This window comes from Gambusia affinis, linkage group LG08, assembly GCF_019740435.1.
Source record: "Gambusia affinis linkage group LG08, SWU_Gaff_1.0, whole genome shotgun sequence".
In the NCBI taxonomy this organism is placed as follows: Eukaryota; Metazoa; Chordata; class Actinopteri; order Cyprinodontiformes; family Poeciliidae; genus Gambusia; species Gambusia affinis.
In genome coordinates, this window is record NC_057875.1 from 28,510,737 (window position 1) to 28,632,632 (window position 121,896).

General features: G+C 38.3%; 2 protein-coding genes across 7 annotated transcripts; one reads left to right on the top strand and one right to left on the bottom strand.

The window, feature by feature from the left end:
• The first annotated feature begins 14,510 nt into the window (after window positions 1-14,510).
• Window positions 14,511-88,698, top strand: ptprz1a (protein tyrosine phosphatase receptor type Z1a). Of its 4 annotated transcripts, XM_044125639.1 has the most exons (31): window positions 14,521-14,810; window positions 40,041-40,103; window positions 41,269-41,448; window positions 41,990-42,141; window positions 43,135-43,230; window positions 45,400-45,466; window positions 45,556-45,713; window positions 48,540-48,690; window positions 53,164-53,348; window positions 53,696-53,822; window positions 58,353-58,393; window positions 58,498-59,314; window positions 60,233-60,784; window positions 62,629-62,767; window positions 70,704-70,789; window positions 71,306-71,391; window positions 73,933-73,953; window positions 75,515-75,611; window positions 78,294-78,376; window positions 79,233-79,367; window positions 79,513-79,647; window positions 81,214-81,377; window positions 81,454-81,589; window positions 82,023-82,169; window positions 82,914-83,007; window positions 83,143-83,216; window positions 83,675-83,791; window positions 84,614-84,769; window positions 84,997-85,139; window positions 85,233-85,368; window positions 87,803-88,698. In XM_044125639.1, the coding sequence occupies exons 1-31, from the start codon at window positions 14,750-14,752 to the stop codon at window positions 87,920-87,922; spliced, it is 4,719 nt and encodes a 1,572-aa protein (XP_043981574.1). In that variant the 5' UTR covers window positions 14,521-14,749; the 3' UTR covers window positions 87,923-88,698. The 4 variants fall into 4 exon arrangements, with proteins under 4 accessions (XP_043981573.1, XP_043981572.1, XP_043981574.1 ...); XM_044125637.1 differs by having other exon boundaries at window positions 14,512-14,810; window positions 58,498-60,784; XM_044125640.1 differs by lacking the exon at window positions 60,233-60,784 and having other exon boundaries at window positions 14,527-14,810.
• Window positions 88,699-89,940: 1,242 nt separating this feature from the next.
• aass (aminoadipate-semialdehyde synthase) lies at window positions 89,941-119,585 on the bottom strand. Of its 3 annotated transcripts, XR_006371387.1 has the most exons (25): window positions 119,457-119,585; window positions 117,921-118,152; window positions 115,516-115,692; window positions 112,404-112,488; window positions 111,239-111,306; window positions 110,994-111,140; window positions 110,791-110,869; window positions 109,508-109,635; window positions 106,229-106,377; window positions 105,979-106,101; window positions 105,688-105,799; window positions 105,502-105,561; window positions 103,903-103,970; window positions 99,875-99,996; window positions 98,540-98,669; window positions 98,281-98,391; window positions 97,029-97,137; window positions 96,737-96,877; window positions 96,457-96,624; window positions 95,536-95,631; window positions 94,890-95,005; window positions 93,068-93,156; window positions 92,813-92,989; window positions 90,488-91,279; window positions 89,941-90,442 (listed from the first exon to the last, which is right to left on the bottom strand). XR_006371387.1 is itself a non-coding variant. In XM_044125641.1 (24 exons), exons 2-24 carry the CDS (start codon window positions 118,137-118,139, stop codon window positions 91,161-91,163), a joined length of 2,793 nt encoding a protein of 930 aa, XP_043981576.1. In that variant the 5' UTR covers window positions 118,140-118,152; window positions 119,457-119,585; the 3' UTR covers window positions 89,941-91,160. The 3 variants fall into 3 exon arrangements, 2 of the variants coding, with proteins under 2 accessions (XP_043981576.1, XP_043981577.1); XM_044125641.1 differs by having other exon boundaries at window positions 89,941-91,279; XM_044125642.1 differs by having other exon boundaries at window positions 89,941-91,279; window positions 117,921-118,155; window positions 119,457-119,569.
• Between the last annotated feature and the right edge of the window lie 2,311 nt (window positions 119,586-121,896).

The window sequence follows — 121,896 nt, forward strand, 5'->3', positions numbered from 1 at the left end:
CAGAAATACATGGAAGTGAATCAGTGAGATCTGTCTGCTACCCTGGCGCATGACTTTGCTCTGAAGCACCTGGAGAGAAAACTGTAAGCGCTAGATAATTTTGAAAACATTTGACCGGAGCAGGGCAGCGTATCAATGTCATGACCAAGTTTGATACCAATCATGCAATATTTGTGAGCGTGAGGGCGAGTTAAAAAATGATTTGGGGTCAAAATGTCGCTCTGACTCTCACTCTAGCGGGCGGACCTTCACTGATTTTTCCAAAAATCAAAAACTTTGGGTCGCTTAGAAAGAAGTTGTGGACAAACCATAATTCATATCGACGTGCTGTCTTCACTTTAAAAGAGATCACGGACATATCTACAAAATGAAGTTTGAATGGCGTTTCTACATAAAGTTATGACGACACAGAAAATCCTCAAAAATAGGGTATTTTCAGGATTTACTGGTTGCCTCATCCCCTTGACGACGAGAGATGCAGCTGGTGAGCTCGTTAGTGATTTTGGGGTCGTTTTTTGCTTTTTACGTCGCCATGGTAACTCCAAATCCCACCAAAAGTAATAGCTCCAATGCCGGGTTCGAGCCGCACGTTTTGATACCACTTTTATGGGTGGGCTCGCAGCGGTACGAGCCGCATTAACGGTAACGGAAGAATAAAATATAATATATAAATAAATAAAGAGACATTCTATTGGGTGTAGAACAATAGGTGCCTGCCATGCAATGCATGGAGGCAGTGACTGACTTGCTTCGCAAGTCAGTCACTGCTCTCCTTATGCATTGCTATGGGCAGGCCCCAATAAGACAAAAACTAACTAAAGCAAAACAAGCAAACACAAATCAACAACACCCATTGTTATGTTTTTGCTAAAACAATACATTATTCAATGGTATTTTGTGTTCTTCTTTTAGCATTTCTTTTTAGTTTTATCTACTGACAAAATGAATGATAATATTTGGTCTTTTGTTCCATTTATTTGCTCATCCCCACATTCTCTTGGCTCTGCTCAGTTTGGTGGATTTTTCTAAATTTGCCACTGGTGGGGTTTTGTTTTCAGAGGGGGGTTAGTTACACTATAATGTCGTCCTCATTTGCAATTCACTTGGATCTCATTCTCCTCCACCTTCTTGGACAATGAAAAGGTGTGTGACATCTTAATTTTTGTTAATGTTTGTATGTTTGTATGTCGACTGTTTGTCTGTCTGTACTTTTTGTGAGGTTGTCTGTTTCTTGGATGGTCTGGAGGAGAGTGGTGAAGGATGTCTCTTTTTCTCTGTCCACCATGTTTCTTGTAGTTGTAACATGTTTGTGAGGTTTGAGTTATAGGTCGCTCTCGTTTTGTCAAAAGTTGTAGCTGGCCGTACAAAAATGTCCTTAATGGAAAAGTTATGAAAAACTCTCAGGGTAAACATAGTTGCTAAAACCTACCACTGAGAGCCTACAGACATGTCTGCACTCCTCTGCTGCATCTGCTACTGCCCTCATCTAAAATTTGATCAATCTATTCTTAGTAGACACACACCACAGGCTTTTAGGATAGCTGTGATTAAATATCCCTTTCATGCATAGTGGTCACTACAGTGGACAATTATCTAATAGCCATTTTCTTGTGATCTTGTGGGTTTTCATGTTGTAAATGCACACAGACCACTAAAGTGGACACTAGTGCATCAATACACTGCCATCTACTCTCCATCCACTGCAAGTGCAAGAATTGTTTTATTAAATCCAAGATGGTGGACAGACGGAAATGTATCAGACTAACTCAAGAACATCCAGTCCTCCCACTTGCAAGAGTGAAAAACCCTTGCAAGTAAAATACCTAATGTTACATAGAGAAACCCCTAAAGACTAATACTACTGATGTATTTTCCAAATAACTAATTTGTATTTGGAGAAACTGATCATCTGTCCATTAAATTGGACGGCGTGCATCAGTGACAATATTTTGACAGGTATTGATATCAATATCCTGCCTATACACTGTGTTCCAAATTATTATGCAAGTGATATTTTCTCAGATTTTCCTAAATGGTCAATGCAAATGATGGTCAGTATACTTTTCAAGTCATGAACTGTTCCAGTATAAATCAAAATTTACTGAACAAAGCTCCCCATGAGAACAGTATTTGTTTCAAAAATAAAAAATTCAAAATGCACTATTCCAAATTATTATGCACAGAGGATTTTCTAAACTTTGTATGGATTATAAAGAACTTCAAAAGGTCATTCATTGAATGTACAGAATTAAGTGGTCACATCTACTAAAACCAAAAGGTATTTCAATCAAAAACATCTTAACAGACTGAGTTACATGTTAACATAGGACCCCTTCTTTGATATCACAGCACAATTCTTGATCCATTGAACTTGTGAGTTTGTGAAGTTTATGCTTGAATTTCTTTGCAGGATGTCAGAATAACTTCCCAGAGCTGTTTTGATATGAACTGCATTAGACCCTCAGATCTTCTGCTTGAGGAAACTCCAAAGGTTCTCAATAGGGTTGAGGTCAGAGGTCAGAGGAGGATGGTGACCACACCATGAGTTTCTCCCCTTTTATGACCATAGCAGCCAATGACACAGTGGTATTCCTTGCAGCATGAGATGGTGCATTGTCATGCATGAAGATGATTTTGCTACTGAAGGTTTGGCTCTTCTTGTTGAACCATGAAAGAAAGTGATCAGTCAGAAAGTCCATATACTTTACTGAGGTCATTTTCACACCTTCATGGACTCTGAAGGGGCCGACCAGCTCTCTCTCTCTCCCCCCTTAATTTCAGCCCAAACAATGACTCCACTACCTCCTTGCTGATGTCACAGCCGTGTTGGGATGTGGTGGCCATCCACCACCGATCCACTACTGTGTCTATCTGGACCATCCAGGGCTGCACAGCGGTCATCAGTGAACAAGTCTGTTTGAAAATTTATCTTCATGTACAGCTGGGCCCACTGCCACCGCTTCTGCTTGTGAGCTCTGGTTAGGGGCCCAATAGTAGGTTCATGCACCACAAGCCTCTGGAGGATCCTCCACCTTGAGTTTCCAGAGGCATCAGCAGTTTCAATTAACTGTTTGCTGCTTTGTAAGGGCATTTTAACAGGTGCTCTCTTAATCCAATGAATTTGTCTAACAGAAACCTTCCTCATTATACCTTTATCTGTACAAACCCATCTTTGTTCTGAATCAGCCACAAATCACTTTTCACTTCACAGTGCAATAATGCCTCAGTTTTGGTTAAATATCTAATGTTTTCATACCTCGTCATACGACACTACACAATCTGATTATTTTTGTCAGCAGAGATTCTTTCTTTTTTCCATATTACTTGAAACCTGTGGCCTGCTTAATAATGTGGAACATCCTTCTTAAGTAGATTTCCTTTAATTGAGCTCACCAGACAAACTACGGTAATCAGCCAGCTCTCTGAAATTAATCATAGTGATTCAAAGAGCCCTGACACACAATACCATCTATAAATTTAATAGCACAACAAAAAAGTTATCTTTATGACACTTAAATCCAATTTGCATACTAATTTGGAACACGGTGTAGATCTACAGTATGCACCATTTCCAGCAAGTATTTTTACTGTAAATAAATGGACATACTTTGGTTCTTAACTTGAAGTCCAGTGGTGCCATTAATAGGTAAGATTTTTGTATGCTACTGGCCAATGGTAGCAGTAGCAACAGTAGAGATGAGGATGATGAAGAACCTTTGATCACTGAAGTAAATCACGATGTTGAGGAACATGAAATAACTGGAGATGCAGAAGCTACAGAATTCAAACCGATAGGTGGGACTGTGTGCATTCCAAAAAAGAAATTAAATTCTTGCCTTAACAGATCAGGAAGTGAAGACTTTTCCAGTAATAAGTATGAAATCATGTCATACCTCAGATACCCGAAATATATTCACATTATAATATACAGGATTTCATTAGTTGAAAAAACATAACTGAGTGGACATTTGGACAAATCCTAGAAAAAAAACTACTTATTTTTATGCACTAAGAAAACCAAAAACCCTTTGGAAAAAAAATCTGACTTACAGGATCATAATTCATGCATGAAAGGGATATTATATAAAAGTCAACGTTTTTGTGCTTTACATCATGTTAGTAGTTTTTCTCTCATTTAAAACATACCTTGAGTGTTGCTTTGATTCTTTCCTGCATTTTTGAGAAATTCTTGAATCTCCTGTGGCAACGATTCAGCTGTGCAGAACGCTTGGAGGGACGAAGCGCCGCCTACGAGGACAAAGCTTCTCCTTGGAGCTGCAGTTTGCAAGCTTCCTCTCTTCCATGTTTCTGCCTCGCATAGCAGCCCTTACACTGGCAATAGTATTTGACTCCATTCTACAGATGGAAAAAAAAAATCTATTTTCTTATGTGAGATGCTATCTGGTGCACACAAGAAAGTTTTTTTTTTTTAAGTTCCCTTTAGGTGCTCTGTAAAATACCAAAATGATTCAGTGGCATTTTAATGCAAACTGGTAAAAAAAAAAAAAATAAGAAGAAAGCAGAATCATGGACAAAACTCATTCACTGACTGAACAGACAAAGCACCACAATTAACTAAGCATGTCTGTCAGTCCTCGTCTTGAACAGGCTAACTGTTCAGGATAAATCACCATGGAAACTCTGAAACAGACTACTTCAGCCAGGATATCAGGAAAATCCCGGCTTTTGTAGTTTTGTGAAAAACTCAGAACAAATCATTAGGTTTTTATTCTATAAGTATATTTGTGCCACACATATGGGGTTGCAAAACACTTGATACCATCCCTGAAAAAGTCAGCGCTCCAAGCCGAGTCCCCAAGTCGAGATTCCTCCTCAGAGAGTGACTCTCCACTCAGCTCCTTCAGACTAGCGACAGTAGCAATTGGCAAAAACCTGGTGGAACGGCACATCTGCTGAGCTCATTATAGGAACTATTGTTAAATCCTTGAAAGAGGAATGTTGTTGTGACAGCATGCTAAAAGCAGAATGTTATAAAGAGTAGTTTGATTCTTCAAGATAATACATTCATACATGTTAGTTATATACTCGACAAGTGGTGGCTTTTATCATTAGCAGTTAAATATTGGAAAAATTCTTGTTTCTCATATATTTGATTTAATTTTTCTTGACTAGAATTGACAGAAATGATTAATTGTAAAACAAAAAAATTACAGGAGAAAACAAAGAAAAATTAATAAAAGTAAAATACTTAAAGCAATAAAAGAAAATGTTGCTGCATCTACTCTAAAAAGATAAAAGAAAAAAATAAGATCTTGTAATTTTGGGATAACTGATCCCTACGAGCAGAGCAAACATTGCTGCAGACACCTCCCTCCTTCCTCACCTCCAATCAATCCAAAGAGGTCATGTAGCACAAAAATGGACCAAACATCATTACACACCTGCGTCACTACACCCAACACCCCCTTCCGGAAGTTGTAGGCCAGACTCTGGGATTGGTAACAATCTACTAGCAGATTCAAAGCCCTGCAGGAACTTTATTGACAATATATGGATTTTGAGTCACATCAGAAAAGGATGAACCCATTTTTGGTGGCATGGCTCAAGTTGACAATCGACCACACTAAGAGTGTCAGATCACATCTCAAAAATGAATAAATAAATAAATAAATCACTTAGGGCAGATTTCAACCAGCATAGCAAAATTTGTCATTCTCTTACTGATGTCACTGGCATTTCTAGGTCCTGCATGTTTTTGGTAATCTCTCAGATTTTGGCATAAAAGTGGGATTGTGTTGAACTGTCACTTATTAATGTCACAAAGTAAATACTAAAGAATACAAAGTCAATGACACAATTCAATCGATTGTCCACTGATGCTACATGCTGGTCTGGAAGGAGAATGCTGCAGTTCAATAACTGCATTTCCATTACAAATGTGCTCAAATCTTTGTCTAAATTCTGCTACGGTATAAAGAAAACAAACAAAAAAAATATTATCTTTTGGCAATTGCGATCAAATAACACAGTTTTTCTAGCATAATAAAAATAAAAACACATGTGAACAATGTTTTTCATGCGATAAGTCATTTTAAATCATGGCAGCGACAGATGTAAACACTTACATAAAATATATTCGTAAACTATATTGGCACTGGCGCTCAACATCTATCGTCCTTCAGAGGAGACATCGTCTTATTTTAGCGGAAATTATAGTTGGACATTTTTTATATAAGAGTTATAGATTGAACACATTCAAAAGACACAAACCTTTTTATAAATTCTGTGATGCTGTGAGAGCTCTGGTGGAGCATAGTCTGAAAAGAAATTAGTAAATAACCATCATCCTCCCACACCTGTCATCTACTTCAATGTTTTTGCCAGTAGTAACAGCTGGCTGTTGGTCATGTGACTCGTGTGCTGTGAAAAAATTTTCCATTGCACTTTTGCAAAATACATCCATTTTGATATGACTGAAAAACCACCTCATCCTAATACAAAATGTTTTATCAAAAGACGCGAGTGTCTTCAAAATTGGTGCATTTCCATGGCGCTAATTTATTTTCAGAATCTCAATTTTGACTTTTTGATGGTTAAAAAAGCACTGCTACAGATTCACTGCAATCTCCTGGATTCCTTAGATAGAAAACTTTACCAGTTTAAATCAATCTGATTTTGATTGCATTGCTTAGTAATTAGGATTAACTGGAATGTATGTATGATTGGATTAAACCGATTAAAAAAAATATTAGTAGTTTTGACAAGTCTAATTCTAAACTTTTGTAAAACAATCCAATTTCTGAGTTAAACTTCTGTCCAATAAAGACCAGCTTAAAGAGCTGACCAAAGAAAAAACACAAAGAACCTCCATCCAAAAGGAGTAACAACCATAAAAGCCACCAGTTTAGCTTGCTTCCAGCAAAAACAGGACAGCCCTGCTAGTCAAAAGTAAGCAGCTCTTAACAAAACCTTACACCACAACTAATTCACCCAGCAGACTGCTAAGTGGCCCACTGGTAGAGAAAGCTGGTTCTTGTCCAGCTTTATGCTTTGCTCCTGTCTGACTCCAGAGTGGAATCGACTTTCCCCAATTACCTGTGTTTGGACTGGTGCATACAGCTCTACTTTTAATTCTTCTTGTTTTCTTTTATGGTGGTTGACATACAAACTCTGATAGTCAATTATCACCACATCCTGAACTGAAGTGTGGACAGAAGAAAAACTGTGCTTATCTAATAATTCAGCTTTGTATTAATAAACTATATCCTCTCTAACAAGTTTGTGTTTTTTTCAAAATAACCTTATTTGACCCTTTACTTTACTGACATCACAAAGAATAATTTTATCAATTGTAAATTTAATATTAATTTCACATCTGTCATTTTGGAACCTCCGACTTTCTGTTTCATAAGCATCACATTCCATATAAATACGCTGAACTGTTTCCAGGAAATTACACTTGTCGTAAAGCTGTGCTGCATGTTTAATTACTTGAAGAGCTTTATTAAGGCCTATAGTGATACATGTATATTGACTCTAGTTTCCTGTTTCTTCCTGTTTTCATCTCCTTGCCCATTTATGCCCCAGTTTTCCTGCCAAATTACTTAGTATATCTATTTATTATCATACTACATTCATGTAAATTCATCTGAAATTCATATGAAATTCCAATTACTTATTGGAATTTCATAATAAATATTTTTAGATTTTCATGTCTGTTTTGCAAGAATGTTTACCTCTTCAGTACCTTCCACTGTCATGTGTGCTGTAGCCAAATAAGATCTCGAGATATTTCTTGTAGGTCAGGTTTATATAAAATTTGATAAATCCTGTTAATAATGAACTTCGTTTTTGACTTACTTGATTTAATGCTCAATAAGGCTGCCATACGATCAAATGCAGTTACATATTTTTGACCATTATGTTTACACATAGAGGTCAGCTAGCAGGTTTAATTCAAGGAAACTTCCACTACAGCATTTTACACAGTGCAGACACACACATCAGTTTTCTTTGTGTTAGTTAATTGAACCAATTGTTTTATTGTCCCATACAGGATAGATTAACCCAGTTCAACTTCTTGTGAAAAATAGCTTTTCTAAGGTCAAATCACCCCAATATGGCATGCAGTATACAGCTTAAGTCTGTTTTTTGAAGGGAACAGATTAAACTTAAGAATTTATAATACTAACAAGCAGTATTAACTTTTGACCTAGTAACACTAAAATTAATTGAATTTGAACTAGACTGTTCTCCACGAGCTAGATTTCAAAGAAAAACTTTTTAAATGTAAAAAAAGTTATTTCTCATAATGTTTATGGTCCAAATAAAGCAACTATTTTCCTGAAAGCAGAAGATCACTTAATGAACTTTCTTGGAATTTACTTCTCCTGAAACTTTTCCAAATACTGTTTCACTGTTTATTGATATATACAGAGACTATGTACCACATTAGATTTGAAAATAATCTATTCTTGAATAGGATTTACGTATATTTTTAAAAAAGCAATAATACCTCTCTGCAGTCTCCAAGCATCAACCAAATTTGTTGAGGTCATGAGGGTGTTCAAAACCGCAGAGGAGGTTTCTCTTGTTTGAGTTGACCTATCCAGGTAGTTGTCTAGCACGCAGTTGAAATCCTCTCCCAAAATTAGATGTGTATCAGCCAGGTCAGGAAGCAGATTAAATATTTTTCTGAGGAAGGCTGGGTCATCAAAATTAGGACCATATACATTAAGAAGCGTGACATGAAAGAAATATAAATAGCCGGTTACCAAAATAAATCTGCCATTTGGATCAGTCACAGTAGAAATATGTCTAAATGGAACTGTTCTACAAATCAGAATTGCCACCCCTCAAGCTTTACCTGAAAAGGTGGACTGAAAAATTTGGTTCATCCAAACTGTGTCTCGGTAACCCCTCCCTGCCTGGACTTATGTGTGTTTCTTGAAGGTATACAATGTCCGCTGATAAAGACTTTAAGGACTTTAGCCCTTTTTAGGACATGCCCCAAACCCTTGACATTCCAAATGGTAAAAGTTATATCACCGCCTTGTAATAGTCAGATAGAGAAATCCGGGCCGTACGGTCCATACAAATACCAAGCCAACTCCACAAAAAGGCTCCTTTGCTCACTCAAATTTAGCAAACTTAGATTATGGTACAAACATAAAGCTGTTATAAAAGCAATTCCGATCCCCAATGACCCTAAGCAAAAAGCACATACCACAGTGTCTCTAACTTCCAGATGCTCAGTAACTCTGTAAAGTTTCTGCAAAGACCTTTGCATCTCGCGGAGAGGAGAACGTCTTACCCGTAGATCAGATGGTGACACATAAACGCGCCCGATACAGGAAACCGCACCTCGCTCCAGCATCCTGCAGCCGCTTCTTCACACTGACAAAAGCCTGCCGCTGCCTCATCACCTCCACAGGGTAGTCAGGGAAGATGTAAATCGGCTTTTCCTTGTGCCGGAGGGGGAACTGCTGACGGGCCAGTCTACTTCCATGTTTGATTCCCGTTACAGTGATACAAAATCTTTTCATAGTTGTTTGGATGCTACATATTTTGAAATTCCCCGTAAGTTGTACCCACCCTACCATTCACAAAACATTTCATGAACATATTTAGGGAACAGATTAAACAGATTTAACACATAAATGGAACAGTTTGATATTTCACAATTTCCTGAAATCTTAATACATTAGACTTAATCAAAAGAGGATACGCATGTGAAAGAAAATTAGCATTGTGTGTTACTCTGACGGCTCTTTTAGGAATACTGTTAGTGGTTGTAATGTTGATTGACAACCACTAACTAACTATTAGATTTATATGTATTGCCCCACACTTCTGCACAAAAATGTACAAATGGCTGAATTAATGAACAATACAGGATCTGGAGTGACTTACTATTCAGATCCTTCTTGATACTTTATTACAGACACATTTAGTGTTAGGTTTCAAGCAAATTTTAGCATCTATTACTAATGAAGAAGGACATTCTACCAGATTTCCTCCAACTGCACCTTATTCAGAAACCTCTGAGCATTTCAGTTTGAGAAATGTTTCCTGATTTCAAAACTTTGTAATACCAGTCTCTACAGTGTTGTCGCAGAGTGCATGTTCAGCATCCAGATCAGCATCAAAACCCTGCGACATTTGATGATGTACAAGCGGGTGAAAAATAAATGTTCACAATCATAATTTACAATCATAGGTAGAGGTGTAGAGACAGTAGCGTTGACTTGGTCCTCCAAAACAGAAGTGAATGTCTTCAATGTCTTCAATGTGCTGCCAGCTCCTGGATAGCTTGAAGCATTTAGTTCAGTGTCTCGGTCAGAGAAGATACTTATTTTGCAATTGATTTTTTTTTTTCACATCCATAATGGACTCTGTGTCTATCTACCATGGTGTGAACTGTAACCCCTGGTTTGCACTTAAATTTTCACAGATTTATTGAAAGTTTAACAAAGGGAAGGCATGCCTTAAAATTTACACTGAACAATAATGTGAAGCTGGGATTAATGGAGCACACAGAACTTCAGATAAAAGGGGTTCTTTATTCTCAAAACGAACCATTTTCTCTGAGTTGCAAAAATGTAAAATATAAGGTTGAAGATAAGGAGCAAAAATAGCATTTTGTTAAGTGAATGGTCCATATAATAGTAATAATATACTATTATAGAAATAATAAAGCTCCTGACTAGCAGTGGCTTGAGTAAAATTGTGCATTAAGAGCACTATTAGCATTCAACAGAAACATGGCAACGTAGCTTCATAACAAACTGAAATAGAAAAATCTGTTCGGAAAAAATGTTGATTCTTTACTTATGTGGTCATAAAGTCGTCTTCTCCGACTGGTCTCGCCTCATAAAGGTCCTTCTCTTCCGTTTTACTAGTGCCAGAGTACATTAATAAAAGTTTTTTTTTCAATTTCTGGTACTTTGAGACCTTTGTGTTACAAACAGCACACATGCTGACAAAAATAAGAATTGCGACCAGTATGTGAATTAAAAAGGAAAACAAGGTTTACAAAATATATATTTACAGGTAGCCATTTTTCTCCTGGTTACAGATGAATAAGTTTACATGTGAAATATTTTGGAAAACAACTATGTTTTCCCTTTAAACTATGGTGGAGGGGGTTGACTGTTCTGATAATTGACTGTTCTGTTTTCCAGTCTGGTACAAGATTTGCTATGAAAAGACCAGAGGGCTGATGTTGATATCTACATCAGTAAATGTCTACTGTTAATTTCTCTTTTATGTATTTTTAAAGAGCAATTTTTGAACAGTCTTTTTCTTTTAAAGAAACTATTTCATCTGAAAATATTTCATTATAATTAATCCCTCACTTTACCAGTTACTCAGACAATTCAGTGGGACTTACAATAAATGGTTGAAGTTACCCTTACAGGACTGCTCTTGATGCTTGTTATGTTGAGACTTAAAAAACAGTGATGTACAGAAAGTGTCTTTGCTAAAGGGCCTATTTATGAAAGTGAAGACATTGCCAAGAAGCTAGTGAAGAAACAAATGAAAAGGTATCATGAATAGAAAAAGTCAGTTTAATCATTGACATTGAGTTTTAAGAACGATCTGTGGATTGCCTCACTGGACCTGAAAATGTTGAAGGCATCCAGTTTGCTAGTATATATTTGTCAAGAATTAAGAAAACTACTGCTTTATTTGTGGCAAGCTCCAGCCAAAGATTGACACTTGAAAATTCATGAGAAGGCAAAAGCCATGGTCACTCAAGCTTTTGCACAACTAAAAGCCACAAAACCGCTTAAAAAATATTAGGACAGTTGAGGAATAAGAAAAACTGTACTTACAATACAGAGATTTTCAAAAGTGGTAGTGCACTGCTAAAAATAAAATGCAAACCCCAAGTTTGACCTCAAGCATACCTGCTTTATGCATGTATTGATGAGGGCTATAACTTCAGAACCATCTCTAGTGGTATTCCTGTAAATGTGCTTTACAAACAGGAACAGCTGATGACACAGGATTGAAAAGAGTCTTGAGTTTGCCCTCAATGGTGCACTATGTCAACAAATGTCCCAGTGTTTGGAAGCTCCTAACAGTGATGAAAGAGGAAGTGTCTGCTGCAGTGGCAATGTGACTTTTGCATTCTAGAGCTTGCCCAATAATTTTTTAAAATAAATATGATCAAGATCCCTCCAAGCATGAGTATACTCGACAAAAGATTTGTGAATTTGGAAGACTTCTGCTAATCTTGTGCAAAGAAATTTCTATTTCTATATAGATGTCACATTTCCATGTATCCATTATCTAAGCGGTCAAGAGAGTATCTGGCTTTGATGAGGACAATCATTAATATAAAATTACTTGCCTTGCTTTGACATAAGGGCACTCATTGTACAAGGTCAGTGACCTTACATGCTGCACAGCTCCAGTATCAGGCTACGATAAGCTTAAAAAGTCATGTCAAGCTCTTTAAACTCTTTACTTTTCCAAGTGCTTCAAACTTGTCTCTTGCTCAGTTTTAATCACCTTAAGTGACAAGTGCTTTATCTAGCATTCCACGCTCCCTTCCACTGAGAATAGTTAACGTCTTCATCAGCATTTGGAAAAGTCTGCAAATCCAGTGTCTATAGTGCCAGAAGAAACACCTTTCTCTTTGCTAGACCTAGCTGTCTAACCTTATACAGAGGACGAGACTGTCAAAAAGTTTCTGCAAATGACTGTGGTGCCTAAAGGCCTGAACTTTTAAGATGAACATGGCTTTGCAGACATGCTACAGTATTTTCTCAGGTGATAGCTTAAAGACCATGAACCGGATTAAGTTGAAGACCGTCTTGGACATCACTGGAACATTCAGAAGTTTAGAAATCTGTTGCCGATGCCTTCAGGATGTTTTGCAACAACAGGTTTGCAAAGCTGTTTGGAGAGTTCTTTGCTTTGACCTTTCACAGGATGTTCCTTGTGTGACCAATATGTCACACAAGGTCACACACCTTTTGATAGGCTGTCAGTTTGGATTGAACCAGCTGTTAGAATTATTATGTGTTATCACTCTTACATTAGTAGTTTTGCATTATTAGTTTGTTTACATTACTAGTTTTTTGTTTTTTTTCATTTAAAGGTTTTAGCTTTCTACTGTGTGTGTGAACCCAATGCTGTATTGAAACGTTTGACCCACAGTTACAGAATGTCTCTGCAGCATGATTATCTCCAACAACAGAATGTCCCCCTGCCCTTGTGAGAAATCACTCTCACGAGAAAGGACTAGATGACCTGTGTGTAGAGACAAAACTTGCTTTTCCTTTTTATCTCTCCCTCCTCTGAAAATAAAAGGCAAGCTCTAACTGAAGGTTTGCAGAACAAACAATGGGCAGCTTGTAGAAGCGGTTCGCTGTGTCTTCTCCTTTCGCAAAAGCTTGGCTGAAAAAAATAAACGTCTGCAGTTCTTTTTATGTAGGTTTAGAAATTACCTATCACCAGCTGGTATTCATTTGCATTGAGAAGGGGAGGATAAATTTCTGATCACTAAAAGATTTTGGCAGGTGTACTGACTTTCCACCTCCCCTCTGTTCTATATTCTTTCTCTGTGTTATTTCACATTATTACACATAATTTGTTTCAGTTTGTCTACATATGAGCTACTTGGCTTGTTACTGTCATGTCTAGTGACTGAAGAGGACCCAAAAGCAGCAGCCAAAAATGTAGAATAGGTATGAGAATTAAATGAAACAAGGACAAAATCCAATTTCCAAAAAAAAAAGAAACATCAAGCAGAAGTCAAAAATTCTAGCAAATACAAAAATGTAAAAATACCAGGGGACTTAAAGAGGACAGTGACGAGGTGTGGCAAGGTAACAAAACAAACTGGCAACAGAAAGAGAGGAGTTAAAATACTGTGAGGTTGAGAGTGGGGACAATCGGCCTGGCTTGACGTAGAGGTAACTGATTGCAGGTGAGTAGTTGGAGCAGGAGTCAGGCTGAGGGACAGGAAAAGGTGAAACAGGGAAGCTGGGAAGATATACTGGGGAACACAAGAGTGAGGGAGTGTGTGTAAATAAAGTGGGTCATGGATGTGGGACCCAAGTGGTTAACAAAATAAAGTCAGTTGATAAACTTCTGGAGCATGTTTTATATTTCAGTCTGACTGAATCTCTCCACTGGTCTGTTTGTCTGGGGATGATGTGAGTTGATGTAGCAGGAAGAGGTTCTATATTCAGCTAAGATCAATTATTGGCACTTTGGCTTTTTCCCATCAATATTCCTCTTTTTCTTTATGTTTAGTTTATTTTTCCTTCACAGCATGCTTTAGTTTTAATTCATTCACTCTCATCCCTTCTACTTTTATCTTTCTTCTGTTGCCGTCCCTGTGTTAGTTGTTTCCTTGCCTCTTCTGTTTCTCTTCTTTATTTGCTCAGCTATTGTTTTGGTTCTTTATTTCCCTCCATTAGCTATCAGCTTAGCAGTGCATTATGAGTGTGAGAAGCGCTGCTCGGGCTTGTTGTGTGAAAGAAATGGAGCCGGCGTGACCTCGAACTGTGGGCGGTGCAGAGCTTCAGTCTGGCGGCTGCTCTTCAGTCAAAGCGGAGGGAGGACACGGTACACACACACACACACACACACGCACACGCGCGCACTTACACCCACGCACACACGCAGCCAAACCACAACAACGAGGAGCACCACAGTTAGAGCAGCATGGAGCTGTAAGGACCTGGGACTGGCGGGGACTGGTTTCCCATCAACCGACTCCACTTCGGTTTCAGTAACTTCTCCGAGCTACGTGCGTTTTTCCCGCAACATGGAGAGTAAAGGCAGCGGGCTGCTTCTGGTTGCGCACTTAATCCTCATCTGCCAACAAGGTAAGTCATGCTGCGGGATGTATTTGGACCACACTACACGTATTATGCTGTTTTCTCGTGTTCACGTTCAGATTTAGCTGAATGTGATTTATTTTAGTATTTTTTGTATATATATATATATATTTTTTTTTTTTTTTTGCTGGCCAACTTTTGCGGTTATTGCGCAGCAGCTCCACGTGCGCTGTTTCTCCAGAAACAAACTAAAACGACAGCACTGCTAATGAGTTTGGATTATATGCTTTTGCCCAACTTTAGTTCCATCAAACAAAAGGCTGTGGGTCTTGGCTACATGTGTGTGATGTCTCCTTTGTTTTCTGTTGGAAATCACCCGGTGCTTCTGTGGGATGATAGATTAAAACGTTGGGAGGAGCAGAAGGTATCCTATCAGCTCCAAAGCGGAGCTGTCAAGCATGAAAAAGTGGTTTGGACGCGGTCTCACTGGTTCATTAAAGCTGTCAGAGGCTCCTAATCTGTCTGAAACAACAGCCGTAATCCTGCAGCCCTGGTGAAAAATTAATATACTAAATATGTTCAATTTTAACATACTTATGCATACTTTAAATCAGACTAATCATGAATATACTTCAAGTTCACTTAGGATTAGTTAACGTAAAGCGTGACATTTTGGTACAACTAATTTTGTGCTTAGTGTACTTGTAAGAGTATTTAAATTGTGTTAAAGCACAATTTAAAGTGTACTAAGTATACTTTAACGTACTTTTTTTGGACAACTTAAATTAAGTTGTCCAAAAAAAGTATATTTAAATATATTGCTTTTTATGTCATATAAACATGCTTGATTAGTATATTTCAAGTGTACTATTTTTATTATTGAATTACATTTAAAATATATTTAGAATGTATTTTAAGTATATTGGGATTACATATTTTATATATTAGTATAGTGATTACAGTATGCTATAATTACAAATTTGGTTTATTATAATTGCAAATGAAGTATACGTTTTAGTTATTTAATGTCTTTAATTATTCTGCTTTGCCACTTTGTTCATTACATGCTTCATACACACTACAGTACTGCAAACACATCAGGCTGCCAGAACACAGAAGGATCCATTACAACACACTTTCCAGGTGAAAGTGATTACATTGTGCTTTCAATATATTACCATTTTGGTAACACTTTATTTAATGGGGTGTGCATAAGACTGACATAATACCTGTCATCCAACTTTTAAAGCAACTGCTCATTAAAAGTGTCATTATTGACTGAATGACACTTCATGACACCTGTTAGTATGTTCCTACTGTTTATGACAATATCATGTCAGTCTTATGCACACTTTGTCAAATACAGTTTTGCCCACATTTTTCAAGACTATATTGCCAATATACTATCACAGAATTGTAGAAATTATCAATACATTCAAAGTTAACAGAAAACATGCTTATGAAAATTAGCACAATTAAACAATAGGTACACTTTAGAGGAAATGTGAAAAATATTTCACCAAGGAAAGAGTATTGTTTTAATTAAGTATCACAGTACAAACTGACATTTCTCCTTCCTAAGAACAGTGAGGATCAACAACAGAACATTCCCATTAACTGCAGCACTGCAATTTACAGAAACATACAAAAAAAGAACAATGGAGCAATTAACCAGAGAAAGCACTTGTATTTTAAAGAATACAGAAAAAACAGCAAAGAAAAAGTAGGACTTACAATTTTAAGACGTTGTGGATTTGCTATGTATGTGACATCATCAGAACTTATGATGATTGGGACCGGATGCCTGGAGTGAAAAAACATTTCTGGGTGTCTTCTTTGTCTCTATATGTTAGAAGTAGAAAAAATATTCAGCAATATCATAAAATTAGTTGATGTTGGCATTAACTATATAGTTGTTTTAAGTTTGGACTTAAGGGAGACAATCTACCTTAAAGCTTTCCATCCATCCATCATCTGAACACGTTGATCCTTGCAGGGTGGTGAAGGGGGTGCCCATCTCCAGCAGTCATTAGATGAGAGGCGGGATTAACCCTGGATCACACCAGTTCATCACAGGGCCCTGAAAGCTAACAATGAATAAAATGTATGAAAGAGAAACGGTAGTTTAACAAGGGGAATAAATTCTGTCCAATTATTTTTTTAAATCAAATCATGTTTATTAAGCACTTGGTGTTGGTAACACAACAGTTTTTGCTGTTAAAAATGTGGCCAGCTGCTCATTAAAAAAAAATCCTTCCACCATGAAGACGATGTGGAGGTTCATCCTCAGAACTGGTTGGCGATCTAGTGGAGCCAGAGCCTCTTCTGAGACAGGAAAGTCTTTAGGTTTTCTAATTTCTGATCCATGGCTTCCTCTTTCATCTTCATTTACTTAGACTGCAAAAATATGTTGAAGATAAAAACAATGATGAACTAGTTATAACCACAGCCTTAAAGTCTCTTTGGAATTTTGAGCTTAATTAAAACCAGGTTAAGTTTATGAAGAAAACTATATCAAGTCACAACACACAGAGCCTCCAAGCAGTTACAATATGAAGCTGAATGATTATTATAGTAATAATCATAAAAGTCACAATAAATTTGTTAAAATAATTATTTCTGAAACCAACTTAAGTTTGTTTATATCTTTACTGCACTCTTTGTAATTAAACGAAGGTAATTAGCCTTTGGAAGCAAACTTACTACCAACTAGCAACACGTTAGCAGCCTTTGTCTCATCGAGCTCCTTTCCATCGGTTCTTGTCCAGTTGTGTTGTCGTCTAACTCGGACTAGGACATCGCCAGCTTGAATTTACCAAAACTATCAAGGCCGTCACCACTTTTAATTCAATATTATGCGAGTAAAAATGGCAAATTTGAACAGTGTTGCTTATCTTCCCTAGATTCATGGCCTTTCTTCTTTTTATGGCACTTTTCAAAAAAACTGAAAGTGTGCAATACCACCACCATCTGGTTTTGGAGTGTGAACTGGAACTTATGCCGTTCACTAACATAAATGCATGAGACAATCCATTTTCAGACATCTGAAAATGGATTGGGTAAAAACAGCTTCTGTGTTTTAATTAAAAAAACTGAAAACAACAGATTATATTAGGAGAGATGTAAAACTGAAGATACCTGCTACATTTAGTGTCCAGGACAAGTATTGTTTTTGTTGTAGCAATTCGGTCACTAAACTGTCATTGTTTGATATTTGGAGGTATGAACACATTATTTACTTTGTTAAACAACATTACATCAAGTTCCACCATAAGGACAGTTATTTTTTTATTCTTTGACATTTTAATAAAAATAGCAAAAAAATTATTAAGGCACCTAAAAAGGTATACGTCATTAGCCTAAAGTATATACTGGGAGGTAATTTAAAACACTGAAATAAATAATTCAAAGTACGCGGTAAGTGCATTTTATGTGATTTTTGAAAAAAGTCTATTTTGAGCATATATTTTAAAATATATGCTCAAAGATATCTTTTAAATATCTTTAAAACATGTATTTTAAAGATATTTAAAAATAACTTTTAAGTATACACTTTAGCAAGTGTATATTTACACTTGAGCAAATACATATTTTGTTTACTTAAAGTATACTTTTATTTAATATATTTCTTAAAAGTGTATTTTGGTATAATTATATTTAAGATAGTTTAAAGTTATAGTGTTAAAATTGGTACAAGCATGCTTTTAGTATACTTTACATATATTCATCGGCAGTAAACTTAATACTTAGTATACTTACACAAATAGTATATTTGAAATACACTAAAGTATTTTTTTCAGTAGGGAGTGCTTCACAGAGACACCTACTCTCACTGCAATGATCTTATTTCTAATTGGGTAACGTTTCTGTGGCTACAGGTCAGATGTCAGAGAGAAAACAGGCCTCCAGGACAGAGAAGTTAGTCAGGATTTCAACTTGTGTCGAAAAGCAAGAATGAAGTGATCCAGAGTTTTAAGGACTTTATGTTAGTAAGAAGTCAGTCTTGCTTGTTCAGCTTTCTTCTTGGCTGCAACCCAATGAGGAGCTTAAGATATATGGTTTCACTCTGATTAACATCTGAGGAAGACCAAACAGCTCAGAATTTGCAGGAGAGAAGAGATTTTATAAACCTTGCAACTTTTCTTATCACAAATTGCTTAATAAAGGACAGTCCACTGGAGAGGAAGAACTTTTGGAGTCCCTTGTTAGTGTGACATTTTGTAACACTTTTTAAACTCCACATGCTTGTGATTTCTTAAATGTTTCCTGGTCCACTTTGAGAGGTAAATGTGAATGAATTATATGATGATGATGTTGTAATAAGGACAGCAAAAATGATGATTGCTGAAGCTTTGTGTTGGAAGAAGCAGCTCACACAAAAAGTGCAGAGGAGAAAGTATTTTGAGAATTTGTTCAGAATGAAGGTGACAGCGGGCTGCACAGTGGCGGAGTTGGTAGAGCTGTTGCCTTGCAGCAAGAAGGTTCTGGGTTCGATTCCCCGCCAGGGATATTTCTGCATGGAGTTTGCATGTTCTCCCTGTGCATGCGTGGGTTCTCTCCGGGTTCTCCGGCTTCCTCCCACAGTCCAAAAACATGACTGTCAGGTTAATTGGTTTCTCTAAATTCTCCCTAGGTGTGAGTGTGTGTGAGTGTGTTGTTTGTCTTGTATGTCTTTGTGTTGCCCTGCGACAGACTGGCGACCTGTCCAGGGTGTACCCCGCCTCTCGCCCGGGACGCAGCTGGAGATAGGCACCAGCAACCCTCCCGACCCCATTTAGGGAACAAGGGTGTAAAGAAAATGGATGGATGAAGGTGACAGCAGTGAAACCTGCTCATCACCATGTGTGTAATCACTGGGGTTTGCTAATTGATTAAGCAGGCTAACTGTCAGTAGAATCATAAGCTCATGATGTATTTAATGGGATTTTTCCTTCTGAGTTACCGTACTGTTTACAAATGACTGGCAACATTGTTTGTATGGATTCTCTCTGTTTCTCAACAGTTTGCTTATTAAATTAATTAACAGTAGCTTCTAAGTTGGGTTGTTTTATTTCATGTTTCCATGAAGCAGGATTTATAATTTGAATAAACTGCTTATGCTAGCTGTAGCATTATGATGGTGCTTCACACAAATATCTTACAAACAGAAGGGTTAAATGACTTTGGGACATTTTAGAGGAAACCTAACCTAACACCATGAACAACGTATTCTCTTGTTGTTAAGCCAGGGTCAATACATCCCTATACTTTACTCATAGTGTTGGCTATCCTCAGTGGGCCAAAGATGGGGAACAAACTGGACCAGTTTGTGTCATATGACATCACATTATCATATGACAAAAGACTATCTGATACTTGATAGAAGTATTTCTGAGACCTGTACCTTCACAACAGTAAATCTGTTACTGTTTTGCTTTTTGTTTAAAATGGCAAAATACATTGACAGGTTTTTTTGTAATGCAGTTCTAAAAATAGAGAGCAAAAAAAATATTTAATTGGTAAATGTGTTTTTCTGAATTCAAAATTTATCCTTTGCCTTTTCATAATTACATAACCATAAAAGCCCAATGTATCAGATATTATAAAACAAATATGTGAAAATGGACAATGTTTCAATTATTTACTGTTTTGTTTTATGTTCAGAGGATCCAATACACTATTCTGGTTTTAAAAATTGAAATTCTGTGACAATAGTTTCTTTTTTCAGCCTTTAAATGGTTAAACAACTTTCAATTATGAAAGCAGATTGAGGTCTTTTCTTTAGGGTAGCTTTTCATAACGCTGATATTATTTTTAAATGGAAACATGTCCAACTCCAAGTTATGTTCAGCATGCTTAGCTTTCATTTATGGCATTTTGTTTAGTTTTAAAATCTCCATGTACAAACTGTAATGTTTTGTTATATGGAAGCTTATATTGTATTTAATCAATCTTCCTTTGTGTTAAGTGAGCTGCCAAGAGACAACTTTAAGAGGCGAAAAAAAAGAACAGCCTGGAGTAAAAATGTAATAAGTCTTTGCCTAACGTTAATTTTCTTCAGTTCAAAGCTAACCTTTTTCAAGTTTGCATGAGGAACACAGTTCCAAAAGATTATTGTATTTCAATAACCAGCTCCTATGAAGTTAAACTGATGACAAGTGTGATGCAAATTGCATCACAATTTGTCTCACTGCCAGTCTTTGGATAAAGGACGAGACGCTGTGCCAGTGTGAAGCTGGGGCAGAAGTGTGAGTACAGAGTGGGTAAATGGGTGGGAGAGGGGAGAAGGGCTCCGTGAATGGGTGGCAGAGAGGGGTGGGGAATTTTGGGGTTCCTCGGGCCCGGAGGCCTCACAGGGAGATTGGAGTGCAGGTTAAGCGGCGCTCCTTCGTTCATTAGTCTTCCTCAACATCCCCAGCCTCGTTACCATCCCCATTTCCTGCCAGCTTCCATCTCTGTTCTCAGGCCCGCTTTGTCTACTGTACACTGTAAAAAACATCATACCTTGCATCAGACAAGGCTTTGTGAGCTTTAGTCTGTGGCAGAAAATACAGAAAATCATTTCTGTTTATTTGGTGTGTCTAGCTCAACTTTAATCATAAAAATATTTTCTAAATGGTTTGAAATCATTTAAACTAACATTTAAATATCAGTTGTTCTTTTATAAGCTACGTAAAATGAACCAAGTGTTGACAAATGTTCTTTGGGATTCAGGCTCTATTTTTCCATGGGAATTGTTTTAACTTAGCAAAATAAAAAAAAGAAAACTTGTGATTGTGCTTTTATAAAATAGTAAATACAGTTTTTTACTTTAAGATCAGTATAGATATGTTAATAGTGTAGCATGAAAAAATGAAGGAAATTATTTTACCCACAACAAATAAATATACTAAGGTTTCTTCCTGGTGTGTGAGCATGCACATGCATGATTTTATGAAAAGGCTATGCCAATGTATCCATTGTACATTGGGATACAGATTGCATGAAGAGAAAATTTAAATTTGGGGCAAGAAGTAAGACGGTACTCACTTTTGTGCACGGCTACCCTTGTCATTTCAGAATACATACTTTAACCGTTTTGAAATTTCACTTTTGTTCCATGTTTTCATCTGTGGTTCTTTGGAGTCCTAAAGGCTTAGAAATGACTTTCTAACTTTTTTCTGATTTAAAGATGTTAGTGATCTTATTTCTCATCTGTTCTTGATTGTGGTTTTTTTTGTTTGTTTTTTCTCGACAGAACCACGATGCTTAAGATTGTTTAGGCTTCATGTTGTTAAACAAGTTCTATTTAAAACATTTTAAAAAATCTGGTGTTAGCCAGCCTGATTGTGACTGAAATTCAACGGAGCTGTTCCGATTCAATTTTTACTTTTAATAAAATAATAAAATATAATATTCTATCAAGGTATAATGAAGTATATTGCTTGATCCTTACATAGATAATGTTTTTTTCTTTATCTTTATGTATACACATTAGGACTGTAAACGACTAGTAATTTATCGATTATTCTGACAGTTAAATGTAATAACTTTAAGGTGGCAAATATTTTCTTGACAGATTAATTTCAGTCCAGAAAGCCTGAAGACCTACTTTGTTTAAACATACATTTGGTAGTTTAGTGTAGGCTCTGTAATTGGTAGTAGTTAGCACATGAAAAATATTTCTTACAGTGTATTCCCTTAAGCCAAGATCTTTATATTTTGCTATTTAACATTTTTTTCTAACTCTCTAGCTCTTGCTTTTCTTAGCTCTTAATCTCTCATTTTCTGTCTTTCTTTTACATATTCTGTGCTGCTGCACATGTTTTGTTAACTGTTTTCATGCATCGCTCCCCTTTGGCAGCGGCACAGCTTCATTCATCTGCTGTCTACTCTCTTTCTTTTCTCCCCCTTAAGGTTTTTTCTAATCCTCTTCTTCATTCGGCTGCCCTCTCATTTCTGGGTGTGTGAGGATTGCAGGATGGTGTTATGGGGTGGCCATATTGTCCCTGTTGATGCCTGCCTGGCGTTCTGCCACCACATTGACCCACCCTCTCCTTCACCTCATCTTCTGTGGTTGCGGCTTTTCAGAACTATGTAATGGAGGATGTCGGCAGATCCATTTGGCTTACAGTACCTCTGACGGGACCCCTCACATCAGGGTTCTGTTTAGAAGTAAAACAAGTAAAGCCTCTGTAGAGGAACTTGTGGAGAGCCATTGGATTTGGGATCCACTTGTGGACTGGCTGCAAGATTGTAGTCCCTGTTTGATCCCGAACTTTCGATGGCCCTTATCTAAAGGGCCATAGACCAATGAAGCACTACAAAGAAAAAGCCATGCAGTAAAAGACCATCAATAAAAGGCCTAAGTGGAGGACATGGGCTGGAAAAAGTCCTTAACAGTGAAAGGGCTGATATGCTCCGTTTCTTTTCCATTCATCTGCTTGTGGTGGGGATCTAAGCAGGTGACTGCAGAACTGCTTTAGGCAGATGTTAGATCACACAAAAGGCCTTGCATGGGCTTCAGCAGGGCCTTTCTCATATTTACAGAACATTTACATTTCATGAATTAGTCTGACCTTATCATCCAGATCAGCTTCCACGAGTTCAGCAGGAATGAGCTTAAGTCTTCAGTCACCAGCATTACAAGCTTACAGTACAGGGAGTTAAACTCTACAACACCATGTCTCTATTCAAATCACTGACAAATTGAGAGAAAAGGTATTGTTTGAAGAAAAAAAAAGAAAAACACAGGTCAAAAGTGGGTTTCAGGATTTCTTTTAAAATGACCAGGAGTGATGATACAGTACTGGAATTATTACCAAGACACTGATTACCAATAAGTAACTTTATAAAAAGGTTAGATGAATAATAGCTTTACTGAACTCCATGGGAACATTTTGTTGTTTTCTCAGGCTCCAATGAATCCTGTTTTAAATCACATTTCACATTAAATCTCAAAGTTGTGACTCGGGGATTAAATGTGTTGCAAAGTTGTTCTTTGCTTCTTTTACAATTGTGCAAAAATTTGTAGCTTACAATAGTTTCATTTAAATGCATAAAATTGAATAACTGAAAAAAAAGAATGATATACAAAAAGCAAGTCAAATACTCATAATAAGGATGTAGAAGAAAAATGTTATAAGGTTTAAAATTATTTTTGAAATATCCAAATCGGCATGTAAATGTATCCTGGTTTTAAAAGCCTTTTTGACTGCAGTTAAATCTGTAAGTCATTTGTGGTTTTGCCTATTGTTTTATTTTTCCTATTCTTTTTTAAAATAGATGTAGCTCAGTCACATTGGATGAAGAACATCTATTGTCAGCCATTTTGTGTCTGGATTTTGACTGGGTCATTCTGACATGGAACTATCCTTTGAACAAAACCATCTATTGTAGCTCTGGCTGTTTGTTCAGTGTGGTTCTCTTGCTGGTAGGTGAACCTCCACCCCATCTTTAGGTCTTCTACAGACTAACAGGTTCGCATCCAGGATTATACTGAATTTTGCTCCATCCACTGTCTCATCAATACTCATCTGCTTACAAAATCCCCGTTGGAGAAAAGCATCCCCTCTGCAGGTTGCTGGCACCACCATGTTTAACTATGGAGAAAGTATGTTCAGTGTCGTCTTACAGTGTTCTTTCAACAAAAGATGGTTTTCTCTTTGCTACTTTTATAAAAGCCACATTTATCAAGTGCACTTCTTGTATATATCCTGTCAACAGGTTCTTCCACTGAAACAGTGGATCTCTGCATTAGCTGACACTTTGGAGGAGTTGCCATCTTCTCTGTGGTTTTCTTCCTGGCCTGTCTGCTGTGTTTAGAAGCCTTTGCTCTCTAATATTATCTAACAAACCTCTGAGGCCTTTATACAACAGCTGAGAACTCATTCTGAGATCCAATTATACATAGATTGATTCTGTTTAGTCAGATATTATTGATCTGGATTTTATTTTTGGAGTATCAGGATAGAGGAGGCTGGATATAAATGCATATAAGACTTTTCTTTTCAGAAACTTTTCTTTTTTGTGGAAAAAAATTCAACTATGTAAGACTCTCCTTCCGCCCTGCGACAGACTGGCGACCTGTCCAGGGTGAACCCCGCCTCTCGCCCGGAACCAAGCGGGGGATAGGCACCTGCAACCCTCCCGACCCCATTAGGGACAAGGGTGTATAGACAATGGATGGATGGATGGATGGAAAACTCTCCTTCCACTTCATAGTCTTGCATCACTTTGTGTGGAATGTGGAAAACCTTTGAAAGTATAGATACTTTCACAAGCTCTATATAAATCTAGAGCTGGCATAAACAATTATAATTTTAAATAAAGACACTCGTGTTTTATTTGTATAACTAATCAGGTCATCATTACAAGCTAACACAGCTAAATGGGACACCTTGCTTTACTGTGTCAAGGTTAGAGAAGGACAAAGAATGAAATCCATAATTTCCTCTGTGTCCCATCCCCCGCAGCCTTTTTCAATCTAGTCATTTCTAAAAATAGTCTTGCATCCCCATGGCACAATCACAAAATGTCTCCCTGTTAATGAATGGCACTGGTGCTGATGATGTTTGCCCTCTCGCACGGAAGCAGCATGATGGCTTCATGCAAGTGAAAAAGCAATTAGTTCATGGCAGCAGATGAGCAGCTCCTGCAAGGCGGCTCCTGATGATGAAGTGCTGACATGGTGGGATGGCAGCAGAAGGAGGCCGAGTGTCCTGCAGAGGGACAGAGGACAGCTGAAGGGTAGTTGGAGCAGAAGACGCAGTCCCTTGGTTTTAGTGTGTAAATTTCTATCCATCCATTTTCTTGCACTCTTATCCCATTGGGGTCTGGTGGGGTGTCAGTGCCTATCTCCAGCTGTCAACAGGCCAAAAAGATGTATAAAATTGTCAAATGTATTTTTTTTACCTCTTTTTTAGGCTTTTTAGAAATTGATTCTCTCTAACAGAGATTATGTGCTGGTGGATCATCAGGTTTATAGTGAATTTAATTTATTAATTCCATCCACCCATCCATCCATCCATTTTCTTCCGCTTATCCGGGGTCGGGTCGCAGGGGTAGCAGCTTCAGAAGGGAGACTTCCCTCTCCCCAGCCACTTCTTCCAGCTCCTCCGGAGGAATCCCAAGGCGTTCCCAGGCCAGCCGAGAGAGATAGTCCCTCCAGTGTGATCTATGGTCTTGAGCTTTGGGTCATGACCGAAAGAATGAGATCGCGGATACAAGCGGCCGAAATGGGTTCACTCCATAGGGTGTCTGGGCTCTCCCTTAGAGATAGGGTGAGAAGCTCAGTCATCCAGGAGAGACTCAGAGTAGAGCCGCTGCTCCTTCACGTCGAGAGGAGCCAGTTGAGGTGGCTCGGGCATCTGGTCAGGATGCCTCCTGGTCGCCTCCCTGGTGAGGTGTTCCGGGCACGTCTCACCAGGAGGAGGCCCCGGGGAAAACCCTGGACACGCTGGAGGGAATTTATTAATTGTTGACTGAAATCTCTTTAGATAGTCTAGCTATTTACAGTTCAACTCCAGTGTTGATAGTTGATAGTGCCTATCTCAAACTGTGCCTATCTCAAAATGTATTTTTATTCTGGTGACTGTTTATAAAGGAAAGATAGGAAAAAAAGCCCTCATTATAAGTTACATATTATTTGTTTGGCCAAGCAGTGAACAATTCTGTTTGAAAATTTATCTTCATGTACAGCTGGGCCCACTGCCACCATGTCTGCTAGTGAGTTCTGGTTAGGGGCCCAATAGTAGGTTGATGTACCACAAACCTCTGGATGATCCTCCACCTTGAGGTTCCAGAGGCACCAGCAGCTTCAATTAACTGTTTGCTGCTTTGTAAGGGCATTTTAACAGCTGCTCTCTTAATCCAATGAATTTGTCTAACAGAAACCTTCCTCATTATGCCTTTATCTGTATCTGTTCTGAATCAACCACAAATCTCTTCACAGTACAATAACGCTTCAGTTTTGGTTAAATATCTAATGTTTTCATACCTTGTGATACGGCACTATACTATCTGATGATTTTTGTCAGCAGAGAGATCCTTCCTCTTTCCCATATTGGTTGAAACCTGTGGAACATCCTTCTTAAGTAGATTTCCTTTAATTGAGGTCACCAGACAAACTAATCAACCAGCTCTCTGAAATTAATCATAGTGATTCAAAGAGCCCTGAGGCACAATACCATCTGTAAATTTAATAGCGCAACAAAAAATGTAATCTTTATGACACTTATATCCAATTTGCATAATAATTTGGAACACGGTGTATGTAAATGACATATAAATTAATTCCACACAGACTGTCTTGTTGCTTTTGTTTCTGATAATTATGATGATTTTCTGCTTACTGTAAATAGAAACATGATATTGAAGATTAGAATCAAACCAGCAAAACATGTTTAATACAGAAATTTGGCTATAAAGGTTATTTTCAAAAGGTACCTTTAATCTGACAAACGAGACTCATTGGCTCACATATTTGATTTATTGAATGTGACTGAACAGATGGAACTTGTGATGTGAATCTGCTGTGAGAGAAACAATTATGTGCGCAATTTGAACATTACACACAGGTGAATATACTCTAATGTGAATATAAGAGTATGAAATTGTCTTGAATGCTCTGGTATTAACTGGAGAACACCTTCAAATAGCAAACAACTCTATAATTAATTTCCACAGGAAAGTAAAGATGAACCAGAAAGTTACATATTTCATCCGTGCGGAGGGCAGTCAACTACTAACGTGGAAGCAAAGTGGAAGAGAAATCCCTTCTTCACCCTGATCCCCTTCTGGGTGAAGTGTTTGCAAACCATTACCGGTTGTTCTAGAGTTTTTTTTATCTTACAGCCAATATAAAACAGTTTGTCAGAGGCCCTGAGAAAAGCTCCCCTTACAGAGAAACAACTTAATTAAACTGAAAAGACAGAGTGCCAACACTGCACCCCAAAGGAAAAGAGAGAAGAATTTTATGTAGAGCCCTCTTACGTTTACTAAATTGTCTTAGTTTACACTGCTTATTAAACTGTGATTCAGATAACATGATTCCTATGATGCCAAAAACTAAAAATTTATTAAATTTGAAGATGATGTACTGACTGAACCTGAGGATCCAGCAGCATTCGAGTCATGAAATGTTTCCACAGTGCCAACTAGGGAAACCAGGCAGTAAACACTGAGTAAATCTACAAATGGTGGCCAAACAAGGCTGAATGTTTGTTCAAAGTGGTTCATTGTAACAATAAACTTTGTAGACAAGTAACTCTGACTGCTCTGCCTGAAGTGACTGCTGCTTTCTTGTCAGCAGTTTGAGATAATCAAAAATTTTGAAAGACCAAACTAATTCTTCTCACCAGATTTTTTTGATGATTGTTGTTCAGGATTCTATCATTGACGACTGTGACGTGATGGATCAGTCTTCCTGTCTCTATAGGATATGTGATGTTGGAGGCTGGATAATTCCAGACGAGCTCGCACACTGGGGCGCTCTGTTCCTGGCAGCCAAGTAGGGATCTATAAGAGTAGGCAATCTTGGTGTTCGTTGACGCCAAGATTGTCAAAAATTACTGGATGAGAAGAAGTAAGAAATTTATTAAAAAGGAAAGGGAGTTTTTCTTTAATGCTACAGAGAACAGCTTTAATGCCAATAAGTTCTGGGTTGGTAACACTTGAATAGTCTTGAGCATCAAGTACCTCCTACTGTTAGAGGTTCTATGTGAGAGCAGCTTGATCAATTTGCTGATAAGACTATGCAGAGAACATAAAGCAAAAGAGGGGTGATGAGTACATAATAACATAATAACATTTTTCATTACATAGGTTGACATTTTCCTGTGTGGAATAAAATCAAATCAGATGCACAGATGGCTAATTTCAGCAGTTGTCACACCTGAACAGTTTGATTGGATTAAAATGGACTCTCACTGGTTTTACCCACTGGTGCGGTTCCTCTAACCTAATGAGAGCATTAGTGTTGGTCAAACAGCTGAATCACAATTATTTTACTAAAGAATGGTTCAGTTCTTAAATCATGTAGAATTTTTTATGTGTCCTTGATTTAAACATGATTCAACTGATCTTGTTAATTTGTTTATTTATCTACTCAGGAAGTAATTAGGCAATGAATCTTATGTTTGATACACAGCAGCATAAGCACACAAAGAGCAAATACCTTGATGATGGATTTCCTCTGGGGATTAGCAGCATAAATGAAGTGCTTTGTGTTGACAGGAGATGTCCTCTGTTTGACATTAGTTAGGGAAGAAGATAAAGGGATGCATTTGGTTGCGAAGGAAGAGCAGCTTCTCTTGCCCTCTCGCTTAAGTCATCTATTGATAGTTTTTGCCTTTTTTATAGCTATGTGATTTACCCACCAATATTAGTTATTTTTTACATTACCTACCCTCACAACTGGATTACGTTAAATTTAGGAAATGGAGATTTTTTACTTGATTTTCTGACCTACAAGCTAAACCACATGATGGGTTATTTTATGACTGCTACTTTTTATTTTATTTTCTAATCTACAAGCTTAATCAGTAAAAGATGCCTCTGTTATTCACCATGGACTAAGACAAACTTCTCCAAAAATGGCAAATACAGAAATGAAGATTTGACTTGGAGTAAATATGGAGGTAAATACTGGATCTGAAAATGAGACGATCCTATCGTTTATTCAAAATGATGAGGAAACTGACAGACAGTTGTCCAGCACCACAACAAATAGTTCCACTTGGAACTCTGTCTGTGTGTAATACTGAAAACTGATTATTATGTTTCAGGGAACATTAATTTTCTAGCAAGATAACCATTTTGATGTTCTGGAGTGGCCCAGTCAAAGTCCATGTCTAAATATTGAAGAAAATTTGTGGCAGGACTTGAAATTTTTTATAGCTGATCCTCACAAAACCTGACAGAGCTTGTCAGGCAAAAACTAAGTCCTAGTTCTTCTACTCATAGACATTCTTCTTTTGAGCATTTAAACACTTTGTCAGAAGTTACATTTTTAATACAGGTCTCAATAGGTTCCACTTCGCATGCAATCTTATTCTATCATATCTGTAGATCCTGAAGAAAGAAGGAGCTGGCTATGTTTGTCAGCAGATTAAGGTCTTAGAAAATCAAAAATTAGAAGGAACTTCAAACTATAAACAGAAAAATTGCATTCAGCCAACAATGCCGAATACAACGGAACAAACCCAGCATCATACAGCATGAAATGGATAACTTACTAAAGACGATATTTTCAGGTTTTACTTAGACTTCACAGATGCAGTAAGCTGCTAGTGGTCTGTTCTGTTTTAATTTGGGCCAAAACCATCTGCTGCAACTCTGTTTCTTTCATGTCTCTTCTTCCTTTTAAGGGCGTAAGCTTAGCCGGTAGATAACCCACAGCTTATATTCTCTGCCATTTATAGTTAAAAGAGAAACATGAGAGACTCTGAAGCTCAACCCCGGAGCCTCGGCTGATGATGAGTTAAGTTCTCTGCAGAACAATCTCCCTTGTGTTGCTGCTTGTTGCAGTTTTGCTGTTTTTTGGGGGTTCAGAGGAGCAAAGTTTTTATGTGTCTGCCTGCAGCTCTGTGACAATATCCTTTGATTTCTCCGAGGTGGTCCTACATTAGAAGTTTGAGGAAAAACTTAGTGTACACTCTAAACGTCTTTAGGGCTTGTGATGAATCACTAGCTGCTGTTTTGGCCTTACAGAGGTCAGCTGTGATTCACAATCACTGTAGCTTTAGAAGTTCCTTTTTGATCCTCTGGACTCAAATCTTTATTTCACAACTGAAATACATCATGTATCTTCCTTTACAAGAGTTATTTTCAGTAAATGCTGATTGTATTGATAATAAGCTGTACTTATCATAATTTGAGGTAAACATTAAGCCTTTGATTTAATATGTTTTCAGCCTCATTCTTTAAGCATTTAAACATTTTGCTGCCTCCACAGTTTGGCTAAGCTGGATCTGACCTGTCTGTGGTGATGCAGTATCAAAGTCATTGTTTGTGTTAGACTGTAGTCTGACCTCTGCAACAACACATACTCTTTACAATAAAGACCTAGACCAAAGGACACAAGACTGTGAATACAATTACATGCAACTTTAGAAGAGTGGACACACCTACCAACTGAATTCAAATGGATAGGTGTGTCCCTTCTTTGAACTGGTTCTTTGAATAGTCTACATAAAGCAGCTGGAGCACTTTTATACCTATAAAGAAAAAGCTTTCATCATTTCAGACAACCTTTTGGGACATTTCAGTGTCCAAGACAATGATCTAAAGATTATTGTCTTAGGATTTAATTGTTATACCTTCAAAACGGTTTAAAGTGCATTTTAAAAATCACAAATAACATATTACAAATACAGTTGTTCAACTACTGTTCAAAACTGCCAAGTGTCCCGAGGGCAAAACTGCCACCATCACAGGTAGAGTCTGAGCTTGTCGTAAGAGTGCCTTGGAGACTCACCTTGAATATTGTTAAGGTAGGATGAAAGGAAGCTCAGTCCTGATGATTCTCTCTCTATACATTGCCAGTCAAAAATGTTAGATGCTCCATACCAGACAGAGATGCTGCTGGTCAGTTTGTTCTCTATTGTCCCTCTGTAGAAAGTGGTGAGGATGGAGGAGGGGGGTTTGCTCATTTCATCCGATGTAAAAAGTGCAGACATTGCTGAGCTTTCTTCTCCATACCAGAGGGACCAGCTCCAAGTGTCAGTGATCTATATCCCCAGGAATTTAATGTTCCTGACCTGTTCCATTGACGAGGAGGGGTGTGTGACGTGGGTGATTTTTCCTGAAATCAACAACAATTTCTTTTGTTTTGTTGACATTCAGGATTAGATGGTTTGCAGCACACTAGTCCACCAGATGTTTCACCTCCTCTCTGTACAGCAGTTTGTTGTTGTCCTTGATGAAACCTACCACTGTCATATTGTCCGCATACGTGATTCGTACTGAACCTGGCTTGGCAGTCATGGGTCATTAGCGGTTTATGTTGGCTCTGGCTGACCTGGGCACCTCTCTGACCCCACATTTAAAAGCAGAGTTTCATGCCTTCAGCATCTCACACAGCTTCTTTTTCATGTGCCTTCTTCTACATCATGTTCACCATAGGCTTACATAGGCTAAAATTATTACAACAGGTTACTGAATATGTTATTCACAAACACTTTTTAACCAAATCTTGCTGATCAAAATTTTATTTTCATAGTGCTCTTCAAACTTCTGGTCTTCCTTGTCACTGCTACTAAAGACAGCATCCAAGTGGCTCCTGAGCCAGTTTTGTTCCACACAGTTTGAAGCAAACTGAGCTGCCATGTACTGTGACAGGCTTATTGAGACATTAATCTAATCTTTTTATGCATTGGAAAATGACGATTTTTCAGAGTGGCGTCAATAATATTTAGTTTCCTTGTACCTCTTCAGCTTACTTGTCTGATGACGGTGTCATTCAGATGGTAACAGACACCCTCAAAGGCAATAGACCTTGTACCTGTTATGATAACGTCTCCTACAGGGTTCACAGTCTATTTGACAATCAGAGATGAAGTCATGAGACTCTGTGACTCTCTGAGCTATGGATGGATTAGTGACAGAAGAGCAACATGCTGTAATAGCACTTCTAGAGTAATGTCACTGTTATAGCAACATAGGTCTTCTGCTGTTTGTGGTTATATTCTCTGGCTGGAAATGGACTAGGCTGGCCATTACCTTCCTGTGCAACTCAGCTCAATACAAAATCTCGCTTACAGGACAGTCTGGGCTTCATCCCAATCAATGAACAGAAGGAGAAGTTGTGGATAATGATTTTGATTTTCTGCGCTGTTTTAGAATTGTAGTCTGTCTGTAGTTTTATCAATGGCAGTGGAGGAACTAAAGGAAGCCATTCAGTCCGTGTTAATCACGCTTCCATATGTTGAATTAACATCAACAACTGCCTTATTCAGATCGTCTCTTCTCTCTTTGCAGTGGAGGGTGGTTGTTTATGGGGCAGACAGTAAGCTTCAAACTCTCACATTACAAACATCACGGGCAGAAGTTAATGACTGAGTAAAATTTACTTCACAGGCTGTGTAAAATTTAAAACCTCAACACAGTCCTTACCTCCAAGAAGCAACTGTTTCTAATATTCGTGTTGTCTGGATGAAGCAAAGTGTAGACAAGGTGCTGGTTTTACCAGGCTGGTTAAGTCTGTAAAACCTCTCAGGTGTGAAACACACAAAATAGGATGTTATTGACTCTGGATTTACATGAGAACTGCTTGTCATGGTTCTGTTCATGTTGGTTAAGGAATGCTTAAAATCTGTAGAATATATGGAAATATATATATTTTTTAATTTAGTAATAATTAGTGGAATTCCTCATGTCCATATTTTCACAAGGATAGAATCTCCACTTCATTATTTGAATTGCAGAGAGAGAGGTTTGACCAAATAATACTTAAAAATAACATGACAATACTTTGGCAGTTTACAAGAACTAAATTCCTTTAAATGATTAAACTCAGTTAAACAGTCATCATCCATTCATTGTCTTCTGCTTATCCAAGTCTGGGTTGAGAGTATTAGGTCAACCTACACATTGCTTTCCACAGCGATACTCCCCAACTCAGACTGCAGCATCACCTGCACTATGACAGACCAGGCCTCTGTCCGTCCATCCATCCATCCATCCATCCATCCATCCATCCATCCATCCATCCATCCATCCATCCATCCATCCATCCATCCATCCATCCATCCATCCATCCATCCATCCATCCATCCATCCATCCATCCATCCATCCATCTTTCATTTCATTCTATTATCATACCTTGACAAGACAAAGTGATATTCAAACTCCTCTTCTTGAACTAAATACCTCACCTCAAACTGGATGGAGCAGTCCATCTTTTTCTTGCAAAGAACAATGTCCTCGGATTTAAAACATTGAAATATCTATAAGCTAACCTACAAGGACACAAAATTAATCACGTTAGTTCACAGGCTACAGCTTGAAGGGCCTCAGATTCAATTGGTCAGAAATAAAAGTTTTCTATTCCAGAACAAGAGGATTGTCCAGAGAATGTAATGTTTATTATTTGATTCATAATTGGTCACAGTTTGATGTTTTTATGACGTAAAGCACTTTGAACTGTCTTGTTGCTGAAATGTGCTAGACAAATAAACTTGACTTGACTTGCTTGGGTAGTTTGTAGGCCCCCTCAACGAGCATGGATGGTTCCTGAGACCCCTAGTTTATTGAAAAGTAATTTTTCAACAGAGAAGACAAATGCCCATTTTTAACGAACGAAGTAAAGTGTAATGGCAGGGCTGAAGTTTAGGTTTTGGTGGTGGTTGAGAACAAAAAGACAAGCCATTGTAATCTATGGAAAGTTCTTGCATAATGTCTCTTTAGAGAGAAAAGGCCATAACTGTGTCAGTGTATTCATTCAGCGGAGTGTGGCGTGCCCTGCCCTCTGGTCTGTGGGAGTCCCACAGACCCCAGTTGGACGATGAATAAGAGGATTAGCTCAGCCCTCAGAGAGCCCGGACATCCACAGGCTTTTAGGGTGACAACTGGTGCCTGCAGCAGAATGTGTAACAACTAGCCCCTCCTTTCTGTCACACCAGTCATCCACCCAAATCCCTGCCCCTGTTCTCCAGATGCCAAGGAGACAAGAGTCTGAGCAGGGTGGGGGTGGTGTGTCTAATACCAGCCTATAAGACTGGGAGAGTAAGATAGGTTAATCTGAGCGCAGTCTGGACCTTTATTCCTGTAAGTTATAATGGTAATGCTATGGCAGTGCAGTCAGTCCATCGTGTTTAGCTTTTCCCATATGAAACAATTCAATACAACACATTTTTCCAGTTTAACCCATGATTCTTCCATGCAATTTCCTTTTAAAACAAAATGCTATTTAAAATGGGAGATGACATTTCTGGGTGTGTTTAAAAACAAAATCAAATAAGCAATGCAAGTATCATATAAAACACAATGTACCTTCATATCAGAAAAGAGCACATGACATAAAAACACAACAAATGCATGTAATGTATTAGTCTTATGCATGAACTAGTTTTTAGTGAAAGTGTCAACTTAGTTCAAAGATGAAACCAATGAACACTGAATTAAAATATTCAGTTTTAATCTGAGCATTTAAATTATAAATACTGTGTAGATCCATCCATCTTTTCCCCAGTGTTAGTAGAGGAGCCAGAGGTGGTAAAGGCAAGTCAGCTCCATCAGACAATGAAGTGCAAACAGAGCATGAGGATTGTGGTGCAGCTTGTGAAGAGGATGAAGAGGGGAGAGAGCGAACCATATCTGACTTGGCAGGGATCCTTTAGGCCCATATTGGACAGCAGAAAGCTTGAGATGCACACTGGGAGAAAGAAATAGCACGTCAAGAACACATGTTTAAGGTTCTCCAACACCAGTTCAGTTTATTTCAAGAGGAGCTTCACAGGCTCAGTCTTCTGCAGGCCTGAGGCCTTTTGTGCAAGACTATGCTCTCTCTTCTGCAGAGGCTTGAGGCCTGATGATGTGGATAGTTCACCACCAGAACCTGCACTGTCTGCTGTTAAGCCAGGTGACGCAGTTTTTACACATTTTTATAAAGAACCAAAACTGCAAAAGCTAAGTGATGATGATGACATTGAACATTTCCTTATAACTTTTGAGAGGATAGCATGTTTGCAGATGGCCAAAAAGTGACTGGGAATTTCAGTTGATTCCACTTTTGACTGGTAAACTCAGGAGTGCATATATACATATGGATGTGGATGAGCTTTGTGAATGAATGACGATTAAACTGATGTCAGCTGTGAAATATGTGAGCTGTTTTTTTTTTTTTTTTCCTGGCTTCGGTGAGGGGATTCTAAGGGGCACGGTCTGAATAGAGACCCCGCTACGATAATGTTAAATCTGCTATTTTACAGAAATATGAAATTAACATCGAGACTTATCGACAGAGGTTGCGCTATCTTCATGTGGAGCCAAATGAATCCATCAAGGAGCTTTATGTGAGACTTAAAGAACTGTATGGCAAATGGGTTCAGCACCGAGGTAAGACTGTTGAAGAAGTAAATGACATCATAATTCTTGAACAGTTCTTCCGAATGTTGTCTCCAGAATGCCAAGATTGGATAAAGGAACAAAACCCAAAAGATGCAGCAGAGGCAGTTTCCCTGGTTTCCCAACTGTGGGCTTTTATAACTGCAAAAAGGGAGTTTAAACAGTAAAACAGTACAAGCCAGAAAAACAGTATTAACTTTGGGCCATTCAATTCCCTGGGCTGTTCACCTGGGGAAACATAAAACAATAGCCTGAATCCAACGGTGTTTCTACTGGCCTGGATTACACCGAGATGTTGCAAGTTTTTGCAGGAGTTGTCCTCAGTGTCAAAAAACATCCACCAGATTTGCAGCATGAGCTCCTCTTCAGCCTCTTCCTATTACAAATACACAATTTCAACGTTTGGGCATGAATGTCGTGGGTCCAGTGGAGAAGAGCAAATCAGGTAACTGATTTATGTTAGTTATCACTGATTATGCAACACAGTGTCCAGCAGTGTTCCCCCTGAAATCTGTTAAGGTTAAGACTGTTGCCGTTTGTTGCCTGGTTCAGTTTTTTTCATTACTGGGGTTCCCCAAACAAATACTGACTGATGAAGGAACAAATTTTATGTCCACATTACTGAACGATGTGCATAAACTGATTGGCATTAGGGGACTGAGAACCACTCCATATCACCTGCAAACTGATGGACTCACAGAGAGGTTTAATCAGAATCTTAAGAACATGCTTCGTAAGTTAATATTAACACCCTTCCAGTCAGCATTTAGCATTCAGCTTTAGCTGCCATGCCAGCAGGGAGTCAGTGTGAACAGGGCTCCGGCTGCTCATTTGGATGCTGCAAATTTCCCCATTCTTCCAGCTGAACTGTTAAAATTGTTGTTTTGGTGGGGATCAGGTGAGAACAGTTATTTTTACGTCCTACCACAAATGTTCTGTTGGGTCGGTGTTTGGGCTACACCAGAACCTTTACCCTGTTGTCTTCAAACATCTCTGTGTAGCTTTAGTTGGATGCTGCGGCTTGTTGTCTTGCTGGAAAATCGATTTTATTTTCTACCTTTACAAGCTGCTGAGAAGCATCCCCACAGCATGATGCTGCCACCACCATGCTTCATAGTAGGGATGGTGTGTCTGGCAGGTCAAAAAGCTCCAGCAAAAACTTTCTTTCATCTGACCATGGAGTCTCCCACATGGATTCTCAAACTCTAGTCCAACCTTGATATCCAGGTGTCTGGACCTCTGCTGAATTAGGTCAGCCTCTTTTAAAGAGAGTCAATCACCATTTTATGTACTTAACAGCTGTTTGTGTATGAAATGATCAATAACAGAGTGAGATGTTCACATCCACCTCAAAAATATGTCGTTGCACCCCTGATGACGGTTAGTGTTCTCTGGAGCAACCTGCTGTTACTGGGTTAATCCTGCTTCTGAACACTTATATCCTGCTTTTAACAATTTGAGGATTTTCAACATATAGTAATGTTAATAAAAAATTAGGACACCCTGTGACAGCCTGTCTTTTGACAGATGAATATTTAAGTCAATGATGCCTTTAAGCTATTTCAGACAGTCACTCTAAGCTGTGCTGCTGTTTCATACTGGATCTTTCACACTCTCTGCAAAATATATCAAGCATATCCACACAATGTGGGCAGTCTATTTAAGGTTCCAAGCATTTTATTACACTCTTAACGCTGTTTACGTGATACTGTTTATCACGCTGTTCACCTGCCTGCAGGTGGCTTATTGAAAATACACACTTTTGTTCAAGCTGATTATTACATCTCAGCCATGCCATGCCATGTTCATCTGATCTGGGATTTGTCACTGAATTCTGGTTGAGTCTTGCAGGACTTGTTACTCTGGGGTTGTGTTCAATGGAGGAGAGGAGGCTGCAGACTCATTGGGACAGTAAAAATCTCACAACCACACCAGTGTTGTGAGATTCCTTTATTAAAGGACACACTCTTTCTGTTAAAGAGTGTGTCCTTTAATAAACACAATCATCACTAACCTTACAAAGCCCATTTGAATGGCTGCTATATTATCAAACATATAAAAAAGGTATAGGAAGATTCCTATAGGTTAGGAACTGAAAATTAAATTTGTATGGCATCTGTTATACTGACAGCGTGTAGAAATGACAGGTAACTTAGAGGCTGCTTTTAAACAGTACATTTTACTTCTCTCTCACACTGTCCATTTTAATTGTGACACTAATAGGACATGAGCCATGAAAAGATGAAAGCTGGATAAAGCTTCAACATATGAGTTCTTATCTAGAACAGTTTTTTGGGCACAAGGCAGACACACAAACACAAAGAAGACAATAAACTGCTGCTGGTGTATTGTTTGGAAGCTGACAGGTGTTTTATGTCACAGCAGCTGGTTAAACAGCCTGTTTTCTGTTTCTACCCTAACTGAGCTTGGAGACTCCGTCTGTCCTGCCCCTGATCCTGCTTTGAGGTCCAGGGGGGAAGCTGGAAGTCATCATTTCAGGCTTTCAATGTTAATGTCTTTGAAGTCAAAAAATACTTTGTTTGATTTTACTGGGTCTTACCTTTGCATTCAACACTGTGGGTCATAGACTCAAGAACTTCTTTGGATTTTATGATGTTTTAAAATGGTTTAAATTACATCTCACAGAGAGATATTTTACTGTTTTTATGAATAAGCATGTCTTAGATGCAGCTGTGTGTTGTGGTGTTGCTCTTCCTCCTCTTTATATTGTATCTTTATATTTTGGGTGAAATTCTTAAATGTTATAAACATGTGTCTTCTTATCATATGTGTATGCAGATGACATTCAATTGTATTGGTCTTCTAAAATGTCTGAATTGTACAAACTACAAAAAGCTTGGCCAATGTCTGAAATCAAACTGCAGCTCCATGGGAATTATCCTTAAATGACAAGACAGAAACCCTGAACCTTATACTCCTAGTGATAATATTTTGATTATGAGGTAACATGTTTTATAATGAAAATAATAATGAAAAATAATTCATTCATTTTCTGCATACCCTTGTCCCTAGTGGGGTCAGGAGGGTTGCTGCTGTCTATCTCCAGCGAACATTTCGGGCGAGAGGAGGGGTCACCCTGGACAGGTCACTAATCTGTCGCAGTAATGAAAAATAATAAATCCTAATCTAAACTAAACTAACATATCCTTCCTTAACACTTCATCTGAACTAACTAAAATATTTTGGAAGGCAGACAAAGGCTTCTCATACCCCTGAAACTGGAGATCTTCACCTCCTGTTACGAAGGTCTGTCTCAGATGGAAGGAAGACATATTTTCTAAATGTTATGTGTACTGCAACCCAATGCTGTGAAGCACAAACAGGTCAGGCCATGACAGTGTACTTGGACAGTCATCCGAAAATGTAGAGAGGCTGTTAAAAGCAGAATTTTCTTGGTCTAAACTGTAAATTGGTTTAAGAAAAATGTACTTAGTCACATCAAAAACTATATAAAGTTAAGTTTTAAAAGCTTCACATGTTGCCAAATAGAAGATTTTTCTTGAGGGAACAAGGCAGAACTATCTCCAGACAGAATTTTATATTGTCAAGCTTTTTGCCCAGAGATTTAATGGCCCACAGCCAAACAGTAAGATGTCAATTAGTCAGAAAGATTTTGAGTTAAGGACTTAATGAACAGACTGTGACTATCAGAAGCGGATCTTGTGACCGTCCAGATATTTTTTGAATGTGTCACATTTATAGAGTGGCTATAGTAATATCTGTTCCTTACTGTTCACTGTGCATGTATGTGGTACTGTTGCCTTGCAGCAAGAAGGTCCCGAGTTTGACTTGAGAAAAGCACTTTATTAACCGCTGTAATGTATTGATGAACAGGCAGTTTCCCCTCTGTAATCAATGAAGTATATTCTGATTCTGATTCTTCTGAACATGGCGTACAATGATATAGAGATCAATTGCCAGTAGATAAATTTTTATGGATCTACTTTTTTTAAATCTTATAACTAAGCAAATAAGATCATCCAAAAGTCTTGAAGCACACAACTCATTGACTTCTAGCTGGGTAAGAGATTGGTCACTTGCTGTGCAGACTCAACAATGTGCAACTTGTAAAACATCCTACCCTCATTAGAACATTTCATGTTTTATGTTACACTGTTACTATGATGCAGAGAAATATATTAATCAAAGAAAGTAGTTTTAGCACACATTTGTAATAGACTTTAGTGACCTGATGACATGTTTTTATGATAATGTTTCTGTTCTGGATGCAGCTGGAGGTTATACATACAGAAATCAACGCAAGTTAGCAGAGGACATTGACTGGTCGTATGCAGGTAAGTTTCTTATTAACAATATCACAAAAAAATGATGGCAGTTTATTATGTTTTGCTGTTGTTAAAAGCCTTATTGATTCTATATTTGCTGCTGTGCAAATTATCCACATTGGGAGGCATGTTCAACCATGTTTATACTAAACAAGGAAAACTCTCCATGATTATTGTGTGATATTATGGCATCTCAGTCCTTAAGATGATGTGCTATTAGACCTAATTAACTAAGCTCTATAGTATCCAGCATATAAATATTTGTGGTCAGGCTTTATATGATAACACAATCCTGAGCCACATAAACAAATACTAATGTTTTCTCACATTACAAGGTTTGCAAGTAAAAAACTAAACAAAACAAAACAAACAAAAAGAAAAATAGGCTTTAGATCATTGTGCCTGCTAGTGAGTCTATGAGTAACATTTAATTTCAAACATCCACACAATACTGTTCAACTTGTATTTATAAAATGATACAAGTATTATCTTACCTTTTTTCACTATAAATCATTTTGAAATGTTTTCCACATGTAATACGGCACTTATGCTGTACAATTAAACAAAGTACAAAAGGAACAAACTTTGAAGAGAAGAAAATGCATAACAACAACAACTCTTCATCTACTACTTTGCTGAACAACCTTCTGATTTAACTCTAGTTTTCATCCACCCATCCATTTTCTCATGGGGTTGGATCGCAGGGATAGCAGCCTAAATAGGGAGTCCCAGACTTCCCTCACCTCAGTCACTTTTGCCAGGTTCTCCAGGAGAATCCCAAGGCATTTCCAGGCCAACCAAAACATGGTCCCTCCAGCGTGTACTGGAGGGACCACCTTCCCCCTGGAACCAGGGGAAGCCCTGGTGGAACATGAACACCTCACTATGAGATGTGTGTGTTTGTAGGAGTTCAGGAGGCATCCTATGTAGATGCCATAGACACCTTGTTTATTTCACAAAGGGGCCTGATTGAAGACAAAAGGTTTGGTCAGTACCAAACGTTTTTGCGTATTCTTATTATTTTTCTAAACAACCATGTGCTACCACATGATTGGATCATCTTGTTCCTCACAATAGCTTCTTTATTTTATCATTTGTCAAGTTTCCTATTTCAGTGATAGAAAGGAGATGGTGAAATATAAAATTCAAAAACATTTTTCTGTATGCCTTTCAGGAGGATTAAACCAAAAACACTGGGCCAAGAAGTTTCCTTTATGCAGCAGTGCAAAGCAGTCTCCCATCAACATCAACGAGGACCAGGCTCCAGTCAAGCTGCAGTACCAGAAGCTGAGGTTTGATGGTTGGGAGAGTATGACAACTGACAGCACAACCATCAAGAATGATGGCAAGACGGGTATGAGCATTTACAAAAGAAATTATCTCTACGTAACATGACAGGGTGTGTTGTAGATGCATTATTTGGCAGTCTGCTGCCGTTTAGGTTGCAGAAATGTCACACTGACCTGATGTTGGAGCCAGCAGATATGTGGGGGCCACATCCTGCACTATGTTGTTAAGTGTTTATCCCATCATTCTATGTAATGACAGCCCTCTATCTGATATCCAGACTGCAACCCATGTCAACTATATATCATACAATAATATAAAAATATAACAAATAACAATAGCATCTGTAATTACACTGTAGGACCACCAGGAGACTCAAATTCATGTTTTTTATTACTGTTTGTAATGATAAATAGGATTAGCAGAATATTTGTTTTCGGTACTTCTGATAATTGGCATAAGCAACATATTTTTTCAGAGGTGTTTAAATATGAACTTTGAGCACAAAGTTTCCTCTGGTGTAAAATTGAATTTAGAGCCTGAACTCCATTTCATTCATCCTCACACATCCCACGTCCATATGAGATCTTTGTCTTTTCTACTGTCAGTGGCAGTCAATGTGGATGGAGACTTCTACATCAGTGGAGGAGGTCTCAGGTCAAAGTTCAAAGTTGGGCGCATAACCTTCCACTGGGGACGCTGCAATGCCTCCTCAGACGGTTCGGAGCATAGTCTGGATGGAGTCAAATATCCTTTAGAGGTAAGATCTAACTCATGAAGGCTGTAGGGTTCGCGTTAACTGAATATATTCCATCTCTGACCATTTTAGATGGTGATGGAAAAATCTGACAACCCTCTGTCATTTTGACAGATTACAATTTTTACTCCTGACCACTTGATGCAGACAAGCTGAGATTTTCAACTTTACGTACAGAATACGTTACAGAGGTCAAGAAATCAAAACATTTACCATCAGAGCATCATCCCTGACCTGGACACTCAATTCATCTCACTAGCTGGCCTCCAGCAGTGCATTGAAGGGTTCTGGACAGGACGTTTATGAGCATCTGTGACCACTGCAGGAAGCTGAATCACCAGTGCAGAAGGAGCATGTGCTGCTTGACTTTCTCCCATTGAAGCGAGAGTTTGTCAAGCAAGACTTCTGAGAGTCTGACTGACGTCTGATCACTTGGAAAAATGTTCAAATACATTTAATTATTCACAAACAGTGTTACTTAATAATGATTAAGTAACCTAGATACTTTACTGATTACTTATTTTCCAAAGTAATTAGTTATCTTATTATTTAAATATGTTACTTCATTAAACTCTGACGACCATTCTACGTTTTTTATTTTTTTTGCCTGCTGCTTTTGGGTCTGCCTACAACACAACATGATGGGAACACAAAATGATCAAACTACAAAAAAAATAATAAAACAAAACAATCCAGAGAAAGTTTAAGTAATAACTAAAATCTTTAGTAAATGATAATATTCCTTCCAATAAGCTGTCAATGTAAAAGGAGAATCTTAGAGTATGTGTTTATTTAACATAAAAGGAGTCTGATAAAGGGACCTCTAGAGGAGAGCCTCTCTGTGGATTTTGTGCTTGAAGTACCCTTTTTGTTGTCTGACATGTTTTTGCCTCATGCTTATTCTGTTTGAAAACTAGAACACAGAAGTTAGAATCCAAAATAAATAATGGTGAGCCAGTAATAACCATTATAACAGGTTTTGCTTTTCTCCTGTAGATGCAGATCTACTGCTATGAGGCTCTTCAGTTTGATTCTTTAGATGAAGCAATCCAGTCCAGTGGCAGAATCACAGCACTAGCTGTCTTGTTTGAGGTATGTTTGAAGTGTTGAATTTCAATAAAAATGATCACACTGAAATGGTTTTGTAAATTTATTCAATGTCTTTTCTTTTTTTTTTACAATCAGTTATTTTTATTGTAATTGTTGTTTTATATCCACAAAATTATGTACAATTTAACATAATTAGGATATATGCAATGATCAGTGTCTTTGAGTGAGACAGGAAGAACTAAGGGGTATTGTCTAATTTCCTGGGCTAAGAAAGAGGACAAAAAGTAATGGAGAAAGGGCCAACCCTGATGAGTGCCTCTAAGTATGGGAAATAGAGAGGAACAGGTATTACCAATATACACCATCACAGACAGGTTAGCATAGAGAACTTTTACCATTTGGATAAATTGTGGACCTAGTTTGAAGTTGTCCAAGGTGACGAAGAGATAAAGTCACTCCAGTCTCCAGAGACAAGACAGAACTTGGGAAATCAGCTGTTTTTGCTGTATAAATAATGTGTAGCAAGTGCTGAAGAGTTCAAATGCCAATCTGCTTTTATAAATCCAGTCTGATTATTATTTATGAGTCAAGATAAATATCTATCGAGTCGCATGGCAAGCACTTTCCCACAGAGTTTGACATCCCCAATTAAGAGGAACAATGGTCTGTAGTTACTGCATTGAGGTGGGTCATATTTAGGTTTGAGAAGTAAAGTGATTGATGTGGCATTGGTGCTTAAATTAAATGAACCTTTGTCAAATGCCACATTACTCACACCTAACAATGGCAATGTCCCAGAATGCAAGGTGTAACTCTGGTGGGACATTGACCTAGCCTGGGGATTTTTCATAGAGGCAAGGTTTCATAGAGGCAAACTCTTCTAATGTAATGGAGACACTAAGTTTCTCTGAATCCTGAGCAGCAAGAGGAGAGAGCTGAAGTTCCTGAAAAGTTGCTCACAGTTCTTAGCATTTAACACAACTTCAGATGAGTAAAGTTAAGAGTAATAAGTTTTGAATAGCGAATTAATTTCACAGGGTTCAGTTAAGGTACCGGTAGGTGTTTGGATGGACATAATGGTGGAGAGTTTCTCATTTTGCTTCAGTCTTAAGGCCAGTAAATGGCTCAGTCTGGTGCAGGGGTGGACAATCCCAGTCCTTGAGGGCCAGTGTTCTCCAACTCTGGTTCAACACTCTTCAATCAAATAACTGAATCACCTCCTAAGTGCAGTCAAGTTCTCCAGAGTCCTTCAAATTACCTCATTTTCATGTTTAAGTAGAGACACAACTAAAAGTTGGAGGACACCGGCCCTCGAGTCCTGGAGTTGCTCACCTCTGAGCCATTGAAATAATTCCTTCTACTTCTATGAATTAGGAATTCAGCTCTTTGTCTTAACAATGATTTTAGCTCTTTCCTAGTCATTTGGTAGTCTTCTACCAAACCTGCATTCATTTCTATAAAGGTTTTTTAGGTGCTACGAAAGAAATTGCATAACTCTTCATTTCTAAGAAGTGATATATTGAATCACCAACATGAAGCTTTAGGTGTCTAAGCATTAGGTAAGCTGATACAATGCTGTGATCTAATAGGGAACAAGGTATATTATGAATTTCAGAGAATAAATTAGTGTATACTAAGTTAGTGCCATTTTTAAGTATATAAATATGTAGCAACAAAAAGGAGTCTGACTGCTGATGATTTAGAAGTGATTCCATTTCAAATCATGCCTTTACTAATCAATTATTGATTAATAACAGTAGAGCAACAGTTTGCAGAGTCAAAAGCATCTTAATGTACAATAGTGTCAAGGGCAAGGACATCTTACATGGTGTTTTCGAAAAGGTCTAAAGAACAAAATTATTGATGAGCTGGAATCTGCTAAATATCATTATCATAAAAATATTTTAGTTGAAGCATAAAGCATCCAATAACTGACATGGAAAAACATAGAAACTCAAAACCTGGAGGAGACTAAAATTGCAGGGATATATTTGAAGGTCACTATTTGAATGTAGGTTTGGTAGAAGACTACCAAAACTACCAGTATTGCTGTTTTTCAATACTTGTTGAAAACAGCAATACTGGTAGTTTTGGTAGTCCACAGCTCAATGTTTCTATTTGTCAGTATTGTTACAGGTGAAATATTCAGATTTGAGAGTAAATCTCAAATCAGTAAAAACTAATTATGATTTTTTTTTTTCTTTGGTTTAGACTAGCACTGAAGACAATATGAACTACGCTCCCATCATCAATGGTATCAACAGTGTGAGCAGATATGGTACAACGGCTTCTTTAGTTTCCTCGCCTTCTTTTTTGCCCTTTATTTCTTTTGCATGTCTCTCAGTGTTTTTCTCATTTGCTGTCTAGGAAAGAGTGCAAAGGTGTCACCATTTGCCCTCCAAGGTCTCCTGCCAAACTCCACAGAGAAATATTTCGTCTACAATGGATCATTGACCACACCGACCTGTGACGAGACTGTTGAGTGGATCGTCTTTAAGAACAAGGTGGCCATATCTGATGAGCAGGTGAGAAATTAGATGACAGTGTTAGCAATAAAAATACTTAGCTTTACAATAAGCAAATTCCAATAATGGAGAGTTGATATACAGTGCACATGCAGTCATTATGTAAATAGCTCAATGTGCAAAGAGCGCTAAGTCACCAGTTTGCTTTTCCAAGAAGATGGATGGTTCATGGTAGGAGAGGTCCTGAATCACATTTCCCATCATGGTTCTTAACACAGTGTTTTAGGCCTTCACCCACAGAGTTGAAAGGGTAACTTATCATTCCACAGTACAGGGAAAGAAGCAGAGTTGGGTGGGGCAGAGAGAAAGCCGTCAGCACATCAGGTGTGTTTGTTTGTGAAAGTATGTGTGTGTGACAAATCATGCATGGGTAGACCTCATGGAAAACAAACATTGTCATACGAGACTCATTTAGTATATTAAAGCTATAGAAACATTCACACGCATATGCTCATCTACGTGCACACACACGTACGTGCACACACGTTTCCGAAACCGTACATTTAAAACTCAAAATAACAATAATCATGTTAACAGTTTGAAACAATTTCCAGAACGCAGATGGACTCACAGGTTTAAAATGCGAGACTTGAACGTCACAGAGGAGACATGGCTTATTGAGCTTCGTGCTACTTCTACTCTGGCTGCTTTAATGTGTCTTTGAAATTGTACGACAGGTTCTGACTGGTTTACATTCCAACCGGGTTAACTTCCTCAGAACGTAATGATTTTAGGTGGTGCTTCGAGTTCAGTGTTGTTGGTGAGTTTAAGAGCATGTTGTGCTTTGTAACTGATGAGTCAGTGACTCACCTAATACAGTTACATATACACAGACTCAAGACAAAAGATTATCATAATCAGATTTATATTCTTTCAGGTTTTCCATACTCTTACAAACTATGAAAATGCTGGAAGAGAAGGAACCTCTGTGTGCAGCTGCTGTGACCCTATATTCATTTGAATTGAATTAATCTTGTTGCTGTGTGAATGTGTTACATCAGGACATGGAGAAAAAAATAATAATTTTAATCTGTCACAGGGTATGAATAGCCACACATGATCTACAATTTTCTGCTATGGAGTGGTGACCTGTCCAGGTGACCCCTCCTCTCACCTGTTGACTGCTGGACATACGCACCAGCAGCCCTCGTGATCCTATAAGGGGTAGAGTCTCCACCCCTAGAAGGGTCACTACCAAGATCCATCCATCCATCCATTTTCTGTTCACCCTTGTCCCTTAGAGGGGTCAGGAGGGTTGCTGGTGCCTATCTCCAGCTACGTTCCGGGTGAGAGGCGGGGTTCACCCTGGACAGGTCGCCAGTCTGTCGCAGGTCAACACCACGAGCATGATAATGGAGATAATATATATGTATAATTTTTCCTGCCTACCATGTCATCTGACCGGATTCAAACATTAAACTAATCCCTCCCCTACAGCAGTTACTGAACTACTGATAAAGAGAAATAATCATTACTGTAGAATTACAGGCCAGTCTCCAACCTTCCATTCACCAGTAAAATTATTGAAAAAGCTCTTTCAACAGCTAAATGGCTTCCTAAAGATGGCCAACCGCTTTGACACCTTTCAGTCTGGTTTCTGTGGTTATAATCCTATACATAACATGTATAGGATTATTATTAAAGGGATCCACAATTAGTTTTAACAATAGACTTTATCTGAGAAATATTTATTTAAAAAGTAAAACCAACACACTAATGATACTAATGTTGACACACTGACATAAATTGTTCTTTGGCTTTAGCAGAAGGGCTAAGTATATTTCATTGAAAATGAAATATACTAAGTCCGATTGAGTTAGCTTTGTCTAGCAAAATCAGAAATTATTAACGTCTTTAAACCTTTTCAATTTGAACTGAAACACATTGAAATTTGGTTCTCCTCATGAGGAGAACCAAACGGAGGAAGAGAAAAGAAGAAAGTGTTTGTGCTACTGCTGCCACATTCAGCCTCATGAATGAAACAATGAATAACACATACCTCTGGTCGGACTGTGTGATCCAGTAAGTAGTTCTGTAAGTAGCTCTGTGTCAGGTCTGCTCTTCGTTCCGGTGTGAGAGCCCTGGTTTCACAATCGGTAACGTTTCTGTTAGATCCTTCATCAGTTTTGCTCGTACAAATGACTAAGTCTTCTGGACAGAAATGTTGAGGGCACAAATGTGGATCCTTTTGAAGTTGCATCTGGCTGAACATTGTTCTAAATGCATCATCCAAACATCTCTTCCAAACAGGCAGTACTTCTTCAATATATTTTTAATTGTATGATCACAAACATTAATATTAAATAAAATGGATGAGGACTGCAGATTCCTGAAGATGTTGACACTTTGCACAATTTGTAGATCAATGTCTAATTTAACCTGATCCAGCAGGTCTTGCTGGGAAATCCATGGCAACTATTCCTACTGACAAATGGTGGGGCTTAGAACCCTTTCCATGTTGATAGTCAGAGTCATTTGCTTCTCTCAGCTAATAGGTACTTCAGCTATAATGTTTGAAATAAAATAAGTAAATGCTTTCCCTTTGTGACATGGAGTCAACACACTTGATTATACCAAACCTGATTGATGGTGGTCACCATATAAATTTGATGAGCAGCATCTTGCATATCCAGTTAAAATAGTGAAGCTGAACATTTACATGTTGCTTCTACATATTGGGAACATTTTCTTCATACTGCAAAAAAAATGCAGTATTTTTTTTTTTGGAGTATGAAATTAAAATGCATCATTTCACCACAGCTGTATTTTACATGCTATCAGATACATCATACATCCTACTGCCATTATGGGTGCTCCTATTTACAGCTGGAGATGTTCTGTGAGGTGATGACGATGCAGCAGGCTGGATACGTTATGCTGATGGACTACCTGCAGAACAACTACAGGGATCAGCAGGAGCAGTTCATGGGCCAGGTGTTCTCCTCCTACACAGGCGTCGAGGAGGTGCAAACACCAGGTGGGTCTAACTCCAATCTGAACATTTTGCAACTGTTGAGGCTGTTTTTATGCAGCAGTTTAAATTCTGCTCTTCTGTTTTGGGAAAGTTGGCATTTTTATTTTTTAAAGATCTTAACTACATATTATTATTTGCAAGTGTTGATTTTGACATTTATTTGTGAAAAAATTCCTTTAATAAACTACCAAAATATAAACAAAGGTTGTAGAGACTGTAATGTAATTGCAAATTTATGGCTGCTGTCATTTTAACTCTGAATTTGAGATAGTACACGAAGTAGTATCACAAAATGCCATTTCTTTAGGTACAGCTGAGAGTTGTGTCACTGTGTGCTTCTGCTGTAGAGAAGAGTAAGATCACTTATAATGATGAACATTATCATTAGACTTCTGTTGACTCAGGTCATCATCACAGGTCCAGCAGAACTTTTTATCATGTTTAATCCTAATGTGTCATAGATTCAGTTGGTAAGACACATTTTCTAACTCCATGAAAGGGAGAATCAATGGTTTAAAACCATAAAATGATGTATTGCAAATTTGGTGGATTCCATCCATCCATCTATTTTCCAATCAGAACTTTGTCCCTAATGGGGTCGGGAGGGTTGCTGGTGTCTATCCCCAGCCAACGTTCCGGGCGAGAGGCGGGGTTCACCCTGGACTGGTTGCCAGTCTGTCGCAGGGCAACACAAAGACAGACAGGACAAACAACCATTCACACACACACTCACACCTAGGGAGAATTTAGAGAGACCAATTAACCTGACAGTCATGTTTTTGGACTGTGGGAGGAAGCCGGAGAACCCGGAGAGAACCCACGCATGCACAGGGAGAACATGCAAACTCCATGCAGAAAGACCGGAATTGAACCCAGGACCTTCTTGCTGCAAGGCAACAGCTCTACCAACTGCGCCACTGTGCAGCCCTTTGGCAGATTTATTTCAATCAAATAGTTATAAAACTGTTTGATTGAATCTGCCCTCTGGTGGTCAAAGCTGGGAAGTCACCTAAATCAGATTTCCATGCATTACTAGAATCGTCCACAATTACTGTTTTCCTGAGAGTAAATGAAGGACATGAAGGTCTTTCTCCTGAATGACATGTATGGGTATGCGGTATGGTATTTTTACATAATCACACACAAGAAAGAAGCTATGAGTAGTAAGAGCAGAGATTTTAGTTCCGCTCTGCTGAGAAGGAAGTGTGTCAGTGTTTGCACAGTTTGAGCCTCCTGCTACCTATTGTAACTGACCCCTCAGCCCCTTTTAATCACTGATAATCCCAGATCTGACTTATCTTTCATCTGTATTACTGTTAATCTTATGTGTGACCCAGAATCATTCTGAAAAACACAGTAAAGCTCTTTCCTGTTTTGTTTAAATTTGAGTATTACATTTCATATATACCTTCTGGCTGCTGGAAGGTAAATCTGATATGGTGGCAATAAAATGTATAGAACTCAGAAAAGACTTCCTGTGATCAGAAGCTTTAGCAGAAGGGCTTGTTAGAGGCTAAACAAAGCTTTAACTCAGATAAGCTAATCTGTCATCAGCTTAAATAAACTGCAAACTCCTTTATGCAATCAAATGGGAGCCACTCATTTTGTTTCTATACCACGAATGTCATCTCAATAAACTTTACAAAGATACAGAGATTAAAAGTTGCAGGACAGCGTGGCCCTCCAGAACTGGAGTTTGAACCTGTGGCCTAGTTATTCTTAGTGTGACTATGGCTGTATGGTAGAGTAGTCGTCTTGCGATTGGAAGGTTGTAGATTCGATTCCCGCTTTCTCCTGCCACATGTTGAGGTGCCTCTGAGCAAGGCACTTAACCCAAAATTGCCTACAGATCGGTGTTTGAATGTATTTGTGAATGCAAATGGGTGAATGTAACTCTAGTGTGAAGCGCTTTGAGTGGTCAAAATGACTGGAAAAGCGCTATATAAGTTCAGTCCATTTAGTGTTAGAATTATTTTCTGTTCCCATCTGTATTCTGTTTCTCCCTCTCCTCAGTCTACCTCCTCCTTCCTCCACTCACACAATCTGATCAGTCCAGGTCTTTTGTTCATTCACCTCCCTGGTATTGAAGCTTCTCATTCTTAGTCACTCCTCGCTGGATCCTTTTGTGTACTCTCGTCACTTTCCCATGTCTCCCTCGTGACTCTTTACTGTTTTGTTTTTTTTTAACTTGAATTTTGTGTTTTGCGTTTGTGCCCTGGCTTATTGTGATCTTGTAACTTTATTGCTGTTCATCGTTTTCATTAAATTCCTTTTTCATCATCTATTTCTGTTCAAATGCAGAACAAAAATCCACTGTACTGGATTTGGATCCACAACCAACTAACATCACATCATAACAGTTTACAGGCAGCTTTCTCCTCTCTTTGTGATCATCATCCACAAAAATGCCCTGACACTCTGCCTCACACACCTCTAACTTATGACCTTCACAGTAATGCATTTGGATAGGTATGTTTCAGCATACTGGTGCAAGTACTCTCATTCACCTGTCGCAGCAACTTCACTATTTCACAATGAGGCCAGGAAAATTCTGTCTGAGTTGCACTTACCTGCACCTATCATTGACTTGTACCTGGCTTTCACTTGGTTGCTGATTTCTTCCAGCCTCATAATAACCAGAGGTGGGCAGAGAATCCAAAAATTGTACTCAAGTAAGAGTATCACTACTTCAATATATTTTTACTCAAGCAAAAGTAAAAAGTAATCATCTAAAAATTCCTAAAGAGTAAAAAGTCTACTTAAGTATTGAGTAACTGTTCAAATTACTAATTGTTAAATATTTATAAATTATATAATTGGTCCAAAAATGTAAAGTTAAGTGGAAATTTTAATATTTTAAGAGCAAAAATGCCAATAATTCATAGAAGTAACAAAAAAATGAACAAAATCAGGCAAAAGAAAACTTTTCCAAATAAGTTTCTTTCAATAACAATTTTCTGAAACTTTAACGAAAACTGCAGGTATATGTCTGTGTCTGTTGAATTTTTGGTATTCTTCAGTGGGTAGAAAATCCATTCACTTTAATCAAGTAAGAGTAACAGTGCTTTATGATCAAATTATTTCACTAAAGGTAAAAAGTACAGTTTAGTAAAAATACTCCTAAAACTAAGCTGTGAGCTGCAATTGGATGGGTTCTATTTGATCACTTCATGCCCAAAGCTACAGGCTACGGCTGTGTCTGCATTGTTGGCACAAAGTCAAGCTTGTTTCCAATGTGATCAATGTGATTATCTGCAGCTTTTGGCAGAAGATCTGGTTCTAATGGTTTCTTCAGGATACAACTTTCAGCGTGTTTTGGAGTTGTTCACTGCTCAATGTGTGGTGACCAGGATTGGGAGTGAGTTTCTGCCTCAAGTGAAACAGTTTAAGTATCTTGGTGTCTTATGCATGGTGGTTGGATGGAACAAGAGATGAATAGACAAAATGAGGCTTTTTCTGCAGCAACGTGGGCTCTGTTCTGATGTGTTGTGGTGAGCAAATAGTCAAAAAGTAAAGCTTTCAGTGTACCGGTCTGCGTTATACAAGACTCTCATCTTTGGTCAAGAGACGGAAGACCAGGAAGATGGAGGGTATCACCCATCACCAAGTTCTAAAGTCCTTCCTTGGACTTATCTCCTTGGAGCTCAGAGAACAAACCTTAAAATACTGTTGTTAGTTTATAAATCACTGAACAGTTTAGCACCACTATACATTAAAGATCAGCTGTCCAGACCTGATCTGGTGCTGGTTCTGCTGTACATCCCCAGAACCAGAAACAGACATGGAGAAGCAGCATTCAGCTTCTATGCACCACAAATCTGGAACAAACTTCCAGAAAATTGTAATACAGTTGAAACACTGAGTTTCTTTAAGTCTAGACTAAAATCCCACCTGCTTTTAAACCAAACTTAATGAAATACTAAACAACATATTTGATGTGTAATGGTGGCTCTTGTCAAAATGTAAAATTGTTGACTATAATTTAGCATTTTTGTATTTTTATTATGTAAAGCACTCTGTTGCTGGAATGTGCTGCACAAATGAACTTGATTGACTGATTATTAGTCAAACATTTTGAAAATCACTTTGGAATTATTTACAACTTTGTATTCATTTTGTTACATAAAATCCCAATAACATATAATTAAATTTGTGCTTAAAATGCAACAATATGTGAAAAAGTTCAAGTCCTAAATACATAATACCAGACAGATTGCTAGACCTTCAATGACATAAGATACATCTTCTATAATAAAATATTAGTTGGTGAAGTTGTTTTCCCACCATTGGTTTAAAATTTTGAACCTTCTGTATAATATTAGAAACAGGAAATATTGTCTTCTTCTTAAAGTTGATTTAAAAAAATAACGTGGTTCCAATATTGTTTTGTTTTGTTAAAGTTATGCCACATCTTCTAGCAGATAGCAATTGCTTCCTGATGTCTTTATTTAAATTTGGTGTTTGTTTTTCTGTCAGTGTGCAGTTCAGAGCCTGAGAGCATCCAGGCAGTTCCCCAGAACCTGAGCAGCCTGATGGTGATATGGGAGCGGCCAAGAGCGGTTTATGACACCAACATTGAGAAGTACTCCATTACCTACCGACTGGCCAAGGCAGAGGACTCTGTCGTGTCTGAATACCTGACCGATGGATATCAGGATACTGTGAGTAATTACCCAAAAGTTAACAAAACAGATAAAAAGAAACTAGAGACAAAAGCACACTATTCAGAAACTGAGATCAGTCATCACAAGCTGCCAACTGAATCAAAGTAAAACATTTATTATAAATCACACTGCATTTATACTGTATGTATTAACTGACTAGAAATGTGACTAATGAATCGTATTAACACACACATATGTAGTCAAACAACAATGATACTGTAACAAGATTTTTTAGATGACAACTATAGTATGACCAAAACCTTGTGTGAAATGAAAAATTAGTTTTGAACTAGTTGGGGTGATTAAACTGTACAGTCAAAGTGGATCTCATCTTTCACCACTAGGGGGCAATACTCGATGACTTATTGCCCAATTCTACTTACGAGGTACGAGTGGTGGCCATCTGCACCAATGGTCGGCGTGGACGTGTGAGTGACTTGCTGACAGTTGTCATGCCCTTCGATGACCTTGGTAAGAGCGACCACACCTGATGCCAACCATTATGCTTTGAGATTCCTCACTCAGATCCCCGGTTTCATTCAGTCTAAAAGAAAGGAGCAAAAATCAGTGCTTCTTGCTTCTCACAGGTCTTTCTCTTAGATGGATGGAATTTATGCCTTACTCTACATCGTCATGCAAACCAGACTGATCTACTTCTATATTTTGACATAATATTTCGGTACTGTTCTGAGCAACTGGCACACAATTATGACATGAAAGAAGTCCTTTCGCCTTCTAGCACTTTGAATTGTCCTGTCCTGGATTATTTATTTATATTTATAGTTTATGCTTTTTCTATTCTTTACATTCTTTGAACTTGTTCTTATCTTATACAATAACAATTTATTTCTCAGAAAATGAGTCATAGTCAATAGCTTGAAATTACTATTTCTTTAAAAAAAATTCTGAAAAGATTTTCTTTGATAACTTCTCTTCCATTTTTCTATGTACTGCTTCCTGATACAGTTGTGTTCCTACAATAGTTAAGTTAAACTGTGGGTATTTTTTCTGCTTTGTAAATGTTCTACATTTCCCATGGAAGACGTGCATTCAGACTGTAGAGGAGTTCTGCCATTTTTATTAGCAGTCACTGTCTAACCTGTGTATGAAAGCACTTTGTTATTTCAATGGGGATCAGAGTTCATCATGTTGGAAGCAAAGTGTAACAGGACGGTCACGCTTTGCAACCAAACTTAGCATTTTTTTAGGTCTTTGCGATTGCAATAATGTAAACAATAATATTGTGATAATTGCAATTGAATATTTTGTACAGCTCTAAAAATAATTTTGCATGATTTTCAACTTTTCTAAAATGTTGTCTTATATTTCTAATTACTTCAACCATAAGTAAGTAGTTCTGCTGCCAAATAGATTCTAATACATTCTGTTTTCTGATACACACATAAACTTACTGTATACTTACACACATTCACAGATACACATTATTGTTTACCAACAGTTTCTGGGATTCTAAGTGCAGCTTAGTGCTGGTAAGATACTGACTACTAATTACTCAACAGAGCTCCACTTGAAAAACAAAATAAAACTAAGTTTTAAATAAATTTGAGCCACAAGTTTGACAAACCTGGAAAATTGGTAAAATCTTATAATGGTGCCCTGCTATCATGTTGATGATTATTGGTCAGGAATACATCCATCCATCCATCCATTTTCTGAGCACCCTTCCTCCCTAATGGGAGGGTTGCTGGTGCCCATCTCCAGCTGCGTCCCGGGCGAGAGGCGGGATACACCCTGGACAGGCCGCCAGTCTGTCGCAGGGTCAGGAATACATTTAGTGCAAATAGATTTTTAGACAAATACAATTCCAAAATGAAAAGTCTAAATTGTTTCAGTTGAAATAGTTAAAATCATGCAGCTGGCCTCATGGTGTTTTTCTATGAAGGGAGAATTCCCATTTGCTGGTTGTTTCTTTTTTGTTATTGTTTTGACTTTCATTTTGATTTATTTATTTATTGACCTGCTGAACCTTAAAGTATCTTAATCTTTTAAATATTGTCTTCATCTTTATCTCTCCTTCCCTCCTCTATTCTCCTTAATCTGGGCTTTCTCTATATTTTACAATTATTTTATTTGTTACTTAATTTTAGTCTGACGGTGTTCTCTTCAAATTTGTTCCCCACAGATTTCTGTTTTTCTAAAGATAACAGTTCATACTTCACTTTTGTTCATTGGTTCATGTTTTGTGTTTCTGGCTTTGATTTTTCTTTGGCATCTATCCCTTCTGACTCTTCCTGTGAGATAGCTGTCTGTACGTTTCCAAATTTAGTATATGTAATTATAGAAATGGCAGTGATTGTGATTTTCCATATTTTAGTTGAAATTTATGTTAAATAAATTCTCTATCTTGTTAAAAAGGGAAAAATCTGCATTCTATTTCATTGTCAGTCAGGAATATTCAAGCTCACAAACTGTTTGCCCAACTAATAATGTATGAGATGAGAATGCAGTGCCATCTAAACAAACTGTTGCTTTCACTTCAGTTTATTTCATGGGGTTATGTGGATAAACAGGTATTTGATAACTTTAAACATGTTGGTTTCATCTAGTGGTTGAAATGGTTATTTTGAATTAGAACCAAACACATCAAAGTTTCATCATCTTGAGAAAACTCCAGTCTCAAATATCCTCACAGTTTCTTTAAATGCTGCTTTATGAAGACTCACTTTAATCTAATTATTGGACTGAATAAAAAAAATATATAGGTTTACAACAAATATAATGGTGACACTTATTTGACATGTGCTTTGACTGATCACATATCAAATAATTTCATCAAGATTGTTTCATTGATGTCATTATGCTATAAAAATTTAGAGAAACATGGAAAATTAAGCTGCTTAAAGAGTCCTCTTTTCTTTTTAGCATTACATGTCTGTGGTTATGACAACAAGAAACAAGTCAGAATGAAATTAGTCCTCTGAGTTATGCACAAAACAATACTTTTTATGCTTGAATGTACACTATATTGACAAAAGTATTGGGTCACTTACTTCTTCACACACTTGATCTTTAAAAACATCTCATTCCTGATCTGGAGGTTCATTGTTTCCTATCACAACATCAGCTCTTATTGAAAAAGTGTCTAAGGAAGGTTCAGGAGTTGGTTTAGCAGAAATGTTGACCATTCTTCAAGAAGTACATTTGTGAAGTCAGACACTGATGTTGTTCACAGTTGTCACACTAATTAATCTAAGTGTCCATTCAGGTTGAGATCAAGACTCATTCACCCATCTCTTCATGAACCTTGCTTTGTGTAATGGTGGGCTGTCCTGTTGGAACAGTTTCCTAAACTGTTTCCACGTTTCAAAAGCATAATGTCCAATATGTTTCTTATGCTGCAGCATTATCTGCTTCTTACGTTGAAACTACAGGGTTGAGCCCAACTCCTGAAAAACCCCACACTATAATCCTCCCTTCACCAAACTTTACACTTCACACAATGCAGTCAGAACAGTGCTATACTCTGGAACTGCCAAGCTCTACTTTTCCGTTAGATTGCCAGAAAGAGAGACATGATTTATCACTCTAGCGAGCACAACTTGAGTCCACAGCTTTGCTTTGCAGTTGGATGCAGCTGCTTAATCATAGAAAACCATTCCACTGTTCCTGAACTGGGCCATTCTTTAGTCACTGACTCGGCAGGGTTGGTGACTTCAGTACATTGTTCGCCTCAGGTTGTGATATCCCCCACTCAGTTATTTTACATGGCTTCCTACTTACATGGCTTCCTAGTTGTGTTGCAGTCATTCCTAATCACTTCTACTTTATGTTGCCAATAACAGATGTAACTACTGAAATAACAAATGTAACTACTGAAATTTCCTCAGTAGTGAAGAAAATTTCACAGCTGGACTTATTGTACAAGTTGTTCCTTATCATGGTGCCACTCTGGAATTCACTGGTGTCCTGACAGCGACCCATTCTTTCCCGGATGATTGTAGAAGCAATCTGTATGGTTGATTAGCTGCTGGTGGTGTTAAAACAGTCAATGATTTAGAAAGGTGACCCACTACTTCTGCTGATACAGTATGGCTCTATTGTCAACCAAAGAATTATTTTTGGCATTTTTGTCGAAGCCCATGGTAGCTTCCCCCAAAACCCTGTTTAACAGCCTTTCACCCTTCACCTGAAGCTTCACAGACCAGTCTCTACTGGTTTCCATGATGTGTAACTTAGCCCTAGACAGGTAAGGGCATCAAGACCCCTTTCTACCCCTCTGCCCTAACTGCCCCTACCCTACTTCACTTTATACTTATTTTGGTTATTTAGTGGTTTTTGTAGTTAAATGTTAAGTGATGCTGTGTCCTTTGGATTATCCATGCATGAACATGCCTGTTTTCCTGCATGTGCGTGTTTGTGTTTGGTGCGTGTGTACCAAAACTACAATGACCAGTAATGGTGAAAATTAAATACAAGTTCTTTGGGATTTGTTCAAATGAGTAGTACTTAAAGAAATAAACTCCATAGGTTTGCTGCCTCTGTGACTAAACCCTAGATAAGCAGAAGAAAAATGAGGTTGAAATGACCTGACAGATTAAAACTTCTGGACTGAAAGCATGTGATTACTTTTTATATCGACTCAAAAATGGTGCTGATAATTTGTTTCTACTCAGTTTTTTGTCTCACTTTGATTTCAGTTTTGCAGGAACCTCCTTAACTTACTTAAATATGTTATTTTATTATTAATTGTGAATATTTAAATAATAAAACTAAAGTTCATTTTCACATTTTTATCATTTTTAACATGCCTTTGACTCTTCCCCCTGCAATCTTTTGATCCAAATCATTTAATGTTCTTCTTTTCAGCATTATTTGTCCAGACAAAGGATGTCAGTGTTAATGTTTATAATAGCTCAGATGGTTAAATCAAAAACTAAAGTTGGTTATCAATCATCATGTGCATTTCACGAGTTTAAAAAAGCCTGTTCTCTTTTTCATTTATTTGATCTTTCTAATTTTACAACCTATTCTCCTTTTCAGAAAATGCTTTGGATCCAGGTTCAGATGAAACTGAATTTGAGGTACATGAACCTCTACTCCTTTTTTATGTGCACCTCCCATTTTAGCTTTTACATGTACAACTCATCTTGCTATAACAACTTACAATCTCCAATTTTACATACAGGGCAACTATGAACCTGACTTGTCCTGGAATGAGGTGGACCAAATCAGGAACAAGGACTTAAACTGGGCTTCTGCAGACTCATTAAGGACCACAACATCTGCACCACCTTGGTTTCACTTGTCTGGCATTGGAACTTCTACAGAAGAGTCCAGTGAGAGAAGAACCACTACTGAACCTGCTTCTGCTCTAATATCCAGCCAGTCTGATGAAGTTTTAAGACCCTCTGAGGAGACGGGACCCATCAGTACTCCCTTACAACCACCAGGGGACACTAAGTTGCCAGAAAGCAGAGGGAGTGCAGGCACTGGCAGCAACACTCTTTTTTATTTCACAACAGAAGAACCACCAATTTCAACTTCCCCCTCTCCTCTTCTCACTTATATGAAAACAGATGGTGTAAATGTACAAGTACATCATGAAGACTTATCCGAAAACGGAAAAGTTGGCCCAAGCACTGTTAATGTTATGGCCCCTGACACAAAGACAGACAGTTCAAAAGTTATTTTTCAATATCCACCTACCATAGAATCATCTCTCACCACAGATATGCATAGTAAATCATCGCCATCCTTTAACCAAGCCAAGACTGATCAAGGTTTGGAACAAGCCATAAGTGAAGACAGAACCACTGATGAGGATGTTTCTACTCATACCAGAGGTTTTCCTGAGGTTCAGATAGCACCCTCTACTTCCAAGACCTTTTCATCCACAGAAGCTGTACACCACAGTGCCACAAGTTCCATCATGCCTCATTTTTCATCCACATCTATGGTGCTGAGTGGCATTGTTGTTCAGTCCACGCAGTCACTATCAAACGGTGAGCGCAGCTCTCTCTTCCCCTCCTCTTCTGTTGCCTCCTCCTCTATGTGTGACACCTTGGACCCAAGCGCCACTCTCTCCATTCGCTTGCATGACCCTTCCTCCCTGTGGCCTGTGTTGTCTGCCAGCGCTCCAGACTCCCAGCATGCTGCTACTGGATTTCTGTCTAGTGAAGACCTGACTTCCACCTCAATCCCTTTCCTCCTTGCTTCCACCCTGCCTCACCTCTCTCACCCCTCACACTCCCTCCCTGGTCCAACAACTGACTCTGTGTTCTCTAACCTCACTTTTTGGGATAGTGATAATGATGTTTTGTTGTCTGGGTCTTCAGGTGATCTCTCTGTACTTAGTAATACCCCTCCACTTGAATCAGTGCTGGACCTAACACACGCCAGTATCACAGCCGAATTTTCCCAATCTTCCTTGAATTTTTCATCCTCAACATTATCTCTTTCTTCCAGCCCTACCCTGCAGCCTTCAGTCCTTTTTTCTAGTGATTTCACTTTTTCTCTGGGATTGTCCAAATCTGCAGCAACTGGATTTGAGGATTCAAGATATGCCACAGGAAGCACCACAGAGTCTTTAGTTCCTGAGATCATTGGTGATGGGTTACTCCTAGCAAGTGATGTGGACATTGTGTGTGGCTGTTCTCTGGAGACATCAGCATCATCATCATGGTTGCATACCTCTCCTCATGTATCACTGTCAACATCAGCTACAAGTTTAGAATTATACTCCAGCATGGTTTTACTTTCAGCTTCTGGCGGTGATGTAGAAAACCTTCCACTATCTCTGAAAAGTTTGGGCTCTGCTGCTCTGTCTTTTGACCACTCTCTGCTATCCCATAGTGCTATCTCAATGTCCTCTCCACAATTTCTCCAAGCCACCCATAGTGACCTGCATCTTTCTGTTACAGCCACATTGTCTGTTGGTGCGGATCCCAGTTTGTCAGCATCAGAGAGAAGCACCACCTTACAGACTTCTTCCCTCCCTTTCCCACCCACCACTTCCCCACTTACTCCCACTACAGAGGAGCAGGTGTTAGACTTTAGCAGCAGCTCCTCTGGCTCAGCCTTCTTCCCTGACACACAGGAAGGATCAGACCAGGAGTGGGATAAAGGTCAAACCTCAGCTTCTGGAGTAAGCCCACTTCCTCATTCAACCAAAGTCATGAGCACTGTCCCTCCATTCATTTCGCTGGAATCTGGTCATAGCCCAGATGATGCAGAAGAACACTCTTCAGCTTTCTATTTTGAAAGTGGCAGCGGCAGTGCCATCAATCCAGAAGTAGGAGGCAAAGTGGCACCGACTGATTCAGAGGTGACCTCGGGTTCACCCTGGTCTCTGGGAGGGACAGAGGTTAGCGGCTCAGGGCAAGGCGAAGGCCTTATTGACAACGAGACATCTTCTGACTTCACTATTTCAGAACACACAGAGACAGATTCAGAGGAAGAAGAGCCAATCTCAGGTAAAAATAAAAAAGCTGATGCCAAGAAATGACAAACTGTTCAGAGCAACAAAAACCAAAGGGGCACCAAGTTTTTTGAACATCCATCAGTGATTTTCAACAAAATTACATTTGATTTTTACATTGAAAAATGAAATGTAAAGGTAAACAAAAGCAAACTTATCCTAAATATTATACCCAACAACATTGAACATCATTATCCATAAAAGTGTGTTTTTACTTTGTTTTATGTTTATTTCAGATAAAGTCCCAAAAATCAATAACACAGGAAGTAGAGTTTGGTTAGGAACTGCTCAAGATAAAACCTTTTGCTTTATTTATTTTTTTTAGCTGAAGTTAAAACAAGATGAAAGTAATATTTTAAAAGTTTAGAGATTGCCTCTTTTGAGGAAGGTGTATGAATATATAATTTATGACTTTCACATCTTCAATAGATTTGTTCTCGAGACCAAAACAAGGGCCAACTGAGATCTAACCTATCTCTATCATGGACACCAGAGGTCAGGAGAGTTCTTTAAAACCTCAGATGATTATTGTGTGTATTTATTGTGGTAGATAAACTATAGATCTACCACAATATATCTAAAGGCAAAATGGCATTGCCATTTAAATTTGTCAAGCAGTTTACTAAAAATGGCTAATAATTATTACTTGGGAATACTGGTCCGAAAGGAGAAGTCTTCTATGTTTTTGCATGTTGTGCATCATTAACAAATCTAACATATTTCACTTTTTAATGCTCGGACAGAGTTTCAAGGCAATGAATGAATGACTTCATTAAAAATATCCTGCTGTTTTGCATCATTAATTGCAGAATGCCACATCTGCTTTAGAAGTGGTAGGTTTCACTTCTCTTCAGGGAACTGGTGATTGTTTGGTAATTGCTGAACTCATTCATAGAGAGATCCAACCATGCCTTGTTTTAGGCAGATGTTCGGTTTAGGGTGAGCACCATTCCAGTGTGATTTATGTTAAGTGTCAAAGAATGAACCCTGTCTTCATCATTTAGTTTGAAGTCTTCTCAGAGGGATCTTGGTGAGTCAATTTCTATCATTGAACCTTAGGACCAAATGAATGAGCCGTTTTCATTCCTCTGTCAAAACCTTTTCAATTGGTTACATAAACACTAGAATCTGCAGTGTTTCTGATGAATAAAGCAAAATTCAGAGAAAACCATCATATTTATCATATTGGATAGATATTTTTCAATAGTAAAGTACAAAACTAGCCGAAAGATCAGTGTCGTGTTTTTTTTCTGATGTTTTCTTATGTTTCATTTTAGTCATTTGTGAATATGATTTCAAATGTAACTGAATAAAATAGTTTACTTAAAACAAATTCAATTAAAAGTAGAAGTTCAGTTTTTCTAAACAACTTAAAGTACAAGGTCAACAAATTTTAATTACAGCAATGCAAGTAAATATACTTAGTTATTTTCCACCCACTGTGTGCCAGAACCTTTGGAGAAAGAAACAGAGAGGCTAAACAATGATCCCATGGCGATTTTTGTCATATTCCCAGCAAGAACTTAAAGCTACTTTCACCCCTGATCATTAGTGATCTTTTGCAGGTAAAGGTTTTCATTTAAGTTATGTTTCTTAGACAATTGTAATTTTTCAAGAAAAAGTAATTTCTGTCACTGTCAACAGTACATGAGCAATGTGACTACAAGAGTTATTTGATTTCAAGAGAACAGTTAAAATAATGAATGTCGGAGCCGATATCCAAAATGTTTTAAACATTTAAAAAGAAAGGATCTTATTAACAACCGACAATCATCAGCTTCAGGTTCCCTCTCCCAGAGAATGGTTTCACATCTACCCGCCTTTGTTGACTCTGTGCAGATGCCAGTAACAGCAGCCATGAGTCCAGGGTTGGCTCCACGATTGAGAATGAGAGGAAAGCTGTGGTTCCTCTGGTCATCATTTCCACCCTCACTCTCCTTGGCCTGGTTGTTCTCATTGGTATCTTCATCTACTGGAGGTCAGTACCACTGTTCCTTCACACCTGCATGCTGCTTGCCAAACACCTCCATATTAATTTCTCTGATCTTCAAATAAAATCCCAATTTGATATTCCCTTTATTGTATGTCTCCATTCTGACGGTGTCATCCCAATCTGAGAAAGATGGGAAAAAAAACAATGAATGACTCCAAATTTCAATAGGGTCCACATTAAAGCTGCAGTATAACTTTTATTTGGAAAAAGAAAAAAATGCTGAGTAGAATCAACCAAACAAAACCAGGAGATGGTTCATATGAACCCTAATGTCCCTAATGGGGTCGGGAGGATTGCTGGTGTCTATCTCCAGCTATGTTCCGGGTGAGAGGCGGGGTCACCCTGGACAGGTCACCAGTCTGTCGCAGGGCAACACAGAGACATAAAGGACACACAACCATTCACACACACACTCACACCTAGGGAGAATTTAGAGAGACCAATTGACCTAACAGTCATATTTTTGGACTGTGGGAGGAAGCCGGAGAACCCGGAGAGAACCCACGCAAGAGAACATGCAAACTCCATGCAGAAAGGCCCAGGGCCGGGAATCGAACCCAGGACCTTCTTGCTGCAAGTCAACAGCTCTACCAACCGCACCACTGTGCAGCCCCAAATAAGATCAACATAAAATAATTTAAAGTTTATGTTTGTATTGTTATGAAAGGTGATACAGTTAATGACATTATTTTATGACTAAAGATCATGATTATTTGTTTTCAAACTGAGCTGTGAAATTTTCTTTACACTTGAAAAACTTATTAAACATGCCCCTCTCCACGTCACACACTCTTTGTTTCTTCCCATGCATGTTATTTCTCCTCATACTTATTTTTATGATAACCTCCCTCTTTTCAAGACAAAATGCTTATGCTCCTATGTATAAAAAACAACCTTATGTAAATTATTGGTGATCTAAATATCACTGTTCTGGTTGTTCTGGTAAGTTTCTCACACTTACCAGGAGAGGGCAGTAGAGGTTGTCTTTGAGCATAACTGAAAGAAACTGGTTCCCACTGCGCATACATCTTGTACTTTTGCTTTTACAAGATTTATCCACATCTTATAAACACAAGACGCTGTCCATCTTGTTTTTACAAGATGTAAAAACAAGATGCAAATTCTCTTCATTGAACACTTCTGATTATAGAAGAAAATGCTTCTCTTCATTAATCTCTAGTCTGAGAGATGTAACATCCTCATCACTGACAACAGGCTTAAATAAACAAAAAACATGTTAAAGTAAATACAGTGGAACCTTTGGGAGTAAAATACATTTGTTCAAGTTGATTATTCCTTGTTTTTAGGAAGTTTCCTCTATAAAAATAAATAAATAATTATTCTCTAACCTGCATCGGTGTAGATTATATACCTGTACTGTTCACCTTAATTATGACATGAACAGAAAATAATTATTTCAGTCTTTTAATTTTCATAATGAATTCTGCCTTGACAGTTTGACATTTATTCCAACATGAAACAAACTGCTCATAATTTGCTTATGATTGAAAAATTAATCACAAATAATTTTTACTGTATAATACATATGCAGCCATATTCATAAAATTAGAATATTCACTGAGATGAGGCTCATTTGTTAGACTAAAAGTACCATATAAAAATAGCAACCTTAAAGCATATTTTAAAAATATTTTTCACTAACCCCATATTTCGGTATGTCTTTGTTGCTCTGATGTAATGTTCTAAACTTAAATATCATGTTTTTCTTAGTCATATGCAGAAAAATGATCACAATGGAAATAAAGGCTGAATAACATCAGTCTTTTTATAATTATTCTCCGTCTGTTTGTCTATATATCTATTATCTATATCTAATAGTGTATGTGTGCAATTTTAGTATTGTATGTAGGTGTGTGTGTGGGGGGGGGAGGGTGTGTGTGTGTGTGCGTGTGTGTGTGTGTGTTAAATAAAACATAGTTTTTGTCCTATACTACCCCTCATTGTTCTTTGTCAGTCTGCTTGTCTCAATAAAACATCAGCCATTCACACATTGCTCATATGACACAAGAACATTCTGTGTGTTGCATTTCATTTCAGCACCTGCACTCTTAATGTACAGCAGAGGTGCCTATGTGCCTATGAATTTATCATTCCCTTTAATGTAGTGAGATTTTCCTTAGCAGAGTGGTGTGTGTCTGCTTGTCATTAAGGATACCGGATGCACGAGATTAAATCTTTTTTGTTTTTCTATTATGTTGCTGGTCCAAAGCACAAAAAGCTTGGTTTTAGGTACATTTTACAACTACAACTAGAATGCCTAGACAAGCAAAATTATAAGTCTTTTTTTGGATGTTAAATAAATTAGTAATTTTCTGCTAAATCACACTTAGACATTGACTTGGTTTCCGACATGCTAGCTGAATTTTGTAGCAGCAACAATATTGCTTTTTTTTTTTTTTTTTTTTTGTTAAATATGTTTTTATTTTCTTCTATGCCGTTATTAAAATTTCTCCAGGCTCTCGCTGCAGATTTGCTTCTGTCTGTCTTTCAAATGTGTCAAGAAAAGTGCAGACCAGGTGGCCCCTGTCTTCTTTCCGCAATCTTTACTTCTACTGTCTTTTCCTAGCATGACCACACCCCAGGAGCCTAGCTCTTTGGAACTTGGTCTTGTTATTTGAAAAAAAAGAAAATTAAAATATAATTTGATGATTACTCTGTGTGATCATTTGGAGACAAACTGAAAATCGGATTATGAATTCATTTAAAGTGAACTTTGTGGATATTGTAGAAGGAAAGACATCTTAGTCGATGCATATGTAATAACAACCTGAAGAGCAATCTGCTAAAACAAAGCAGAAGTGGACATGGGAGACATCTGGACTCATAACAAGCAACAACAATCCTGTGGTGAAAACATCTGGTCTGGAACATTTATGTGCTCTTCAGATGGGTCTAAATCATGTCTGCACTACATTCCCTGGTTTGAAAGTCATGTTTTAATGAGGAGTGGAATAAAATGTAAGATTGTAAACAGGAAAATTCATCTTCTCAATAAAAATGTGTACCCTTAAGTTGGTAGAAGAATTCCTCCATAGATCCAAGATTTTCCTTTTCTTGGAATACTCTCTTGGAAGATGAGTCCACGACATCAGGAATGTTGTGGATTCAACACAAAATTCCTTATGTGGTTTTGCTCCTGAGTGTCGGAGCATCGTGGTTTTATCTGTAGCCACCCCATGGTTGAGCTACCAGTCAATGTGGAGGTGTGTCCCACTCACTCCCTTCTTAGAGTTTTTATTTGTTGCCACTAATAGCTTTTTTAAATATTATTTATTTATTTGCTAAATATATATTTGAATTTACTTTTTCTTCCACTCAGACTGTGAAATAACCATCTTCAGAAATCTGATTGGATATGCTGTCAGGCAGTGTTTAACACTTTTAGCCATGTTTTTTTATTTTTACTGGCCGCACATTTCCAAGTAATTTTCCAGTGCCGCATCAGAGTTAACTTGTTGTTCTTATTTTGCACTCTGCTTGTTGTTGTATATCAAAGATTGAGCAGTGCTAATCCGGCAATAATCTGAGGAGCATGGGGATTAATCTTCGGCCAGGGATGTTTCTCAGCTGCAGCAATTTGAGCATCCACTCAGCTGATATGTCTAGAGAGGCTCACTGGATAGAAAATGACATCCGCCTGATTAGGCTGGTCCAGGGATTCGTGTCTCGATGTGATGATGGAAAGAAGCCAAACCTCCACTAATCCTGCTGCATTCGCCTCCTCTATTGTTCCTTTGTGACAACCCAGGGAGGAGCCACACGGCTTTGGAAAACATTGCCTGACTTGTCAATAGTCACAACACTGGCAATAAAAAAAAAGGTTATGTGAAGTCAAAATAACATCAAATCAAGGTTTACCGCCTGCATAGCTCTATAAAGATGAATGATTTATTGTTTTGCTCTCAAACTCATTCTAAATGAAGTAAAGATCACATTACAAAGCATCAACACTAACCATTTATAACTTGATTACCAGGTAAGCCTCTGATATTTTTTACACACAGTGCTACACAATTAACCCAACCAGGCGTCACACTGAACAAGCTGTTCCTGCAGGTGGTCAGCAGGGCTGAAGTCAGGACAGCAAGCAGGTCATTCCATCCTGTCCACTAAACCCCGCTCTGGATGGACCAACACTGGAGGACAGTCTCTAATTGTGGATGTAGAATATTGACTGTGCACACAGTATTACTGGGTTTTCACAGATGCCATAGATCTGGTTTTGCGCATTCAGGCGCCGATTAAGTTTTTTATTCTCTTATTTCTGGTTCCACTGGGCCACATATGTCAGAGTCAAGGCCCGCGGGCCACATCCGGCCCGCGAGAAGATTTTTTACGGCCCTTGGGATGATCTTGATTTATTATTAGAACCGGCCCGCAGACCGCAGCAAGCCGGCACCCCGTCTGAAAAAAAATATCTTCCTTATTTGAACTGTAAGTAGTTCTTTAAATGTTCTGTGAGATGATGTACTTACCCATGTATCCATAACAACCGGAACTTTCAATATCCACCAAGTTATTGCCGAAATATACCGTCTATTAAACGAGTGCCCCCCGGATTAATTACACTTTCTGCAGCTGCAGCTGCGAAGTTACCGTATTAACCCGATACTTGCTGGAAAGTGCAACGTCTCCCCTTTCAGAAACCGTTGGAATTTTTCCACTTAGCGCTACGTGTGGCGGAATTACGGTACTGCAAATTTAGATGTGTCGCTGGCGACACGTCCGGTCTAGAAGGGTTATTAGCACAGCAGTCGTCAGCATAACTGTAAAATTAACTTTCAGATACCCATCAAAAATGGCAAAAAGGAAGGTGGACACTGAGTTTAATATTTGTTTTCACTGCATGTTACTTCTCCTTGATGAAAGTGTTGTTTTTGATTAATAGATTTTTGCACTTTATTTTATTGTATTTCAATCCAATTATATTTTAAAAATATTTCAGTTGTGTCTGTTGAAAATTAAAGATTACTGACAGAGCCATAAGAGAATATTGCTTTATTTATCTGATCATATTGGAATATATTTGTTAGGTTTTCAGTAGGTTCAATTAGGTTCACTAGACTATATGCGTCATTTAAAAAAATTTCAATGAACATTCGATCAGTCCGGCCCTCGGCTTGTACCTAAATTTTTTATTTGGCCCTCCGTCCATTTGACTTTGACACCCCTGCACTGGGCAGTGTGCTCTGCTGTGTTTGCTGGTGGCTAACAGTTATTATAAAACCAAGTTATCAATACAAGACTCTTTATTACCACAGCCCACATCTTGGACTTCAGTGGTTTTGTGAACTATCTCATGCTGTGAGTACTGTAGGTCAGTGTGGAACCATTGTTCTTTTCACAACATGGCTTTAGATGGCCCCTCCCGCTAGTATTTGATTGTATAAAACATGTTCATCGCAGCACACTCAGACAAGCTGAAGGACAAGCTGCCTTTTTCTGAAGCTGGCTGTGTCTGAGGTGATTGAAAGTGAAACATCATTTGTGTATGCAGCTGAGATATGGGCATCTAATGGAGATGAGGACAAAGGAGGTGTCCTGGTTTCTGCAAAATCTAGGGAGGAACCCACATGCCTCAAAAGAAAGTTTTGTGAAATGTGCAATCCTCAGATGAATATCTCTATGGAGAGACACAAATTCAACACATGTAAAGGACTGGTGAAACTATTGAGGCATACATCAGTGATTTGAGAATAAAAGCCAAGTGCTGTAATTTTGCGAGGAGCTCAACAGAGACATATTGGCCCATGGCATCAGTAACCAATGACAACCATCTCAGGAAAGTGCTTTTATGGAATTGCACAGTAAAATGAGTAGTGTCAAAACAATACTAATAGTGTCAATTTCACTATTAGTATGAACTTTTATAGTGTTCCCATGCTCTGACACTGCTTATTTGATACTTTGGACATTTACTGTGTGTGATCTGTTGCTCGCTAAGGCCATTCAGATATGTCAGATCCGTGAGATGACTGAAGATCATAATAAAACATAAATGTCACCACATACCCTTATCACAACTGTAGATGCAGATTAAATCACAACTGGACAGCGATGAGACACTGACAAGTTCAAGTTGACATCAAACTGCACAATAACACCACAGTTTATTACTCACTGTAGTAATTGTAATGATCATGTGGCAAAAAAGCACGAATGTCCTGCTTTTGATCAACAGTGTAATGCATGTAAGAAGATTAACCTCTTTAGAAAGTGTTGCAGGTCCAGGCCAGCGTTTGACAGGCAACAGCAGAGGGAGTCTGTCCACCAGGTGGACACTGAAAGCTCTGCTCTGAAAAGACCACATCATCTAATGTTGACAGTAGATGCTGTTGTATGGCAGATGTCTAATGCTACTGTATTTGATTTGGAACTGTGGGCCTCTCATTACTAATATACTTTATACAGCGTCAGTCAATCTTTAGCAGAAATTTTCTGTCAGCTCTGCTTCATCTCTGTCTGCAGTTCCTCTTTGAAATTACAGGATTCTAAGCAGCATGTTGTTTCAATCTATTACCGCAGTACAATAGATGTCAGGATCTCGTCATTTTTCCGCTACTGAAAAATAGCAAATTAGAGTTGCTGTCTATTATGTATTTGTCTTTGACTTACTCTTTAGACTTTTTTAGCATTTCTGTATCATTTATACACCAGCTGCATAATATGTGGATCTTATGAATATTCAGCTTTAAGTCTAAAAATAAAACATAGAAGAAATTTATGGGCCTAATTCCCAGCTATGAATAATAAGGTGTCTAAATGAGGTCGACCTTTGTTGTGTAGCTCCAGCATTAAAATAATGTCTAGAGTTCAGTAAAGAAACTGATACTAGGATCTGCTTCACACCTCAGCACTAAACTAACAGACCATTTCACTGAGTTTTTTTATGAATCTGGATTGCCTTTGATTATCTCTATTTCAAAATCTAGAATACGGAAATAGATTAAATCTGAAGTGGATGATTTTTTTAAATAATGTCTCTCTGGGCATTTTTAGATTTTGGAAAAAAGTGACTTTTAAAATGCTTTTTTTAGTACTATGACAAACAAGTAAATAAGTCAATTCTGTTGTGGAGTATTCAAGACTCATTACAGATTACTTAAAAGTGAAAAAAGAGAGGAGAGATGGTTGTTTTTCTAATGTAAAAATACTGAATGTAGTTGCTTCAATTTGATTGAATTCAGAAGAAATTTCTTTGTTTTGAATAAAAATATAAACATTATGTCTGCAGTTTTATACTCAGACACCATGTGTAAATATTTTCGATTTATTGTCCAAGTCTTGGTCTGCCTGTTCAGAGTCGTTCTTGTGTCATTGCAAAATTAACCAAATATCTTTGCTTTGATAAAACTGAACAGATAGATCAGTTTTAGATGCATAGCCAAAGTGTGAACATAGTGAACGTGTAAAAACGTCTTCTTGACCATGTAAACAGAAATCCATTATTGGCTTTTGAACCAGTGAGGCTCAGTCTTTGATTATTGTGTTTTCTTCTAAGTATTCGTCTGTTAATCTCTGGGCTCAGCCGTCTTCCCAGGCGATGTCCATTTCTGGCTGAGATCTCGCAGGTTCATTACAGCAGCCTCATCCGTTTAAAAACATGTTGAGGATTAGCAGAACATCTTTTTTTCCATGTTTATGTGAAGATTAACGTGTAATGTCAAAATCTGGGCTCACGCAGAATCACATGAAAACAAAAGCATCTTACAGCTATTGGATTCATGGCACTTCTGTTGCTTTGCTGCCGGCGTTATTTTTGTCTTTCTATTTTTAAGTTGGTCATAAACTTGTTTTCCCTGAACTAAAACATTCTGCAGCTGAAACATTTCTGTTTCTACAATCTATGTGTTGAACAAAGAAAAGTAAAACCTTCATCCTATTTCTTTCTTTTCTACAGAATGTGCTTCCAGACGGCTCACTTTTACATCCACAACATGTCATCACCCCCAGTCATCACACAGTCTGCTGTTGCATCAACATCTGGTAACACACACACACACACACACACCCCTACACACACGTACACTTACAAATACAAACATATATGTATGAAAATCTAAAAACATAAATCTCATTCTTGCTTTTGGCAAACACTGTTTTGCAAATTTAAATTCCTAATTACTACATCACTTTGTTACCACATTTTCTGAATCACGGAATGTCTGTTATGTTAGAACTGATGCTTCAAAAGTATCGACATTCTAAAAAAATATCCAAACTCCTGCAGAGCACCAATGTCTAACAAATACTGACGACCAGTCCAGCTGACCAGTGCTTTCGTCTTTAAATAATTTAAGAAAAACACCATCTGTCTTCTCTCTTTAAGACTTTAATGTAGTCTTTTAAAGGGCTTCCGCAGATGATTCTTGCCAAAACTGAAAAAATGAAAAGAAGATCAACTTTGGAAATAAAGTTGCCTAAAATACATTTTCCCAAAAATGTCTGGCTTCTGTATCATCTGTATTCCATGTATTTAATTTTCCTTTTTAAATCTTCCAGATGAGGACACAGCTTTTCTAGTGAAGGACTTTGTCAAACACGTTGCTGAACTTCACAGCACTCAGGGCTTCACGGCAGAGTTTCAGGTATGAATAAAGGAACATTTCTCTGCTTGTGATTCCAGCTGTCATGTGCAGACACCCTGGGCTGGCAAGCAGCTCCTGGATGTTGTCCCTGTCACTAAACCATGATGCATGGCTGCAGTGATTTTTGACTTATATTGATCCTGGATCATTAATGATCCATGAAGTAGATTGAACTGAAATGCTTGTTTTATTGCAGAGATTTAAACCCCCCAAAATTTTATCTCTATTCATACAGGTCGTCTCATTGAGATCCAAGATCTCATTTACAAGAGAGACATGTTTGGAAAAAGCAAACAAAACATTACACAAAAAAACAAGTAATTAAGTGATTTGACTCGATTAAATAAACAAATAAAATATTAGTTAAAAACAGGAGCAGAATAAGCACTCTCAAAATGCCTGCTCACTGTGACTACAGTCATGCACATGGTTTGTGAGGAGCGTGCCTTCATTACTGTGAACAGAAAGTCACCTTGTGTCTTTTATGTTCACTGACTTAGAATGAATACAGGCTTCAGCTTTGTCCTCAAACTGCCACCAAAGAAAACAATTTCCCAAAGACGTTGCATGGGTTTGGTTTAAATACATTTTAGTGATGATGATGTTGATGATGATGTTGATGATGATGATGATGATTATGTGAAATTAAAGGTATCTTTAATATAAACTGGACCTTTAGCGATGAATGAATAAAAATAGAGCACTTTCTCTGATGTCTTACTAGTTTCACATAAAGTAATGTAGATTTTATCAGTGCAGTGAAGCTTGTTAGAAAAGTAGCAGTTTCACTAGCTGTTAACATTAACCTAATGAATAGTAAAATAATGAATAATGAATAAAAGATCTTTTGGCAATCAGTTAGTCATTAACTAACAATAGGAGACTCATAAAATGTAATAATCTTACATTTTATGAGCTCACAGAATGTAAGAGTTTGGCTGCAGCCTCTCAGCCAGGGCAGCCTGTGGTTCCTTCTGATGGTCCTGGACAAAATGTTAGTTTTTTTAATTTCTTTTGAAGACAGTGTTGTGGAAAAAATGAATTATCAAGCACTGCTAGATAAAATCACTCAGTCAGGTTTATTTGTATATTGTACATAAGACAAAGAGCTTAAAATTCAAATCAATGATGAACAAGCCAGATTAACAGCTGTGAATGAAAGTTCTGCTGGTCGACACATAGATTTTATACCAACGATAAGCGATCCAAAACCACGGATAGGCTGTCTGACTCCCAGGGAACTGCAGGAAAAGAGCATCCAACCTTGTGTGTGTGACCCAAACAGGTTCATGGTGAGAGTTCAAGGGCACTTAGAATGCAGACATAGCATAACATAATCAGTAGATATCACCTTATTAATATTTTCCACCACAACAGTTTGGGTTAATCAGCTACATGGTTCACCAGCTTTTGCTTATTTTAGCCTGACCTGTAATCCAGATTTCACATGTGTTGCTATGCAAACAAGTACATTTGGTGATCTTTCATGTCAGTGTGTGGCCATTCCTTCACACTCTTCCAGATGGAAGCATTTCGTCAAATGCATTCCAGGCATTTCAGGCATACTGTATTCGATTAAATTTATTGATATATTGAATTGAATACATCAATTCAATATATTTCAATTCACAACAAAAGTCAGCTCCAGCCACCTGGACTGGATGAAAAAATAACTGTTCTGACACCATGTTGTATTCCTATGTTAAAAAATAAGTAGCTCTTATCTGGATAGCATTCATCCATTCATGCACACATTCAGACAAGGTAACTATCATCTGTGGCTACTATATTACAGCCATAGCTGCCTTGGGGTAGTCTGATAGGCAGTCATGCGCCAGTGTCCCCTGGTGGGCCCTCTGACCAGCAGCAGGGAAGGCGGGTGAAGGGTGCTGCAGGAGACAATCCAGTCCATGTTTCCTAATATCTGTAGTGAAATCCCAGCAGCTGAGTCTTTTATCATTAAAATTTCCTGTGTGCTCACAGTTGGGGAAGACTCAGAGCTACAGTTTTGTGACTATGGCATGAGTGGAGGTGTTTTTTTAGATGCACAAACATGAAGGACTGCCTGTTCAGGCATCTGGCCTCTTGGAGCAGCCAGATGCTTCAGGGTTGATGAAGCATTTTCACACAAATGAGCATGTACATGCTCACAAAGCATGTACACGTTTGTACACGTTATTGGAACCTTAGCAGTAACCAGAGTGGTATTTGATTTAAAAAACTGTTCTGAATGTATCACTATCATCAATAAGTAGAAAACAGAGATTAACAAGTGTGTTTAGGTGAAGGAGGAGGTTTGTACATATGCAAGTGCAGTGTTTAACTGTAGTTTTTTCATTTGTTATTTGGTTCATCCACATTGTTTAAGACTTGGGGGAGTTTCCCTTTGGTTGGCCTTATTTGTAACTCTTGCATCAATCTGTGTACTTTGTTGTTTTCTTTTTGTGTTGTCTTGTAATTGTATATTTTGCACCTCTCTGGTTGTCTGTGTTGTCATGGAAATATCCGGGCTGCCTGCTGCTTCCTCACACTCATCATTAGACACTGAAAGAGAGTTATGAGGTAAGATGCTCTCCTCCAGACTGTGTGAATTTACTGACTGATCCTGCATCAGACAGTAGATATGTCTCGTCTCAGAAAAGCCTTCAATACGAACATTTCTTATTACTATAAGAGTTCCTTACTCTAAATTGTCCTCATTCATTCATTCATTCATTCATTGTTGGTGTTAACACCATGTCAAATATAATTTCTAAGCAAAATAAATAATAGAAACATTTAAATCTATTCTATTTAAAATATGTCTTATCTTCAAATCTCAATAAAGTCAAGGTTAGCAGAGGACTAGCAGTTTTAGTAATGAGACCAAAGTGGGAAAAAAATAAACCTTTACTACCTTTACTATATCAATATATTTTTTGATGTATTTCTAATATTTCTGTTGATAGTCAGATTCACACCAGATGTCAGTAATGATGTGAGTAATCCACACATACAAGCAAATCAAAGCAAATCAATCCACAAATTAACTCCTGGCTGAACTTACAGAAATTGATTAAAACCTTTGTAATGAAAACTCCAAGACAGTTCCTGCATGGAGGAACTGCATGTTTAGAGTACCATTTACTACAAAAACTATGTTTTGTCTCTCACAATAAAGACTCATACACACACAAAATCTTAAAATTGCACATATATTGTATTAAAATGTCCCACACAGATACAATTTTTCACACTCACACACAAAATGCTAAAATTGCACATATTCACTATTAAAATATCACACGTGAAAGATCACACACAAACACACCCCTACAGACAAAGTATACAGACAGATGTAATATTTGATCGATAGGTCGAAAATGTTTGTGCGTGATATTTTAGTAGTGTATATGTGCAATTTTAGTCTTGTCTGTGTGAGAGAGAGAAAAAGAAAAATTTTTATGCGTGTGTAATATTTTAATAGTGAAAATGCACAATTTTAAAATTTTTTGTGTGTATGAATCTTTAGTAATGTGTGTGAGTCAAAACATAATTTTTGTCCTAAACAGCCCCTCAGTTTATATCCTAACAAGGTTATGGTATAAAAATGAACACTGTTTTTAACATGTCTTTTTGCACAAATAGGTTTCTGTTCCTCAAAACATTGAGAACATGACATATGAAGAAAGGAGACTTTAAGTAAATAAAAGTTCAGCATAGGGTCCTTGTTACTTGAATATATATATATATATATATATATATATATATATATATATGTTTTTCACTTTTTTTATGTAGCAGATATTCGGTAAACTTGAGCAATGATCTCACTGCCAAAGGCCTTGAATATAGAATATGTTCCAGATAAAATTAGAGTAATGTCAAACAACACAGGGCACACTCCACAGACATGTTTGAAAAACAAGCATGATCTGAATGAAAATCCAAAATCCCTCCTTCAGGAGAGTGTAGGGAGACAGACAATTTATTTACCTTAATCAATGCAGGCTGGCCAAAACAACAATGGGCTTGTACACATAAAATGATAACAGTAAGGAAGCCCAGCACATATGGCAGCAAACCCCTCATAATTTCATCCTCGGTCTAGACTTGAAATTTTTTGTGCCTGTGTTTCTTATAGGATGTACAGGCTTGCACAGTGGACATGTGGATGACCTCAGACAGCTCCAACCATCCTGACAATAAGACCAAGAACAGATACAACAACATCTTGGCCTGTGAGTCCAAATCAGTTTAGTACTAACTGGTTCTACAGAACTCAGACAGAACAAATGTTGTAAAAATGTGTGTGTGAGTGTGTGTGTGGGTGTGTGCGGGCATGTGCGGGTGACCGTGCATGTACTGTGTATATGTTTTTCTCCTGGAACCTCATCACCGTGTATTTTTTTCCATCCTTTCTGTTTTATACGTGCTCATATTGTGTGCTTCCAGTCAGGTTTCCAAGTCATCACAGAGTAACACAGTAAAACATGTCATAAACAATCACACTCTTATCAAAGGGATACTTAGAGAGGCCAATAAACCTAACATTATGTAACTGAACTGTGTGAGGAAGCTGAAGTACTCAAGAGCACTCACATATTCAATGAAAAAACTTACGAACTGGCATAATATCCCAACTGGGATTTGGATTTTAGACCTTCTTGCTGGATGACAATAATGCTTCTATCTGCGAATTTATTTACTTTAAGGGAGAGTTTTGGGTTTCTTTCATCTGCTCAGTGAGATCCTTTCTGTTGTAGTGAAAGCAGTGGCAAAATCCACCTTTTTTAATTTGAAAACCATTGTCTCCTTAGCAACACTGTGTTGATATGGCTGTGATGCTGTGGGGTGCAATTGAGGAGCGAGGCAGGGTATTCATGCCAATGCCTTGGTAGTTATCCCCTTGCACTGCCACTAGACTCTAGAAAAGTGGAGGCACGTTCTCTGGAGTGTCAAATCACACTTCCCCATCTGGCAATCTGATGGACAAGTCTGGGTTTGGTGGCTGCCAGGACAACGGTACTTGTCTGACTGCATTGTACGAAGTGTAAAGTTTGGTGAATTATGGTGTTGGGTTGTTATTCAGGAGCTTGGCTTGGCCCCTTAGTTCCAGTGAAAAGAACTCTGAATGGTTCAGCATACCAAGACATTTTGGACAACTCCATGCTCCAAACAGTTTGGAGCTGGCCCCTTCCTCTTCCAACATGACTGTGCACCAGAGCACAAAGCAAGGTCCATAAAGACATGGATGGAGAGTCTGGTGTGGATGAACTTGACTGGCCAGCAAAGAGTCCTAAACTCAACTTGATAGAACATCTTTGGGGTGAATTAGAGCAGAGACTGAGAGCCAGGTCTTCTCGTCCAACATCAGTATGTGACCTCACTATGCGCTTCTGATAGAATGGTCAAAAATTCCTATAAACCTTGTGGACAGCCTTCCCAGAAGAGTCGAAGCTGATCTAGCAGCAAAGGGTGGACCTACGTCATATTGAACCCTGTGGATCAGGAAGGGATGTCACTTAAAATACTTTTGGCAATATAGTCTATTCCATTTCATGTTCCCTGTCTACTTCGATGCTTGATTTTAAAAAGTGAATCAACCAGTGTCATCTTGAGGAATATGTTTTCTGTATATGTACAGTATGCCTGAAGTACCAAGACAGGACATGGAAGGAAAAACATTGCTGAATATCATCCTACATGTTTTATAACAACAAAGTGCTCCAGTGCACACTAAAATTTGTGGTGGGATGATGTCAACAATACCAAATAATCTTTGAAATGCAAAGATGGGAATCCATGGTTCCTGAATCAGACACCGCAATCTCTGCATCCTTGAGATCTTAGTTTTAGACACTTCTGCCATCAACTGTTAGCGCAGCAGCATCAGAACCAAGGACCTAAAAAGGCTCAACAGCCTGGTAAAGTAGGCTTGTTCTGTACTGGGGATGACTGTGGAGATGATTATGCAAAGGATCAAGGAAATTATGGACAACCCTGACCATTCTCTTGGCTAGGCAGAGCACTTTCAGTCAGAAGCTTCTTCACTGAGTGCAGTACAGACTGCTGCAGGAGAACTTTATTGCCAACAGCAATCTCCATGTTCAATAACTCTTTGCAGAATCTAAATTAACGAGTTACAACAACATTTAATTTACCTTTGGGATTAATTAAGAATTTTTTAATTTGACAAAGACAAGGGGACAGCCCTTTAACCTGCCTCGGAAACAAGTTGACTTTGAAGGAAGAATACATTCATAGCTGTCGCTTTGGGCATAAAAGATTGAACAGCTCTTTAAAGAAATCATGGTATCCCAGGTTCTCTATATAATGCTTAAGGTAGCACAGTTATTGGTCACAAAGCAACAGACTGGACAGCTAAATTCTCATAACCGCTTCACCAGTTCTGGTTCATTGTTCCACTACCAAATAGCTAATAAAGATTAGATGTTCAACAACTGGTGAGTGACTCCTTTTCAGTGCAACAGAGAAGGCTTTCACACTGACAATTGTGATCACTAAATAGTTAGAGCACAATTTATGGGTCACTTTCTTAAAGCTTCTTTGTTGGTGTGAACACAGTCCTCCATATAACACCACAGAGATATATCAACCACAGTAGTGCCCATAGTCTTCAAGTTCCTGGGGTAAATTTTGTCCATTCCTGGAAACCTGCAAATAGGGAGGTTATTAATTAGCCCAGCAACCTCCACCATGGTAATGGACTTCCCTCATCTGAGTGCTCAGATTCTTCTTCATCTTTGACTGGATCAAAGGAAACCTCCAAGTCCTCCTTTCCTCACTATGCAATATCCTCAGATCTCAGGTCTGTAGAAGTATGTTTAAAGAACAGAAAGCTTTATAATTTATTTTTCATATTTATCTGATCCAGTGTTGTTTTCTTCTTTAATCTTCAGATGACCACAGCCGGGTTCAGCTTTCCCCACAAGCCAGCAAAGATGGAAAAACCACCGATTATATCAATGCCAACTATGTGGATGTAAGAAGTTGTTGGTTTTATTTATAGAGAAAGTGATTCTTTAAGTTGATTTGTCTAATAGCCTACATTTAAACACAGTTTAAATGTGTCAGACATATTAATTGTATTTAAATCAAACAAAGTTCTGTTTTGTCATTCATACATGGTGAAACTGCATTTAGCAGTAAAAGTTTTTTAAGAATTTTCCATTGTGCTGCACTGGGTCTGGTATTCCAGTAAAGTATCTGTTTGACCAGACTTTGGAAACTTTGCATCAAGATCAAGAAGAGCATTTTAAAATGAGGGATCCCAAGGCATGTTGGTGGATGTCCAATCATGGGACCTTCATATTTCTCCTCTTCTCTCCCTGCCTTCTTTCCTGCTTGATTACTCACAATACTAGTACTGCAAAAGGTATTCAAAGATAAACAATCCATGGTAGCAGCATAATGTTACTTACAATGCTAAAAAACATGCTCTGTCAGGAACTGCTAAAGACAAAATGAATCCTCCAGGCCTTTGCATGAAGCCTGACACACTTTGTAGCTTCATTCTAAATCATTGTAAACATAAATCACATGGTGGCAAAAGTTTTGCTTTTCCAACATCTTTCAGAATGTGTTGCAGGAATGTGACTGAAATTATTTTCATGATAAAATATGAAGTGTCTGCATCGCAAGAAATTTTACATGTGAAAATTATTGAGAATCCAAGTGAGTATTTTTCATACACTCTGTTTGTAGTCGTTCTTATTAATCTGAGTGAGAGAATTATGCCTCTTTTACAGGCTGAATAGTAAATACCAATAAGTGTATGGTGCACAATGACAGGGTAAGTTTTTTTGTCCATGCTGAAGCAGGCACTCTGTGTTCTTTAGGGGTATAAGAGGCCGCGGTCATACATTGCTGCTCAGGGGCCTCTGAGGTCCAGTATTGAAGACTTCTGGAAGATGATCTGGGAGCAGAATGTTCACATCATTGTCATGATCACCAACCTGGTAGAAAACGGACGGGTGAGTAGATGGCTTTGGTCCCACTGGAAGAAATGTAACAAATCTTCTGTCATACCAACAGTAAGGCTAAGTTGAACATGAGACACAAATCAGCATTTTTATCATGCATGTTTTATGCAGCTCCTCTGTTTTTCTGTGCCCTCAGAGAAAATGTGATCAGTACTGGCCAGCAGAAGAGCAGGAGGAATATGGGCCGTACCTTGTGACTGTAAAGAGAACCAAAGTTCTGGCTTACTACACACACAGGACATTTCGTGTGAGGGATACCATCACTAAAAAGGTCAGATGATAGAACTAACTTTCAATTACAAATGTTTATCTAAATATATTTAAGTGACTAAAATAAATTTAAGTGTGAAATGGCAAATTTCAAGTTACTTCAAGGTTTAGCTTTAAACTTTGCATGTGTTTGATTATTGCCCTCCAAATACTGTGAATGCACTATTACTAATTTAGATATAATTTTCAGTGTGCTTATCTGTTCTGACTGTTAAAAAAAACTCAAAATGCTAACTTCTTTGGCATGAAGTTCACTCAGGTCACAGTGTATGATAAAATATGTAAGATAAGTCCTGTGCTTGAATTGAATTTGATTCAGTTAAATTCAGTTTATTTCTATTCACAACACATCTTGATGTTTTGTGAGTTGTGACATTGTCTCTTTGACAATGTCTGTCAAATTGATGACATTGTCCACTGTGAGTCCCTGAGGCTGCGTCCTCTCTTCTCTCTTTTATGTTCTGTATATAGACGACTGTTGCAGTTGGCATGACAGCAGGCTAATTTTAATATTTGCAGATGACTCTATAGTAGTAAGCCTCTTCTATGATGATGATCCATCAACCCATGGTCCTGTGGTTGATGGATTTTTAGACTGGTTTTCTCCTATTAAATGAACTTATTAATTACTAAGGACGTAATAGATTTTAGTCTTATCACCAGTAATTAAAGGCCAAACTTCAACCATCAATTTTCTTACACCCCTATCCCTGGTGGGGTTGGTAGGGGTCAGCTGGTGTCTATCTCCAGCAAACGTTTTGGGCGAGAGGTCTGTCACATGGCAACAGAGACACAGAGGACACACAACCATGCACACGCACTCAGATCTAGGGAGAATTCAGAGAGACCAATTAACCTGACAGTCATGTTTTTGGACTGTGGGAGGAAGCCGGAGTACCTAGAGAGAACCCTCGCATGCACAGGGAGAACATGCAAACTCCATGCAGAAAGACCGAGAATCAAACTCAGGACCTTCTTGCTGCAAGGAACAGTGTTATCTACTGCATCACTGTGCAGCCCAAGATCAAACTTTTCAAGCTAATTTGAATAATGGACTGAACTTAATGTACTTATTGGACCAGTTGGAATGTAGGTATGATTAAATTGAAGTGACTTTTTTGTAAAGTGCCTTGAGATGACACGTGCTGTAGAGATAAACTGAATAGAATACAACTGCAAATGAACAGTGCTGAGACAAACTGCTTCACAAAAGCCAGCAAATACCAATTGTCAAGGTAAAATGCAGTTTTCAAAATGCATTTTGTTGAGAATACTTTAAATATGCTGTACACAAAAAACACTCATCAAAGATAGTTGATATCTTTTGCTTTATGAGTGAAAGAAGGAATATTTTGTTGTTTAAATGCAATTTGCATTTGCTATTTTCATTTCCAGAGAAAACAACAAAGATTAGACATCAAAATGCAAACATTTCTTGTTGAAAAACTGAACATTTTATGCAATTGTCCTAATGTTTTACAACTTAAGGTGCCAGAAGTTCTCTATCATTGTAAGAATATTGTTATTTTTGAAGTTAATGAGTTCATCCTGTACCTTCCTCCTGCAGAGCTCAAAGAAGGGGTGGAGCAACGAGCGAACAGTGGAACAGTTCCAGTTCACCCAGTGGCCTGATATGGGCGTCCCAGAGTTCTCTCTGCCGCTTCTCAGTTTCATTCGCAAGTCATCCAGAGCCAACACAGACAACATGGGCCCAGTGGTGGTGCACTGCAGGTCACATGAAGCTTCTCTGTTATCTTCACCTGAGCTGATGCTGGACGTTTTTCTGACTGCTTGTTTTGCTGTGCAGTGCTGGGGTTGGTCGGACGGGCACGTACATTGTCCTGGACAGCATGCTGAAACGGATATCACACGAAGGAACCGTTGACATTCCTGGCTTCTTAAAGCACATCCGGACACAAAGAAACTTCCTGGTTCAGACTGAGGTCAGAGTTCAACTTAAACACATGCAGCATTGATTCTACGTTGCGTTGTGTTTCTGTGTTTGATATGATATAAAGCACTTTGAAATGCCTTGCTGCTGAAATGTGCTATACAAATAAAATTTGATTTGATTTTAATTTCATGCTGATAATGTAACAGAGATGAGTAGGGTAAAGTATATCTCCTCTGTGCAGAAATAAAGCATTTTTTCTTTCTAATATTTTTTTATGTCACCCAATTTCACAAAACATCATCCAAAAGTAATTTCAGTATGAAACTACTGAAATTATGTATTTACACAGATTTAGTTTTTTGCACTTGTCTCCATTCAGTATAATAAAAGCAGCAAGGTTGTCTGTTAGGTTTGCCTTAAAAAAATACATAAGTAGAAGTTTTATCACAAACTGTAGCAATATACTGTTTCTTCTTCTACAGGAACAGTATATTTTTATCCATGATGCTTTGGTGGAGGCCATCTTATGTGGGGACACTGAAGTACTGGCAGCCCACCTTCACAATTATGTGGATGAGCTGCTGACTCCAGGACCATCTGGGAGGACTCGCCTGGACAAACAGTTTAAGGTGAGCTGACACATACATGCAAAATTAATAGAGATTAGGGTGATGGTAGAAGGCTTTCCGACCACAAAATCTTGGAGGTCATCATCAAAGATAAATCATCAAAATACCAGATAAAACATGCAAAAAGCTGCTCAGCAGTTATAAGAACGGTTTGATAGATTTTGATATCAATTACATTTTTTTAATCATTACTGATGAGGATTATTAGTAATGATTAAAGGTTTTATTGGCTCGAGTGGCCTTTATTTGATAGTGAATTGAAAGAGGGTAATCAGAGAAGGGAGAAGACATGCAGCAAAGGTCACCAGGCCGGGAATCGAACTTACAACAGCCACATCGAGAACTAAAGCCTCCATATGCGAGTTGTACTTAACCCCAGAGCCAACACAGCACCCCAGTCATGAGATATATTTTTGATATGTCATTTTAAATATAATATAAAAAAGCAGAAATTGTTTTTGGAAAATTTATACTTAATTGTAAACCTAAATCTGTTCAAGTGACCAATAAATCAAGTTTATTTGTACAGATATGGTGTTAGATTAGATTAGATAAACTAAATGTGTTCAGATCCATGTGTCCTCATACTTTCATACATCCATTTCTTCTGTGCAAATGTACTCTTGCGGATTTAAATATGCCATATTTTGACAAGAAATCTGCACAAGTCTTTGGCTCCATTTTTTGACTACCATTAGTTAGGACAGCAGAACCTAAAGATTGGCTCTTTTCTGTTCTCCACAGCTAATGTGTCACAATGAAGTGAAGCAGAGTGATTTCTTCAGCGCTCTGCAGGACAACAACTCCAGCAAGAACAGGGACTGCTCTGTGATACCTGGTGAGACTGCCTCATGGTAACACCATGAACTGCTGGAACACCACATCAGTCTCAGTCATACATTTAAATCCTTCCACTTCAGCTCCTGTTCACATGATCCACAAAGTACTTAACCTCATCTCTTCTCTCTTGTAGCTGAGAGGTCACGAGTGCGTCTGTCTATAACAGCTGGAGAGACGACCGACTACATCAATGCCTCATTCATCACTGTAAGACCAGCAAATCTCCCTTATTACTAAATCTTACCCAGAATCATATGAGAGAATGAAGGTGTTTGAATCTCTCTTTCAAACACATAGGATTGAATCGTTCTTTTCATTAACACACAGGCAAAGGAGACCGTTAACAGCTTCATTACTTTTACATAAAAGTCAGCCTTCAATGTTTCTGCATCAGCATCAGCCATTAGGTTTGGCTTAGTGTTAACATTAAGTTTCTTCCTAATAATCTAGCAACCTCTTCAAAACTTTTCCTCTCTATGAGAAACTGCATATTAAAGCAGTTATTAGGTTGTTTTTTTTCCTATCGTCAGGGAAGCATAGGACCTTCATGCTTCATAGCTTCATTTGTTCTGTGATGTCATTGAAGAATCAAATGGTATTCCAGTAATTTCTTGAACTACTTGGAGCTTTAATCACCCGTACAAAAGTATGGCTTTGTTTTGCAGGGCTACAGACTAAACAGAGAGTTCATCATTACCCAGAATCCCTTGCCTGGCACCATAAAGGACTTTTGGAGAATGATATGGGATCACAATATCCAGGTCATCATCTCACTGCCTGGGGTAAGCAAATACGATTATTTTCAAATGATATTCTCCAAATGGGAAATGATGGTCCAGGAACACTGAAAGGTTTCGGCTGTGGACTCCAGGACAAAACACTTCCCTCCATTTTATCAGAAAAATAACAACAATTTTTGGTACTATTTCATTGTCATATTTGACACATTATTCTATAACCCACCTATTTCAACTGAGTCTGAGACTTCCTGGACCAGGCAGCACATTTCCAGCCTGTTAATGTCTAGCTTCCTTCTCTCAGTTAGTCAGAGTGAAGCCTGCTGGGGTCTTCTGCTGCTGCAGCCCACCTGCTTCAAGGTTCCATTTTCTGTAAATTAGGAGTTTATTCACAGCATCCTTCACCATTGGTTGGAACCAGCTCCTGTTGTCTTTATCTTTGTAAACCAGCTCTGACCTCAAGAGGACATTTCTTTCCACACAGCTGCCATTCCCGCGATATTTTCTCTTTTTCAGACGAACAACAGGTACTGACAACCAGAACCTGCTGGGTCAAAGTGGCTTAGATCCCACTTTGTCCTCATTCTGATGCTCACTTTGAACTTAACCAATCTTCACCTCAGTGTTACCGAGTTCCTGGTTGGTTGGTTCATTACTTATTGCCAACAACTGAATAGATATTCCTAGCTGTGAGTGTACTTGACAATAATTTATTTCTTGCTCTTTACTGATAATATACAGTCATTTTCATTACTGATTGGTCCCACCTCCAGGAGAGCCACGCCCTCCCTCCTCTGCTCTGGGATACTTCCTATAGCAAAGCTCAGATGTCAGTTCACATTAGCCTTCCCATGTCTCTGTCAACAGACTACAGAGGAGGCGGAGCTCTGTGCCCTGTGTCCTGGCAATGAGCAATCCATCAGCTTCAACATGTTCACTGTGACCCAAAGGAGTGAGGCCCACATCTGTCTGTCCAATGAGGACATGCTGGTGGTCCGGGAATACGCCCTGTCTGCTGTAAAGGTTAGCGTATAGCTTCTTTTGAACCATGACGTTCTTAATAATAGCAGATAGTGCGTGTTGCAAACAAGTGTCATATAAGCCACTAAAACATCTGAGGCTTCTTAATTGCACTTGAACACATAAATGAACTATATACATAAGTATCACTGAAAATGTTCTTACAACTCAGAAAGATTTTGTGTGCAGAAGGCATCTGGTTGGCATGTCAACTCTTCTCATCTGGACAGGATGACTTTGTTCTTGAGGTGAAGCATTTCCTTGCCCCCTGCTGGCCGAACCCTGACAGCCCCATCAGCAACACCTTTGAGCTCATCAGCCTGGTGAATGAAGAGAGGGCGAGCAGAGACTATCCCACCGTGGTGCATGATGAGTAAGACCCTGTCCAGCCCGTTATCATACTTTGTGGGTCTTCTTTTTCCAAAAGGTTTTGCATGAGATGAGTCCTGGTGTTTTTCTCCTGCAGTGTGGGCGGAGTCACGGCAGGAACATTCTGTGCTCTGTCATCCCTAAAGCAGCAGCTGGAGACTGAAGGTACGGCTGATGTGTTCCAAGCAGCCAGGCTGACAAACCTTTTGAGACCAGGGGTCTTCAGTGATGTCGTAAGTCTCACAGCCAGTTTACTACAGATCTGTTTGTTGCACTCTTTTAGTTCAACATTTGAATTATGGATAAATGCAATTCAACTCATTTACAAACACATCTTAATAAATTTAGATGGAATTTTGATGGTGAATTATTGTTGTTTACAGCAAATGAAAATCACAAATTTTACACCAGACAAATTTTAAAAAAATCTGTGCTTAATGAAAAGTATGTCCATGTACTGCACAGTGTCTTGGGCTCCTTTTGCAGGATTTCCTGCATGCAAAAGAATGGAGGAAACCAGTCTGTGGTTCTGACGAGTTTGCTTCAGTAGGTTAATCTTCCTCCGGACCCATGGATTCTGTATTAGTTAAAGTCAGGACAGTTTGTTGGTGTTACTGTGGCGATTGCAGCAGGCATAATCAGTATTGGCAGTGTGGACAGGTACCAAGTCCTTCTGGAAAATAAAATCATCAGCTCCATACAGCTGGTCAGGTGAGGGAAGCATTAAGTGCTTTAGAATTTCCTGGTAGATGGTTGCATTGATTGTGGACTTCAGAAAACCAAGTAGACCAGAACCAGTAGATGATATGGCACCCAGAATGTCAGTGGATTCTTTTCCCTCTCCACTCTTCCTCCAGACTCTAGGATCTTGATATCTAACTGGAATTCAAATGTGTTCACTGGAAAGGAACCATTGACCAGTGAGCACTTAGCTAGCTAGTTCACTTCTGAGTCCTGTTGAGAAGCTTCTAATGTGGTCTTTGGTTCAGGTTGTCTGTCTCTATGGGAAAGGATTGTGACAGTTCTAGCTCAAGTAGGGTGTGTTTGGTGGCTCCTGATGCTCCAGCATCAGTCAACACCTTCTAAGTTTAAACCAAACACATTTGTTTTCAATTTAATTACATTTCAATGCAATGTATTTGTATAACACCAACAGAGATCCAATAATGTTCTGGATATGTTTTCCCAAAGAACTAAAACAAAAAAGTAAATTCAAACCAGTCGTACAAGCAAATTCTAAGTCAAGTATATACGTACACTCCCATCTGGTAATAAAGCAATGCATATAACATGCACTTCAATTTGTCATTCATGTCAGTTTAAAAGTTTAAAAATTCAATGCAGATTACATTCAATTATTGACTTACAGAATTCACTTCTTCTGGAAAAATATGTATAGGAATATAGGAAAAGTCCCTTTCCACTTTAAAAGGAAGAAACCTCCAGCAGAACCAAACCTGAACCAGAACCAGAACCTGACTCAGTGACATCTGGTGGTTGAAGAAGTCAAAATTTGCCACACAATTGTCTCAAGGCTGAAGTTATTGCTGTTAGCGCACAGATTTTAATCAAACTGTTAGTTTCCACTCAACATTCCATGTCTAGAAGCTTGCATACAGCATTCTGAGTAGCTGGCTTCTTCAGCAATACCTTTCTCAATTCAGTTCATTTTGATTGAGAAATGCCTTATGAACCTGACAGGAAAATTAAATGTTAACTGATAACATACAGTTTTCTTCAATGAAAGAAGCTTATTTTATAGAGAATTTCAGTCACTCTCCTTGACAACTGTCAGCAGTCTGACCCTTGGCATCAGACCGTTCTTGATGTAATATTACTCAAACTTTATAATATTTTTTTTTATTTTCAGCTGCTGTAATCCAGAATCATCAATACTAACAGAAATAAACACCTGAAGGGAACTTTTCAATGATCTTCTGATTCACTAATGAAAATATTTCAGTTCATCTGTATAACAGCTTAGCTAATAAAGGCCACCTCTCTGATATTACCATGTTTTTGAATCTCAGCTCAGAAAATAGTGAAAAATATTAAGTAAGGCAAATGAATTCTAAAACAGAAGCTGGATTATCCCAGAATAAAACAGCCAAACACGGTTCAGCAGTGTGCCACAGTAACACAGTCCAATACAGGACGAATGCTCCCAGGTCTTCATTGGACAATGATTCTTGATCCAGAATGATCAAGAATGATCCAAGAATTATTGGATCAAGAATCAAGAATCAGCTGTTCAATTACATGGTAAGGTAAAGGGTCACTAGTTTGAAGACAGATTTGTGGACATTTTGTACCAGGAAGACAGGTGGTTTGAAAGAGGACTGAAAGAAGTCAATTACTAAGACATAGCTAGTAGCTAGGTGAAGATGGGACTTGTTCATATAGTGAATATGTCTTATCAGGTTTAAAATAAATGTAAACTTAGCTCTAAAAACTAGAAAACTGCTTTATGATGGGGTATCACATGAAATCAAAACAAAAATCCTGGAACATTTTTACCTGAAATGAGATGAAATGTGAAATACTTGCTAAACCTCAGATAGAGTGTTACTGTGAACCAAATGAAATAAAAGTTGATGCTTCCTGGGTTTATCTTATGTGTGTTAAGCAGAATAGTTGCAAGAAACTGAGTGCAGTGTGTTTTTGCAGGAGCACTACCAGTTCCTGTACAAAGCCATGCTGAGCATCATCGGGACACAGGAAGCAGAGAAAACCCTTCTATTCTCTGACAATGGAACCACCACTGACAGCCTTGAATCTCTTGTGTAAAACGTCCTGATAGGATAAGTTGTTCTTTATGTTCTTCAAGCACCAATAGAATCTCTTTTGACAGACTTTATTCAGGCAAATTCTTAACAGCTTTGCTGAATTTTCTGCTTTTATATTGTGTGCCTTTTATATTCCTTTTGTTGTAGTTCAAACTTTGTTACATTTTATATATTAACTGTCCAAGGTTTTAATGTACCATCCTGAAAATCTGTACTAAACTCTTTTAAACAATGTATTTATTGGCACTGAGCCTAAAAAGGGAAGCTGCACCTTTTCACATCAAATGTTTTCCATGGCTCTGCCACTGGAACCTATTCTGTGAATACCACTGCAACAGTAGCTACAGTGTGCTAAACAAGATAAGGATGTGGAATAATAAACCGATCGAATGTAAATAATATGGTAATCACTTTGATGGACCAAATTTCTATTTATACTTCTAGATTCTATATTTTTAGTGCAAATATCTGCTTTGATTCTGTTTAGCTAAAGATGATTAATGATTTTATACTCAGTTTTGTAACAAACTAAACGTGTTGCATGTGATTACTGCGTATGTAGATCTTTAGTTGGATGTGAAACACTGCTGGAGTCTTATATTGGGGACTAAAGGGATAAAGTGAAAGAAATGCAAACAAAAAACCTGTTGGTTCTTTAAAGTGTTCCTATGTAAACTTGCAAGCTGCAATTACTGAAAGAAAATAGTTTCCATTAAAACTATTTGTGTGTGTATATGTATATAAATGTATACATCTATAACACACAAACAGAAGGTATTTCAAGTGCTTCACTGTTTCCACACTTCATGTTACCGTCATGATGTCAAAAAATAGAACCAAAATGCAGAGGATTGGACAGCAAAGGAAAATTCAACCAGAAATTCTAAAGCAGAAAACTACAAGCCAATGCACATCGTGTCAAAAACCACTGAAAACAAGTTCTTAAAAACAGTAACAGAAGATTCTTATCTAATACTCAATGGCTACTTGTTCCACAAATTAACCAAAAAGGGCCGATCTTAGAGTTCAGCCTAGGTTTTGGTACAACCAACAGAAGCTAGTCAGCCGGTCGTGGTGAAACATTCAGCTGGAGCAAGTCGGAGAGGTACTGACCAGTAAGGCATTTGAAGGCCACAAGTGGGATTTTAAAATAAATTTTTTGTTGCTCGGGAAGTCAACGAAGGGATGACACAACAGGTGAGATGAGTTTGTTTAGCTGATCATCTCCAAGACTGCTTAGACAGGTGAAATGGTATCTTCACAATAAAATTTATTTTAAAACAAAAGCCAGAAGTTCTTTAGAAGTTTGGAACCATCTTTCCATCAGTGATCCAATAGGAGCCACTTATCAAATCTTTGAAATCTTTAAAAATTCTGTCTTCAGATATTTCCTGAAGACAAACATTTCATGTTCCAACCTGTCATGTTTTGTGAAGGGAAGAGGGGGGCAGCAAGATATCCCAATTTGAATTTCTGTTGAAAACAGAGTCTGGTTCAACTTGTGGATTATACATATTCTTTTTAAGAAGTTCTTTGTTATTATCCCTGCACCGTTTCTTATGAGTTAATCCAGGCTAAGACTCTGTAAGAAATGAGTCTTTTCAGGTCAGAAAATAGGTCAAGAGCCCAGAAATTGTCCTGACCTGCTGTCAGATCTGCAAGTTCATTTACATGTTTGACTTTTAATAATTACATCCCCAGTTATCCTCTGCTTGGTGTCCCAGTTTGCTTGGCTGCCTCCAAATCAAGCAGAAGTAAAACCACCAGTCAGCATTTTTTTTTTCTTTTTCTTCCAAGTGAGAACTCAGCTGGAGATCAAGGAGCTGACAGGACACTGCAACAGTTCAATTTACTGGTTCTGGGCTAAAACAAATCATGATCAATGAACGTCAGTCCACACAGTGACCAATTTTTATATGATTCTGATAAATCTAACATCATGCTTATAGTCAGATTTGTTGGTCTAGAAATGCCAAGATGGATTTTTTTAAGGATTAAAGAAAACAAGCAATACATGCATTTTCCACAATAACTGATCATTTATTTATCTAAATTATTTAGATAAATATATTGAAACTGTGTGACCTACATTAATGCTCTTTATGTTTTTAAGAAATCATCAGAATACTTTACAGGAGTTTAATTGTTACCATTTCATTTCTGTCAAAAAGAAAAAACATAAACAAAACCCCACAACAGAAATATTTCAGATATTGTGACCTCAAACATTTAGAAAAAGACTTTCAACAAGCAGTTCATGATGGCGTTTTATGGTACTGATCTCTCCAGAAATTAAACTTATTGTCTCCTGAATTACATTCTAAAGCCTCTCAGTCTTTCTGATATCTACACATTACAAACATTTGTTTTAAGATGACATGGAGTAATTTATATCGCTAAATATATATCTCTGCTATATGCAAAATACTTCCTTATCTCTATTTGAAAAGAATCAAAACCTGTGATCGATGGATGAAACTAGCCTGGTTTTAGTCAGTAAATATCAGATCAGCATGTTACACTGCCGACACTGATCAGGTCAGTGTCGGCAGTGTAACATTGTAACATTTTTTCTACATCTATGTGAAACTGCTCCAGAACTTGGTGCACTTTCTAAAAACATCAGCTGGGAGCTCCAGTCAGGTCCAACTTTAGTTTGGAGTACATTTCTTACAAAATGAAGACCTGACTGTGTGGTTTCAGCCACACACTGAGCATTCAGCGGTAGGATTCATCTCATTGCACGCTGTGACGTTTTCTCAGCTGGGCTCTACAGCAGGTCTGCACTTGGATGTTTGTTTAAGAGGTTTTGTTCTTATGGTTTCATTCATGTTGTCTGACCTAATTATGTTCCTCTGATACAGATGAGAAGTTAGGCAAAACATTTTAATTATTGAACATCACCTGCATCCTAAATTTCTGACCTGAGACTGCAAATTTTGAGCATGAATTTCCTTTCAACTATTTTAACTAATTCTTCAGATTTCTAAATTTGGTGATTTTGGACTCAAATATGTTTTGGCTACTGCTGCTTTCACATTTTTATTAACACTTAAAATTTTTATCTGTCAAGTAGGTCTAACAAAAACATTCCTTAAAAAAATAAAATAAAACAATCAGACAACCAGCAGACAGCTGGGTTTCATAGTGTTAAAGGAATTGATGTAAAGTCATCAAAAGCTGATTTTATCCACTTTTGAAGTTCTTTGGACTTCTGCAGGTTCTCTGCAGACTATGTTCTACTCCTGTAGGGTGCTCTTGGATATGATGTGCAGTCCTTCCTCCTTCAGCCGAGCCAACGCCGGCCCATAGATGTCTTTGGTCATTGGGACCAGCAGACCTTTTGTACTGATTTCCCCTACAGAGAGAAAAAGTGTTTGGTTCAGTTATCAGTCATATTAGAAAAACTAACAGCAGCATTCACTTCACAGACAGCTTTGCTTAGTGTGAACACTGATGTAACATTAGTTACTGATGTAGCACTAGTTTATAATTTGAGTTTAGCTACAATGTAAACAATAGCTTGTTTGCTAACTTTAAGCCACTCCATTCTTAACTTTCTTTTTGTTAATTACTAAACCTAAATTAGGATTTTATTAGGTCAATTGTTCATGTTGCCCATGTTAGTTTACATTACTTAGCTTATATGATTAAGCAAGCAAAATGCAAATGCTATCTTATATGCTACTGTAAGCTGGTAAACATGTGTTGGTTAACATTAACTTGCATTATGCTAATTTAACTTAAACTAAAATGTACTAAAATGCTATTTCAAATGGTGGAATCAGACGATGATAGTTTTATGCCCAACCTTTAAATTGTAATCAGTTTGCTATCTTGATTGGTAGATTGTGTTTGTAGGCCATTCTTTGATGCTGGCAGGATTAGAAGTAGCTCTGTTACTTCTAATGTTATATCAGTTATTTTTGCAGACTTTTCTTAATAATTTTATTGTGCTAAGGCATTGCATATTTGAAAAATGATTCCCCTGGTTCTAGATGCTGTGCAGCTGGAAGGATTTTTGGTCTTCTTTTTATATTTTAGACTGTTATGATGTGTAACCATGGCAACAAGGTATGGGAGCAGCTAATTAGCTTCTCAAAAGCTCAAACACTACTTAAGCTACATCACAAATCTCAGAGGAGTTGAAACAGAAACTCCATGGATACAAAACAGGATCGGAGAGAGGAGGAAGTTAAAACCAGCTCTTCATCATAATACTATTATAGTATTATAATAGTATTATATTATCATAACCCTTACTCCAACATCTCTGCCAGGTTTTCTAATATTCAGCCTCATAGCAATTTAAAGAGGAACAGCAAAATAAAATTAGGATTAGCGGAGCAAGCCAATCACAGGGTGTGACAATCGAGGCATTTTGCTGTGAATATTGTCTTTGAAATATTGTCTTATTTGTCTTTGTCAAAAATCTTCAGTCAGAGGTCTCTTCAAATTTGTTGAAAGACTGACTACTACTACAAATCCTTCCTGGCCAAAGCATCAGCGTTAGCAATGACTTTTTCAAGATAGTATAATGATTTCAGGTACAAAATTTTTTTGAATCTCCCTTTGGAATAAAGTATTAATGACTGAACTGAATAAGACTACACCAGCCAGAATTGAGTTCTGACCTGATTGAAATTTTATAAGTCAGTCTTTATAACTTAGAAAAATGGAGAGACAATGGTAGACTGACTAAGAGTCACAGAATCAGTACATTCCAGGAAAAAGGGTCCAACTGGAACAATTGGGGATCTGGTCAGATTTTGATTCATACATTACAGTTACCTTATTGTTTTTGAGGCGTCACCATTCCTAGCACCTAGAAAATCTTTGTTTGGAGCATCTGTATTACTAATGTGATAACTTACAGAGAGGCATCACTAACCATCAAGAACCATGCGAGCAGCAATGGCTGCTGGGTATCCTACAGTCTTGGCCATGGCAGAGAAACCGTTTGGTTCCCCATATACCACCAGGCTGATCTGTCGCATCTCCAGCTCTCCGGTTGGATGTCGAATTCCCACGTCGTTCCTCATGATTATCAAGTCCCGCTCACCTTTAGCTGGATCCAGAAGAGAAGAATCATAGTTCCATGCCTGACTGTGTTCCTCTGGTCAGTACCAGCAGTCACCCCACTCACCAAAAGAGAGCTTGGCTTCCAGGTGTTTTGTGAGTGCAGCCAGAATGGTGTCCGCATGAGGCACAGCGTCGTCGCTCAGCATCCCCAGCCTGCAGCCACACACAGACAGCATGGATTCCTCCTCAACTTACTTTCACTTTACACTAAAGAGTAAATATCTGCTGCACTGTTGCTGGGGCCACTCATCCTTGGACTCAGGTACAAGGATGTGCAGTTGATTTTTCTGGCTTCTTTGCCGTTGAATTAAATAAATGGACTTATTGAATTTAAGCTGTTAGTCATTGAGTTTTCCCCCGTCCTCAGTGCCTGCATAGCCCTCATCTCTTCATCCCTGGCAGCAGGAGACCTTGGCTTGGAGAAGGTTGTATAGCTACACCACTTCAGGTGTCCTCGTCAGAGCAGTGGGCTCAAAGTGTGCTCCCATGTTGCTAAGCAGAGAAGCCACAGTAAGAGCAGCTTGATGTGCAGCATCTGCTCCCAGCCAGATCAGTTGCAGCTCAGCAGAGGCTTGTGTCACTTTCATGCCAGAACATTGTTCTTAATGTAACAGATACATTGAATGAAATATGTATCTGAGTTAAGACACTGCATTGTCTTAACTTAGCGAGTAATTTTAAATAATTGATATTGACCAAGGTATTGGTAATTGTGATTCCAATGTTTTTCATAACTGTAGGCATATCTGTATAAACTGAAGGAAAGCTATAATCAAGTCAAAATAATGTAACAAAATTCTTATTAATATTCATTAGAACTTTCTGCAGCATTATCAACGATCTCGATCCATTCCCGCATGCGCCTACTAGGTAGCGAATCTTCCAAATCACTTTCAGTTCATGTCACTAAGGGTCATTACAGTGGACACATGTCAAGTCCTATAAGTTTGGCAGAAATCTGACAAGAATTCAGCATGATGTTGCTCTGTCTTCAGATAGGTTTAAATCTGTATGAATCAAAAAGGAAAAGGAAGGCATCCAGGAGCAAAACAGCTAACTTCATGTTCAAAGGGGGCAGGGCTGAAGTGATGTCCCCAATTGACCATGGAAATATTAAAACTGATGACACATCAAGAGTTTCATGCATCAAACCTTGTTGTTTTATGGCAAATAGTAAAATTTTGAGGTTTGGCCACACCCACATGCTTTGATGTAGCAAAAAGCGTTTGATAACTTTCAATCTTCATTGCCTTAAGACTGGGCTAAAACAATTTTAAGCCAGCACGTCAAAAGCCGTAGGACAGGGGTGGGCACTCCTGGTCCTTGAGGGCCGGTGTCCTGCAACTTTTAGATGTATCTCTACTTCAACACACCCGAGTCAAATAATGAGGTCATTAGCAGGACTCTGGAGAACTTGACTTCACTTAGGAAGTGATTCAGCTGTTGGATTCAGGTGTGTTGGACCAGGGAGACATCTAAGAGTTGCAGGACACTGGCCCTCGAGGACCAGGAGTGCCCACCCCAGGCATAGGAGGATTTCGCTCAGACACAATGTCTGTAAGAGAGACAAAATGTCCAAGGAACTTTTGTAGATTCTGAGGAGATACCAAACTTCATAAATGCCAATCAAAACATGGTTTGGGCTGATTTTAAGGAAGCACTGTGGAGGAATTTGGCCACGCTTTCCTTTTGGGGGGGGGACAGCTTGACATCCGACTTTGCCACTGCGCCACACTGTCAGTGCTGGAAAGCCACCAACTTGTCTTCTGTCAGTGGGCACACTGTAATCTTGATTAGATCATGTTTTCTGGGTAGTCAACTGGACTGGCCTGGCCTGTTCTGGTCAGTGAGTGTGTGTGTGTGGAGCTGCTATGTTGGTGTCGCACCATCTCAAGGTGTCCATTCTGAACTGATCCTCTCCAACCTGCTTATAGACTGCTTCCTCAAAAGCTTCTGGGGACACGGAGGAGGGCAAGCCCATCTGATGACAAAGGAGTTCTTTCTGCACACAAGAAAGGAAATGAACATGAAGTAAAATGTTTTGTTATTTATTTATTTTCTTCAGTACCTGAACAATTTTAAACCTATAGTACACTTAATTTTCTGTCTGTGGAGGAGTTTGTCTCTGTGCTCCTCTTCAGTTCATCAATGGTCTCTTAACTCTTTTTACCCAGCCTCCATGCCAACAATTCAAAGTGTGCTAATTTATTTTACCTCTTTCATTTTTCATTTCAAAAGAAAAGATTCTGGAGTGTTTTCAGGCAGATTAGTGGCAGGATGAAAAATCTATCAACCACTTGATGGTTGATAAACATCCTGAAAAGATTGAACTCTCACAAGCATAAAAGCTAACACTATTGCCTTTAAGTCATGAGTATGAGAAGCCTCTGTTCACTGCAGCCTTGATACTGATAAACAAGTGTTTGCAGCAGTAGACTTCTGTCATTTGATGAGATAGAAAAGATTAATTAAACTAAAACGCAACACAGAGCAGAGGACTGCATATGAACCATTTCCTGGAGCGATTCATACCCAGGAGATGGTAGACGTAGGGTGCTGGAGGACAGGATTGGGCTCGGTATTGATCAGTCCCAGCTTAACAAAGCCGCCCATGGCTTTGGAGAAGCCCTGTGGAACACAACAGGAACTTGATGAGAAACAAACACTGACAGGAGGCAAAAACATGGTTTGGTACCATCTACATCGGTACCAAACCTGCAGGCTGCTTCTACTAATTTTATAAGTATAAGGCCTAACACAGGACATTACTCACCTGTTAAACACAGATAGGAAATGCCAAGAAAGTAACTAAGAAGTACTTACCAAAAACAAAACGTGTTAATAAAACACCATTTACATTTTAATGTAAATTTCTCTTCATATTTATACAATGGTCATCCTAAAATTAACCAACGGTTGAGACCAGAGGTTTACATACAGACATTATAGTGGATTTAAGTAATTTCTAATAGTCTTTGTAAACTCTTGATTTTACATCTCTACAGTACAGACAGGCTCATCTGTTCAATTATAGGCAGGAGTGGCTAGAATGGGATGTCCAGCTATCATAACAATGAGACAACTTCAGGGTCCAAACAGAGAAGCATGGAGGTGGCAGCATCATGCTAAGGGCTGTTTTGCTGCAAGAGAAACAGGTGCACTTCAAAAGATAGATGTCATCATGAGAAAAGAACCAATTCAGTTCCACTGGTTCTGTCCTTCGAACTCATCCTGATTGACATTCTGCTCTGGGAGCAATGAGGAGCTACATGGAAAAAGTAACTCTCTGTGTGAGCAAGCATTTAGGCTTGCACAGACAGGCGGTTACAATGGAGATTAACGGATTTTTCAAATATGGGTGAAAGAATTAAAACAACTTCAAAACTTCAGACTAAAAATCTGCGTGCTCTCAAATTATGGCAGAGAAATTTTCCCATAGTGTAGCCACTGTACCTTGAAGCGCAGGGTTCCCCTGATGAGCGTGTGTGCTGTCTGGATGCCATATGACTCGGCGTACTTGGTGCTGTCGCGGTTGGGAAATCCCTCCAGGTTGAAACCTGGGAAGAAATCCATCTCTGTGGTCGAATCCATCAGAGCCCCACCTGCAGGGATGCTCACCACCTTGAACACACAAGTCTCATCAGAATTCTCCTTTAGACAAACTGTAGCGCCAGGAACAGATTCTGCTGAGAAAAGCTTAAATACTGTTTATGTCCCTCTGAGGCTTCCATACCTCACCATCTCTGAAAAAGACAGCTGGGCTGATTGTATTCAGGAGGACACCGTAAGGACTCCAGCTGAACTTGTAGCGAAGAGGATTGTCTGAACACTCCGGAGAAGGAAGCCCACCGCAGAACGAGCTGTAAGACTCCACCTAGACAGCAGTGATTCATATGAGGCTGTTAAAGCCTGTAGCCTGTAGTCTATAGCCCATAGCTCACGGCCCACAGGGCTTTCTGTCAGACCAGAAAGCCCTATGGGCAGGTGGAATGTTTCCCTCTGTCTCAGTGTGCGAGCTGACTCACAGTGCAGCCATCAGCCTTGGCCTGGTCGATACACTCCATGGCCAGCATGTGATCGATGCCTGGATCCAGTCCCATCTCGTTCACAATGGTGATGCCTGCTTCCTCCACACTCACACACACACGCATACAGGAAGACTCTCAAATCTGTAGGTTTTGAACTGGTTTCTTTCTATTACGCATGTATTTTACTTTAAATCTGATACATTCAAAATATTTCAAATGTTTGTTTTTCCAACACACTAGTTTTCAAGGCCAACCAGTTGGTTTAGCGGCAGCTTTTTCTTCCTGTTTCTATCCACTCTAGAAATGCTCTCAGGACAGTTCATACCAGCAACTGTTCACAAATCCTGTTTTGGGTCAGTATGATAAAAAAGTTGATGATGACGAGGTCAACATTCAGAGGGGGATGTTAGGACCAAAATCTCCATCTTGGATTTTCCAACAACTTCTGTTCCTCAGTGAGTTTATCAGATTTAGCTAAGATACAAAACTTTGCAGATTGTCAGATAAATTCAGGGGTTTTCTTGGTGTTGTGGCTCCAATAGTACTTGAACAAATCCTTCTGGGTTAATTTTATGTTTGTAGCCAAGACTATTACCTCCAATATTTGTGTATTGGTATTTTAGATATTTTCGTTCTTTTAGGTAGGAAGGCCTGTGTTGCCTCTGAACAAATTGAACCCTATTTGTTCTGAGTTCAATTTGTAGACAACCATACACAAGTCTGATTTTTTCAGTGTGTAGTTTGATTCAAAGTTAGCTCTTGACACTTGTGACAACAGCTGAAATATAGAAACAGTAATAATACTGTTCATATTCTGGAAGTTGTTGGAGACCTTTTACTTTTAGGTAATTTTGCACTTCATGATATTTTCCTGTATGAACAATGTTTTATTACAGTAGAATTGTAGTTTTCTGACAGTTCAGGTGAACGCTTATGTTGGACTAAGAAGGGACTTCTAGTGGCACACGAGCCCCACTAAGACGCTCTTCGCCAGCTGCCACTGGTAAAAATCTAAGCATTTTAAATTAGGTGAGATAAAGACATCTTTGGGTTGTCACAGATTTTAGTCTTTATGATTAATAGCAGCCATTATGAAAATTTATGATCAATAATTATACCTGCAACTATAAACTTCTGACACTAAAACTTAATTAATAGGTTATTCATTTTCTATTTTAAGTTGTTGTAAAATAAGGAGGTGAAATCTTGGGAAAGTGATTTAAATCTCAACATGATTCTTGTTGGTCACCTTTTCTGCAGCTCCTTCATAGCAGGACTCAGGTAGCTGGCAGTCACCATGTTCACCTTCCTCCTTATGCAGTGTTTGGCGATGATGGGATGGAAAGAGTAAGGCAGCATGCTGGGAAACAGATGGAAAGTTTAGAAGCATTAATTCCACAGAGTTTATTACCTTAGTCTGCCAGTTAATTGTACATATAATAATATAGCAGCAAAAGAAGGAAAACTGATAACTCTGGGTGCAAAGTGAATAGAAAAGCAGCTGATACCTGATGACCAGGTCATGATCTGTGACCAGAGAGTCCAGGTGTCCCTCCTGGCTGCTGGCATCCAGCATGATGGGGATGGTGTTGGGATACCTGGCTGCCAGCTCCTCAGCCTGTTTCAGAAGCACAGACGCTGAATGGAAGAGAGCAGAGAAAACATCTTCAACATGCTGACTGACTGGACTGCTTACCTTTATGTAATAATCAATTACCATTTTTCATATCACATCGTATATATTTAACACCTTTTATACTGAATAAGATGGATTGTCAGTCCTCTCCCTTATGCAATAAATGTGGAATAGAGGTTGGGACCTATTACCATTATTTCAGGCAATGCAAACTGATCAAAAGACTCTGGGGTGCAATTTGCAAATAGCTGAGTGACATGTTTTGTGTCAATATTAGCTGTGACCCAAGATTGTTTCTTCTTGGCCTCCCGTCAAAATTAGTCACTCTAACACAATCACACTTCAAATTTTATGACAAATTATTGCTTTTGGTTAGAAAATACATTTTGATCAACTGGATTAAGAATAAACCACCAACTGCCACAGAGTGGTAAAGATAATTATTTAGGGTCCTCCCTCATGAAAGAATTAGTGTAGTTCTTAGGAGTAATGAGAAACATTTCATCAATATGTAGTCTCCTGTGCTTAACTGTTTATCTAAAGAGCTCAGAATCCTATAAAGTGGAAAGTCTTACAAGGTCTTAACTAAAGAATATCCTAAAGAATATCCTCCTTTTGCATAACTATGCATATTTATTTTTCTTTTCTTTAATCACTACAGCAGCTACCTATGATTGTGTTGTTTTAAATCTGTTTGTAAATGTTTGGTGACTATTGAAGACATGATTTGACATAAATGTGACATAGTACGGCGGCAGTTATTTTTTTCTCTTCCTTATAATCTTCTCATGTAATGTAGTACAATGTACAATTCTCTGTTCTTTTCTCTAAGAAAAGAACAATTGTGAAAATTGTTTTCACAATTTTCTCTAATTGTGAAAACATAAAACTAATAAAAATGTGTTTTAAAAAAAGATTACAGTTTTTCCATCACGGAATGTCAGAAATAGAAAAACAGTAATAATGCTGGTGTTTCAGCGTTTAAAATACACTGACAAAACAACAACTACGCGGTGCTGTTCTGGTTGGGATGTCATTCAGCCCACATGGTGATGGGATGTGAGTTGCTCCAACTGAACAGGTCCCAGAGGGCAGAAACGTTGGAGATGTGTTACAGGCAGTTACTGGAGCAACAGTCAACAGAGTGAGTGAAAATCAGCAGTTATGACCAGATCCACCATTCCAGTGCAAAGACACCAGTACTCACCAACAGTCACCTGGGTCTTCTCATCCCGGGTCAGATACTCCACCAAAGGCCCAGAGACGTAACCTGACCCCAGCAGCAGAACTCTCTTCATACCAGTTTTCTTCAGGATCTGAGCCTTTTCCCTAAACAACACACAAACACAAACACACACACACACAATAAGTTCTTCCAGTGTGTTTCTTTAACAAGTGCACTTTTCATATTTTTGATTCATTGTTATTTCAAACTAAAAAATTATGTATTAGTGATTTGTTTATTTATTAATATTTAATTATTGAATGTACTTGATAATCATCATGGCAATTTCAGATTAAAAGCCCAGTTTCTTAGATATTATCTGCTTTAGTCCAAACTGAAAGGCCAAATGTTAAATCCATTTACAAAGCTGTTAAAGAGTTAATACAAGTTGTAACACAAGCATAATAAATACAGATCAACTTTCTACTTCTGGTTGTACAATGTCTTCTCCATCTTGTAAAAACATCTAAATAATTCACACACTGGAGGCTGTGCAGAATCACAAGTATACACACCCTGCTAATATGTCAGGGTTTGGCCATGCATAAAATGAGACATGACATCAATTCACAACATTTTCCACCAATAATGTGACATTTCCATCCATCAGATACTTTGAGTGAAGACAGACGAGTGAATACTTTTTCCATTTACTTTGTCACACAAACAATACAGTGATATCTCATTCTTAATTCTGCAGGGTCTTTATATGTATATGGCCTCAGTTTTATGGCACTTTAACACTGTCACAGTAATGTGTGACGGTGTGTGTATGGGGTTCTCCTCCAGAACCTCTGAGACTCGATTTCAAGACAGACAACTGGGTAATTCAGATCATACTTTCCCACGTAAATGTATTCATCTGGATGAACTTTTTTTAAGCAGAAACCAGCAACATTTCAGATTCCAAAGTGAATGTTCTACCCTCATTCCAAAAACAACAAGCAGCAAAAATTATGTCAAAATGAGTTGGGCACATACATTTATTTATCACCTATTATTAGGATTTATCAAATAAAATAGCAGCAAATTTGCTTATTTCATAACTTTATAACCAGCGACCTTCTCTCCTAAGGTTTGTTTAAAAACTATAATCTCAGATCAGCACAGCCCTCCAGCACCGTCAGGTACATAGTTGCTGTTTTTGCTGCCATCAAGGAAACATAGAATACACTTTCTTTACATTGTCCCCACACAATGGCAGTGATACAGTATGATCCTGTTAAATATTATATACATCCTTGATTAATATAGGTTGTTGCTATGTTTTGTACAGTGTTTTAAGATCTTGTTCAATGTGCCTTTTTTTAACTTTTAGCCCCTGCCCTTCCAAAGGTTTCTGCACGGCCCTAGCCATCTGTTCAACAGAGAGTGGCTACTGTGTGTCACTCTTTTTGCAGAAAAACAGACCAACTGCCAAAACTACAGGGAATGGGGTAAAGACAAACTCACAACAATTAAAGTTGAAATGAAACACAAACAACTACACAATTGTGAAGTTACTGGAAAAACTGTGATAATGTGAACTAGGATAAAAACCTGTTTTGGATATTAAAAATACAGTCATAAACATATTTAATAGGAAAATGTTAATAACCTTTATTCAACAAGCAAAGACATATGCTTTCACACTTTACATACTCTAAACTGCTGCATTTGTTTAAAGTCTGATTAGAAAATTCTGGATTATCTCCACATCAGGACAACAATAATATGAACATTATAAGATAATCACCCAGAGTGACTTATGGCATTGTCCATGCCTCTCTTCCTGCCAGGAGTCAGACAAGACTCATTACCTCCAGACTAATTGGAAGTGACATCACACACGTGAATGTACAGCAGCATGACTGACTGGAGGTCAGTCAAGCACTCAGCCGCTTAATTAGAATAAGAGAAGATAAACGTTCCCTCAGGAGGTTTATGCATCTTGAGAAGCAGAACTTAATCAAAAGGATTAAGATTTCGGAGGGAGAGCTTGTCTAGAAAATCATACTTGGGGTCAAGTAAAAAGAAAGCTGATCAAGTGTTGGAGGTGGCCTAAATATGAGTGAGGGGTACATCTTGGTGTCTCTGATCACACTGAGGTGTCCCTTTTAGTGGCTGATATCTTTAAGACAGCCGGTTGTATGGAAGACTGACAAAATCAGAAACAAATAAAAATACATCACTGATCAAAGTAGTTTTTTAAAATGATTTTGCCACTTGCTCCAAACAAGTCAGGCAGCTGCAACATCCACAGGTTAAAAAAAAAAAATAATAATCATGGCTCTGCATAATTTGTTGATCTTCAGATTATTTTAAAGCCAAACAGAAAAAACAGAAAGCTCTGCAAGACTACCAGCCACTGTTCTAAAAGGCATAAATGTGTGGTTATTTTATAGTAGTTCTACTCTGAAAAGAATTTCAATCACTAAATCAGAGAACCTGTCCCAATGAGGTATCAAAATGCACCTTATGTTTCTCAAGGACTTTGCATTGACCAGACCAGACTAGACCCAACCCAGCTTGGTCTTTCCTCACTTTATCACCCCTGATCCAAGTTTAACTTCATCAATGTGTGTTGTTTTAACAGATTATGTGGATATTGAATAAAACTGTTTGAGAACTCTACACACAGGGTTGAGTGTGTGGGACAGACTGATTGGGTTCATGACTGAAGCCAAGCAGTGAAACACAGTGCAGAGAATGTAGGGAAACAGCTGCTTGGCTTGTTTGTTGTGTAAGGCTTAGCACAGTTCTACTCTGGGGTTCTGTTCACCAGAACCTTTTTTATTTACCTGGGGCATTCCTTTGTGTGTGTATTTCCATTGTGGCTTGTGAACACTGGGCCAGTTAAGTTGATTATGGTCTGGCTATACAAACCTGGGTCCACAGCAGCAGAGTCCAGAATGTAAGCCCAAGAACAGAGACCTCTGACTAAACATTCAGTTTGGAAAAGCTCTAGCCACAGATAAAGACCCAGCTGCAGCTGCTACTACTTTGCTGCTGATCTGCTGCGTCCTAAATATAAAGGTCCACTTTTAGCTCAGCGTCATCCAGAAGTCCTACCTCCCTAGCTGCTTCTGTTTGGTTCTGGCTCTTCTAGCTGAATTTTCTGTGGTGGAAATGCAGCTTTAAAGCTGCAGTTTATTTGTTATGAGACAGATAATCTCTGAAAAAAATTAAGCTCCTCTTCAGAGTCAGGAGAAAGGTCTTAGCGCTGTCTATCGTTCTCATGTATGCACTGCTCACAAATTCCGCACTTCTCTCAGCTACCTTACAGCTGGTTCACCACAGCAGAGCCTACAATAAATGCTAAGGCTACTTAGAATGGCCACCGATGGCAGCAGATAAACAATTTTCCTGGAACGGTAAGTTATTTCTGTGCCATTATCAAATTTAGCAACAAGTAAACAAGCTTGATTGACAGCGCTGAGGCCTTATTCCTGGTTCTGATTGGTTGTTTCTGATCAGTAGGGGTTTCATTTCTTAAGACAGCAATAGTAACTCAAGGAGGAGGTGCGGATCAGTCTCTACATAGATTATCTGTCTCATAACAGACTATGTTACTATGTTACAACATAGTGACAGCTTTAACAAATATGTAAAAACATTTTTGTAAAAGATACATACTGCAGCTTTCACACTTATTTAATTCTGAAACAGATCATATTGAATCATATTGAAAGGAACCCTGATATTAACAACTGTTAATATAGGAATGCAGGTGATAAGGACTGTACAAGCACTTTTCCTTGTTTAGGTCAGATTATGTACAAAAATGACTGGATTAAATCAGGGGTGTTCAGTCCATATGTTCTACAATCCTAAAATGTCTAGATACAGCTCTTCTCCAACACACCTGAATCAAATAAATGGGTTATTACAAGGTCTCGATAGAGCAAAAGAGGGAATTCAGGGAATAAACGTGGCCTCTAAGCACACTGGTTCTGAGGTATGTGCAGTAAGGCTGCAACCTTCAGAGCTGACAAACGAAAGCAGTGACTCTCAGCAACCAGCAGGCGTACCTTTTCTCTCGCATTTTTTCGATGTATTCAAACTTTGGGGTGAGAGCTCCATTGGAGGTGATGATGGCCTGGAGACAAACATGTTTAGATGGTCACATTAATATATTACAACAAGAAAAGGCTTGACTGATGTCTGTCATCACAACGGAAAATGATATGTTTTCAGTGGTCCAAATTCCTTTATGATATAATCATAAACTGGTCCAGATGAAGAGTTTTTAGGATTTCTAAAGGGGTTGTTAAATCCTCATTTTTAAATCACTTTAGGAAAAAAGTTGTAAGCCCAGTTCATACTACACAATTTTTTGCCCCTATTTTGCCCTTACGAATGTTCTGTGTTCTAAGATTGTCGCTTGAGATAATCGTAACCGATCATTCTGTAGTGTGTGGTGTGTTTTGACTGATTGGGTCCAGTTGGTAGAACGTCTGGACCGCTCCGATCTAAAATCAGGAATATTCAACATGTTCGTCTTGGCCCAACTATCACACCGTATGTGGGAGGAAGAACGCAGCCTGGTGAATATGCCAATCAGAAAAAGTAATAATAATAGAAACACAGAAAAATTATAAACTTTTTGCACAGAGTACATCTGGTTTTGAAGCGCATTCTAAAATTTGGTTGAAATGAAGCATTTAATTTCAGTCTGCAGTAATAACACAACAGAGAAAAATACAGAAAATGTTATCTATTGTAATCTATTTGTAGTCTAAACAGAGGAGTAAATATAGAAAAAAATAGGTGGAGAAGTTCATTAAACTGTGACAAGCGCAGTGCGCTGCACAAACATTGTGCACACGGCTCCAGGAGCGGCAGAGGTGATGCCAGAAAATTTGCAATTATCTCACCATGCAGTTTCAATGAATGGAGCTGGAAGACGTTACCCTTCCAACGTCTTCCAGAAGGATAAAAAATAAGGATAACTGCCATCTGGTTTTCTAAAAATGAATATGTAAGACATACACTCTTCTAGCTCATACTGCTCTGATCTTTCAATTATTCAGCTTTCTGAAACAAGGCACAATACATGCACATACTCTATAATTAAATGGTTACGGTTAATAAAACGACTTAACAGAAAAAGAAATTAAACCTAGTTTAATGTTTGTTATAAGGGAGGAAAAAGTACAACTCACCCCCATATTGTAGTGCAACAAATATAACCTTTGATCGCGCCAACACCAGTTCTTAATCTAAAGCTTTGACTTTGTGTTGCGCCTTTTTTGGTTAAAATAAGTTCCCAAACTACAGTTACTGCTTCAACGTCATTGTCCATGTTTCTTTACTCTAAATTCAGGTGTGGTATTGCAGAATTTTAAGGGATTTCATATCTAGAATTGAAATGTTTGTGAGGAAAACCTCACACTCTATGATCAAACACATTATTCCTAAGATTATTAATCAGCTAGTGTGTGTGGTCTCTCATGTTTTGAAAACCGGCCGACTATCGGCCAACAATTCTAAAATCATGTAGTGTGAACAGGGCTTTACTTAAACTTTACTCTGGTTGCTATGACATCTGGTGTAAACAATTTTAAACAATGCTCCCTACTCTGCCAAACAAATCAATAATATCTGGATAATCAAATGGCATCACTTACATCTCTGACTTGTGGGCTGAACTCCTCTTCATTGAGCGACTTGGTGGCATCTGAGAGCAGCTGGAATGACACACTGATCATCAATAAATGACTTTCTAGGAATTCAACCCTATCAGTCTGAGGTTACCAATGCGACATGCTGCAGCTCTTTCACAGAGGCCTCCACAAGGAAAACACACAGCTTACCATTTCCCAGATGTAAGGGCCGAGTCGGTCTCCAAAGTACTCAGTGGCTTCAATCGGGAGCTGGGCAGGAAGGTTGTCAATTGAGCACATGAGGATCCCATTTCCCTCCACGCTGCACAGACACACACACACACACACACACACAACATGGTCTAATATTAGACTCAGTTCAGACAACAACTATGTTCCTTAGAAATTAGCCTAAGAAAAATGGTGATGCTAACAAAAGTGTAAAAAGCTACAGTGATGTTCGTGATGAAGGGCTTCTAAAGTGAGCTGTCTGCAGCGTACCTGTCATGGTCTATGTGCTGGTCTGCGTCATATATGCAGAAAGGCTTATCAATGGTGGTGCACTCAGTCATGAACTCTATGGAGCCTCCAGTATCTGCAGATATGTCACAGATGGCCAGTAGTCTGGGCAGAAAGCAGACAGTCAACACTCAGAGCATCAAGCTTTATACATCATATCAACAGTAAATGTTATAGTTACGGAGTGAAAATATCACGCTACCACAATGGCTGCTTTTTAGAGGTTTCTTACTTGTGAGGCAGCACTGGTGACCCCTCGTTGAGAGCCCTCAAGGATCTAAGGGGTCTGATGAGTCTTTGGGCATCAAGGCGTCTGAGGAGCCTTGGGGTGTGGGGGTCCCAGTAGATGCCATTAATCAGACATGTTGTGTAGGGAGCAACCTGGTAGAAAGAGATATGACTGATGAGAGACACTGCTGACCTTAAACCTGGTTCACACAGCACCACATAATGCTACCACCATCCACATAGCAAGCTCATTCTCTGCTAGCACTGAGAACAATTCAGATCAGCTGATTAGTTCACTTTTGCATCATCTATACCTAAATCCTTCTGGATCATTTAGGTTTTATATATATGTGCATTGAAAATATTTAAATTTAAAATTTAAATGGTTGAAATTTAAATTTTCAACCATGAACGTTATTTTAAAAGAATGTCTAAACAAAAAATAAAATGCATGTCACATGAGAAAGTGAAGCATGGTTGCTATGGAACATCCTGCACCAAACAGCTGGGGAACCGAATTACCAAAACTACAAGGTTCAAAACAACAAAGAGGAGAAATGAGCGTCGGCTCCTGTAGTAGGGACAACAAACAAACCCAATACACTCTGGATTGAAAGGGATCCGTGATTAGTTTTAACTAATCAAGGTTAGTTATTGTATCATTAGTTATTGTATTTATTTTAGATGCAAAAAAATACTGTAGGTTGTTTAGTTTGGATAAATTTTAATAAAATATTGTCACATGAAAGTTGCCATGTTCACATTGCAATGCATTCTGGGTAAATAACTTCTACAGGTCCAACTGCTCTAGCCCAAAGAGTAACGTCTTTAAGCCTTTTTAATTCGAACCGGAGCACTTTCAAGTCAATGGAAATGTAGAAAGCACAAGCGGTGATGAAGATCAGGAGAACCAAACAGAGGAAGAGGACAGAGATGGCCAACGAAGTTAATGTTTTGCTGCTGCTCTTACCTTCAGCTTCAAAAATGAAACACTGTGTGATCAGCAACTTTTTAGGTAACAGGAAAATTACGACATATTTAGGACAGCATGTTCTGTTCAATAATCCTGGATCACTTTAAAGTCACAGACAAAAATTACATAAGGGGCAGGATTTCCTTTAGTGGTGTCTGCAAGCCTCTCGAAGTTAAAATGAGGAAAGAATACAATTTATGCATTATATTCTTGCCAAAACTGAATACATGATTGGGATTCTTCAACTGCTTAATGCACTAAAATCTAAACATTATTTTTACAATGATTTATTTTCTATGTAATGTATTTAACTATTCATTTTTTTTATATTTTAATCTTTTCAGAGACTATGAAGAGGCACCGAATTAAACTAAACTGCCTGAGGACTTTATGATACTCATAGTCTAGAGCTGTGCGTTTTAAATGTTGACTATAGATTTAGCAATATATAGAGCGATATTTGTGCGTCCTTAAGACTAACACTGCTAATTGTTAGTTATTGTTGTATATTTATTATTATTACTACTTTAATTATTTATTATTGTGTGTCATACTAGGACAAACTAAATTTCCCCCTTTTAGGGGATCAATAAAGTATTATTTTATATTATCTTAAATCAGTCCCTCCAGAATGTTGTCTGTTTTTTGTGTGATTATTGTGGCCTAGAATTACAGATTTTGTGGCACCTTTTTCAAAACATTGTGGTCAAGGAAGCAAATTACTTAAGCTATATTTTTGCCCTAGAATAGTCATAGAAAAAAGCTGAAATTAAGAGACAGAGCTTTCCCTTTCCTTCTCTTTTCTGAGTAAGTTCTAATCCCTCCTTACCTGAGAAGACCCTGCATCACCATCCTGCTGCTGGCCTCTTGTCTAATGTCTCCTCCCTGACTCTTTCTATTGTGACAATAAAGATTTCTTTTAAATATGAGAAAGGAAGCAGTGAGCACAACTTCTGTACAGAAATCAAAGAGGACTGGGTTTATTCCTGGCATGAGCTGGCAAGGAAAGAAACATGTGTAATGCCAACATTAGTATGCTTAGCTTAATATGATATTAACCATCATTTAGAACGTATTATCTGAAACCAAATGTTTTTTGCCTTTTAACTCTAGCTACCTGCTGAACATTATACATCCTAACACCACCCAGCTTGGATCCACAGGTGTAACCCACACCAATCCGTGTACACTCGTGGTGTATTTAAAGATGGCTCAGAAAATCACATTTGCACATCTTAAAAAGTGCAGGCCACAAAGGGCACCGACAAAGGAAGTGCAGGGGAGATGTCCCACATGTCAAGTTACACCCATTGACTGTTTAAACAATATAAGCAAACTGTACACAAAATCTCAACATGGCTTTTGCAAAAAAATACAAAAATCAAAGAAATCACACATGCTTTAATCTTGCATTTTCAACTTTCAAGAGACATAATGAAACAAGAAGTTAAATTATAACAAAGCTAAGTATACTGATTAAAATTCAGACAAATGCAGTAATTGGTGAGAAAATGGGTACATAATTAATACAGCGCTGTTGGAATGGGTTAATGTGATTGGCTAGGTTACCCCAACATCAGGCTTCGTTCATCTGATTGGTTGCTAATCATCCAATCAGATAGACCATTTATTAAAAACAGACATTTGTGAATTGAGACATCAGGGGAGTATCAAAATTCACACACAAATGCTGCATAACTCACAGGCCAGAAACAGCTGGTAAATCAAGATATACTTGTGTTTGCATCAAAAATACAAGTGTGGATCTTGTTCTGTGCAATTGTGAATCTCGTTCTGTGCATTTGTGAATCTTTTGCATTTGTGGATCTTATGTTGTGCATTTGTGAATTATGAGATAGTTTTAGCTCCATAAAGGAGCTCTAAGTTGAGTTTCTCTTTTTAGCCATTTTACCTAAAAGCAATACTGCACAACAATATAAGCAACAAATATATTAAAATATGTAAGAATAATACAAGAAACATTATTGTGTGGATGTTGGAAGCATTACGTTAAAAATGCTTCCAACAGCATTTTTAACTGTTGTTGGAGTTGGATAACGGAATGCTATCCTTTTGGAAGCATTATGTTAAAAATGCTTCCAACAGGATATTTATCCCATAAAAATGGGATAAATATCCTGTTTACAGAGTTTAATTAGGGCAGTTTTGGATTTTCATACTGCTAGACAGTATGATGTTAGTTCCTGCTGCTCAATGGAACATGAGAGCTCCAAGTGACTGACAGGAGCTCCTGGGAGGCTGCATGGAGGCGGTGCGAGGGGGAGTGAAGAAAAGAGAAAAGTAACTCACGCTGGTTCTGAAGTGTGAGGTGTAGAGTTCTGGGTGGTTCTCATATTCCATGGGATCATAGTTGCCATCGCTCTTCCTCACCAGGTGGTGGTGCCGGCTCAGAACTGTGGCATACACTTTATTCATATCTATGAAGAACAACTCTGTTAGTGCGCTGTTAGAACACAACACCAAGTTTAAAGTGGACACATTTTGTCAGACAACACACACTGAACTAAATGTGTTCATTTTATCCAACAATCTGATTGTGTACATGCACAGAGATCCATCATCAGATTAAAATTTATTTGAATTAAATAATCCGAATGCTTTGTTTATATGAGCACAAAACTAGTTAATCTGGTCATGATTTGCATTTACATGCCCCAGGCCTTATTCAGGACAGAAACACTGACATGCACATCCATCCATTTTCTTCTCCTTATCCGGGTCGGGCCCCTGGCCCTTAAGTAGGGAGGCCCAGACCTCCCTCTCTGAACCCAGCTGAGGAAAATCGTCCCTCCTGGGTCTCCTATCAGGGAGGTGTCCATCCTAACCAGATGCTGAGCCACCTCAACTGGTTGCTTTGGATGAGGAGAAGCAGAGGCTCTACTCTGAGTCTCTACTAGAGTTTCTATCTCTAAGGCAGAGACCAGACACCCTGCAGAGGACACTCATTTCAGCTGCTTATCTGTGATCTCAATCTTTTGGTCTCTACTCAGAGCTGGTAACCAGTTGGTAACCGATTATCAATTTTCCCAAACTATCCCTCTCATTCAGATTACAATTTAATTGCAATAGATCTTAATTCAGTTCGAATATTCTGATTGCGGTGTTTATGTGATCCATTTTCATTCCAATTGGCCATTCATGGAAGCGTGCTGAGACAACAGTCTACTTTCTCATGTTGATCTGTTTTAGACAATCATGAAAACAGAGGGAATTCTCTGGTTGTTGAAATAAAAGAAGTTCATTAAATTTATTAGTTTTATTGCACAAATGAACTTTATGACTCTTAAACACACATTTAGTTTGTGTGTTTGAGTCATAAAGCCCTGTGTATGAGCCATGATTCATATAATCATGGCTCATAATTACATGAATGTAAAATTATTTCATCTTTATTTTAACAAGACACAACCAAAGTTTTAGTGAAAAGGACAAAGTGAAAAATAAGTGATACTGCACAGAAGCCATTTTTTCCATTGTGTATGTGAGACTGGCTATTTTATTCAGTGTTGGAGCTCAGTATGAAACGTTTGAGAACTGCTGAGCTACACACTGCTACTGTAGAAACGTCATACCTCCAGTTTCAGAGACATCTTTCAACTCATGAGGTTCAACATATTCAACAGGAAGTTCATTGATCATATCCTGGGCTCCCTAAAGGAATACAAAATACAAAATGAATATAAAAATAAAAATCAAGGATTTTCTCTTAGCTTCAGCTGCTTTTAATCTCATTCTTGATGTTTGAATATTCAAACTGAATTCAACATTTGTGTACCTTGGAGACATTTCCTGTTCCAGTAAAACAAAAGGTGAGGGGGCCAATGGATCTGGGCATGAGTCCCATGGAAATCTCATAACCACAATCCCTCACGGCCTGGATGGCCTGGCTGACGTTCCTGTAGTTGTGTGCCATCCCAATGTGCTGTGAACATCAGAGAGCAGAGGTGACTGCTTCTGTTTGTTCCTGTGAAACATTTTTAGACAAATTCAAATCAAATAAATTTAGAATAGATTTGTCACCATGAAAGGAGTGTGGTGGCCAAGAGCCAAGAAACGAAGTCCCAAACCATGAAGAATGTTAATCATTCCTACAAGAAAGTGGAATCATTTTTATTTTAATGCACCTAGACTGACAAAAAAGATAATGACCAAAAAAATTACTTTTAATCGTGTTAAATGGAATTTGGATTCTTTTAGCAAACAAAAATTGTTTTTTTTGTTTGGTCTCCCTAAAATCTAAGGCTATGTTCACACTGCAGTCTGAAGTGATTTAATCAGAAGCTGATTTATGTGACCTGTATCTGATCTTTTCACGACAGCCTGAACACCACAAATCAGATTTGTACAAATGCAATCCAGTGCACATGGATATGTAGACCTAAATCCCACAATTCTCTGATCGAATGTGACCCGAGTCTGTATGGCCAGGTGGCATTCATCTGACCTGTACATCATTGATACACATCACTATTCAGCATTCTGATGCACAGAAGTGGGAAGAAAAACAACAAACATGGTGGATGGTAATGAGGATCAAGTTGTTAATGTTCTGGGTCTAGTTGGATAACAACTTTAAAATAGCAAGATATGCTGCACCATTATTCATGTTTATGTCCACTGAGCACGCTCGCTATGTGTGAATGTTATGACCTCTGATTTGCCTTGTTGCTGAAAAAGTGCTATATAAATAAAACTCCTTCTTCATCTTGTGATGTAATGAGGGTAAGTCAAAGTGTAAACAACTCAGGCTGAATGCACAGAAGCAGAGAAAGTTGTGAAGATTCAGTGAAGATTTGAGCGATTTATCTGCAGTTTTGGATAAATCGCTCAAATCTTTGCTGAAATCCCCACCACTGGGTAGTTACTGGGTAGTAATTGGTAGTAACAACATCACTCTGCAATGCTGAGGAATTTACAGTAGATTGTGAGAAAAAATATTAAAAACATTTGTGTAGACAGGATGAAAGCACAGTAGTTCATCTTGTCAAGCCATATATGTAGTTTTATCATGTTTGTGACATTTTAAGGCCTGCAGTGTGAACAAGACCCAAGACATAGCTCCAACAAAATCTGGTTCCAATTTGGTGAAATTTGATTTTATTACAAAGTAATATGTTTGACTATGCCTAAGGAGTGCTGGGAAATGACCAACCAGCTGAGACAAACAGAGGAGAACCTAACATACCTGCAACACCGGCCCACTGGCCAAACGCTACAATACGGTAACCATTGGCGTCAACCATCTTCTCATAGTCAATAAGACGAACTTCCTGAAAAACACAAAGTTGATTTTCTTATTGTTTGTCATGGAATATAGATGGAGATTACATCCTGACTCCCATTGGTCATTGTGACAGAGGAGCCATCACAAGCTGGGACATACTGAAGTGCCAGCATGCAAGCACACACACGCACACATACGCACAACCGACAACTTACATTTTGTTTCAGCTCAAACTGGCTCGGTTCATTTTAGTGCACATGTGGTGTTCCTTTATATCCGCCCTAACCTGCTATTTTCAGCGTCAAACATTTTCCCGGTTAAAATTTTCAAACATTTTCTGAATTGTGGCACATGACGGCGTAATTAGCTCATCAGAACATACGTTCTGATGTACGTGTGTTTTCTATTAAATTGAGTATTGTATTTTTGGTCACAAGTTTTTTTCTTTTTTTTTCTCAGAACTATGATTATTTTTGTATACTTTGATAAGAGTTTACTTGAGTTAGAAGTAATTGTTTTATTTTCTTCTTTTTGTTATCTTCCTGTGGGCAGAGTCTGTGGCTCTAAAGAAGGGCTCAAGACCACAGGAAAAGTTGGTAGTTTGCAATGTGGACTTTTTTCAATGAAGGTACTGCTGTTTTGTTTTTTCCTGCCTTGGACGTCCTCTGTATATGCACTGTACAATTCCTCTTTTGTTCACTTGAAGCCTGAAGAACAGCACAATAAATTTCACTGAAGTGAACTATAGCACTGGCCAATCACTTTTGTTTTGTCCAAGTTATAATAGAGCCCCGCCACAGTCATCGTGACTGAACTGATTAAATCAGATTTTTTAATCTCTCCTTTCTCTCTCTGTTATTCTGTATACAATTGTCCTTAAACATTGTTTAAGGACAATTGTAAATCTCAAATTGTCACATAGACCTTAAAATTATGAGACATTGAGAATTCATTTCTGTTCTCAATGCACCCTGTTCCACTTAGGGTGCAAAGAGTGAAATATGTTGCAGGATTTGAAGCACAAGGAATGTGCCTACCCTGCTGGGTTGTCCTCTACATTTTACTAAATGTGTATATAAGCTTGAAAGTAATGTCTTTCCATATCCTCATCCCCAGTTTCCAACTTTGTGGAAAATTAGTGCGTAAAAGTGCAGAGTTCTATGTGGCCTAATAATTACATTCAAATTAATTTTGTTTGTGACGATAAGGCAGATTATACATGAAAATACATGACTTTCAGAGATTTGAAAGAAGCAAAATGAAAAGCGTCCTTTAATTAGAAGAATCTCAGGATGTCAGAAATGGTGAATGGATACAAGAACCAGCTTACTGCAGATTAACTGTCAGTGGATAGGGTGTCCTAACTTTTTCCTTTGTTTTTCTCTTGTCTTTAATGAGTAAAATTCTGTTTAGTTTTGGTGCTTAGACTAAAGATTAAACATTAATAAACTTTTTTTTTTTCTTTCAAGCAGCTGTATATCTCACGGGTTACCCTGTGTTGAAGCACTGATCAAGGCTGACCGGCAGAAATTAGGACAAAGTGTCAGAGACAGACAGAAAAGAAGACCTGCAGGCCTGAACAGATCAGCAGGATACCATCCCAGAACCAATGTGAACCAAATACAGTGCTCTAGTTTTCTACATGAGTAGAGACAGAATGTTAAGACCAACCAACAGCTGTTCTTACAAGAATCAGAGGTAAGGGACAAAACAACTAAAATAGTATTACCTATAATCTAACTTTTCAAAAAATTATTACTCATCTGATTTTGAAACTAGGTGTGACTTTAATAAATATTTATTTTAAATCTAAAAATAATACAGTAACAATACGGCAGGCTGTTTTGTTTTTATAAATGTTAATAGAATATTGTCACATGGACGTCGCCATGTTGCTCACGCTGCAATACATTCTGGGTACATGACATGCTTAGTCCGACTACATTAGCTCTGTCCAGCCAAACCATCAATGAGTCTTTAAGCTTTTTCAAATTGAACCGTAGCACATTGAAATTGATGTGAATGAAAAAATCACAAGGAGCAATGAAGATGAGGAGGACCTAAAAGATGAAGAGGACAGAGATGGCCAACGTAGCTAGTGTTGGCGCTGCAGCCAACTTTATCTTCATAAATAAAACAATAAACGACACATACCTCTGATCAAACTGTGTGATCTGCTAAGTATTTCTATAAGAAGCCCTGTGTCAGGTGTGGTCTTTGGTCCAGTAGCAGCTGTTAAGGGTTTGGTTCTCCCGTCCAGTGTCAGATTGGTGGTTTCACATTCAGTACCGGTGGCAGAAGCAATAGCTTTGTTATCATTTCAAAGAGCTCCAAGCGCTTCATGTCTCTGATTTTTCTGTCACTTTCGCATCACTAGATGAGGTCTACTCATTGTCTAAATAAAAACTGTCAGCACAGCATTTGCTTTTAGCTTGCGAAGGTAACAATCACCTTCGTCAATTTTGCTTGTACAAATGACTCAAAGTTTTCAGGAGAGAAATATTTAAGGCACAAATAAATTCTTCTGAAGTTTTGTTCGGCACTTTTCCCACTGCCCTTTTCTTTTTTGTCATATGGTAAATTATACAGTCACAGCACTGTTTTTTTATTACAGCCTACAAAGACTCTATCTGGCATTACACCATTCAAGTACAATATGATTAAAAAAAACTGGAGTAAAGTTAGCCTTCCTGCATTTCCTCTTCCAGTAGAAAATGGACACAACTGCGTTATCAACCCAGCAAGGTGAAAAAATGGCAACCTCCATGGGTGAAAAATATCAAATATTTACATTTTTTAAGTAATTAGGAGTTTATTTGTATCACAAACTGTACAGTTTTGGTCAATGGAAAGTTTACAAAATTTTTAGACAAACTAACCATGGATCCCTTTAAAGATTGAACAGGGAAGTCTATTGAGGAGAAGTGTGTGTTGGGCTAGACGTGTGAAGCTTTGGTAAAAGACATTCAGATCATCCTTGATATTTGACAAAAGCATATTTCTTTGTGAACACAAGAATACAGAGCACTTAGTAGGCTATAGTAGTTAAGAGGAAGAACAGTGTGTAACTGACCTTCTTGAGCAGGTCATCCAGTAGTCCCATGTTGGCCTCCTGAGCTTTGATGGTATGGGAGAAGAAAGCATACGTCTTCCTGGGGATGACCTTCTCCTCCGGGGGCCTCTTCACTCCAACAATCAGAGATGCCTCTGAAATGTCCTCCTGAATGATGGCCCCTGCCTTCATATAGAACTGAAACAGAGCTCATGGTGAATGAGACAGCAGGAACCACCATGAGGCCAAGGTGGTTCCTGCCAGCGCCCCTGGCTGCAGTAAAGCTTTGGCTTTACTGCAGGCTTTACACCTGAAGCAATGTAAAGCTCAGGCTTGTGACGGACACCGGACAGACAGGTGTATGTCTGTCACTGCCTGAGCTTTACTGCAGCCAGGGGCGCTGTATAGGGGGGGAAAGTTGGGACATTTCCAAGGGCTCCTGACCGACAGGGGGGCCTCCCACAAATTTATTTATTTATTTCTTATAGAAATTGAAAAATGTTGTGGGTCTGGTCAATTACAAAATTAATCATATAGTATTTTTAAAATTGTTTATCAGTAAAAAATAAATGTTACCCCTCCCAGACCAAAAAGCACACAACCATATTTTCACTGAACAACCCCCTGGATCTGCATGAAATGGTTATTCCTGCTGCACTTGGGTGACTGCGTTCAGCAGCACTCAGTAGAGGACAAGAACTACTGTGCAGTTACTATGCTGCCAAGAAAATTTATAAAGTCAGGTTTTCAAAAAACTTGAGAAATAGAGAGAGAAAAAGACAAGTGTCAATTTGTAACAATTTTTCACTGAGAGGTGGGTAGACTGTGTGACATTGTCAATCATTTAGCATAGTTAGCTTACCTAGAGATTACTGTTTACCTCTGTTTCAACAGCATTTAATGAATGAAGGAAAGAATTTAACAACATGTTCATATATTTTACTTGTCCCTGTACCTCTTAAAACACTTAACAAAAGATGAGTTAATCAGCAACAACTCTAGATACCAGCATAACCACTCGCCCTTTTCCCAGTGAAAAAGGTGAGCAACACTGTGTTCAATGACAAGCTAGTTAGTAGCATCATTACAGGGAATCTATGTGGATTTTTCCTCTCTCTCTGCCCTTTTTACAGTAACACAACATAGACAATTTTTTTTATTACTCACAGAAATTCAAACAATATTTATAAAATCTTCCATTAGCGCACTTAGCAGTGAGTGAATGAGGATAATTGACAGCACTAAGACCCTCCTCCTGGATCTGATTGGTTGTTTTTTGGTCAGACCGGTGTATTTCTTTAGACAGCATTTGCAGCACAGGGAGGAGGTGGAGGACATTGATCTGTTCACAGATTATCCGTTTCATAGCAAACTGTCATGACATGGTGACAGGCATCTTTAACAAATATGGAGAAAACATATTTTTTATTAAAGATATATTCTGCCCCTTGAATGAAATGCAACAACATAGCATTTTTTGAGAAGTCTGGATTGCTTCGTGTATGTTTTGCACTTTGCCTGTGACTGTTGCTGGGGGGGAGAGACATTTCAATGAGCTAAAACTAATTAAAAAATTAAGCAAATTATTTGCATGCAGTATGTTGACTGATGCATGTAAAATTCACTAGCACTAAATACTGTGCTAGTGTCAGAATTGGACCAAAGAAAGCAAGACAACTGCATGCCTTTAAAATTGTGACGATTTTTATTGGTCAAATAGACTCAAGAAATTGTAACAGAAGCTGCAAAGGGGGGCCCAATTAAATTTTTTGTCATGGGGACAAGATTTCTGGTGGCATCCCTGACTACAGCTAACAACTTCGCTGCAGCTACCAGCTTCACTGAAGCTAACAGTTTTATTACTGCAGAAAATGGATTGCCACCTGTTTTATTGGGACTCTAAATCAAGGATGTAAAGGAGCAACAGGGCTCTCCTTTGCCCTATCTTCTCGTCGAGAAAATTTTATCACTTTCATTGACCTGACCAGATCAATTATTATTATTTTTTGTTTTCTTTTTACCAGATCCATAATTGAGAATTTGGAAAATATGCAGAGTCTCCAAAAGATTAAGAAGACAACACAGGACAGAGAGCAGAATCATACAATACTAGAGAAGAAAACCGCCCACTTTCACTAAGAGCAAGAAGACACTTGTTACTTTGTAAGTTTATTGGGAAAAAGTTAACACTGCATCATTTTTGTTTCATCAACTATGTGTTAATCTGTCACAATAAAGACAGATTAACACTAAGACAGAAGTTTATGACACAACTAAATCTGAAAAGGTTCAGGTATATCAATACCCTCACAAGGTTCAGACTGCATGAATAGCTCATGAGTTCGCTGTACGGCAGACTGTAGTGGGCTGTTCCCGAATTAAGTGAGTATCTTTCTAAGTTTGAACAAAAACTCAAGCTGGCCTACCTTCTCATGGATGGCGCGGCGGTTAGATGGCTGGACCAGGACTTTGACACCGTCATTCGTCAGCTCCCTGACATGGCGGGGAGCCAGTGGGGCCCTTCTTTCCCAGGGGTTGACGTCCTCACGGCGGATAGCCATGACGGCCCTGTGGTGCTTGTTGCGCTGCTGAGCCCCCACGTAGCTGGGCGTCCTGCTACGGTGCAGGCCCACAAGTCTGAGCATGCCTTCAGCCGTCCTGCTGACAGAGACAGGAACACCAGCTGAGGACTAAACATGGTCATTCTGAGGACACTGAACTGAGACTTGGGGCTCAAGATACCAATATGGATACCAATATCAATACTGATACTAATACCAATATCAATAGATAACAATTCCAATATCAATACAGATAAATACTGATAGCCACAACAATACCATTTTCCATACCAATATTGATATAGCTATTGGTACCAATAACAGAACTGATACCAATACCAATCACACTACTGATACCAATATCGGTATCACTCCTAGCTGCATGGACAACTTGCAACTGAGAGATCTGGCTGGCTCACTGCTGCAGGAGAACAACTTAAGGCCCCAGCTCTGCCCAACCAGAACACCCGGAACCACCAACTGGCCCATAGAACCAGAACATATCTGGTTTTGGTTCTTATACCTCATACCTGAAGAGAATGTCTGGCCCTGCAGAGCTGCAACTTCCTGTCAGTGTGGCAGCTGCTGGTTCAGCCAATCAGTAGCAAGTTCACACATCATGAAGTTTATTGGGGGGAAATGCCCCACTAACTATGGCTCTATGCGTGGCATAAATCCATATTACCCATCAAAAATGTTCAACATTAAATCTCAAAGCTTCAAATGGTTACGTTAGTTTCTGAGAAAATGAGACCTATATAGAAACATGCTGTGTTCAATAATCGGTTCCAGTAAAGTCACTGACACCCTCCACAAAGAGGACGGGACAGAAATATTGCCACTGCCAAATATATTAACACCTACTAAACACCATGGCAACCTGGCCTGAGCTAAACTCCAGGGACATTGCACATCAACAGGATCCAGAACCAACCAAAAGGATGACCTGGAGGTCACTACCAAAGCAACCTGGTCTCCTCCGCTACGCAACATTGATGCAATAATTCATGCAAAAGGAGCCCTGACCACATATACCGTACAGTGTGTCCCTGTCCACAGCCCAGCAGGACACACGCTCTGGTTCTGGACTTCTTCTAAACAACATAGGAGCGTCAGTGAGCGGGGTGTTACCATATGGTCTGCATATCACGTCCCCTGCAACACCGTATGAGTAATCTGAGAAGTTCTTCCCAGGGAAGAAAGTGGGGACAGTGTGGGACAGTGTGGGACAGTGTGGGCCTCCGGGGACAGCGCAGCAGCTCTGCTGCTCTTCTCTAGAAAACACTTTCTGACCTGTAGCTTGAGCTCCACTTCCTGGAGCTGCTTCCGCACATTCACCTGCCCACACAGCCAGAACGTGAACCCGAACCAGCACCGCTGCTCCTGCGGGTTCCAGCTTACCTTTCTCACCGGGTTCTGTTCGCCCCAGCGGCTCTGGACCAAGAAAGGCTGCGACAATACTCCCGAGTACGTCACCCAGCCAGAACGTGCAAATCCAAAGTAGCTCCACCTCACGTGCCCAGAGTAAACTAATCCGCTTCCGGTCAGAGTTTCAAAATAAAACCTCAAAAACAAAAACATTCGCTCAGACGAAACAAAGTCATTCGCATCTCTGTTGATGTGAAATAGTGTGCATAAAGCCGTAAACACACAATATTGTTCTGTTAAGTTATGCTAATTACAATGTTGTTCCAAGTAATTTAACTTCAAGTTTTGTTTGCATGTTTAATAATAGGCTATGCATTAATTACTGCTCTCTTGTAACTTTGAATGCAGTTACTCGTTTTACCACCATAATGTAGTAGTAGTAGTAGTAGTTGTTGTTGTTGTTTTTATTTTTATTTTATTGTTTTTACATACGCTATCTGCCAGACATAAATGCTTGATTACTAACACTGAACTTAAAGAGTCAACTCCCGATGTTATACAGTACTCCGATAAATGGCATGTTTTTATAGGCTGGAAGTAGGAATCATTATAACTAAAAAGCTTGAAAACATTAATATACTGTGGATCAAATGTGTGATTAGGGAAGAGAATTACTGAAACAAGTGAACTTTTAAATAATATTCCAGTTTATTGAGCAAACCTTTAGCTTAGGACAGATTGCTCCTTGTCACAAACTGCAAACAGGTTCTATGCTGTTTAAAGAAAGTCATAAGGGAGTTGCAGTTTCGGTAACATGAAAGCTAAAGATCAACACTGACAGACTGTCATTATATTATATTATATTATCTTGAGTCATGATATTATTATATTATATTCAAAAACACCATTTTTGAAAAGAATGTTGGAGTTCTTTGGGGGTGGAGGGGGCTTTTTGACATTTTGTAAAACTAATGTTCTGTTGAACCACAGAAGTTCCTTTCATTTGTGCATTTAAGTATTTTTATTTACAGTTGGAAAATGATTTCAGACGGTTTTTTGTTCACCAAAATGGCTTCGGCTAGTTTGCATTTATGTTTGTCTATTTTATTTCTTTTTTGACGCAGTATTATGTGATTTTATATATGAGTATATATTTTATTTCTGTGACTGTTTACAAAGGAAAGTACAAAAAAAAAAAAACACTATTTGACCAAAGAAAAATATAGCAGAACATCTTGAACATGTTATGATATTGTTATTTCAAAATATATTTTTTGATATTATTTTTGGAAGGATCTGCCACCCCTAGTTTTCATATGACTGTGTGTATGTAAATGTGTGTGAAATAACATGCCATCACTGAGCCAGTTTCAGGTCATCTTCTATCATCTAATTTTGGAGAGTTGACAAAAATATGATTTCTTGTTTTCTGAGTTAGTTAGTGCTTTTTTCCCCCAATATGGATTATGAAGTGAGAAATTTATAATATTTTTATTATGGTAACTCATTATAGCAGTTTTTACTAACTGCAATTTTTCATTAAAAATACATATCCAAGAATCTTTGTCAACTTTTTAACCTATGGTTTTCTTTAAATTTGTGACATTACATTTATATGTCACAGTTATATAAACATCATGGTATGATGTCACTTCATCCTACTGGTAAAGAATAAAGAAATCCATACATACATACATTTTGCAGTGTTTACTGACTAAATTACAATAGTGTTCAGTTATAAATGTGCCAATGACAGCTTAATTGGCACATTTTATACCTAAAAGAATGATGTGTTTTGGTAAGAAATGTTTGTTCCTACACAAACAATTTTGTTAACAGTTAAGTTTTCTTTCATGTTTTAGCATTTCAGAAATATCTCAATCTGACATATTAGGGCAATAAGACAGTTTATGTAATGAAATAAAATAATTTAGTCTGAATTTATTGCTTTTCTCCACATATTGTTTATGCTGTCCATACCAAAGTTATATCATACTGTAACATTTTTTTAAAAAAAGTAAGAAAACTATGTAGCTAATGTTTAATAATTACTGATTTATAAAAGTTTATTGTCAATATGATAAAACACCTAAAATTAAAAAGGAAATGACGTTTTGTTTTCATATCTTGAAATGGCGAATGCATGTTGAATTATACAGTAATGTAAATATGTTCATGAATACACCCCTGAAAAGATGTGTGTTCATGAATGCCATTTTATAAAAAATGATTTATCAGAATCAGTTGTATCAAATTTAAACATTGTGCTCTTTACTCAGAAAGTCCAACACAATAAAAGAATCACATCAAAAAGTCAGAAATGTTGTCTTTTGTGCATTTTATATAGTGTGTGTGAGAAAATATGTCAGTGACAGGCATTAACTTAAAATACTTTGTATAACGGTTCTTTATGAAGTTCAGTTCATTTACTTGTATTAGCTTACTGGCAGATCCACCATCTGCAATCTGGAGG

Excerpts from the sequence above, each read along its gene's own strand:
- ptprz1a (XM_044125637.1), top strand. The coding sequence starts at position 14,750 with ATGGAGAGTAAAGGCAGCGGGCTGCTTCTGGTTGCGCACTTAATCCTC. Across the intron at positions 14,811-40,040 it reads AATCCTCATCTGCCAACAAG|CTGGAGGTTATACATACAGA; the intron begins GTAAGTCATGCT and ends TTCTGGATGCAG. Across the intron at positions 53,349-53,695 it reads CCGATGGATATCAGGATACT|GGGGCAATACTCGATGACTT; the intron begins GTGAGTAATTAC and ends TTTCACCACTAG.
- aass (XM_044125641.1), bottom strand. The coding sequence starts at position 118,139 with ATGCTCAGACTTGTGGGCCTGCACCGTAGCAGGACGCCCAGCTACGTG. Across the intron at positions 103,971-105,501 it reads TCAGCCCACAAGTCAGAGAT|GCCATCATCACCTCCAATGG; the intron begins GTAAGTGATGCC and ends GTTTGTCTCCAG. Across the intron at positions 97,138-98,280 it reads ATGAAGGAGCTGCAGAAAAG|TGTGGAGGAAGCAGGCATCA; the intron begins GTGACCAACAAG and ends TGTGTGTGTGAG.